Genomic DNA, 114,596 nt, shown 5'->3' on the forward strand with positions numbered 1-114,596 from the left:
ATGCCCATCTTATGCACAGAACACCTCCCTACTTTAATTTTTATTTATCTCTTCATTCTCCAAAAGCTCATTGATGAATACCATCACATATCATTGCTTTTCTCAACTAAAAACCAAACTGAAATGTGGTAAAAAACAAACTGAAATGTGGTAAAAAATATTAAGGAAACCCCAGCTGTCTTCCTCTGCTTTGACTACTGCATTGCTATGTGCTTTCTCAGCTTTCATTTGTCCCTCTTCTAATCCTTGCACCTGGGCCATTCTGTTTCAGCTTTTGGGGACTGTAAAATATCTGATAACAGAAGTGATGTGTCTGCTCTGTAAGAGGATGCTAGTCTCAGGAGTAGAAAAAAGCTTAAATATCTTCTTTGCAGAGCTCGTTGAAAACTGTCTGATGAGTTTTTGTTGAGCATTTTGTCTGGAATGTCTGAGCAGTACTTCTCAGCTTCAGACATTTTAAAATATTTTGCTCTATTCTTTTGTACATCATTGTGATTTTAACTTTGTATAATTCCTGGGGCTTCAGTCCCACAAGGTACTGATTATTCTGATTCCTATTCAAAAAGTGTTTTCTTCTTGAGTATAGCTTTTTCTTTTCTACTACGAATGAGCTACATCACTACATTCCTCTTTAAATCCTTGTCCTTTAATAGGCACATGAAATTAATAGCTTTTTTATTAATAAAAACAGATTATGCTCCTTTTTTTTTGTAATATGTGAATTTACACGCAATACCTTATTTCCCTACTTTTAATGTGTCTTAAATTATTGATGTTAGTGCAAAAGAAAAAAAAAAAAAACTTTGTACTTGAGTGCATCAAACCCTTGCAGTCTTTCAGTGGAAATAACTGTGTGGACTAAATGCTCTAATGTACTTTGAGTGTGTTTAAAGGCTTGGGCCTGCAAAAAACTTTCCTCACTTCAGAGACAGTCATGGGCATGGAGCAGCTTTCAGGTTGGTGCACCAGCCAGTGTGCCCATTTCATGGACTGTTAACCCACATTCCTGTGATGTTGACATTTGCTTCTGTATGGTGATCCTAGATGTGTACTACCCACTCTCAGACTTGGATACTTCCCCTTCATCTAGAAATGTCTCAAATGCCTTCTCATCCCCAAACCTTTCAAGGAAGTCTTTAAGGGTCTGCAAAATTGAACCTAATTGCTGCTATACTGAAGCACATTTTTGTTCACTCCTTTCACGAGACTGATTCTGCTGCTATTCCTAATGGCTAAAAATGTAGAAACTTTGTCTTTGGTGTTCTGAGTTGTGAAAACACAGCTGTTCAAAGTTTGATGTGGGAGTCCAAGGCCACTAACTTTACCTTTTTATTTCCTCAATAAATATTTTAGACTAAAAGGGAAGACAATGGGCAGGAATGTGCCATATGACAGGATGTGGGCAACGAGAAACACTCTTGTTTTCTAAAAAGTGCCTTGCTTTTAATTACTACATCTCACTAACTTGCAGAAACTACTTGCAAGGCACCAGGCCAGTCATTTGTGAGCTGAAAGTACTGCAAAGAACGACTTTAGCTTTGTAAGCAAATTTAGTGGCCCACAAAGTAAGAATGAACTGCTGACTCATCTGGTGTCCTTTCTCCTGTGACCTCAGTTTCAATAAATACATTCCAGTTAGTTTTGAATGAATGAATACACAAGTATTTACAAGATAACCACTGAGCTTTGCAAGAACCTGTGCTGATAGCTAGGTCCTAGTCTTCACACCTTGCTCTTTCTTCTGTAGATAGTGAAGTACTGCAGTGAAAAATATCAGTCTTCCCATTTCAGCATGGTATAAGTGCAAATTCATTAAAAATATGGATAATTCTGTCCTTTGTCACTTTAAATCTTACAGAAAAGGTTGCAAAGTCTTATTCTGTGTGTTCCCCCATATGTTCCACAGCTTTTGTGAACTGAATTCTACTTTACAAAGGCAAGTTCTTTAGCAGTTAATTCTGGCCATGTTTTTTTAATCAAGCATCTAGCAAAAGACCACACAGAGAGCTGAGTAATGCAGTTTAATGGGCAAGCTCTAAGTGATCGGGGTCCCCCAAAAGCCAGCAAGACCTCAGGAATTAAAGCTGGCTTGAAAATGGTCTTAATAGTCCCTGATAGAACTCAGGTCTAATTCCTGTCTGTGTCCAAATGTAAAATTTGAGCTTATGTGAGCTCATCTTGCTAACCCAAATGTCTCAGTATTGAGGAAAAGCCTGGGGCAGCAGTAGGATTAGAAACCCACAACCAGGGTGGACGTGATCCATGGTGGTCACGATGACTTGCTCTGGTGTGACCCCCATCTGTTATCTGGATGTTGACTGTGATGCAAGTATGGAGTATTTTCATGCATGTCTTTGAGATATCCCAGGTATTTGAGTCTCATCTTCCTCAGTATGTTACTGTTTGAGAGAATTAACTGAAGTAAATAGTCTTATAAACCTTGACCTGTGACTGCCTTTCACCAGCTATGCTGTTGGTTTGCATATATGCAAAAGTAATATTCTTGTTGTAGATATCTTTCAGAAGCTCTGATGTTTTGTTCAGCTTATTGTGGTTTCTTTCTTGTCCTTTTTATTTTCCTTTTTTTTTTTTAATGGCTAATCCTCATCCTTCAATCTCTGTATTAGTGATACAATCTCTGCAAATTCAGAGTAGCAATCAACTGATTGCCAGTTTTCCTTGTGAAAATTTACTATGCCTCCTGTCCTTAGTTGTGGCATTCCTGGGATTTCATGATCCTTTTTCCTCTCTGAGTTGGATATCTGACCTTGCTATGTTATTGGAATTTTAAAGCACAAAAGCACAACTACAAGCAACTTATTGTGAGTCTGGTTGTAATTTTTCTTGTGATTTGTCGTTATTATTTGTGACTCAGAGAAGTATCTTTCAGGTAAAGAAACTATTCACAAGGCACCTGGTCAGTCATGTATAAGATGGAAGGCTGGCAAGCAACATTTTTGGCTGCCTGAGGGATTTGGTTATTGAATTTTCTCCTCCAAAGACCAGAAAAAGCCTCTTTCCAGAAAATCTTAGAGGAATCAGGAATCCTAAATAGGTTTAGAAGAAATGTCACTAAATAGGTTCATATTCCCAGGAATTCTAATAATTTCTCCATCAGAAAGAGGTGTTCTAACAACTGTTTCTAATTTATCTGGAATGACTATCATTAGTTAAATATAAACTAAGCACTCTGTTTCTAAACAATGTGTCACTTAGTCTTCTGTCTTCTTCATCATGCAGAAGGATCTAAAACTTGAAAAATATCCCCTCATTTTGCAGGGGGTCAGAGCGCATTTATCATGTCAATTGGTTGATGATGGGTATGTCTTTTGTAACTTAATCATAGTATACATTAATTGGACAGCTTCTCTTCAGCTGCAGCTCCCACTGTGTGGAGGTCTTACTGGTTACCTACTAAAATGTCTTCTGGTCTGCAGAGTGGGGGAGGAGGTCTCATTGGTATTGTTCTTTCATTAGAGCTTGTAGATGTAATTCTCACACATTTTCCCAATTCCAGTGCAAGGTGGGAATTACTGCCCTTTCTGTGGGAGTTCTCGCTTTGCTCATTGCAGGTGTATCAAGCACTGCCCCTGCATGCAATCTTGCTTGGATTTGTTCCTCATCTGATGAAGTCCACACTGTACAGTGCAGCTGAGCCTTCCAACGGAGATACTTTTGCAGATATTGTTATTTGACTTATCAAAATTTGTAGTATCTATAAGCCAGGTAAAACACATCTATTCCAAGGTCTGTCACAAAAGCATGCCCTTTTTATGGCAGACACTTTCACTATGCACTAATGACTTAGGAAGATAACATGACAACTGGAGTTTTCATGCAGAAATTTTCAGGAGAACAAGATTTCCAGTGGTAATTTCTTGGTTATCTCTGAGCAAGCCCAGAATTGGACTTCTGGAGGTTTTCCCACACTACCTGTTATTCACAGACTGGCTTGTAATATCTAGCTGGAAAAGTTTAGAAATATTTAAGGCAATATAATTTCCTCTTATTACAAAAATGGATGTTGTTCAAATCTAATATAGGAAAAATATCACCCTTAACTCGTTCTGAGCTCTATTTTCAGTCGAGTCTGGACCTGCCCACAAAACACAGAACAAAAGTGGGGTAGGGCTGACATTCCAGAAATATCTTGCAGTTGATTCCTGCAACCTTCATGTTTGGGAGAATTGTTGGTACAGTGTCCATAGCTCCAGCAGATGTACATATGCTCAGAGAGGTCATGTGATAGGCAAAGAAAAGACATGGTACTCTGGTTGGTATGCAAAAGCTTAGCTTTCTGCGGTTATTTTTTAGCTGTGCTTTTTGTCTATCAGTTTGTTTTCACTTATTATCTTTAATGAATATCTTTTGAAACTAAATAGAACTTGGAGGATGAAGACAAGTAGATTAACAGAAATGGAGAAAGAAACTGTTGTTTCTTTCTAAAAGCAACTTGAAAGTGGAGGTTATCAGATGAACACTGCCAAAAGCAGCTATGTTTTCTGTTTTAAGTAATCCAGCTGCAATTTATTTGAGTTTTTCTTTGTTTGTTTGCTTTTTTAATCTTTTAATTTCAGAGTGGAGAGAAGGTTCATAAGTGTTGTGATGGAAATTTACTGCAACTGGACAATTACATGTTTAAATGACTTTGGTGGGTCTTTTTTCACTATCTCCAGATTTAAAATATTCACATAAAAATTGAAATATTTATTCAGAAAAAGCATTGGCTAAAGCTACTCTTTCTACAATGAAGTAAACGTTGACACTAATTAAAAAAAAAAAGGAACTAAACCTGTATTATTAATGACCTTATGGGGAGCTACTTTTTCTTCTCTTTTTCATCTTAAAATTATATTTCCCAAAATATTACAAAAATATAATGGATCTGCTCTACATCTGTGTGGGGTTTCCATCCCAGTCCCTGCCTCTCACTATGTCAAAAGTGGATGCTGAGTAAGGAGGATAGAAACAGTGAGACAACTATACAACATTTCAGCCATTTTTCCCCCCCTTCCCGTTCTCCTTGCTGTCCCAGCCTGTCCCATTCACATCATGCTGAGACAGAAGTGGTTTCTATGTGTTTTGTAGCTTAGTGGATTTATTCTCCACTAAACTGTCCAGACTCCCCTTCAATGTATATAAAACATTATGATCCTTATTGCCCTGTGGTGAGGAGTTCCACAGCATAACTAACTGGGCTTGCTGCAAACCCCTCACCTGGCAGCTTTGCTTGCTGATCCCTGGTTCTTCCTGAAGCTGATAGGAGCTGACCTTTCTTCTCAAATGTACATCTAGAAAAACACTGGTTTAATTAAGGTTTGCATTAACATGTGAATCATTGTTTCACTGTGCAAGCCACCGTTGACCAAATGGTATTTTTTTGTTTGTATGGAGGGGTATGTGTATATGATAGACATATCTGCTAGCAATACTTGCTGAATGGAAAGCCCAGAAGACACCCTTGTTATCTTTTGCTGAAAACTTTGTCAGATTTTAGCTGCTGAGTTTGAAATGACCAACAAATGTTACCTAAGCTGGACTTAAGTTTTGTTAGGGTGGTGAGCTCTGTCCATTGTATCTTAGCCATTTCTGGTAATGACTTTAGGTCAACTGCATTGCTTTAGCAATGCTCCTTGCTTTGAGAAGCTCCAGTTGATCTGTTTCTTTGAGAAGAAACACTAAAGAGGGGAATTTTCAGTAAGCTCAGACACTGGTTATGGAGTTATATTGCAGTGGTGTGTTTTCTTAGGGTTGAATCTTGCATTTGAACTAGAACTCCCTCATTGCCTATGCTGCTTCTCTCTTTAATATCAGATGGGAGGGGGAGACTGGTTCCTACCTGAGTCTGTTTGCAGGCTGTACATGGACAATGAAGCTGGTGAGGGGCCTGGAGCACAAGTCTTATGAGAAGTGATTGAGGGAACTGGGGCTGTTTAGCCTGGAGAAAAGGAGGCTGAGGGGAGACCTTGTCACTCTCTACAACTACCTGAAAGGAGGTTGTAGCATGGAGGGTCTCTTCTCCCAAGTAGCAAGTGATAGGACGAGAGGAAAGTGCCTCAAGTTGCACCAGGGGAGGTTTAGATTGAATATTAAGAAAAATTTTTTCACAGAAAGGTTTGTGAAGCACTGGAGCAGGCTGCCCAGGGAAGTGGTGGAATCTCTGGAGGTGTTTAAAAGACATGTAGATGAGGTTCTTAGGGACATGATTTAGTGTAGAGATAGGTTATGGTTGGACTCGATCTTAAGGGTCTCTTCCAACTGAAATGATTCTATGCCAATTGACAACCACAAATGCAAGCTTATATCTAGTAGTTCCTAAGGGCAATGTGCCCATTTATTGCTTCTAAGCAGACAACCATTTTATGCCCTGGAGTCCTTTTCTTCCAGATTCCAGAGGTTATGGAGGTGTGAGGTTATGGAAGTGTGGAAACCCATCAAAGAGTGTTTTTTGGGGAGTGGAGATGTTTCTTTCTGTCAGCTCTGGGAGAATTTCTCCATGGATGGGAGTATATGGGCCACTACAGTAAGTTAGTTGTTTGGTTTTTTTTTTCCCCATTAGTTGTATCCAGATCCAGTAAGAACTTTTTGGGTTGTTTTAGTGCTTGCCACGTAAGATATTAACTTTCCCTTCCTTTGCCCTTTACCAAATGAAGGTGTCTGAGGTTTAATAGTCCCTTCTCTGATATGCTTTTTCAAGAACTTTTTAACTGTGGAAGCCATGTGTTCATTGTCACGCAGAAGACCATTAGCCAAGGCAAGCTGACTGCCGAGTGCCCTGGAGCCTGTGAAGTGCTGTGTGGCTGCAGACGTTTTCCTTTCTCATATTTTCAGTTTCTCACTGCCTTTTGCAGGGATCTGGCTGTAACCTACAGCTGGTTTAAGCAAAAAGATGTAACACAGCTGGAGCTTCATCTTCAGCTGCTCTAGGAATAAATCACCTCCTAGGTCCCCCTATCAGCACAGCTCCATGAATGTTGTTACTGACACAGAACAAATTGCTTTACCGCTGCACCAGACAAGCTGTGGGCAGCAATGTGAACCCGATATGCCCTTGCTCAGTCCATGCTTGAAATTTTTTGAGTGTGTATATAGGTTCATCTGAATGGGGATGAAAAGACAGCCCTTTAAGACAATTTACTCCTACTAGGTTGGGTTCACTCTGTGGTGTTCTGAATGTCCTGTTTGTTCTAATTTTGGGAAAAAGCAGAGTGAAATGCATCAGTCCACAGGATTTGTTTAACTACCTTTATAATCATTAAATGTAGAATGCAGTAGGGTGCTTATTCAGGATTTTTTTGCTATTAATGAGAAGCCTGTGTCAATTTTAATGGTGTTGGTTTTTGAAGGGGTGGTATTTGTTATCAGTCATTTCAGAGGAAGGTAATTCTGAGTCAGAATGAACTGGATTACTAAAACTCTCTGGCAATATCCTGATTATTTTGTTTCAAGAAAAATTGCATTTCTGTACAAGCAGATTTTTTCTCTAACTATTTGACAAGAACTAGATGTAGTACTGCACAAAACTGTTGGACAGGAGACCCACTGAAGACAATGAGGAGACATGACCAAGGTAGCTTAGTAGATTTTGTTGGCAGAACATGGCCTTTATGCTTGCTCCTTAACAGTGGTCTCCTCAGAGCAGGAACGTCAGCTACTTAAAAACATGTCCAGTATCGATATTCTCTGATTTTACAAGTTTTGCAGTGTCTTCAATACATATCACAGTGATGAGTGAGAAGTTTCTGCTGCATTTATTTTCTCCCCCTTTTAAGCTTTAGTGTACTAAAACTGTAATGCATGGAGGTAAAAAGCAAATCTTCATATGTGAATGGAAACTCTGGAATTTATATGAAGCTCTCAAGGAGAGAAAAGCAGACCATTTGTTCTGTGTTCTACCACCTTTCTGAAGCTGTGCCCTGTAAGTCAGAGACTACTGCGGGGAACACCCCAAGAACTTTGCATTTCTTCAAGCCCAGACTCAGATGCCAGCTCTCTGACTTGGACCTGTCACTGCTATGAGCCTCTGTTATTTCATGGAATCAAAGCCCTAAGGCTGAAAAAAGAATCCTTAGGTCTACATGCTAAAAATGCTAAAGTTTCAGAAGTGAGACAGCAGTGGATTTAGTAGAAAATGCGTTAGCCATTATACTAGACTGCTGTTTAACTGTGAGAGAGGTTTGAAAAGAGACATAATTATCCATGTGAGCTGAAGGAGTCTAAGGATCCTTTTGCTAAGAGTGTCTAAGCACCAATATGATTGCACCATGTAGTGAATAGCATGTATATTGGTATTCAGTGCCTATTGAGTAGCAGCTTCTGGCAACTCTAAGGTTGCAGCTTTGTCTCTCAATTACCTGTGGCTTACTTTTAAAAAATAACAGTTTACACAGATATGTGTTCTACATTGACATACATGTGTCTCTAATTATATTCTGGAAGTCTGCCAAATATTTACTCGTAGTTATTTTAATCACTGTTGGCTTGTCCTCCCTTTCAGTATTTCATTAATGTAGGATTAAAGATCAAGCTAATGCTGCCTGCTGAATGTCTAACTGAGAGCACACAATGTGGCTTACTTTAGTAGATGTTGGGCCTTCTTTTAACTATATTTTGTGTACAAAGCTCAGAACAAATATTATTAAGCCTTATGGAACATGGAATTTTCTAAGCTCTAAAATGCTTGTCCAGGGGAAAACTTTAATTAATAAAGTGCAATGCACTGGACATGATCAATGGAGCATTTACTAGGTATGTTTTCTGGCTATCTTGGAAGTTTAAGAATCTATCTATTGTATCATCTTTTACTCTCGTAAGCCTCTGTATGCTGAGAGCTACACCAGAGGTCCTAACACATGTTCTTTGTCACTGTAACCAAATGCATGCCTTTGCATCTACCTCTGGAGAAAACAGTGAACAAGCAGTGTGGTAAAAATGACGGAGGGAAGTCATACATACTTTGAGAACCTGCCCATTCAGTCACCCTAAGAAAACTGCTAGTTTTCACTAAAACAAGTAAAGCATATCAGGATATGTTCTAAGGGAAATGTGCTTGATATTTCATGGTTATTTGTGACTTCAGAATAGTCTGGGGCACATTATAATTATACTCGACTACAGAGCATATATGTCTGTGGTGGGAGGAGGTCTCAGTTCACATTCAAACTTCCTTTTTTAGAAGACATCTCACAAGAGGTAGATACTGCAACCAGTGCAATGTGTGGAGACCACAGTCTTGAAAAAGACTAGCTATGGCCATCACACCACCTGGGTGTGATTTGAAAAATTAGGAGGACTTTTTTTTTACAACAGGAACCTAATATTGCAGTCACAGAAAACTGATTTGGAAAAAAATAGCATTAAAAGCATTTCTACAAGTGAAATATATGTACTTTTCTGCCTAAATTAAGGTTTGTCCCCCTGCTTATTTTGCTCTGACTTCCAGGGCTACTGTAGAAATAACAAACTGAATCTGGTGATGCCTGCAACTCTGGAAAAAGAAAAAATCTACTAGTGATTTTGAAAAAAAGAGGCAAAACCATGAAGGCACTTTGTTGGATGTTTTTTAAAGGCAGAATATGTTTGGGATGATTAGTCCATGTGAAAGTTTAATTGGATATCCTGTTAACAAATGTTTTTTCTTCAAAAGGATACTATGCATCTGTGTTGAATTAACAGAACTGTTCTTCCAGTTCTGTGGGAGAAGAGATCCAATAACTGCTCAGGAATACAAAGGAGGACTATAAACACACTTACTTTGTCATGCCATGTTATCAACATGTCACTTTATTAACATACATTCTTTTTGCTCCAAAACAAACATCTTCCAGACACATAAGTTTTTGTGTGTTCATGAGCAGCCATGTACTGGAAGTTAATGCAGTGAAATCTGAGTGGTAAACATTTAATTGTTTTGCATAGGATATAAAAATTTGATACTATTGTTATTCCTTTATTTTGTGGTGAACTGAAATATAACCTATAAAAGAGTTTTCAGATCAACTTTTTAATCTATTTTTCAGCTTTTAAAAAGTGACGACCCCTTCTTCTCAACCTACCTCTCTGTTTTTAAGATGAGTCTCTTTGGCAGTTTTCTTTCCAAAGAAGCATCAGGAGTAGTTGCTCTGTCTGTGCTTGTTTTGGTGAGAAATTTCTGGCCAGTTTCTGGCTTACGTGTGCAATGCCAATATGTATTCTTTGATAAACAGGAAGCCATTTCAAAGTGTTAGCCAAACCATTATTACAAATCAGGATAAAAAGCTGATAATAAAAGTTTACCAAAAAAAAAAAAGCCAGATGAAAAGTTCCCAAAAGCCTGGTTTTAACATCCCTTTTGCCTGAGTTTTCATTTTCTTCACTCTAGTGAGAAAATAATTTTGCTAGTTCCCTATGTACCTTGAAGCAGTTTGTAGCAGCCAAGACTTGATGTTCTGACCAAAGAGGAAGAGAGTTTCTGCTGCAGTAGGCCTCTTTCATCCTCAGTTTCTGTCTCTCTTGTACACAGGCATCTTTGCAGAATTCTTTAAACAAAATTCAAAATTATGAACTTCCTATTTTTTTTTTCCTCCTTCATTCCACTAAAGGAAATGGGAATGGAAGGACAAGAACAAAGAAGCAGGGAAAATAGGACTGCAAGCTAACAAACAAAACACTGCTTTGACATTCCTAAAAAAAATATTCTGGGCTGGCCGCTGACCCTTGAGCTCCCTCAGCTCATGGCAAAAATTATGGGAAATGCTTTTCTCACGGGGAACAGTTAAATCTCTTCCAAAGTAAGCAAATGCTTCAGCTGTGTAATCAGCTAAGGGTTCTGATGCAGCGTCAGCAAAATAAATGTCTATTTTCAGTGGCTAGTGTTAAGTTTATTTTCCTATAAACAATAGATTTTTGTTGCTGTTAAATTGCAAATGATGCAACAGGTGTCAACCCTGTGGCTACATGCAGTTATTAGCAATTTTTTTTGTTTGTTGGGGGTTTTAGTTTTGTTTTTCGTTTGGGTTTCTTTTTGTTATTCTTTGGTTTTTCAGGAAAATTTCCTATCCTGTTCCTCCTGCTGCCCTGTCTTTCAGAAATATACTTTTCAGTACATTATTATCTCATTTTAGCAAGGCTAAAAATACAGATATAAATTGCAGAAAGCCAGCATGAATAGTTACTCTGGCAGTACTTTGTTTATGGAGGGTGATATACATGCTCCATATCCTGTCATCTGCAGTATTTGGCAGTGCTTTTAGCAAGAACTGGTTTGGTTAATCCAGCAGGATGCAAACCTGGGGCCCCTACAACTGTGGATATTCAAGAAGTCCCGCTCTCAGCTTCAGAGAGGAATGCTGAAATAGAGGTGGTCCCTTTAAATACATTTACAGACATTTCTTATATGCAATTTACTTCTGTTTACATGAGATGTTATCTAGAGGATGCTAGGAATTTAAACATCGCTTTTCATTTGTGCTTACTGGTAAAGGCTGATTGCAACCATCTGTCGTAAAACAGACTCAGAAAGGGATGACCTTTCAGGTTTCTAGTTCTGGCCTGTCTGAGCTCAGCCTAGCAAAATGAGAGCGCAGTGGAAACACTGGTGGGTTGCTGGGTCCTGTCTGGGTGCTAAGTGGCATAAAGGGGATCCCTCAACATGCAGTGCAAAAAGAAAGTAGCCATTTCTGTTTGAGAGTACTGTGAGGTTGCGCTTTATTTTTTAAATACAATTAACAATATGCTCAGCAGGATTTATGGCCCTGGAAGGATTTCTGCTTTGCTTGCAAAACAAGGTACTGCTAATATTATTTATGTTGAATTGTCAGTAAATGATGAGGCTTTTATCACCTGATAAACTCTGAATGGGCTCACTTTATTTCAAGGAGTGCAAAGATCCACCCAGACAATGTTAATTCATTGCAGGACTATAGGCTGGAGCATAGGTAGCTATTTAACTAGTGTGTAAAGTGAAGATAACTGAAGTTTTCTAACCAGAAATACTTTCGTTTTAATGCACATTGCTAGTAAATGATTTGAAATGTAGAGACTGTTAAAATATTGACTCTGATCTCGTATTGTCAAGTCTCTGTTGGTATGTTTTTGTCACTTGAAACCCTTGGCATCTGGTGCCAGCAGTCTGGAGGTGCCAGATGCTCAGGGCCTCTGCAAATCAGAGTTATCTTATGATGACATCCAAATGCAGGACTCCAAATTGCCATATGTGGGAGTTTCATGGCCCTGTCTGATACCATCAGGATTGAGGGGGATTCACGGCCAGAGACGCCTGTGAAGAGAAAGGTGCTAGAAACTGTCAGGAGGTGGGTTCAGAATTGAGACTCCGTAGGATTACATCTATGACTTGTAGGAAGACTGAGAATGAGAACACGTGGGCTGAACACACTAATACGGAAGACACAGGACATCAGTTTGAGGTAAGGATTTTTTTTATTATAACTTGCATGAGACCTTCCCTTTCTCCTTTGTACTTGAAATGCTGTAGCTTTCTGTTATTGGTACAACCTGTTTGGGTTACTCACAACAAAAATTCTGGAAATAGAATAGTAAAATCTGTTTTGACTGAGGCTGTTAGTTTATACACAGATAAAAAAAAAAACAAACAACCCAAAATAAAAAACAAGCAAACAAAAAAACCCAAACTAAACCCTCCCAGGTGGTTAAGCTAAAGCGTCTTTCATGTATTTGATATGATTGCCTCCTCTGTATTCAATCCAAATCTATGAATCCTAATGCATAAAGCCTGGTCCTAAAGGGTAAAATCACTAATGTCATTGTCATCTCTCTTGCTGGCTTTAGTGGAGACAGTCTTCCCTTTTTATAAAATTTCTGTTAAGTGTCTCAGCTCTCCTGCATGTAGCCTGAGTCAGCTTTGGAAATAAAGGCAGAGTATTAAAGACCAAAAAAATATTGTTTTCACTCAGACAATTTATTTTGCCTGGTAACTTGTTGGTCAGTATCCCGCATAGTGCTGGAGAAAAAAGGGAAAGGCAGGAGGGGGAAGTGCGGGTTTTTTTCTGGCCAACTGTAGCTTATATTAAATTGCGAAATCGACATTTAGTTTACATTGAACACTGAGGTCTGGTTAAGAACTTGCCCTTAAACTTATAAATATAATTGTCTGCACTGTACCCTGAAGGGTAGAAAAGTTAAACCAAGCAGTTATCTGCTTCTGCAAGACCCGTTTTGGGGAGGAAGTCAGTTATTCTGGGAATATGCAGTAGACAGATATCAAGGGTGTAAAGCATGTATTTTTGTTCAAAATGCTGAAACCCTCCAAAATTTGCTATGTGCAGTGATTATTGGGTTATTATTGTGTCCCTCATTTGTACTAACAACTCTCCTCTTCTTCCAGTATTTGTTTTTGTTCTAGATGCCATACAGTTTTACTTTTCTTTTTTCTTTTTCAGACCAGATGCATAAGCAAGCTAACAACATATGTAAGTCATTGCCTTCTTCAGCCACGAGCAAAATGCTGTATGCTTGATTGTACATCTGAGCTAAGTGTTTGAAGGATGAGGTTTAGCTGACACCTTAATTCTCTGTAAAAGTGCTATGGTGGGGTTGTGAATAAAGAGAACAGGCTTGGTGAAAGGGAAGAAACATGCACTGTCAGCTGTTTCCTTATCCTCCAACCCCACACCAGTCAGATCCACCAGCTCACAGGAAGCTGTTTTTCTCTCACACTGGGAAGCACCCCAGAAAGAATGAGGAAAGAATGCTGAGGAAAGAATGCTGTTTGCAGATGTTCATAAGAGTCAGGTCTGTTAAGGCTGGGATTTTACAGGCAGCCTTCTCCTCAGCCTACAGCTCCCACCATGTTCATATTTACCACCAGGCTTCAGCTTCCTGTGTGCCCAGGCTAATGCACCCAAGTTGAGGTCCAAAGTCTCCCACTGTGGTGGTGTGTGGCCACAAGGTCTGGAGCCAAAGCAGTACACATGGGGAGAGAAGGTCTGCGCGATGCTGGTTTGCATGAGCTGAGTGCTGGCCTAGCAACCATGATCTGACCTTTCCCAGGGTATATGCAATGCACAAAGTATCTTCCAACAGTGGCACCCAATGGTGCTACTGCCTTCTGAGGTCCACGTTGGGGGGACATATGCTACAGACACATGCATGTGGTCTAAACAGTCAGTAAGGGAAAGATGCTTACCAATGTTTGGATGTTTTTTCCTGTAAAGTTATTTCCCATTTAAATGGCACCAACTGCGGAAACTCCGCACTTGTGAACGTATCTTCCCCCTCCTCAACACAATAGCCATGCTCAAATCTCCCATGTTCCATGCATGGAAATACAGAGAAGAGCTTTTGGTTTGGTTTGGTGTTTTTGTTATTGTTGTTGTTGTGGTGGTGGTTTTGGTTTTTTTTTTTTTGGTTTATTTTTTTTGTTGGTTTGGTTTGGGTTGTTTTGTGTGTTTTTGTTGTTGCTGTTTGTTTGTTTGTTTTTTAAAGTCAAACTTCTCTTGGGTTATGCTTTCAATCTCATTTACTTCAACTACTTTTTTAGGAACTTTTTTTTTTCTTTTTAAAGATAAAAGAGCAATTAGCAGAATACAAGAGCTTCGAAGTAGTGAAATTCAGTATGTTATAAAGACCATAAGCCAAGATCATATTTGTCATCACAGGTAAGAGACCTTTGATACTGCCTGTGTAATTCCTTTTTGTGTAATTACATATGTGACCTGAGTCTGTGCTTTAAAAGAATCAAACTACAGTTTTTGGCTAAGCTCTTAATACATTTTTAGTTGTTGTCTGCATTGGTTGGATTTAATAAAGCTAGTGGCTGCAAGACTGAATGGTTCAGTAGATTCTACTGGTGGGGCTATCAGCTTGTCTTGGTTCAAACTTTGAACACTAGTGAAGTTACATTTGCATACTTTATAATGGTGATCATATGATGCATATTTAGATTTCTGCTCTTCCTAAACAGTTTCAAGTTCAGCATACACCTTTGTGATATTAAAACTCTTTTATTGATTGATTGATTGATTGATTGATTGATTAAGTTTATCTTTTTAAGCAAAAGGGTGTTTAACAAAACATCTTTTTCAGTTTTGGAAATCTCCTTAAATATCCAGTGATGTTGCTACGGCTGATGGCAGGCTAAACTATTAGGAAGTAAGAGCTGTAAATTCTGACATCTGTAGAGGAAAGGATTCTCTCTCCTCAAAACCTATAGAAGGTTCAGTTTTGCAGAGCTTCCAAAGAGCGTTTTCTTTGGTCTGGATGGCTAAAGAGCAAATCTCTCTGGAAATGAACCAACAATCAACCATTGGAAAACTCTATATGCTCACAATGCAACTTTTTTTTTTTTCGGTAAAGATTTTAATAATGTTAGATCAAAGTCCTGTTTTTGTGGATTAAAGTAGAACTGCCTGCTTTGAATAAAAGCTCAGTTCATGCCGGTTTTCATTTCTAAACCCTCAGCTGTTTTTGCTGAATCCTGAAAATAGCCTGGTAGCTATTTCAGTTCTTGTGCTGAAGCTGCTGAAGAACACCGATGCCATCTCCTCTGCTGATGTCTGGACAAGGGTGGTCTCAAGCTACTGGGAGGTGGGGACACACATTACTGGAGCTCTCAGTGAGTGTTAATGTAATGCCTCAGCTCATTATTTCTGCTTAAAACAGGGTGTATCCTCCAGGACAAAGCTCCATGCTGACACGGCTGCACATCAGTGGGTGCCAACTAGACTCATTCAGCACCAGCTGGGGACTGTTGGCTTAGCATGGTGGTGCCCTGAAGGTAGTGCTTCCTTTGGGATGTGGACACAGATGCCTCCAAATAACTGAACAGGTTTTAACTTTTAGGTAGGCTATCTTCTTTGAAATCACTAAGTTTGACTCTGAACTCAGCATGCAAAGTGCCATTCACAAAACCTGTGAGGGGCTGAGATGGGCAATTCAAATTTTGGTGCATACATAGTTTACTTTCATAGTTGTGTCCCTGCATACTGCTACTTTTAAGGCTGTGTAGATTTCTAATCACCCTGCCATGACTCTGAGGGAGTTGCTTCCTTTTCTCTCTGTATAGATGGATGAATAAAGTAATTGGATATTTCAGTCTCATACTGACACTTGAGATGTGCCTCTAACCCACCCTGTGAAATCCATACCAAGATAAGGTTGGATGAGACTTTGAGCAACCCGATATATTAAAAGATGTCCCTGCCCATGGCAGGGGTGTTGGGCTAAATGATCTTTAAAGGTCCCTAACAAATGAAACCACTCTGTGGTTCTATGATTCAATGAAGTTTGTTGATGTCATTGAAATTTCACAGCTGGCTCAGTTTCTGTGATCTAGCACTCTTGTTATTTGAATCTAACCCTGACCTTTGGGAGGCAAAAGTCAGAAAATGGGAGAATTTTCTTTGTCACACTTTTTGTCAATTTTCTGTGCTTCCACAACACCCATCTCTCTCTGGAAACACTACTGTTCCTGGCCAACACACTGCAGTCCTCAAGGATTTTCCTTTGTGCTTTTTTTACTCAGACCTCATCTGCTAGTTTCAAATTCTGTTTGGATAAGCTTTGAATTGAAAACGCTGTCATTCACTGGTATGCTGTAAAGAACCTCAGCTGAAATAGGTTTCAAACAAAGTTGATTGCCTTTTTATTTTTATTTTTATTGGGCTTACGATTTGGCCAGTGCAGGGAGGAAGCTGAATGACTTGAATCCTTGTTTAAGTGGAATTTTGAAAAAGGGGAACTAGAAAATACACCAGAACTAGCAGTTGATGTTGATCTAATTCAAGGAGAAAGCATCTGAGCAGGCAAATTTTAGTACAGAGGTTTAGCAAACCAGGATATTAGCTAAGCAGTTTACAAAGTAAAAATCCAGGAATAGCTCAAGTAAGAAACAGATACTGAGAATAAAACTATGCACTTCCAGAGAGATTGAAATTGAGCTACATCTGGTCATTTAAAGGCTTGGAAAAACAAAGACTTGAAAAAAGGTAATGAAAGAGGAAGAGAAGGAACAATTAGATTTTTAATTAAAAAAAAATACTACTAGCTCTCAATGTGATTACCTGCTGAAGTTTTAGAAAAGCTTCTGCTCTTGGTAACTTGTCTAGGGTTTTATGATGTGTGTTTTTCTTTTGCTGGGAAGGGAAGATCATGAAGTCCACACAAATCAAAACACTTACTCAGGACTTTTTCTCAGGTACTCAGAAGTTCTTGCTGGAGAACTTTCTCTTTCTCCTACATCTGTGTCAAGCCGGGGAAGTGTTTCTTCGGCCTCAACAGATCACAACTTAACACCAGAATGTTGTTCAGTGAGAAGGCCAAAACAAAGGTGTGCCTTGGGCTGTACGAGATGGAGCTCTAGACCATACCCTGGTGTTTGGGTTTCAGGCTCTCCTCTTCTAATGTAGCCTTTGTTCTGCGCTTTTCTTTTTGGCTTTATCTTTGCCCATTTCCTCCTACCTTCCTGTCTGTTTCCCATGTTAAAGTCTGTGTCTTCCCAGACAACAGTGGATACTGCTTGGGCTATGAGTGGGCTTTGGTGTTAAATTAGAAAGATCATGGTACTACCTGCATGTGAAATAGGGATTTTCTGAAGAAGTCTGAACTTCACTTTTCTAGTTGACAATTTCATTAATCGTGAGCAAGCATCAGATCTGACACTGTTATTATTAACACAATACACCTTCCTAGAATTCCCCAGGCCTTTTCTAGGTGGGGCTTCTTTTCTTTCTGTATCTCAGAAGCCTCATTCAGTTTCCTCTAATTAAACTGTCATCTTTATAATACCTTGGCTGAATGCCAAGATATGAAAATTCCTTCAGAAAATAATCTTTTTAGAGGATTATGGCAGATTAAAGCACTGTACTCTGCTTAAAGACTTCAGCATACCTTCTAAGCAGTTAAGGGTTGCAATAGTTTCAGAAAATGTTGTCACACTTATTAAAGCATCGCTGTAAGTGTAAATGTAGACTTCAGAGGGAAGGGAAATTCTTCATTATGATCAGCATTCCTGGTTTTCAGTCTTGATGCTGTGTGTAGCACATGCAATAATAAACACAGGATGATTTCAATACACTAAAATGTATGGTTTTACTGGAGCTACTGGTTGAAGTCAGGACAGTTGCTGGTTTTGTGTTAGTTCTACCTGATTATGCTTCTAAGAAGTATTCTGCCTCTTCAGAGCTTGCAATGTTCTGCAGAAGATGGAATAAAATAGATAATATTGTTAGGAAAACTCCCCCCAGCCCCCGATCTTTCATAGTGTGAGCTAACTAACAAAAGCTGGTGAAACTTTAGGAGCATTAACTGAGATGAAAATCCAGTTGTGCCAACTGTGATCTAAATCCATGTATGCCAAAATACTATGCCCCCCAAAGGCTCAGTTTGCAAGGACTCTGGATAAAAATGTTCAGAGCCTCATTAAGTTCACTTTGACCTCAATTAAAACAACTAAGAAACCTTTTCTGAATGCACTGGTATTACCTTAATGGCCATAATGTTCCTAATAGTTTTTCCATTTGCAGTAAATTGGATAGTTGTTTAACTAGGAGAACAATTTCCCATCAGCAATAACAGGGCCATGTGGTCTGAGGGTTTTGGTGGAATGATTGGAGCAGGAACAACAGACTATAAAGAGAGGGAGGAAAAACATGGGCATTTTGAAGCCTAGTTATGAGCATTGTTACAGGGAGTGGACAGACTGCCACATGCAATAATCCCACATGTGGGTGTGGTTGGTTGGTTGTTTTCAACCTATGGTGTCTGGCCCCATTTTGAATATGGAGACTTTAGCCTTTCTCTCCTGCACTGCTTGATGTGAAAAAAAAATTGCTTTTTCTGTCCCTTACTAGCTACATTTAAGAACAGGCCAACTCTTCAGAAGCTGGAATCTAATTATCTCCTCTATTATGGGGACAGTGCTGCTCCTCCAGTGCCTTCATTAAGTTCCTGTCTCCAACTGTGCCAAATTCACTGCTTTTGTGGTGCTCAAGACCTGACTTTGCCCTCTGTGAGCATACTGGTTGTCTCAGGAAGGAATGGAAAAGCGTTCATTCTGGGCCTCATGTGTGACCCTTGTGTGACAGACCAGACTGCCCCCACCCCCGAAAGTTAGAAATGCTGATGATCATCTTAGCTGCAGCCAGGCACTTCACACTGTGCTGCCTGAAGATTTGAAAAATTCATCCTCTAACTTTTTACCCTAGATAAGCAGTGTGCGGCAGCAGCCTGGAAGGGAAATGGCAAGGATTGTCGCCTTTATAGATGCAGGAAGCACAAGTACAAATATTCATAACTACAGTTTCTAGAATTGAAATTCTGTGATGAAGCTTAAATATGCAAGCATGTCTTTTAATGCCACAGAAGATGCTCTGCAAGGACAGTGGTAGCCTGAATTTCTTTTCCTACTACATTGTTATATATCTCTGCTATCCTGATCCAATGAGAGCCAGGTCACCTCTGACGGCCACCGAGTCCCACAACTCCAGTGGCCATGCTCCCCACAGTGATGCTGCAGGAGGACATGGATAGAGGACTCCGCTGCTGTGCTGCCAGCTGCGCCCGGTCCCTCTCACGCTTCTGCAAAGAAATCAATGGTGTTTTTATGATTTGCAGTATGTATGCTGATCCCCGTAGCTGTATAATTTGAAGAAACCTTGTAATTGGTGATGTGCTCTAGGTGCATTCAGGTCAAGATCTACAGGGGCTGCCAAGATGCTGAAATCCATGAAGATGTCTGTTCACTGTTCCTCTGCAACAACTGAGGGTTTAGTGCAAGATACAAAGACTTTTAAGAAAAATCAAACTGATTAAAAAAAGAGAGAATAGCATCAAGTATGGATTTTTCAATGCTACTCATTTTACTTAGAATGTTACCTACCTTTGTCTCAAACTTTCATTTCAGACAACGTTTTCATTTTTGAATCTGCTTGACAGAAAGCAAAGGATTTTGTGCTGCCTTGTTGTAGGGCTTTTTATTTGTTTGATTCTCCAGAATGCCATTCTTAACCTCATGTTTAGTGTCTTTTCTGCAGTCAAAAACTTGAATAATTTGTGTTTGTTATTACGATTTCCAATGAAGCAGCTGGCAGTGACAGAGCATTTGGTCTCCTGAAAGCTGTGCTCCATGTAAGACATCAATGCATCAGAGTAATTTCTTTAAAAGTTGTGTGAGATTAATAAAGACTATGATGCTGACACTTGTTGCATTGCAATATGGCTTTACTTCCTTGAGGTATATCTAAATCAGAAGTGGGTTATTTTTAGACTAATTTATTGACATTAAGTGAGGCTCAATTAGTAGTTATTTATTTCCTTTATTATCTTTTTTTTTAATTATCACTTGTTTTAATCAAGTTATCAGACAACTTTTTTTTTTTCACAAACACATAGTGCATATTGGGTTGTAATTATTGAAAATTGAGAAGATTTTTAAAAATTATATCAATTACTGAGTGAGTATGGATTCAGCATGCATCTGATTTTTATTCCTCACACCCTTTCCTGTTTTATCTGAATACTTGATGAGCAATGACAATTCGCAGTCCTCTTGCCTCTAGGGCACCATTATAGACCCGAGCTCCATTTTCTTATAGAGAGGCAAAGAGAACCACACAGCAATGTTTAAAAATTTACATTGCTGAGAATCTGAAAATGAGGACAAGGCGTGTAATAGACTCTATTACAGTGACTGCTGGTGAGACTTAACAGTCTCAATGAACATTTAAGTTACTGCAGGAAATGCTGGGCTGGACTAGATGTTGTTTGAAGGTCCCTTCCAACCCAAACCATTCTGTGTTTTTAAACAAATACAGAAAGAGTTTGTGAAGAGCCTATCTGCACTAAATGAAGAAAAACATAAGTTATGACAGGATATATAGAATAATTTTAGAAGAAACTCTGCAAAAGCAAGTGATATGTCCTCATGCAGGGCTTACTGTAAATATGATTTCTGTGCTCTGCCAGGCTTCCTGTCATATTCTCGCATGTTAAGGACACAGCTATAGACAGTTTGGGAAAGGAAGGCTTTGAAGGTGTAAGTCAGGTTTTGTAGAAATGCTGGTTTTCCCCAAAGAATTATTCATCCAGATTTCCAGCTTTACTAAAAAACCCTCCACATTTTATTTGCTGTAACATAGGCAAAAATAACACCTTGGCTCTCTTTCTCTCCTTTGTTCTCTGCCAAGAGACTACACTGTTTTGATCAGAGGACTACTACTATTTTAGAGATCAACCTTAGTTAACATAAATAAACCATTTCCACGATATGTGAAATAAATAGCATTGTTATTCTCTTTAATATGTTCCAGCTGAGAATCTCATTGTGTTACAAGCATACACTTTGACTCCTTAAGAGAAATCATGCCTTCCAATAGCTTTGATACAACATGAGCATCAATCAGGTCATTTAACATGACTGAGGTGAGAGGAGTTTTCATGTGACAGGAAAACTGAGATGCAAAATGCTTTGCAGGAAGCTGGACTAAATCTTTTTGAGCTGAAACCAGTATTGAGAATTTTTAACTTTAGACATTATGTTCCATCTGGTGAGTATTTTGCCATGCCAGGATGTTTCTGTCAGGATGTTTCTGTCATTACCTGTTATAAGTAAGTTGAAGGGCAGCTGTGCTTGTGGAGAGACTCTCCCCACTACTTAACCCAAACTAAACCTCTAAATGCAATCTGAAGTAAACAATAGTAATTTTTCAGCTGGCTTGAGGCTTTGCAGTAGTTTAAATACAGGCTTCCTTGTATTAAGCAAGTGGCTGTTGTCTGGGGGTTGGATCTGGGTAACATCCCTCATTCCCTGTTAATCAACAGCTTGCCTTTATGTCACTTTCGTGGAAGTGTATGCAGGTTAAAACTCCCTTTAGGTCACAGCTTCTTTTTTCAGACAACACTGTAATGTCATGGTTCATAAATTAAGAGGTCAATTGTCACTGGAGCTGAAAATATCTACCTAAAGGTTAGACCTCTGAGAGATTCTTTAAAATGATGCCAGCTTTATATGACAATAATATTTTCAAAAAAATTTTTTCTGATACTTATCAGGGAGTAAAAGTCAACAGTGTGATGCCTTATCATTTTGGACTCATTCTTGTTTAGAAACCTTTGTCATGCTGTTTGGAGTGTCACTTGACATTCCTGTTGTTGGTTACAGGAAGAGTTAAGCCTACATCACATAAAACTCAGTAGCACTAATAATATGTAATTTCCAGTATTTTTCTTTCCCAAGGACAAGAATGATTTTGTGGAATACACCAGAACCAATGCTCTTCATTCAAGCAGCTCAATGGCTTCTTCGTCACATCTCCATACTTGTAATGGGGTAGGTGTCATCTGAATCTAGATCTCCTGACTCTATTCACTTGCTACTGCAAGAACCTATCCATAGCACCACTGCCACTCAGTGACTGTGGGTGAGTGAGGATTTAACCAAACATAGAAGTTTTTCTGGAGTCTTGGTTTGGGATGAGGCTTTTCAGTGCCTCAGAAGTAGAAGAGGATGTAGTCCCTGCAGCAGGGTCCACCTCCTCTCTTGTGTCACTTGCATGAAAATTGCTTTGTACCATGAAAACTGAGTATGTTTCTTACTTGTCCATTTCGGATAACCAACAGATCCTCAGTCTCCTATGAGACAAAGGAATACTGTGTATGCTGCTTGCTTTGTAATGCTCCAGAAAACACTTTTGGATAAAGAGGGGAAATGACCATCAGACAGTTTAATTGTGGATTTTGTTATTAACTTCTTGCTTATAATCTCTGGGTTACAGCACTGCAAAGAAGCCCTATCCAGTGACTCCTAGCATGCAGTAGTTCCAGATTATCCTTCTTTCTTCTGTAGGAAGTATGCTGGCTTTCTGGTGGCATTAATATGATTATCAGGTTCTTACAAACTTGATTCTGGCAACCACTAGGCAAGTCTCCATGCAAGCCTAGCAGATTGACAGCCTCTTGCAGGATCAGCTCTCTGTCAACATATCTAACCTTATTTTCCCATTTACCATCTGACCTTGCATTGTTAATCTTGCACTTCTATGTTTAGGAAGAACATAACTTAGAACATAACTCAGGGGCCTTCCCATGTTTGTGGTAGCCAGGAGGACTATAAATCTTTATGGGCAGAGTATGTACAGGCTGGAGAAGAAGAAAAAGATAGATTTAATACTTCCTCTTTTAAACATGGTCTTTCACTCAGTTCTCATCAGCCTGCGTTAGAGACTGAAGAAGGGACTGCTGCGGCCAGGTACTGTTGCTCACAGAATAAAAATTCTGCCATGTAGTAAATACCTGGGAAATAGTTCTATCATTTCCCCCCACAGTTAAGCACATCTTCCTGTGTACAGCCTTCAGGTTTGGGATGAGCATGAGCCTTTTGTTACTTTGAGAATGTCATCCTCCTCACAGTATTGTTAACTGAGTGTGCAGATGACAGACAGTGTGCAGTTCAGGCCATTGCTTATCAATGCAGGTCGAGATGAAAGAGAAGAGACAGGAGGGGGTGAGGGGTGTGTGTGGCTAAGTGGGTGTTGTGGGTTCTCACCCATTTTGTGCCTCAGGGACACTTTTTTCTTTTCCAATCAAAAGCCTGGAAAGAAAGGGACTGATTATGACTATAAATAATTAAAGAAAGCTTGGAGAAAACAGTTGACTGATTAGCTTCATATCAACAGTCTGGACTGCACAATTTTATCCAGTAATTAAGAAGGAATATATACCATGCGTAAGTTGCATTCACAGGAAACTGAACTGTTCTGTTTCCTGTGTAGAAAAACGCTGAAATAAAAAGAGTGATTATGTGTACAAAAGATACGTCTTCTCTTTAGTACTCTGGCATTTCTCAGGAAAAGCTTTGATAATTTTAGTCTTTTAGATAATGTGACCTTGATATATTGTAAAAATTAATTGTAGTTAAGGGAGTACAAGAAGAAACAAGATGCCAAGTTCATTGCTGGAGCAATCAAACTGATTTGAAAAGAACTTCTGCAATTAAGTTATGGATCAATGGGTCAGGGACATTATACTTTAAAATAAGCTGCCTCTTTCTTAATCAGCCTGTAAGTACAGTTAGTTCATGATCCTAGCCAGACCACTATACAATACAAACAGGCCATTCATCACGGTGAATTAGAAGCTATGTTCCAGCAAGCACAAACACAAACACACAAGCCAACCCAGCCATCTGCATGACTTAGGGGAGATAAATACTCATTCCAAGTTTTTCTGAAACTTTGTAAAATCTGAGGATTACTGTAGGTCTGAAACTCAGGACAGTATGCCACTCTGATACTACTTTTGTACCTTCAGGATTTTTTTTTGCTTAGTGTTTTTTCATAAACAAATATAGCTCAGATTGTATCATATTACACACAGTGTAGCTTTGAGTTCATTTCAATTTTCAACAGTCATCTGTTTTCTTCATCTGCCTTTAAGTCATGCCACAGGAACATCTGCTTGTTCTTTTCTTTCACACTATTGACTTGAGTTTTGCATTTTTATAGTGCAGTCTTGTTTCCATATGAGGGTCAAAGTCAGCTTGCTTGTTCATAAAGGGGCAAGGGGGGGTGACATGCTACAGAGTTACAGTCGTGCTGGATTTGGCCCCTGCTTACACAGGGAAACAGAGGCACTTCCCCATGTTGTCCCTCTTGTCTGCTTGTACCCATGCCCTGTGGCTGGGCTGATAATCTGTTTGTCCAGTACGCTTAAAAGTGCTTTTGATCCCGCTGCTGAGATGGGCATAAGGTGGTTTGTCCCTGGTAGTTATGTTTGTCTGTTGCAACTTTGCAGTACAGCCCCTGCCCTCTGAAAATGTGGGCTGTCAAGTTTACTCCTCAGGATGTATCAGGGAGGCACTGCATGGAAGCAGATTTTACTCAGACTCCCACCAGCCAGTCAAATCCGCAAACCTGAAGTGAATCTTGTGACAGAAGGCTGGAGAGATATCTTGAATTCTATGAGATATCAAATAATTGGTAGAAATTGGGCAATACCATTCCTATTTCCTGCTGTTCTGAACAGGAAAAAAAAATGTATACTCCTGGGTTTTCCTTTGCTGGGACAGCAATTAGTCAATAAAATGAATATATGTTAATCTGAATACTTGATACTTTAGCATGCAACAGGATTTTGAACATTTTAGCTTGTAAAAAGTATCACATTTATACGTAGGCAATATGCATTAATATTAAATTGATAATTAACTTCATTTTAATTTCATCAGCCACCTTGAAATAAGATCAAACTTGCTTTGTTATTATGCTATGGTGGAAATTAATCAAGTCTGTATTTCAATAAAGACTGTATTCTCCTTCTTGTGGGGAAAAAGGGATTGATCTGAAAATATTTTAGATCACCTCTTTGTCTATGAATCTTTAACACATAAATAAGTGTGTGCGTGTGCATATGTTGAAGGAAATAAACTAGAAGAAGTGGGGGGAAAAAAATGAGCAAGCCTTATTAGAAGGGGCTCAGTTTTTAGTCACAACAGACTTAAGCAGCAGAAGAGGAAAGGAAGATCTGGGGCTGGCTGCCAGAGAGGCATTGCTGAGTGTAAACACCCCAAAGCATCTCAGAATGCGCTTACCACAGACAACCCGAAAGTGTTGGTGCTCTGGGACTCTGCACTCAGAAGCAGTCTTGCAAGCATTGAGTGTTTATGTGGATTTTTAGTACCGAGAAAACTACAGTCAAGCTGACTAGGAAGACTGGAATTTCATTTATCAATCTCCTCCCACTCCCCGCCGCCCCCCGCCCCCGTCTTTCCCTCTGTCACCCACTCATTGGATTTCTTTCTCTGGCAGCCTTTTAAACCAGAGATTACTGGGTCAGTGACATTCATTATTTCTTTTATTCTAGTATGCTCTCGTATTCAGCCTCCTGGAGAAACACTGCTACCTGTAAGTATCTGCTTCAATTTTGTTGTATACATTGAAGGCTGTTGTGGTTGTAATAATGTTTAACAGCTCACAGAATTCAGTTTTCTGCTGAATGTTGCAGCAAAGCAGTTGGACAGTAATTTTTGTAGTCAGGATGGATGAAAGGTCAGTTCTAACCTTGGAGGAAAACAGACGCTGGTTCTTGCCAGTCATTTAGTAGAAGTTAACTTGGAAGTTAAGGATTCCAAGCAACTTAGTTTATCCTAACATTGATACAGATTTCTCAACTATGCTGAATTTTTTCTGTTAGTTCTAATAAAACTTTGTGGTTTTATCTTTTATAAAAGTTTAGAAGTACTGAGCAAGATTTCTTTTCTTAAAATTGTCTTTTTAGTAAGACACACTAGGAGAGAGAAATCTGAAAAAAAGCACTGAAAAGCATGAAAACTTTAAAGATTACTCAGTCTTTCTAACAGATACATTTTGTTTAGCTGGATTAACTTGACTTTAAATGCATGTTCTAAAATTATAGACTTTTATTTTGCAGTAGGGATCTGTGAGAGTTTTTGGATTTTCATGTACATTCAGACAGCTGCCTTCATTCATCTGAATTAGACAGATGTTTGTTGGCCATATGTATGCGTAAATGTTTATGTGTGTTTCTGTAACCACAAATACATGCTTGCACGGTTTTTACATTTCCTGCTGATTTCTATGCTTTTATTCAGAACCAAACTCTAAAACATCAACTTTTAGAGATTAGTTGCTGTCACCCTGTGTTGTACTTCAACAAATCCTGTCGATAATTATACACAGTTTCTTGAAATAGTTATTATAAAGTTATTTTGCAAGTTACGTGTTTGCTAGGTAGAAAATTCTACTAGTTCGTCATGTGAGCTAACTCAGGACTGCACATAACCGTAGGCAAAATGCAACTCTGCTGTTGACATGCGCCCAAGGTGTCTGTGGGAGGCACTGGAACTGTAAATCACCAGTTGCTTTCACAGTAAAAGAGCACACACATCTGCAGAAATTGTCCCATCTCTTTTCTCTTTCTCATTACTGCTGTGGGCCTGCCAGCATTTTCTTCATGATTCTTCTCTAGGGTTTGTTCTGCTTGCAACATGACTTAATGCAGATCATTTTTACCTAGAGAATGAGATGGTTTAGATATGGGCACCTTTAGATTTTGAACATTTTTTCCAGCACAGATCCTTGGTCCGAGAAGAAGTAGACAAGTATAAGGACAATGATAAACAAGTCCCTGGACAATTACTTGATTTTTAAAATTAAAGTACCTCCTGTCTATTAATTTATTACATTATTTTTCTGCAGTCCTTGAAATAATCTTGATAATATTAGTCTATACAGTACAACATGAATTAATTTTTTAATGGGGATAAGAAATGATCACTGGCAATAAACCTACCAGTGAATTCAGATGGTAACAGCAGTAAGTGTAGTAAAATCATTATGGTGGAACAGCACATACTGGTCAAATAATGATACAATAGAAGTGCAGTCCACTTGACTGCACCTGTTGAGCATAAAGGGAAATTGAGTAGATAATTCATTGCTGATTCTCTAACTTTGCTCTTCTCATTTTTTGAGACTCAGTGGCAGTTGGTTGTGGACCGAGATTAATTTCTCTCATGCTAACGGCTGTGTGGCCTACAGTTACTGTATGTAGGTTGTGCACAACTTCATGCTTTCACAACTTGTAACAGAGATCCGCAGGATGATTCACCTGCCTTTTGTGAAGCTGAGTAAAAAACCACCTGAATAGACTGCATTTGGGAAGTTGTTAAACACTCCCTAATGAAATGTGTTATTTACATCTCTAGTTGCTACCCTTGTGAAGCCTGCAACAGTATTTCAAAGAACTCTGATAGCTGTCTGTGAAGATAAACTTCCATAGCTGGATTGTGTTTGATTTTCTGACAAATGTTGTCTAAAACTGCAATGTGACTACATGAACTGTCTGTTTGTAGCTGCACTGTGCAGGCATTCTGAATGCACAAGGATATACCTACATCAATGAAAATTGTTAACAGAAGAGAAACTGTGAGTATGGGTATGTTTTTAGTGGATCTAGTTTAATTTTGACGAGATGTGTAACTACTTAACATAGTGCATACTCCTTGTTTATCAAACATAATTTGAAGGCAATCATACCACATCTAAGTAACATACAGATGTAACAGAAGAACCTCAAATCAGTTTTGATTTGTATGGAGGGAATGTCAAACTCCTAAGGAGTCTCCTCCACATGCCTTTTGAAACCTAAATTTGTGTCTGCACTGTATTGATCATCTTTCCTTTAGCTATATAAACAGGAAGGAATTGCTCTTTGAATGCATATCTTTTGCCCCCAGAATATAGCAGTAATCCTGGCAAAAAAAAGCTCAAATGAGCTTTCAAGTTTCACATATATAAGGTGCAAAGAGAAAAACCAAGCCAGTGTGTTTGTGGGAAAGTGTAAACTATACCATCTACCAGCTGTTAAAATTTAAGCATTCAAAAAAGTCCTCTATGTAGCATATGCACCAGATTGCAAGCCTCATTTCGTTTAGGACTGAGATGCTACACGCCCTTCAGTGAGCTTGTTTTTGTGAAGAACAGTCTGCAAAGTCTTCCTTCTCAAAAATTCAAAACCTTTGTCATTACCTTCAGGGCTCATCAGCTTAAATCTCAGCCTCCCCCTCCCCACACTCAGTTAACCAGCCCAACCAATAGCAGTGCATAATAAAATTATTCTAAAATCACAAAAAACACATACTGTACTTCAGGTAGCTTTCTACCTGTAAGAGACAGTCTGCCAGAGATGGAAGTCCACTGCCATTTCATCGCTTTGTTCTTCCATGAAGAGCAGGGTTGGGTGTTGTCTCATACAACTCAGTGAGTACCTGACCAGACATGTAACATGAGGTGCAATGTGTCAGTGGTACTGCATTTCAACATGATTGCTCAATGATTTTTTTCATGTAAGTATCAGACTTTGTACTTCATGGTATGTTGAAACTATGACATTGTCAGGCAGCTGGTCACAGGCTCCTTGTCCCTGCCTCCTCACCTTGCTGTTCCTTGTGCAGGAGGCTTTTCCTGCTCCTTGTCTCTGGGTTTTGATACCCTCACACTTGTGGGTCAGAGATGTGTTTGATCTCTGGTAAAACTCTGCTGTAAGTCAAGCTCATCTAGCACCCCGTGCATGAGATCTGACTGTAGCTTGCAACGGTCATGGAAAAGCATCAGTCTGCAGAGCTGGAAGCGTTGTGTTGTCATGCTATGTACTGAATGCAGTACTTTCATTCTTGTTGTTATAAATGAAGACGAGTTTTTGAGCTAATCAATTAATTTTATTAAGCAAGCGAATTTAAAGCAAGCGGTAATTAGGCAAAACAGCGCTGGGTGACCGGGGGAACTCGGTTCCGCCAACGGCACACACACTCAACTTTTCGTATATGCTTATATATGTTATGTACTCGTTCACACGCTGGGACACCCTGACGAGTTAGCTCCTGGTTGGCTAGTTGACAGTGTCCACGAGCTGCCGGGCGCTCTGTTATCTGTTGTACCATCTGGGCGCTCTGTTATCCGGTGCACCATCCGGGCACTCTGTTATCTGGTGCACCATCCGGGCACTCTGTTATCCGTTGCACCATCCGGGCACTCTGTTATCTGGTTCCTCCAGGGTTGGCTTAACTAATATTACAAGGTTCTACAAAACATAATCAAACTTGTACAAGTGTAGTTACTGCTTACAACAATATGCATAATATAATTGAATCCTACTCGATTTGTTCAACAATAACAATTTTGACCATCACTTATTACATTGTTTCGTGGAGGTTATGAATCAAGCTAAAGCTAATGGTTTTGTCCTTGTAACACAAGCACAGTGGTCACTGACTAATCCTAGGCTGCTTGCTGAACTTCACTGATTTCTTCTCTATCCATTAACAGTTACTTGCTAAAACTAAATAGATTTTCAAAGTCAATGTAAGTTTCCTCTGTCTACTACTTCACCCATCCACAGTTTCCATTGTTTGGAGTAGTTTTCATTTTTATTTCTCAGTCATTCTCTGGGTGGATTAGGGGAAGCCATTCCACTACCCATGTTATAAACTGCTCTTCTCTTATGCAGAGGAGGTCTTATTCCCTCTCTACAGTGTGTGTGATTATAAAAAAGATGACTAATCTAGTTCTTTCACTTTACTGTTTTCACCAGTTTTCCCCTAGTTTATATCCGTCCCCAGCAACAACTGGGAATCTCTATGACCCCTCTCTCCTTTCTCATGTAGGAAAAGGAGAAAAGAAGAGAGATTAAGTATGCTTCTGATCTTCACAATTGTGTCATTCTCTTAGGAGAATACCAGTATGACATTAATCTACAAAACAATGGCAGTTAAAAAAAATAGTAGTTTGTGTTAACGTTTAGACTGAGAATTAGCCTAGCCCCTTTGCCAAAAATCCAAATTTTGCTGTATTTGAATGGTCAGGAGAAAATTTTAAGTGGAAATATTCAAACATTTTGAAATGTTAATTAGACCTGGAAATGGCAAAGAGGTTTATTCACTCTGTGTTTCTCCTAGACTGGCTTGACTTTCTCTTCCCCCAAAAGGAAGATGGGAAATCCATGAGTACTGAGACCCAGGAGAATGAGGGTCATGTGCAGTGCAGTAACCTATGGATAGCATCAGTGCAAGAACCTCACCAGAAGTTGGAGTGTTTTATGGACTTCCTCAGACAGTTGTCAAAAAGATGCAATTATTTCTTTTTCAGAGTCACTTCTGCATTGCACTCTGTTCCAATTCAGTGCTCACTTCTGGTGGAGAATAGGTAGTCAGAGGGGTGGCAGTTCCTATTTGTGTAGTGATCTTAAAAACACATAAAGAGCAACTAAGAAGGAAAAAAGAGGAACTTTATCTTCTCAGCTTCTGCAATATGAGAGATTTTTCTGGGCTTCAAAGAGTAGAGGGCAAAGAGGCTTTCATTGGTCTTTTAAGAAGAAAATATTTACCTGTTCAAAAAATGAAGGTTAGCTGTTACTCTCTTTTGTTTATGAAAACAAAAGCCAAGACTTGATTTTATTTGCTTTTGCAGTTATCTTCAGTATAATAGGCATCTGCTAACAATGTGATCTCGATCTCTATCACAAAATTTAAAGTACTTCTAACAATATAAACAGATTTACTTAACACTTAACAGGTAACAATGCATTGTCTTCAAGATGGTCTTTAAGGGTCAACCACAATCAATAGCTCCTTTTTGTTACTCTCAGTCTGGGACTCTGACCTGCTCTACCTTTTTAAAGTTTAAAAGTTTAAAGTATGTTGTGTAATGTTTGAAGGCCAAGCTGTTAAGTGCCCCTGCTCTTGATTGATTGAAAATCTTCTTCTCGGTGCTTCCGTGCTCGGTCTTTCCCTTTATTTTCTTGTCTGTCAGTGAGTCCACCCACTTGCCTTCCTTCAATGGTGTAGAGTGAAGGACTGCTCTTTAGACAGAATCCCCTCTGGCCCTACAGCCTGTGGCTGATGCAGAAGGGGGTCTCCTAAGGAATGGAAATTAGAAACGTTTGCCAAGGGCTACAGAGGAACCCTATGGAAAAGAATAATTCCATTTTCATTCTTGCATTAAGCTGCAATATTTGGCATCATAGTGCAATAAAGTTTATGCTGTTATATTCAGACTTTTCTTCTCTACTGCTTCTCTGCCTTTGTGCAATGTCAAATATGTTTTCAGTCTTATGTTGGCTTGTCAGCATATGGGAATACTTCTGCACTCAGTTTCCACTAGCTAATATCCTAAACTTGGATCAATCATAATTTAGTGTACGACAGTGCCAATACCATGCTGAGAATGAATACTGAAATCAGAGACAGTCTCTTGTCAATTGAAACTGTATTAGGTCTTTATTTGATAATCACTGTTAAAGTGTCTGTAGTGTGAAAGAGGGTAGAATGAAGAAAAACAGGTGTGGGGATTTGATTTTTTTTTTGTTTTGTTTTTTTATCTTATAGCATTCTTATGATTCTGTTCTCACACAGCATAGAAACAAAAGAAAAAAAAAGAGTGTTAAGAACCTGGATATGTTTGATGTGCTTCACATTCATCAGTTGTTATTCCTGATGAAGAAACTTCTATTCATTGACCATGTAATTAAACACTTCTTGTTTCTTAACATTGCTAAAAAGTGTACAGGATTTGACAAAAAGTGCACAGGACTTCCATTCGCAGACCAAAACTGAGCAAGGAAAACAAGAAAGGAACTGTTACCTACCATTCCTTAACTCAGCAAATACCTTGCTGGATACTTAGTTTCTATGTGACCTGTAATCTCTGTTTGTAGTGCGTGGAACAAAACCACTAAATAGCAAACAGTCCAAGGGGTGTATGTGTTAATTGCACATTCTAAAGTGACAACGCCCTAATTTAATAGCTCAGGATCCTTTCATTCCCCCGAGCTAAGTTTTAATTGCTGCAATAATATTGGCCTTTTTTTTTTTTTCCCTAGAAATCGGGGAAGGCTGCTACTTGTTTTCTTTAATCCCAATCTGGAAAAAAAAAAATAAAATCCTGTTTCTAGTAAATTTTTTCTGGTGTTCATTAAAACAGAACAGTCCAACTCCCAGCCCACAACAATCATCCTCCATAATCCCCTTCAAGCTTTGTTCAGTGAAATCTCCCAGGCAACCAGAGATTTTGTCACACAAAGAGAAACTCCTAAAGTCTCATCCAAATCCCATTGAAGAATTTGGGTGTCATTGAGACTTGGCTCAAGGTCACTAGTAATTATAGATTTTTTTACTAATTTTTTAGGTATTGCAATTGCAAGTTATTGGTGCTGTTTCTGATCTTCTTTTAAGTAGTTTTGCACTGGTAGATAGCTATCTATCTAAATTATTTGGACTAGTCTTTATTTACATCACATCAGCCATCCTCAGAATCAGACTCGGGAATCTGTACCTTTATAACCTCTAAATAAAGGAGTGCTCGAAACCTTCCAACCAACAGATTAATATTTGCCTTCTTTGAAGTAAATTTCATTAATGCCAGGGTTGTCGTGACAAAAAAAAAAAAAAAGATATAATAAAAAATGATCTAAAATAGCAGATCTACTTGACATGCATCTAGACACACACAAATGAGAGTTTCTGTGTGTACCTCTGGGTGAGTTCTGCGTATGGAGTCCTGCATATGGAGTCCTGCATATTTTCTCCACAGTCTGCTGTTGGAAAGACATGTAGCTTGCAATAATTCATGGATGCTTTTAGGGACTTAACATATTCTCCAGCTTCCTAAAACCGATGAATGCTTGGCAAATTGGGAAGCTTTGTCAGATATTTTGTGATGATGATAACTCTTCGGCAGTCTTTGAGTTTCTTTGTTTTTCTGATTTTTTTTTTCTTGTTTGTTTGTTTGTTTTTGTTTTAGGCTCTTGAAAACCAATTGTATTTGATAAGAATGCTTATGTTTGTAATTAGCCATTGCATCACATGTGCAACAGCAGCTCTGAGGAAAAACTAGTTCTTCTGGCATTTGGTGGAAATTTTTAACAAACCACAAACAAAGTTCTGCATAACCTTACCCAGACTGTCCGTGGTCCCGTGTGTTCCTCTGTTAGATCTACAGATTAACATCCACTGCCTCTTCAGAGGCTCCTTTTCCCTCTGCCTTCTTCCCTGGGCTCATCTACAGAGCAGGGCAGGGCTCTGCCAGCAGATGAGGAGTTCCTCAGAATTCCCCTTGCTGACCGTCCATTGAACAATGCTTTGGACGTGTCTTCAGGACTCCTTTTCCTTTTGATCAGCCTGCCTCTAATGACAGGGAAGGTCTCTTATATGCAATCTCACAGGAATTACTGGACCCTTTGTGGGGTACAATGCAGTGTTTTGCAAAAACACATCAGGTAATTAACTTGGGTCCCGGGACCCAGACAGCTTTGTCATTTCAGCTAAGTGTCATCAGAAGATTTAGGGTGCAAAAGATCTCTGCAGGTAACTGCCCTCACCCTTTGCTCTCAGCACAGCTAGCTTTTACGGCAAGTCAAGCTTCAAAGTTGCATCAGGCTACTCAGGCCATGATTAGTTGTTTTGTAAACATCTCTGAGGATGGAGACTCCACAGCCCCTCTGGGAAACATGTTCCACTGATCATGTTCAATGTGTCTTTTTTTTTTTTCCTAATCACAGTATCACAGTATCACAGTATGTTTGGGATTGGAAGGCACCTCAAAAGATCATCTAGTCCAATCCCCCTGCTGGAGCAGGAACACCTAGGTGAGGTCGCACAGGAACATGTCCAGGCGGGTTTTGAATGTCTCCAGAGAAGGAGACTCCACAACCTCCCTGGGCAGCCTGTTCCAGTGCTCTGTCATCCTCACTGAGAAGAAGTTTCTTCTCAAATTTAAGTGGAACCTCTTGTGTTCCAGCTTGATCCCATTACCTCTTGTCCTATCATTGTTTGCCACCGAGAAGAACCTGGCTCCATCCTCATGGCACTCACCCTTAATATGTTTATAAACATTAATAAGGTCACCCCTCAGTCTCCTCCAAACTAAAGAGACCCAACTCCCTCAGCCTTTCTTCATAAGGGAGGTGCTCCTAATATTTAATGTGAATTTCCCTTGTTGTGAATTTCGTGGGTTGCATCTTGTCCCTTTGCTGTGCACCTCCAGGCCCTCTGCACTCTTCTGTTAGATGTCTAAAAACATCAATAAGCCCTTTCTTCTTCAGGATTAACAGACCCAGCTGTCTCATATATCATGTGCTCCATCCCCACTGAGGGATAACAACTAATACATGATATAACACTGAACTGACATGGGTGTTTGACTTCTGTGACCAAAGCTGGTGGCTTTTTTGGGCTTGTAGGCATGCAGTGCACCTAGGGGCTTATTCAGGTGTTTTGCCATATAGACAGATCCTTAGAAAGTCAATGAAGGAACAGCTTAGTTTAAAAATACTGATTCTGATAACATGTTGTTCATGAATACCATTATTTCAATAAGCCTCTAAGTGTATCTGAAATATTGTGGTCCATTTGGAATTAAATAGTGCCTCAGTCATTTGTTTATTCTGGATACACAGGTGACATGCCAATGAATGAATAGCAGGGATGAATCGGGCTCAGGGCAGAGAAGTAAGGAGACTATACAGAAGTCCAAAGCAGCCACAAAATGTGGCAATGGCATCACCAGCAGTTGTAGAGCTGCTGAAGACAATGCACTGTCACTGTAGATCAGCATATGTACTGTGTAGCACATGTGTGACATTGCTGAAGCAATGGCCTACACAGAGAGGCGAGAATGCTAATCTGATGGCATTGACTCCAAAACCTTCTAATTTTATTGTCATTATGTGCTGAAAGGATCTCTTTTCATTTCATTTCACTTTGCTGTAGTTGGATAAGTGATTGAGAAACAATGTTATATGTCTCAAGGTCTTTACTCAGCCACATAAGGAGACAGCCCTGCAGCTGACAAGTAGGGGCCAGTTCCTGGATCATATGGGGCAAACACGTATAGTGACACAGGAGTTGTACCTGCAAGCAAAAGCAGTCAAAGCAAGACTGTAATACACAGGGACAACAAGAGACAAATTTTGTAGTAGAGCATGGCTCACACAACCACCATGAAATTGGCTAAATGCTTCTGGCTCCTCTTGGAGTCTTTATGCTCTTTGTGTTTGAAGCAGGGCAAGAAAAGGCAGCATGAGGTTTATACCTGCACCCAGTGCTGGGTTTTATGGGGCAGGCGCCACAGATTGACCTGGGCTTCATCACCATTGAGGTGAAGATATCTCTGCATGAAAGACTCTGGCAGCGCCTATTGGAGAGAGACAGCTGGCTGTCCCTTCTTGTGAGCACACATATAATGCGTCAAGAGAACAATATGCTTCTTGACCAGTGCCATTTCTCAACTGGTGATTAGCTGTCTCTGAACCATAATATGTTTTTGTGGCAGCTATCCAGGTGGGAGCAGGGAGAGTCAAACTGTCCAGGCTTCAATTCCGTAATTTCTCATAAGGTACCTAGTGCCCTGTGAATAAAGATATTTTGCACTGTAAATCAGTGCCTCAGCCTGGTATTATGGAGCATGAAGTCACTAGCATTGCCATGAGCTGTAAATCACCAGGTGTATGCTTCAGAGTCATTGATGGCCCCTTAGCACTTTTCCAGGTCTTAGTCAGAGTCTAAAATTCCTAATTATTTTCTTCTTATCTGAGCCCCTTTATGGCTCAAGAAACTCAGTCTTCTCTGAAACTAGTTGAGACATACTCAGGAACTGGAGTAAAGGGATTCAAATTCCACTGCAGCTGCTGTGCCAGGAGCTTCCTGCTGGCCAAGGATCTCAGCATGCATGAAGTCAGAGGTGTCAGGCAGAGCATCTTCTTGACATATATACCAAGGAAGTATTTTACTTCTGTCAGCCCTGTCTTTACTTTGTTGAATGAAGAAAATAGGAAGAAGACACAGAAATTGAGAAGGTTTTAGATCAGAACACCTCTCCATGTTTTGCAGCTGGTATTTGAAGGAAACACAGATTGTATTTGATAAATGCTAGTAATCCCTACACTGTGTGATAAATGCCAGTCAGCTAAAAGGTTGCACTTGCACCAAACCACACTTTTCTTACTAAGAGGCTGAAATGTAATCTGTTTTCCTCTGTCTCTCTCCAAGTTTTCTTTTATAGGACTGAAGACTGTTACAAAACTGTGAATTTTACGAAGTGGAGTGCTGTCTCAGATGTGATGATTTTGATGAAGTGCTATGAATACACATCCTTCTAGGAAGAAACAAAAATTAGCAAGTACTTTGGACACATTTACATATCTGGATTTTAGTAAAAGCTGTTTGTGTAACTAAACTCTTTAACATTAATTGAGATTTTGATTTGTTTCTGGAACACATTAAAAAAACCCTTCACCTGTGAACTTAATTCCCTTTACTTTGGCTAGAATTATAGATTTTTTTTTTCAGATTTTGTTCAGACTGATTTGGCTGAAAAAAATTAGACCAAAATGGAAGGATTTTCAGATAAAAAGATAGAAAATCGAAATTAAGATTTGTGGCCCAGACTACATGGTCAACATATGGCTAACTTTAAACATGTTAGTCCCAATGTCTTCAGTCTTGAATCTGAACTGAAGTTGAGTAGATCTGTCTTGTGTTACTCTAGGAAGTGAATAATGGTGGTTTTCCAGTGAAATGTGAAACTAGGTGGATATGTTCATACAATTGTAGGCTGTTCAGAAGGTCATCGTGCTGGAAACAGGAGAATGAACAGTTATCTGCTAACAATAATGAAGAAAATAGAGAGATAAATGGATGTGGGTTTTTTATTTGCTTTCAGGAAAGCTCATTTTGTTGGTAGGATTCTGTTTGAATTAGACTGTGCACTAAATATTTACTAGAAAGTGAAGGAATGTTGATGTTTTAGTTCTTATCGAATTTAATTAGGTCAATACCATTGCCTATTCTTTGGGCAACAGATTAAGTTACTTTCAAAGGTTGTGGAAATTAGGGTCTTATAAGGATTTAAATAGTGGTTGTTTAATGTCAGAAGAACCATGCGTTTCTTCTGAGGTTATAAACATGAAAGACAAGATTGACTGTAACTGAGGGTGTGAGGAGCTTGTGTAATTTTTTTTTCCATATTATGTTTTGTTTGTTGTTTCCACTGAATATACATCAGATTTTATTTTTTTTTTTTTCCAAGAAATTAATTAGCTTTATTGTGCCATATCGTATGTTTCCATGTTGATGTCCTGGCAGAGTTGCTCTCGATAGCAGGAAGAGTAGAGAAGCACTGCCAAAGTGTTTTCAACTAAAGGCTGATTTTTTTTCCCCTGCGTTCAATGGCAAAGATAAATTTAACAAAAGATGATTCTCCCTTTATCCCACTTCCAGGTATATTTAATCTGGATGAATACCTACTGCTGCACTTCCAAATTACTTGGATGCTCACACCCTTTTATTAATATAGACTTGGTCTATCAGTAAAAAAGGGTCACTAACAAAGGATCCTACACAGTAAGTGTTTTTACGTGCATACGGATAAAATGTGCCCTGGAATGCATATCGAGAGCTGATCCATTGAGGGAGAAGTCCCATTGGTACATAGATAATTTTCTCAGCATGTGTGCACTTAAAAGTATTCAAAGGTGAAGTTAATATGTTGCTTGAAATGAACTACAACTGTAAGAATGGCAGAAGTTTTTTGTGTAGTTATTTTTTCCCCAATAGTTGTTCATGCCTTATGTCAACCTTCTTCTTTTTTTTTTTCTCTCTCTTTTTTTTTTTTTTCTTTTCAGGATTAGCAAACTTTTAAAGTACTCTGAGAACACATTCATCATCTTGTCAGGCTTGACCAATGAATTTTATAAAAAACCAAGGATATTTTCAAAGGCTCCTGTCCAAATTTCAGTGAAGGGATGCATATTAATAGAAAACATGTGGCACATTGTTACCTATGACTAACATCTCAGTCATTCATTATATGGTGAAAATCTGCTGGCAGAAGAGAAGACTTCTTTTTTTAAGAACATTTTCACTGGTGGAAAAGAGCTGGCATACCCTCAAAACATGAAGCCCTTTGAGAAAAGCTGGCTGTTTCTACTGCTGCTTATTGTACTAAGAGTTGTGTGCTCCTCCTTCATTAGTGTCAACCTTGGGGTGAAAGTGATGAAGGGACAGTCTGTCTTCCTGTCAGAAGATGACCTCAAGTTTTCCATCCCCAGAGAGAAGGATGTCTGCAAAGTAGAAGTTGTGATCAATGAGCCAATAACACAGAGGGTTGGAAAACTAACTCCACAGGTATTTGGGCTCCCTTGTGCTGCTCTGAGTGTTCTTGTGTGCGTGGGTGTGGGAGAAACTAGAAAGATAATTTTTTTTGTTTTGGGTAGTGACTAAAAGGCATGAAACTGAATAGTCTGAGAGATTCTGCCTTTTGCTAAAAGTAGCCAGCTGACAGAGAACTCCAATCCTCAAATCCAAAAGATGAGCTCAGTAACACAAGTGCATAGAAGTGAGTTCGCTCAGAGTCTCCTTTCACAAGCGGAGGACGGGTATTTCAAAACTTTCAGCTAGGAGCTATCCTCCAGTCTCTCAGCTGCTTGTTTTTGTACCATGAGGGTTACCAGTGCCCCTCGGGTAATGCATAGCATGACAGAGCATTTCACATTTTAGTCACGCAGCCACTACTTAGGGAGCAATTGAGAAAAAAAATAATCACATACAATAAGCACATTGTGTACACCATTGTTTGCTCTGCTCTGCAACAGCTAAATTGCTAACAGATGGCAAATACACTACAAAAACAAGTTTTACATTAAAATGTCAAGCTTGTAGGAATAGTGAAATGTATTTCACATATCACTGTTCTGCTACTCATTCACCTTATAAATCTCCGCACCTGAACCACAGCAGGAAGGAATTCAAAGTAATTGACATGAAGATGTATGAGTAGAGACAGAAGATGAATGGTTTTAATGAAATGGTTTTATTTTTTAAAAGTTTTGTTTATTATACCATACAGCATATACTTTTACAATGTATCTTTGTGTATGTATATTGTTTAAAACATCCTCTCTGAGGTTACTGGTGGTCTCTGTGATGATGGATGCAGAATCACCAGCCTCAATAGATTTTTCAAAGCTTCTGGCTTGGTCATCATCACTGTTTTAGCAGTACTTCAGCACTTGCAAGGAGCAGAGGCATGCCAGGGAAAATGGGAGGTGGTAAGCAGGGCCATGTCTGATCCTCTCTGGAGACTGGCCCCAGGGAGTGCACTGAGGCTCCCCTGGGGCTTGCCCTCTGTCAGCACAGGACCTCTGACCATAGTCTGCCCTCTCCACTTCCCCAGTCTAGTTTGTCCTACGAGGAGAAAAAGAGAGACTTACACATTGCATCGCTGGCAAATCTCTTTAGGCAAGCTGGCTGGCCAAGTGAGTGACTTTGCTTTCCATTTCTGCCTCAGCCTCTACATGCAGTAGGACACAGGTATTTTGAAAAAGACACTTTGTCCTTTGTAGCCTGACATGCTTAAAGCACAGGATCAGAGGCAGTTTTCTTGAGACCACAAGAGATATGTTTTCACCATACCTTGTTTTCCAAAATACCTAGAGTCCTTGGTGTTCTCCACTTCCAACCGCACCTCTGTTAGGTGCTCTGATGTGAGCCCCAGCAGCTGAGCGTGGCTCTTGGAGGCTGCAGGCACTCCTCATCTGCAGGGGTGAGCTTTCTGGGACAGGTAGCCCTGGGCTACCAGGCTGGAGGGTGGCTGTGGCTGCTGGTGGCACTTGGAAAACCTCCTCTGGATGGGCTCCTGGCCTAGTGCCATCCTATTAGGAAAGGTGCCTTCTCCTCCTCTGCCCAGGCATGGTGAGTAGGCAGAGCCAAAGACACTCCACCATGCAGAGTCACACCGGAGATTGCCAGTGAGACAGGCAGAGTGATTATCTTGATCAACCCATATTTCCTTGGTGGGAAAGAAAAGGACACATTTGTAAGTTTAATGCTTCTATTTCAAATGACAAAATTCTGAGCCAGACGCTGAAAAATGCTGCCTGAACTTCCACCATTCCCGAAAAAAGGTGCCAGAGTCTGCCCCCGCCAGCCCTGGTGCCACTCCTGCCCCTTCTACCAGGAAATTCTTCAGTGAGAAAATGTCTCTGGTCTGATCTGTTTTACTGCCATTAAAGTGAGTAATGTCGTAGGAATGTATGACAATTTAATTATAAATTGTAATTGAAAAGCAGTTGAAGTGGAAAAAAACAAAGCTCGACAGTAATTAGGAAAAGATTTAGATCTCCTTTGTCTTACCCAGTGAATTTATAGACAATTAGAGTTGCCTGTTCATATAAAAGGAAAACATATTAAGAAACATAAACCAGATGTTTCTTTTTACAAAGCAGATTGTAACAGACCTCTGTGGAAAGGTCCTTCATTTTCTATCCCCTTGTTATCAATTAAGAAGTGGGACTAATGATGTCTTAGAAAGAAAGAAATTAATTCTTTGATAAGATAAAACGTCATCTCTGCTGTAGGCACTCCCCTCTGATAAGAACAGGAATGCATTATCTGATCAGTATCTCATTGTCAGGTGCACACCAGACCTGCATGTCACCAAATGCCCTGCTGACTGTGAGGGCTCTACACTGCTTTACATCACTGAAGAATATCTTCAGTGTACAACTTTGAGCTACTGGAAGCTACAATTTGAGTGGATTTTGTATAAAATGTACTTTTTTTTTTTTTTTTAATCTGATAATCATAAGTCATTACTTAAAAAAAAAAGACCTTATATAACGTATTTCTTGATGAAAATTAAAGCAGGCAATACATTTTAAAATCACTAGGAATATAGAAAAATTGCCACATAGCTTAAGAATCTGAGAATAACTTCAGTGAAAGTGGACACTGCCAGTAATAATGAAGGCTGATAAACTCTGTTTTTTTTTTTTCCTTTATAGAAAGTTGCAAGTTTAAATTCCATGTAATGGCTAGAAAGAAACAAAGTTCACTAGTTCTATACGTTTTAGTTTAAATCCACACAGTGGTTATGATGCACTGTAGTTAACTACGCATTATCGTCTAATATAGAAAGTAAAGTATTACTTTATTTTTGCACTGAAAGTCAGATCATCAAAAGACTTTCTCTATACATTGCACTTCAGTCAGCATTTCAGAACCTCACTAAAATCCCCCTTTCGTTTCATCATCTTCCAAAGTCTATTCATTTTCATGATTTTTTTCGTGTATTTTAAGAAATGACTGGAAATAAGAAATTACTTTTCTGAATAAAAATGTGATTTGTCAGGCACCAGTAAATGTATACTAATCCTTTTTAGTTTTGGCCTCACTATGTCTATGAGTGAATGCTGAACAGATTTTACTGAAGTCCATAGAAGTCCATAGAATAATATGTGAATACTGGTGATAAAAACTGAATCAAAACCTCATACAGTTTCACAGTTTCACCCAGGAAATGTGATGATTAGCTTTTGCCTTCTTGCTGACAAGACTATGCCTTGTCTCTCTGCAGATATGAAACAAGAGTATCCTCAATCTACACGTGATCTATGTAGAGTTTCCCTGTTATCACAAGGATAACATAGACATGGTCTTATCAATGCTAGGAGCTTTCAGCTGTTAAACTCTATAAAGAAGTATAGCTACATGCGAGCGGTAATTTGCCAGGCTTGCAGACTGGTATATGTGAGGACATGGAAACGGTATGCTCCAGAATCCAAATCCTTTCTCTAAAGAATGTGTGTGTCGGAACTCTCCAGGGAAATTTTTTTCCATTTGAGTCAGGACTTTTTCCTTAGTGCCTTACTTTTGCAAGTCAACAAATGATTAAGTAAAACAACCAGCCTGGAAAAAAAGTGTCTGGCTTAGATGGTTAAACTGTGGCCAACCACCTTTGTAAATTTGACCTGTATCAAGTATTTTATAAGACTTAGTTTCTTTTGAATTAGCTGGTAGACAAAACAGAGAAATTCTGCTTGCTTTTATGCTGTGGGATTACATTGAAATTGGTGCTGGGTGTTGGTATGACACAGAGATCACACCTCACCTGGTTAAATGGGTACTGATAAAAAGCCAGTGCTCCAAAAACATGTAACAAAACTAAACTAGCAAAGTTCCCAACAAAGAAGTTTCACTGGATCATACTTTTGTAGTCTAATGGTAGCAGCAATAAAGCAGGATTTACTATAGAATCAGGCTACCACCACAAGCAACTTTAAAAGCTAATAAATCTAACACGATACTGCAGGACCTGCTGGCTTTTCAGACCCTCTGCAGTTGTCCCACTGAATAGAACAGCATCCGTAAATCCACTGGCTGTAGTGGCAGAGAAGTGTGCCCTCAAGCTATTTGTTGCACTGGAGGAAGGACTTGGCAGCCTGAAACAGTCATATTTATGTTCCCATTGCCTTTCTAATTGTAGAGTGCCAGAAGACCCAAATTAGACTGGTTGCTCTGACTCTCACTGGGAGACCACGGAATGGCTGAATACCTATTAGTATAAATAAACTACAGCTTAAACATTTCCTTAGTCTGATGCATTCCTGACAGTCAGAGAGAAGTGGAACAGAAGTTGTGAAGTTATCATCCTTGACAGTGTTTTACTAGTCTGTTCTTTCTTCTTCATAGGTTTTTGACTGTCACTTCCTTCCCAATGAAGTCAAATATACTCACAATGGCTGTCCAATTTTAGATGAAGATGTGGTCATGCTTAGGCTGTACAGGTAAGCAGCAGTGGGACATCACACTTCATTGTTACCAGCAGCACAGCTGCCTTCAGGAAGAGCAACTATACAGTTTTTCACAGTAAAAACATATTCTGCTACTGTACATGTCATAACTACTGAGATCCAGTAGCAGCAGCATCAGTCAACAAGTGACCATCTGGTTACAGAAACATTTCTTACAATGTATTTCAGATATGCTCAAACATGTCTGTTAGCATTAATAAATATTATGAATTCCTTGATTACAGAAAACCAGTGATTTTTCTTTTTATTATTGAAAGTGACAAATTAAACTCAGAGCACTGGATGTTCTGTGCTGTCGTGGTGATCAGGACACAGACCCTTGCATATGGACAGTGAGTAATCTCTTCACACAGACACCATTTTTATGAGTATGAGGAGGTGGGCAGCAGGGTCTGGCACCTCATGGTCTCTGGTGATCTGGGGCTGAGGGCATGTGAGACAAAGGGCTTCAAGTAATTCAGTTTAGAAGGTGAGGCCAATGCCAAATTCACAGAGTAACAGGAGATGAGATGAAACATAATAATTTCCTTCTATCACCTGCAGGTTTACAGAAACTGAAACGTTTGTAGAAACATTCACCCTCCATGTGCAGTTACTTGAACCAGACTGTAACATCATCAAAATGCGCTCCAATGCCCTGGAGGTCCCTGAGTACTATGGTCTGTCCAGGGCGATTGACAAGAATGTCCTCACTTTTGACTATGACAGGAAGATAAATCTGGATTGCACCATTTCCATAGTTTCTTTGGAAACCCACCTGCCTGCTCATGGCCAGCTCATCACTGGGGAAGTTCAGCAAGAGCATCTTCATGGAGATCAGCCACAGAGCTTCTTCCCTGGCCCTAGTATGATGTGCTTTAGTTGTTGTATTAGCAAGTTCAAAGAAACCCAGCAGTTTAAGTCTGCAGCAGTAGGTTGTTTCAGATGTGCAGGGTGAGAGTGGGTCATGTGAAGTTTAGTGAACAGCTTAAGCTATCATGGAAACTGAAAGGGATATGAAGTTTATGTAAGGCACAATGAAGATCACAGATCTGGTAATCCCCTGATAGAGTCTGGTTTTGGCTACTAGACTTGTGGACCAATTGATGCTTTTGGGAGTGCCAAGACTTAGTAGAAATAGTACAGGGAGTTGTTGAATGCAAGAAGAGACCCAAGAGCCTGAGGGAGGTTGGAGTTGGAAGATGCCAATTGAAAACCAAATCCTGGAGGAAAAGTTAAGTCAGGAAAGGAGTACTAATTCTCATAATACTGTCTTTTTATCAGGGTTAGCTTAGCCATATGAACAGGATTTCCAGGTTGGATTCTGCTATGCTAACTGTTCTGCTGTTGCTTCTGTTGGGCTACAGAGCACAGCCTGGGCCAGCCGTGCAGAAATGGGAGCTGCATGCTAGGACTGGGAGTTGTTCATGACACAAAGATGAGCTGCGAAGAATTTTTGAGGATGGGGATTCGATATCGGCACCTTGACCCTCCTTCGCCTGACACTGATTATATTCCTGTGAGGCTGGATCTCACAGACAGCAGAAGCAAAACTCTGCACAAGGTAGGCTTTTGTGCAACCTTATAATGTCCGATATCTTCCTGGTTTTCAAAAAATTTAAATTTGTTGTTCCTTTTCATATTTGAAGAGATATAGTGAGTCTTAAAGTTTGTTCAGTTCTTACAAGGTTGCCAGCTGGGCAAATGAAATGCATTATCTCCATGGCTCTTAGACCATTATGGCTACAGAGAAACACCTCTGGTTGTTTACTGGCAGCGTAAGTATTTTAGCTTGTCAGCACAATTAATTCTGGCATAAGTCCACCTTTTTTACAGAGCATGATCTGCACCAACTTTAACATACATAGTAATTAATAAGTGAAGAGATGTGTGAACATATTCGGTCAATAACACTTAATGGCTTATGCATGTTTCTGTCAGGTAAAGTTATTCATTAAACTCACATTACATTAAGCAAGTTGTTTCATCCCAAAATTAAGGACACAAATAAGACTAGTGAACCTGGAAGACCCTTTCATGAGGTTGAAGTATTTACTTTAGGCATTTCTTATTTAAATGTTTAAATTTTTCTTTTCAAAATAATTATTCCTTGAACATGTACCCCAATTAGCTGTGTGAAGGTAGTGGAAATCAAATTTATTTTGTTTGCTTCACTTTGTCCTTTCGGTTGTCTCATTTTTCTCCTGTTGCAGACTGAGTATGCATGGCTCCCTGTTCAGATTAAAGGTGCTATTCCAAATCAAATACCCAAAGCTGCCTCAAAGGCAAAATTCATCCTGGAAGTGAATCAATTTATTTTAACCCCCATTACAACCACAACAATTGATGCTGAAGACAATGAAACTCCGAAGTCTTTGCTTGTATTCAACGTTACCAAGCCACCTCCACAGGGCTTCATCACCCATCTGTCTGACCACACAAAACCTATTGGCTCCTTCACGTGGAAAGATCTCAGTGACATGCTCATTGCTTATCAGCCTCCAAATAACAGCCACACAGAGAGAAGGAATTATGAGGTAAACATGTAATGTATGCACATTTGCTGTTTTGCTTCTCCTTAGGGTTCAGTAAGCTATAAACAAATGCATTCATATGTAATGGCTATTTTTCAGAAAAAAAAAAAAAAAGTTAACTATATGCAATGCAGGAGCAGAAGTAAAAGCATTTAGCACTTTCTCCTAGACTCATCAGCTTAATTGTCTAACACAAATCAAATATTTGTTGCTTAATACTTCAGAATTTATTTGCACTAAAAAATAATTATCCCTTCTGACTGAGAATATCTAAGCAGGATTGTTCATTCTTATTTATTTACTTATCTTTTATGAGAGGATTAGGGAAATAACAGTACTAGTAGATCTACCCAGCCTTTGGAAGGATCAATAATGCCTTTTCCACAGAGCTTTTATCCCTATGTGACCATATTGATCCTTTTGACCTGTGGAGAGGTGACATGTTTAAAGCCATGAAAGACGAATGGGCTGAATGTCAGGATTGCCATTTGATCTGTGGCAATGGTGGTACAGGGATAACAAAAAGGCACTCCAAACAGTTCCTGCTGGGAGGAGTAAAAGTGGGTTACTAACATAGAGAGCATGATGCAAACAATGAGAGCAGGGAGGTATCTGCAGGCTCTGGAGTAAGTGAGTAAAAAAAACAGTGCAGATCTATGAGACCAAGGCTGCAGGAATTCAGCAGGAGTTTAGCAATAACCCAAACAAAAGTAAATGTTTTGTACTAAAGTAAAGAAACTGAAGAAACAGAAAATCAGAGCAAGGTAAGATGGGGAAAGGGTGGTCTGAAAAGCAGAGAAACAGTAACTTGGGCACCTGATGCTGATGCAGTTTGACTTTTTCTAACCTTGGCTGCCATAGGAACTTCCTTTCTTTCTGTTTCATTACTATGAGGATCAGTCATTCCACCAAACTGCCTGCTCCTTAAGTGCCTCTTTTCTGTTCTGCTTTCAGTATTGTTTGACTGCATGTTCAAGAGTTTGACATTGTCTTTTGTATAAATGTGTATATATAGATAGATTTTTTTTTTCTGTGCCAGTCTGTACTTTTATTTCTCCTTTTTTTTTTGGCCCCCAAAATATTAAATGAGTGGGAAATGCCTCTTCCACTTGTTCTTATTGCAATAAAAAAAGCCCTGTATTAATTGCTGAGTTAATTGCACCCCAAACAACACTGAAAATGCTTACCTCTCTCATTCATTTCCACACATGTCACAAACTAACTTTCCCAGCATTCACTGTGAAGACCACATAAGGCAGATACTTAGTTTAGTGCAGAACCTCAAAGACACTTTTTAGAAGCTAAGTCAAGTTTCATTTTTTAATGTGCTATCAAAAGTCATTCAGATCTCTTGGGAAAGAACACACTAATGTCTTTTGAGGAACAGCTGGTTTTCAGGGTCTGTTTTTTTTTCAATAAATAGTTTGTTTTAACAACAGGTAGAGTTTGAGGTTCATGACTTCTACTTTGAAAGGAGTTTACCGATCACTGTGCATCTTTCTATCAGAACGACAGAAACAAATGCCCCTCGAGTTTCATGGAATACAGGTGAGATCTCTTTTCCTCAGTTTATTTTGGTACAGAATTTATAATGCTTTGACACAGACATTTGATAAAGCTCTAAAATTCAGATTTACACATGGGGGTTAAGGATCATTAAAGGGAAGGAGTGTAAATCTGTTTTTTATCCAATTTTGGGGGAATAATTTACAAAAACTTGAAAAAATTTAAGTCTTAGCTGTAATGAGAAATCAAGAAAAAAGGACACTACAGGAAAGTCAGGATTTCCATATCTATCATTTTCTTCAAGAATGAACTGGACATAAAAGATATTTACAAAACAGTAAAGACAAATATATGATGGAATAGGAGTAGTAGGGTAGTATGTGGGAAAGATCAAGGCTTGTTGGTATTGTTTAAAGTCAAACCAGAATATGTTATTTTTCTGAAAATAAGTCCTTAAAGGCAGTTGACTAAGACAACTATACCAGAAAAAGTGTTGTTATTGAGTTTTTAATCTGGCTTTGAAATATCTGTCAGAGTCAGGTATGTAGATTGAATTTAACAAGATTTTTTACCTGACTGCAAAATCCTTTAGAAAGGTGGGATGCTTACAGCGTTGACTGTTGCAGATGCTTTGGTGAAATAACCCTCTGCTCTTTGCAGGCCTCAACCTCCTGGAAGGGCAATCCCGACCCATTACATGGCAACACTTCCAAATTGTAGACAACGATAACATCCAAAATGTTCGCTTGGTCACAGTTGATGGCTTACAGCATGGGCAGCTCACAGTGAGAGGTAAATCATTGCAACTTGAGGGCCTGGCAACATGTTCTCGAGTGACAACTGGCTATGACAATGTGACAGTCAACAAGATGTTGATAGACTCTGTCCTATGTCACTCCCTGCTGAGGGCTGCCAGCGTAAGAGACAGATTTACAAGGGAATGAAGGTGTGGAAGGAAGTCTCTGGAAGCACAGTAAGAAATAAAAAAAAATCACAAGTTTATAAAAAAAAGTCAGTTGCATAGCTTAGACACTTTTGCAAATAGTGTACTTATGCTGTCCACATCCTTACGTAGGATTTACTTGTAAGTCTGGCATTTTGCCTACACACCACTTTCATTTGAAAATGAAATGGGGTCTTAGTTTCCTCCCTGGAGACGAATTCAGCCCGAGGGAGTTAATGCAATCAGTAGCAGTGTGCAGCAGGTCTGTTGCTGCCTTCTCCCACCCAGGCTAAATGGGGACGGGCAGGTAGCTCCCTGGGAGACAGGGTTGTAACACCACTGCAAACAGAAGGGAAACGCCAGCATAGCCTAATGCTGCTCTGTGCTGTTCCAAGGAAAAAAGGAAGTCCAGGATGTGAAAATGCATCTTCTGTGGGTTTCCCCTCAGGAGCAAAGAGTGAGACTGGCCTGAGGGAAGCGGCGAGGCTGTGCAGCACGGGGCAGGACCGCCAGCCAGCCTGCCTGCTGAACGTCCTTCCCTGCGACAAACATGCTTGGTGTCGGGATTGCAACAGGACTACTGACAAATTCAGTATTTAAGCTGTTACTTTCTTAATGTATGTTTACACCCCAAAGCTGAAATTTTAAATAAATCAGCTGTGCTTTCATTGAGCAGGCATGACTTAGGCAAAATACAACCATTATATTTTTACTTCTTACATTTTTGCTCGAAGATGCTAAGGAATGCTGAGTGATTTTGATTTGTTGGCAAAACCATACAGCATTTGGATATGCTTTGTATTTATTGGCAGCTTTAAGGTTTATTTCAAAAAGTGGCAATTAAATTAGACTTCTAATTTGTTAGCATTCTGCATTGTTAATATTGCTATTTTTGCTTTGCAATTCATGAGCCAGCACAGTTCTCCACTCTTTGGGAAAATGTTTATGTAAAAAAAGTCACTCTGCAGTTGGCAGAGTGGAAAGGGGCTGCCACTATCAATGATGGATTTTTTGACAATTAAAAGTATTCATGTAAAATGCATATCCTAGAGATATAAAACAAGTATTTAAAGAAAAGTGGAAGGTGGTGTTCAGAATTTGGTGGAAACAGAAACTATTCAGAAGTATTTTTCATATCCTGCCAAGGAGTTCAGTGTCTGGATGATCTACCAAGCACATCCCTGAAGAGGCCAAAGTCTGTTCTCCTGAAGTCCAGGGTAGTGAGCTTGCTGAGAGCCCTGCTTACTGCCCTAAGGATCCTGAACTCATGGTCACTGCAGCCAAGGCTGCCCTTGAGCTTCAGATTTCGCACCAGCCCCCCCTTGTTGGTGAGAGCAAGGTCCAGCATAGCACCTCTCCTCATGGGCTCCTCTGTCACTTGGAGAAGGAGGTTATCATCAGTGCATTCTATGAAACTCCTAGATTGCTTATGTCTAGTTGTGTTGTCCCTCTGAAAGATATCAGGGTGGTTGAAGGACCAGGGCTTGTGAATGTGAGGCTGCTCCGATCTATCTGTAGAGGGCCTCATCCATTTGGTCTTCCTGGCTGGGTGGCCTGCAGGAGACCCACACTTCAATATTACCTGTCTCTGCCCTCCCTTTAAACCCAACTCGCAAGCTCTCAGTTGTCTCCTCATCCATTCCCAGTGAAGGGATTCCCATTAACTGCAGGTAATAGTGGATCAAACCAATGTTTTGAATAGTTTTTTTGTTGGGTTAGGTAAAAGACCCACAGATGTTGTTTTTTACATGCAATGCTGAGCTGTGTTCCCTTTGGTGCTTAAAATACATTTAAAATGTTCTGATAAGAAAGTAGACATTGAAGTTAAAGTGGAAACAGTCACAGTTAAAAATCCTTGATGTTTCAAATTATCTTTAATGGAATGGACATTTGGAGTATATTCTCTGCTACCACAACTGCAGATCCTGCATATTTATTAACTATTCAAACTTCTACAAACTTGTTTCCAGTAGGTGAAGTTACATTTGATTTTTCTAGTTAGAAATGCATTTTCCTTCTCTCTCCATCAATAACATCCATATTGGTGGAAGGATTCTCTGGGCTGAACTGCATGTTTTTGATGTGTTTTCTGCCACTGTTTTGACAGGAGGGAAAGGATTCATATTCACTGTTTCTGACATTCAGGCTGGAGTTGTTCACTACCATCATGATGACAGTGATACTACCAAGGACTTTGTGGTATTTAGGATTTTTGATGGACTCCACAGTATTCGCCATAAGTTTCCAATCAATATCCTCCCTAAAGATGACAGCCCTCCATTCCTTATCAGCAATGTGGTCATTGAAGTCCGGGAGGGACAGATGATCCTTATTCAGGGCTCCATGCTTCACGCTTCTGACATGGATTCCAGTGATGATTACATACTATTCAATATTACCAAGCCACCACAGGCTGGAGAAATCATGAAGAAACCAGGACCAAACCTGATAGGTAATGAAACACATCCACAACAGCTTACTTTCTTTGTCGCCTCCTTTTTAATCTACATTAAATGTTACAATTAGACAAGTTATTCTGGCTCAGGACAAGTCATGGCAAATTTGGACTTCTTTCATTACAGTGTAAATCCCCATCATTAGTTAACGTTGGTCTCTGCACCAGGATAACTACATCTGTAAACGAAATTTGTCCAATAATTCTTCCATTCTGAGTCTATTTGCCTACTGTACGTTTCTCCTCCAGAAAAGTTGGACTAGTCAGGAGTTGTTTTATCTGCAAGGATCCTTGAAAAGTTCAAAGTTATTAGATTACACTAATGATGCTAAAAAAGGAAGAACTCTGCTTCCATTTAACTTAACTCAGAAATCCCTGTGCTAGACTGCAGAGGCTGATAGCACTGCAAATTCTTTTGTCCTCTGAACAGGGCTATAGATCCATTCGATGTGTTGTTTTTCTTGAATGATCTTTAAATGACAGAAAATAAGTTGATGATCTTCAGGAAACATGGAAGACAATGAGTTAACATTTCAAAGGGCTTGCTCCAGTTAGGGTGAGAAAGAGGACATTGTGCTTCACCAGTTACTTGCACAGGTAATGGATAATTTTTAGGAATTATTAAAATAATGCACAGTTCAAAAGAAGATATATTCTTCAATTCAACAGGGTATTCTGTCAGCAGTTTTCTTCAGAGGGATCTGTTTAATGGAATAATTTATTATCGTCATTTGGGAGGAGAAGTATTTGAAGATTCCCTTGAGTTTGTGCTGTGTGACAGCCATGACCCTCCCAATCTCTCAGAGCCACAGGTATGAAACTAGAGCATCTTTGGCAGAGTTCTGCATTTCGCCTTCAAATGGCTGATGATTTTACACCTGACAGACTTTCAAATCAAACTTGGGTAGATTTTTTCTGTTTGCCCTCACCACAGTCATCATCACAAATAATGTTCTTCAGAGCTAGCTCTTTTTCTTGCTTTTCATGGGGAAATTTTCTCTGCCCAGTTGCAGAGAAACAAGTCCATTACAGAGTTTTTCCTACAATATAAAAGGAAATGTTGAAAACAAATTAGATTTGGGGATGGTACAAACAAACCAAACAGCCCTCCTAAAATCACCTGAGACTATTTATTTCACCCAGGATTCCAACATAGTGAGTTTAACTTTGCTTTTAATTTAAAGGGAAACTGCTAAAATTCATAGGCTTTGCATTTAACTATTGTATATCTCCACCACTCATATGTTCATGATATGGCGTGACACTCACATCCTATTACTCATATTCCAGTGATCCTCTTACTTTGGTGTGTGTGTGTTTGTAAACAGCTGCTTGGACACTGTTGTTGAGAGGAATTGCTGCTGATTTTACAGTCTTCCTGATTTCAGGTGATGATGGTGCACATTACCTCTGTGGATGACCAGCTACCCAGAGAAGCCCCAGGAGTGACCCGTCACCTGGTTGTTAAGGAGACTGAGATTGCTCACCTAACTAAGAAACATCTCCACTTCATAGATGTGGAAGAGCAAGACAGGGAACTCACATACACCATAACCACTTCCCCGTTTTTCTCTTGCACACACAGGTAGGTATGACCTGCCATGCCTTCCATGTGGGACAGGGCAATGACGCATGTAAGAGGAGCAGCCTCAGTGGCAGTAGCATGCTTGTGTATCAGGTTCATCTGTTTGCTTAAAGCGTGGGTGACAATAGTTGAGTGCAGCTCTCCTCTTGATGATTACAGATGAGCTAGAGCTGGAAGCAACAGAATAATACACAGAGTAATAAAAACAATGTGTGGTTTAGAAACAAATAAGAAAGAGGAAAGCACCTGAAATATTTTCTTTCCTTTTGTTGGACTTGCATTTTACACTGGCCTGTGGGATCCTGTACAGCCTTCGGCACAAAGTCACAGCCCCTCTCTTAACTGGTAGAGTGGGGCTCACCAGGGCCTGCCCTAGACTAAGAAGATGAGCTGCGACATCTTTTTCTAAGCTATGTATTATCACCACGGCACTGTGAAGGACTCCTTGTCCTGGAGAAGGAACCTGTGGAGCAGAATGCAGGTAGAACAGGTTATGGGGCAATAGAGCTATGAGATGAATGGTTGTAGTAGCAGTTTACATGTCACTGATGTTGCTTCACCATTCATGACAGCATCAGAAACAATTTGCTAAATAGAAAAGTTTAAAATCCAGCCATTGTACAGCTTAAGCTGAAGATCAACACTTCTATTTCTGACCTCAAGAAACAGAGGATCATATGCAGATGTGGGAGAAGGATGTTTAGGCTATTCCCCTATTCAGTCAAATAATCATATGGTTATCTGCTTTGCTGGTTACTGCTGTTGTAATTCTGGCTTGCTGGAAACCGCTTCATTTCAGAAGTTTATAAGATGCATGAAAACCAAAAAATAGTCTTTTTCTACGTAAAGACAAACGCAAGTGTGTAAGTAATAACAATGCAATTTACGAGACTTGCAGGTGGAGTAAATGGTATCTGGGGTGTGCAGAGACACGCTTGTAGCAAACCCAGACCTTGCTTATAAGGTATGCAACGACCTTTCATTACCATCCTGAAAAATAATTATTCTGGTCAGTTTTCTGTGATAATGTTTAAATGAATAACAAGGATAGAAGAAAGAGAAATGTTTTTCCTTTCAGTACATTTTGGGAGTCAGAAGTTAATTTGAAATACAAGACTGAGCTATGTGACTGTTGTTTTTCTTATTCTTCAGTATTGCTAACCGGGATGTGACATTGGTATTTTTGTACAGCCACTCAGATGCTGGGAAGCTGTTTATGGTGGACACCATCCCCAAGCTGGTCAAGGATCCTGCTGCTCTTGCACTGCAGTCATTTACTCAGGTTTGTCATGTTACCTAATTTCTAAACAGTTTTTAAATTTACAGGCATACAGCTTCTTTCTGACAGGAAAACAAGAGGTGAAAACAGAGGAGCAGTACTATCACAAGCTCTGCTTAAGAAGCTTAAAACTTTGCTCATTCCATTCTAGCCTTTAAAACATTTCCATCATGCTTCAGCTCTACAGTATGTAAACAGAACTCTCCTTCTGAAACCAGCAGGGGCTGCAGTTGCTTAGGGTAAGCTGAATTTTGCTCCAGCATGATGTTAAGAGGAAGGAAAAAAATACACAAAATCTGAAAACGAGACCTTAATAGTTTTCTGCTTCTCTTCAGTGTCTTCACTAATAGATTTGGTACGGACTGGAACAGGCCTCTTTCAGGATTTTGTTTGTTAGTTTTCATGCTTCTGTAGTTTGACAGATGTCTTAAAAATATTAGTAAAGTGTCCTGTTTTATATCCTGCTGTATGGTTAAGGCTGCATAGTGGTGATCATTGTAGTACCATAATGAGCCTACAAATCCTTAATCACATGCCTAATATGGGTGTGTGGGTGTAAGATCATTTTAGTCTCTTTCACCGGCCCAGCCTCACCTGGGGAGGCAGGATGTGCAGGTTATTCATACTGGTGAGGGCAAATTCAGCTGCTAAGGGAGATGTTACATTAAAAGCTATACTTTGATGAACTGTTTATTTTAAAGTCACAGTCAGAAAGGGTCCTGGGACCCAGCATTCTTAAGTGCTCCATCAAGAAGGTAAGGCCATTACCTATGTCATCACTTATAAACCATGCCTGTATTTTTTGCTACAGGTCTGAGTGTTGAAACCTGTACTCACCTGATTTGTAGCTAAAGATGCAGTGAATCAGGGTATCGCCAGTAGCTAAAGTACATGTGCAAAGGTTCTGAAATTAATTTTGACAGTTCAGATAACATATAATCAGAGCATGAGAAAGGTCCCTAATGTCCTGAATTACGGCTACTCCCATTATGTCTTCTTACATGCACCCTGTTCCTGTTTTGTAGCACGCTGTGAACTATATGAAAATTGCCTACATGCCACCACTGCAGGATATTGGGCCTGAACCTCAGCAAGTCCAGTTTATTTTTTCCATCAGCAATCAGCATGGTGGCACTTTGTATGGGATCTGCTTCAATATTACAATTCTTCCTGTGGACAATCAAGCCCCAGAGGTAGAGTGGTGGTGATGGCAAGAGGGAAGGACTTGGAAATAGCATTGGGTAGAAACAGAAATGCAGAGACGGCCTGATCTGACTGAAGTAAAAAATAAATCTTCCATGGGATCAGGGTTTCAGTGTCTTGCACATAGCCTTCATGGGGTCTAAAGGGGAAGGCAAAGTCTGGTGAGTGTGGAAGGTGACTTTTTATGCTAAATAAATGGAGGGCTACCTTCAGTGTCTGAGCGGATGTACAAAAATATGCCTGTTACATCCTAGGTAGCAAAACTGCATGCCTCCTTTGTGTTGTCTATTGACTATTGCCTATGAAGGCCTCCATCAATGGGGTCGGGACTGGGCTGCACGTATTAGGACCTATTATACTATTAGAGAATTCCTTAGGTATTCCTAACACAGCAGAAAAGAGGACAGCCTTTGGCATTTTGGTGTTACATGTCCTCATAACAGAGCAAACTGAAATTGCCATGTTTGCTGTATGTTTGGAAGTGTAGTAGAAAGAGAGTTCAGCATTTCTCCTCCATGCAGGTTTTTACAAGCCACTTGAGAGTGGAAGAGGGTGGCCTAAGCCCTGTCACAGAAGGACACATTCTCATCTCTGATGTGGACACGAAACAGGAGCATCTCTTCCTCCTCCTGCAGAAACAGCCCCAGCACGGGGTAGTGGAGCTGGATGGCTTTCCCATGAAGGAAGGTGACAGGCTTTCCTGTGGGGACCTGCGTGCCCTGGCAGTCAGGTTAGAAGAGTGGCTGTCTTCTCATCTTGCAGTGGTGGAGTCTCTTAGCTGGATGAGTAAAAGCCCTGCAGTGAAGTGGTTCAAGGCACAGTGGCTACAGTTAGCCATGCTCACCATCGCACTGATCTGGCAGAGCTGCCCCAGGCCAAGGTTCCTGGCTCAGCCTCGGGACAGCACCTGCCACTGTGGAAACTGAGCTGTGGTGTGTCCCAGAAGCAGCAGCTTGCGACCATATCTGATGTGGCTAGGTTTCTCTATAAAGCATTGCCCCATGCAGATGAGGAGGCAAATTCTGTATTCAGCCATGCAGTTCCTGTCAAGAGGGCAATGGTTGCCAGTTTTTTTGTTTTAGGGAAGCTGAGTTCATTAAACTTGGTTAGTTTACATTAAAAATTGTATTAAGACTGATTAACCTAGAAAAGAAAATTTTGCTGCTATATTTATGGCAAGAACAAGGCTTGACTTCCTACATGCAAAATTAGAGCTTCTTGACTCTCTTTCCATCTGTTAGTCGAAGAGGGCACCTACCATAGTGAGGATGTACACATTTGGTAGACACCTCACAAGCAGCCAGAACATAGATGACAAAGCTTCAGTGAAACCTTTTTCCCACATGATGTTTAGTTTATCTTGGGGGTTTTCTTTTAGGAGACCCAACAAGCCCTCTGAAGAAACTCTGATCCAAAAGCAGCAGTCTTAGATGGACACCATTGCACAGGGAATAGATTTTTGTATTGTGAGGAATCCACATTTTCTGACACGACCAGATAGCACAGCTTCTCCGTCTGTGTGAAATTTGTGTAGCTCTTTTTTTTAATTTTTATTTTTTTTCACAGGTATCGGCATGATGGTTCTGAAACCCTCACTGATGTTGTCCTCTTTGCAGCCACAGACGGCATCCACTTTGTAGAGTTCATACTGCAGGTCAAGGTCAGTGAGTTGCATGTTTCTGAGAGCAATTGCTTGTGTAGAAGACTGCAACACTTGACTTCTGAGAGTCTTCACATTCCCTTGGAAACTGGGAGATAACGGACTTGTTAGGCTTCAATTTCAACCATAGTTTTCAGGGTTATGTAGCAAATTTGAGAGGAGATTTTGCTTGTACTAGCTTAAAGACATTTGTCCTTCCTCTGGCTTGGGTTATTCTATCTGGAATTATTCTCTCTCTACTTAAATAGGGGGAGTGAGCTTTCTTTCTCTAGCTGTAATTATCTAGTTTGGTTTACTTTTGTCTTTGAATTTTAAGAGTGACCCTAATTCAGCTGGTTTCATTTTGTTCACATAGAGAGCTCAATGTTTGTCACTGACACCACACTATTGTTTTGGGGTGGAAAGCAATGTGTTAAGGCAACAGGCTTCCACTGAAATGAAGAATAAAATATCTTAAATTATTTTTCTGATTAGGTATTGCCTGTGAATGATGAGCCACCTGTTATGCGAACAGGCCTTGTTCCTGTGCTCCACTGCCTGGAGGGTGAAGAAGTGATCCTCTCCCCAGACCACATTTATGCCACAGATGCAGACAGTGACGACATGAAACTGACGTTTATACTGTCTCGCCAGCCCTACCATGGGGTAGTGAGAAAAGCTGGCATTGCTGTGGATCGTTTCTCCCAAGCGGATGTGGTCTCTGGTTTAGTCACATACAAGCACACTGGTAAGTGAGTTAAGGACAGAATTAGACTGGAAGATGGTCAGAGAGTTTTGACAGAAAATCGTAACTTGAATCCATATAAACTTTGAAGAAGCTCAGTGGGAACTGCTGAGGAGCTACATGTGTTGTGACTAGGGAAAAAAAGTAATACAACTACCAAATACTTTAATGTGTTCTCCAAATCCCTGTTTGAACTGAAATTATAGAACAAGTACATGAAAGCATCATAATCCTGAAGCATCTCTTTCATTGTTGCTGATAAAATATATTAGTTTTGTTTGTTTTGCAAAATTACTATTAAATTGGGTACAAATTAAAGGGGTATTTTTGTTTTTTTTATTTCATGACACTAAAAAAAAAGTTTGACCTTTTACTGTAGTCATGTTTAGGTAAGACAATGTAACAGTGTAAATGAAGATGCTGAGTTTTGATAGAAAACTGCTAACAACCTGATGTACTTGCTTACCTCTTCAATCTAGATGGATATCCATTTTTTGATAGCTTATAGTCTTTCTGTATCAAAAGCTAAATATATTCAGATTTTGATATTCAGATTTTCTTCAAGAGAACCACAGTGTTTAAAAGATGTTATTTTGTGGTTTGAATTTTTTTTTTTTTTTTAAATTACAGAAATCAAGGGCCAGTTAACCCCATTTCCTACTTAATTTGGTCCTTTGGTTAGCATTGAAGGACTTCTCTTTTCTACATCTCTGCTAACATTAAGCCTCTGGTTTTCTGTGTAATTAGTCTGTAATTTTCTGTTAGCATGGAAAATACATGTGATATTTTCAAGCTTGGCACTGTCTAAAATGAACATCTGCTATTTGAGAAGTGCTTGATTGTGGCCACCCATAAAAAAATAAAGCACAGCATCCTAAAGCTATCAGGAACATTATTTCAATGGCAGAGTTTTTCAGAGACAATGAAGTGAAGAAGCTGACACTAAAGGCTGTGGTGCCCCTGTTTTTCATTCCCAAATTTCTACATGTTAAATGTGTTGCTAGTAGATATCGCAAAGGAGGGTGGAAGCCACTGTTCTTGCTTTGCAGGCAGCTTATTAGTAATATCTTGCAGCAATGCAAGACACAGGCTGCTGTAAGTGCTGAGAAGGGGAATACACTCAGCCATAGATGATTCTTGCAAAGGGTGGCAGTTCCTAGTCCTGTGCTGTATTAGCCTCTATTTAGAATGTGATTGCATATAGGCATAATATACAGTATAGTTACAAAGCACAGCCCTTGTTATAGTCCATTTTGCAGGAATAAGAGGCATATAGGAATACATGCATTTCTTGGTATGCAAAAATGTTTTCTTCTGGGGGAGCATGGATGTTAGCACTTGTCATAGAAAGGGTATATATATGTATATATATATGTATATAAAAGGAAGATCTTTTCCTACATTTTTGAGAAGGAATGCAGAAAAAACCCATCAGTTTCTGTGCAAGTTACATTTTGCTCAAGCTTTAGTACACAAAAAACAGAACCATGAGGACTATTGGCAATTTTATTACAATTACAATATTATCAGTCACAATATTATAACATTATGATAATAATATTACAACTGTCAGTAATGCTAGCTTAGTTACATACTTTTCTACACCCTTTTACTCTAGAATTTGGTTAAATTTAATTACAAACAACAAATTGAATCCCTAAACAAACAGCACCCCCACCAGCCAGAATTAAGAATTCTAGTCCTTCTGCTGTTGTATTGGTCTGTCTTCTTCTTCTGACTATGAATACTGCAGACTGTTGACTGTCCTTGCAGGATATAAACTTTCTCATTAAGTTTTGGTAAAACATTTTTTCTGAACTGAAACATTTTTTCTAGGTGGGGAGATTGGCTTGACTCCTTCCATTGAGATCTTAACCTTTGTTGTCTCTGATGGTGAGGCTGGCCTGGATGTGAAAGGCTGCTGTCATGATGGACCTCTTCCTCCTCCAGTTCTGATTCACAATCCATTTCCAGTATATGACCTTAATATCACTATACTTCCAGTGGACAACCAGCCTCCATCAATTGCAACTGGTGAAAGCTTCCTCTCACTACAGCATTATAATGTGGGCTATGCAGTACTGTAATGGCTAAAGATTCGGGGGATTTTGTCTGAATTTTTTTTTTTTTTTTAAGCATCGGGAAGAATCAGCTGAGATCAACAAACAAAAGTTTTGGATCAGAATTTTCATTAGTATTTTTTTTCTTTTGCTAGTACAGTGTGACCTCCAATTTCAGGGGCAGGTGCAAATATGAGTAACTGCTTGTGGCACTTCAGCTGCATGTTTAAAACATGTGGTTAGAGGTGAGAGTGCTTAGTTATGCTCTCCTTCATCTATACGTGTCCATTCCTGCGTATGGAAGCTATGTCTGAGTAAAAGTGATTGATATCTTGCCCTGAACTTAGGTCCAGACAATTGTCAGATTCACACAAAACAAAACCATAAACATACTACCTTTGCATGTATACTAAAGAAATTTAGACTCTGGCCCTTATATGAAGGGAGATAATATTTTATTACCTCTATTTAATTCTGTCAGTGAATAAAGACAAATCTAGGTAGCAGATCAAATTAATAGGTGTGAAGCTAGTACACTAGTGTTGGTAATGTACATTTAGTACAACATCAGCCCATTCATTGTGTGAAATTTCCATTGACTTCCTGAGCTTTGAATGTAGTCTGTAGTATACATATTAAAGGTATGCTTTCTGTATGATTTTCAATGTCATTTGTTGGTAAGCATCACATATACGTCATGTATCTCAGAGAATATTGAAGCATATGTATGAGTAGCTTTGTAATTTGCAGGCTCTCACTCAACTAATGTTCTGGAAATGAAGCATTGTCCCAGCAGGGAAATTAAGCAGTGATGCATGAAAAATTGTTCATTATGAGCAATTCGTAACAGCTCTCATGTAATTAATGCTCTGACAAACAGAGGTAACAACCAATTTTGAGCAGCACATAAACCATACCTAATAACTTACCAGTAAAATTATTTCACGGTCCCCTTCCTTTCTACTTACATGGTGGCAAAAGTGGAGTTGATGGTGTAAGCATACAAAAAAAACCCTAAACCAAACCCCATCAGTAGCTCAGTATTTGTTGTCTTTTGCCCCTTAGTTAAGATTTCAATTCTTGTTAACAGAAACAATAGTAAAATGAGCTAAAGAACCAATACTGCTTATCATATCGTTTGCGTGCAGGTGCAAGGTTTGTGGTGGAGGAGGGCTCCTCAGCAGCCCTTACCACCAACCATTTGTTTGCCACTGACCCTGACACCTCTGCAGAGGACTTAGAGTTTGTCTTGGTTTCTCCTCCCCAGTTTGGTTACCTTGAAAACATACTGCCTTCTCCTGGGTTTGAGAAGAGCAACATTGGTATAAGTATAGGTAAGTCTAAATGACGTATGGTAATCAAGCAGATGAGATACAGAGGGCTGTATGGTGGGCTCTGATGAAGTAGCTGCAGGTGTGTGCATTAATACGGACTTATTGAGGAAGGCAGGTGCTGGCAAACGAAGAGCAATGGGACTGTGTGGGAGGAGTTCAAAGGGAGACCAAAGCCCGGCAAATGAGAAGAATTGGCACTTGAAGTAAACAAACCAATACTTGTTTTATGAATTCCAGCTGCAATCTATTAGAAGTGGCATAATGAGCCATTAACCCACTCTCTCTGCCTTTCCCTTCACTCTCCCAGGCAAGGCTCTCGCACTTCCCTTCACTTATACTTCTGTTAATAAAATGCTGCAGCTGAGAATTTGAAAAGCCTGGGTCCCACGTCAGTTTCCATGGCAAAATTACAAAAGTGGTAGAGATGGTGGTTGCCTTGGGTCTTTCCCCTTGTTCACCTTAAATATTGCAAGGCAGTTTCCTCCTCAGCAGAATAGATTGTGGCACGCTCTTGAATTCTATCAGCTTTTCCTAGTGTCTCCAGCTGGACGCCCAGCGTTGCTAAGCCTTTTGGTCCCTATTTTCCTGGTCTGTTGGTCAAATAACAATCTGTGTAACTACTTAGACCTCAGAACTTTTCCTATTTGTTATTTGGGTCTTTTTATTTGGGCTCAGTTCTGCAGATTGAACTGAGAAGTTTGAAGTTGCACAGTCTCATAAGAAGCAGAAGAATGCATTTCTGTTTCAGGGGAAGAGCATGAGCAGTATAAGTCTTCCAGCCACAAAATGACTCAGAACTTATAAAATCGAAGTTATTTGTCATTTGAAGAAAGACACATCTTAAGATGTTCTTTTTTTTTTTTTTTTTTAATGATGTATAAGAAGGCAGGAAAAGATTGTGCTAACTCATGATATCTTTAAAATCTCTAGCTTCATTTCAGCTGAAGCACCTGAAAGCCCTGAACATAAACTATGTACAAGCCAGGCATATGCGAATGGAGCCAACAGCAGACCACTTTGTACTTTATGTCACCGATGGGCTGCATCGCTCAGCAGAGACTCCATTTTTCGTGCTGATCAACCCAACCAATGATGAAGTCCCAGAATTCATAGCAAGGAATATTACCGTAAGGAAAGAATCAAGATGTCCGTCACAGTACTATTTTATACCAGAAAATAGAAATATAAATAAGAACATGTTTTTTGACACTTGTTACTCTACATTTTTCCCTTACTTTGTGTAGTTTAGCATAGTTCATGAAATAACCTAGATACACGTAATGTAAAACTGTAAGACAGAGCTTCCGTGGGGCTGGAGCAGTGCACAGGTCTTTTTGGTAACTTGCAGCTAAGTAAAAAACAGGCTCAAATTTTTAAACAAATAAGTCATCTAGAAAACTGAAGGATCTTTATACTTCCTCTGGTTTCTCAAAAGCCTCTAATAAATTTTCTGTAGTGCTTTTTGGTGTTCCTGGCACAGCCTCTCTCCTCTCTGAATACTGCTTTTAATATAAATAATAATGCTGTGATCACCATCCTAGGGTAGTGTAAGCTTATGTTACTGTAAAGTTAAAAGTGCATTTATATGTATAAATTCATATGCATCCATGTTTTTATACATATTTATGTATTCAAAGTCTTTCTCGTCTCTGCATTCCCTAGCACTTAATATGAAGTTTACTCATCTAACAACTTTTTTATTAATTGGGACAGATACAAGCTCCTTATCTCACCTTGTCTTTTCATCACCATAACTGTTTACAATTCTATGTCTCTTAAACTGGTTGAAATTGGTAGCTGGTTCAAAAGCTACTGGGGAAAGAGTGGAGGAAACAGAATACACTCATACACAAAAATATTTAGGTAACAGTATTAAAATTCTATAATTTTTAGGTAAAATTGACATTTTTTTCTTTCATGTTCAGGTTCAGGAAGGGGAGATGAGAGAGCTGGATCTCTCTGTTATCAACGCGGTTGATCTAGATGTGCCTCAAGACCATTTGGTATTTGGGGTTGTGCAGGGACCCTGGCATGGGTTCATTATTAAAGGAGCTGATGGCAATGATATTCGACACTATAAACAGTTAATTAACCATAACCAGCACAGCCGTGGGCTGCTTGTCCATGAATTTTCCATGGAGCTACTGAAGAATGGTAGGTGCAGCTTTCTTCTGACACAGGTCTTTCATTCATTTCATGAGGCTCGGTGGCACCGTTAGAAACCTTCACTACTTATTTATTCACTTGCCTTATGTGTATTTCCCAGACAAAATGTTTAGGAATAGTAGTTAGCCTATTTAATGTTAATGTTATATATTGATTTTAGGAACTGTCAATAAATCAACCTGAGAGGCCAAAATGTCAGAAAGGGTAGTAATATGACTAGGGAGGCCAACTGTTCTGAAAAAATAAAGGGAATGTTGTAACATATCCGCAAACCGATTTAAAAACATTTGACAGCACCGAGAACAGACTTATTTAAAAACACTTTAACTGATCATGGAATTAAATATTGCTCTAAGTGATCACAGAATCATAAAACCATTGAATGGTTTGGGTTAGAGGGACCTTTAAGAATGATCTAGTTTCAACCCCTCTGCCATGGGCAGGGACACCTTCTACTAGACCAGGTTGCTCAAATCCTTGTTCAGCTTGACCTTGAACACCTCCAGGTATGGGGCATCCAGAGCTTCTCTGAACAGCCTGTTGCAGTGTGTCACCACCCTTATTGTAAAACATTTTTTCCTTTATGTCCAATCTAAACATACCTTTTTCAGTTCAAAACCCTTTACCCTTGTCCTGTCACTAAAGGCGTTGGTAAAAACTCTCTCTGTCCTTCCTATAAGCCTCCTTTTTATATTGGAAGGCTGCAATGTATACCTTTGTCATACCAAATAATGATAAAGGTACGAACTGGGGCTCTATAGCTTAGAATGATCAATTAAACTGCTGTGAAGGAGTAAAGCTCTTTCAAGTATATGTAGTAAAAGAGTGTAGTTATAATAATACTGCTGGAATAGGGTGGATTCTTCCAGACTGTGTCCATTTAGTGAAACAGGCAATCTATGAATATAAAGAGGGACATTAATGCAATCCTGACACTCAGGTTGCAGTTCAACCCTCAAAACCCAAGGAAAGATATTTCTCTTCTCTGCCTGCTTAATGTGAACCTTCAGAAATATCATGTCCCCACTACAAATTCCTCAGCTTTCCTAAGTCCTGTTTTTGACTCTCTTCCAATTGCTTGGCTTTTCTGTTTTCCTGTCCACAATGGTGACCGAGCCACCTCCAGCCCAGATCTTCTGATTGTCCATGGTCATAGCTGCAATGCCAGCTCTCCTCCCCAAGGCTTGTTTAAAGCTCCCTGAGTATTATTTAAGGTTCAGAAAAGTGTTGCTTAGTAGCCTTGGCCTTTCTATGGTCCCTGTTAAAATGAATTGGAATGAGGAGAGGAGAAGAAATGTCCCTTTTTCAGACCAACAGAGGCCCTTTTGTGAAGAGTCGCTCCTTAGTAAGGTCAGGCTGGTGTCTTTGAGTCAATAGTATGTTGTAACAACATCACTGAATAGCAGTAGCTTGCCAATCTCATCTTCTGGTAGCTGAAACAAGCTTGCTGTGGTATGGGTGTATGCAGGGTGGGGGGAGATGGAAGAAAGGTGATGGAAGCAGAGTGAAATGATGTGATGGATTTTGCAGGAGTCAGATTTATTTGTTCTTTCCATTTCTCTCTCCTTCTACCTCTTTCATTTTTCTTTCCCCCACCTCCTGCATAGGAATGAAGCTGATGTACGTTCATGACAATTCGGAAAACCTCACTGACAGCTTTAAAGTCCAGCTATCAGATGGGAAACATAAAGTCCTCAGAACCATTTCAGTAAAGGTCATTCCAGTTAACGATGAGAAACCAGTGCTGAGCAAGTAAGCCACATGTTTCTGTCTCTGATAGAGGGATGAGTTCAAAGAAACGGGTCCAAAAGTGATCAAAACAGCAAGTCAGTGACTGATGGGGAGAGGATGCCATAACTAGTCACAGACAAATGTCAATGCAGATGTTTCCATGTAGGTCTCTATCAGCTTGAGTAACAAAAGCATTTTTAGTGAGAGAAGGGCATGCTTTAATGTTCCTCATTATTACAAGGATATAGGAAAATAAAGGGTGGGAACATACTTGTTTTGTCTTTCACAACTTACTTCAAGATATTTGCCAGAGAACCCTGATCTTAGCACACCTCTGCTGGCCAATGTCCATCACAGTGCTGACCACAGTTACTTTGCTTTCCATTTCCCTGGGGCCATTGCCTGTCCAAAAGACGTCTGAAAGCAGCTTTGGATTTTGGTAAGAGGGAATCCACAAGGCTGATGACTCTTGCTCACAGGGGAAGGCCTTTCAGATTAAATTATTATCTTATTGTCTATTAAAAAACTCTATTGCTCAGCCATAGTTCAGCTTTCGAGAAAGTACACGCAAACTTTCATTGCAGTTCAAAACTGAGAGTCATAGATGAATTTGACATGGTCAGAAATTTCCTGGCAGACCATTTGCAGATAAGCAGCTGACTGCAAGAGAGCCAGACCTCCTGGACATTTTAACGAGGAGCTTGCCCCTTGGGATCCCCATTTTTTAGCTGACAACCTGCCAGAGAGCATCAGGGCCTCTGTCCTCCTGGCTGCTTTCCAGCCCCAGGCTGGCAGATGGGGAGCTGGGGGCCTGGAGGCTTTGGGGATGTAGCTCTGAACCTCTAAAGTTTGTATTTCAAAAATGACTCACAGCCTGTTAAGCTGATCCCTTGGGATATTTGGCCTACTCTCAGATTAGACCTACATTTCCTATTGTAGAGAATTTTGAATGTTTTGTTTACCATGTAGATCTTCTGCATTAAGAAATGTTGGGTTTATAGTTAAAAGATTATCAAGGACCACATAATGCTAACAAGAGAAAGTCAATTTCTAGGTAGAATAAAGGGTATAGTTTACATATTCATATCATGTACTGATAATTACTGATAATTGTTTATTTGTTCCCCACATGGTAAAGACTGCTGCATCTTTTTCCACCCTTTCTCACTGAAGGAAGGTGATAGAGTGCAAAAAGTGAAGTGTTTTTAGTTTTGCTCAACTGGATCCAGAAACAGTTGCTGCCTTGTCTGGCAATGTTGTCTGCCATTCCTGTGGTGAACAGTTGCACATAGTAAGCCACCTACTTGCAAAATAGCTATTTCATTATAAGAAGTTACTGCTTTCTTGCCTGTTACTCACTGGCAGTATGCTGCCAGTGGTTAAACAGTAGTGTTTTAAGGAAACTTGTTCAGTTTGACATTGAAGTGGTTTACCTATCACATTCAGTCACCACTTTGCTGTGGGGTGGGAGCTCCCTCATGCCACTGCAGTGTTTTACAGGTGGACATTTGGCAACACCTGTAGGCTTTTTCTCACCTTTTGTTCTGGGGGTACCTCTCCACCCCAGGGAGTTTTAGTTCTCATCTCCATTAGCTATGGTGAACAGACTGAAGAATCTGGATGGGATACATTTAACTGGAAAGCAGTGACTCTTATTCACAGTGACTGCCAAAAACTCAATCTGTCACCTCTTGGATTGCATTCTGTAGCAAGGGGAGCCCTTGGGGAATGTATGGCCCTCACACATTCCCCTTGAGAGCTTCTTCTCAAGATGAGACATGTGGGTGCTAGAAGGACTTAATCAACTAACTGCTACACAGAAAAATGAGTTGGGATTACACAGCATTCAGGGTGTAACAAAGGTGTTTATCTTCACTTATTTTTTGTTTGAATCTTCCTAGCTCAGGCAGTCTTTGGGTCAGGCACCTGGTCTTTCTGTCTGCACATTCCCAACATGATTACTGGCAGTAAGAGTAAATCATTAAGGTTGCTTGATCCATCATTAATATGGCTTGGTATACTTCGTCATATGACTCGATTTTCTTTGCTTCTCCTTTTGCAAAATGTGACATTTCTATGCCTCATATCCATATCAGTTTGAATACAAAACTTCAGGAAAAAAAATCCCCTCTCTTTCTCAGAATAATAAATGTATTTTCCAAAATCACTAAGTAATTGCGACAACTTCTTTGGAAATCTCAGTTGTCAATCTGCTTTGGAGCAGGCACTTGCAGTTTGGCAAAGGAAAGGGCTGTTACATGAAGAATACGTCTTTAGCAATATCTAGGTAAAAATTTGTATTTGGCCTTTGAAATAGCATGACTTGCATGTGGTCAGTTGCATCCGGCCAGAACTTAGCTGCCCAAATGCCTAAGGAGTCTGTCCTTTCTCAGCCTGCTCTTTGGCCCCAGGGCAGATTAGCTTGAGAAGGTCCCATCCCTGGGGTGACTGAATATGCTGAATCCCCTTCGACCTCCTTGAAACTTCTGTCCAGTTTAATAATACTGTTTGGGTGCTACATTGTGAAAATGTAACACAGCTAACAGCAAAATGATAAAGCAGGGTGTGCAGAGGCAAACTGGAGGATGATTACTAGCTCAGAACAGAAACAGAGGAGACAAAATCTGAGAAACATCTCAGAGAAGCTCTGCATGCATTTCAAACTGTGGCATTTTTTCCCTCAGAGATGCCTTAAATTTTTTTATTTTTCAATTTGTGCCTACGATGGCCATTTCTGCCAAGGAACAGGTAGCTTTACCCTACTCTTCTAAATAAAGAACCCAGGAATATTCTGCAATGGGGAACATAGAGAAGAAGCCAGTAAGGTCTTTGTAGTGTCTCTTAAAGATTAAGGTGAGCAGTGACAGATTAGTTGTTTGAAAGGTGGTCTTTTCTCTAACGAATAATCAGTTCATTAGAGCTAGTATTGCTATGGGCTATAGTAGCAGTAACATATAATACAGCCTACTTGTTTACATTGTCTTCTTATAAACGGTATGAAGGTAAAAGGAGTATGGCCGAGGGGAAGAAAACAGAGGTGGTAAATCCCAGGTTGTTGTAGGTATACGCTTTGCTCTTTTTCACCATTGTAAGGAGAAGCTGGTTTGTCCAGTTTGCCTTTTTTTCTGTTTTGAACTAAAATAGGCACTCTACTTCTATTATTTTTGCAGTTGTCATTTCTGTCAGCATCTGGGTAATTTGTATTCCTGACAGAGAAATTACATGTTGGAAAGGTTACTTTTCTTTTATTGCATCAATACCTGACTTTTAATTTTTGCAGGAAGGTTGATATAGAGGTCAACATGGGTGAAACTCGAATAATTTCTAGTGCTGTTCTGTCAGCAGAAGACGAAGACACCCCCAGGGAGAAAATTTACTACTTATTTGAAAGACTTCCAGAAAATGGTCAGCTTCAGCTCAAGGTTAGTCTTTGTACTTCAACAAAAAGCAGGCTTGCAAATAACTCTATCTTTTTAGGTTAGAATGAAGTTGATCTTTCTTTTTTCACAAATGTCTGTCATGCTTTGAAGTAGATGGCTGTAGCCAGTTTAGTTGTGGAAAGAGTGTTTGAAACAAACAATGATGTTTGAAGCTTTGACCTTAAAGGACAGATTCTCAACAGGAGGAGAGGGAAGGTGAAAAGCATGGCAGATCATCTGGGGTGACAATGGAGAGAGGTGCTGGGAGAATCAGCTCACAGAGGGGGAAACACAAGCAATGGAGCTGCAAAGGGCTGGGGAGGAAGTCCTTGATCAAAAAAGTGACAAGTAAGCCATTACTTCAGTTACTTCAGTGTTCGGAAAGAGTAGAGGGAGACGCATATGAAAGAGTGAGTAATAAATCATGAGTTAGAAGAAAAGTATGGGGAGACAGAAAGAAAAAAGGAAGAAGATAGAAAAGGATATAGCCAGAGGAAAGGCAGAAAATAAGATTAGAAATGGAAGGTAAAGATGACCATAAAGATGACCAAAGATAAGCCACTGGAACAATGGTAGAAAAAATGCCTCCTTTTAATTTCATGCATATATAATAGAAAAAAAAAATCAGTTTCTAAGATCTGTGAGCCTGGAAAGTATTTTTGTGCTCCAACCCTGCAAGAATCCGTGGATGATATAAAACTTGTGCATTAAAGAGGTCCCACACATGGGCAAGAGGCAGCTACTGGCTGGAGTCTGACAGTTTGAACATATAGGGTATACGTGCATATCAGAGCTCTCTGTCTTTGGTAACCTTTGCTCCAAAGCCAGCGACACTGTTACTACAGGCTAAGTGTCAAATACACAGATCAGTCCGACACAAGATACTGTGTTTTCTTCTGAAAAGCAGGAAATTTTGTTCAGCAATTCACATTTTTCTGTCAGAGGACCTCTTGGGCTTTAAATTTCTGTGCTGCTCTAGATTTCTCCATAGGTTCATTTCTAATATCCCTCTAGGTATGGTTTCAGATAGAACCAAGAACATTTTTTGGAAACTGAGAAACATAAAACATAAGCTGGATCAGGAACCATTTCATTTTCATCTTGTTGGTGTATCATTTGGAAGTGTGCATAAATATAAATCCGTTTACTCCATTTTATTAATGGTCACTGTATCTTCTCCAGCCTTACAGCTGCTTGGGAACAACTCCAGCTATTTGCTGCCCTCCAAAACATACTATGAGGAAAGAAGCTATAGCTTAGAAGGGAAGCTGGGTCGCTGCCACTGACAGTCTGCATAACTGCAAACAAACACCATTAACTGTGGAGGATACATCTGTTTAATGAATGATGTTTATTCTTTCTAGGTAGGCCAAGGCTGGATGACGCTCCAAACTGGAATGAAGTGCACTCAGGAAGAACTGGATATGAACCTTGTGAGATATGCCCATACAGGAGCTATAGGGTCCAAGAACCAAGACAGCTTCACGTTTCATCTGTGGGATGGGTACAACAGATCCCCAGCTGCGGAATTCTACATAAATATCAAGGACATGGAAAAGGGTAAAGATCTGCCAGACTCGACATTTTACAGTGCTTGTTTCTGAAACAAAGATGATCCGAGTGCATGTCCTGATCCCTCCCTGAACACTGTGTAGGCCCTTGGCAAGTCTCCCTGCAGACCTTGAAAGTCTGTCTGCTTGGATTTCACTGCTGGCCAGAGCTGTGATGTTCTTGCTGGTGAAGAAGATGTCCCAGGATTTCAAAAGGCTCTGCCTAAGGCAATGTCTTGCACCTTGCCTCACAGGACTCCCAGCAACTTTTCAAATAGACTTGAAAATATCCTTCTGAAACTAGCTTTATGTCTGAGTAAATAAAAGCACAGAAAAATTGCAAGAATGCAATAAGGTAGACAAAACACTGTTCAAGAACAGATCTGTCTTCCAGGTTTACACTCTAGTCTTACAGTCTCTCTTCCTTCATTACATTCCTATTAGAAACATAAATTAGACCAAATTAACATGACACTACTGAGATTAGAACAAGAGTCCAGAGAGGTTGTGCTTTCTCCTTCCTTGGCAGTTTTCAAGCCCCAACGGGATAAAACCCTGAGCAACCTGATATGGCTCATATATTGGCTGACACTGCTTTGAGCCGAAGGTTGGACTAGAGATATCCTTAAGTCCCTTACAGCCTGAATTTCCCTGTAATCGTATGACTTTTCTACTTGTGATGGCTTGCATATGGCTAAATACTGCATAAGAGATCAACTTACAATTAAATATTACTATTTTAGCATTGTTTTGTCTATCCTGCAGGAGACATTGCTGTTTTCATAAAACCTCTTAGAGTGTCAAAAGGGGATCGGAGCTACATTACAACTGATGTCCTCCTGGTGCTGGATGGTACTGACAAGCCAGAGGAGCTCCTTTATGTGATAACCTCCCCACCCCAGTACGGACAAATAGAGTATGTCAGCTATCCTGGCATCCCCATCAGGAGCTTCAGTCAAATGGATGTAGCAAGACACATAGTCTGCTATGTTCACAACACTGAGGCAGTTGTTTCTGAAGATTCCTTCAGGTAAGGCGTAATAACCCACTACCCAAACTCTTCTGCTTGGGTTTATTGAGTATTAAAAAAACCTCACAACATAAAGCAAAACAAAAAACCCAAACAAAACTAAATATTAAAAAGAGGTGGAAGCCCTGTGGGAATTCTCCATATTTATATAGTACAGATATTTCTACTCTAATACATGTAGTCGTGACTGCTTCAGTAATAAATGCAGTTTCTAATTGATGCTGATATTGTAGCCACAGCCACGTTCAATCAATTATAGTAGCTTCAATACTGTTAAGCACCCAAACATACACAGAGATTTAGACGTAAGTAGGGGAGATTGACTAACTTTCTTGCCTATTTTTGTTTATTGTATTCGTTTTGTTCCAGGCTTTTTGAATCCATAAGTAGTTCTCAAACATACTGAAAGCCAGTCGCCTTACCTGTTCTGACAACACAATAGCTCAGAAATTTGTACAGATAATGGATTTTGGGGATAAACCTGGTTACCTATAGGCCCCATTCAGCAGCCTACTGATATTTAAATTTACTTTTGCCTGGTTCTGAACCTTTCTCTTAGATCAGCTTAGACTAGGTGCAGTCCTGAAGTGGATATTTCCTTATTTTTTTCTTAAATGAACTTCCCTTGGTTGTAGAGAGGAATGCTGTAATGAGTTATCTCTAGGTGAAGACAGAGTAGATATGTGGTTGCACAAAGTCCCAGGGACAGTTGTAAAAGAGAGCAAATTCAGGAAAAAAAAAATAAGTGCAGAAATAAAGACATTTCTTTAAAGGAAGGACATTAGCCTCTTGCTAGCATTGGTAATTTCCTCTGAAAACAGCTTTTGACAGAAAATGGACTTTCTGTAAAACTCAAATATTCCATACAAAAAAATAAAATCTTCTTGTTTTTGCTTTAGTTACTAAGAAAAATGAAAGATTTAGCTCCTAGCAGTTGCAATTCAGAAGAGACCCCTTTTTACCCGCTCTTATGAATAGATTCCTGATCTGAACATCATTTTCCATGATGCATGATGAAGATTAAAGGACATGTTGTGTCATCCAGTTCAAGAGCTTTTTTTCCGGGAAGTCAAACAAGTGAGGCAGGAAGACATCAAATAAACCTCCTAGTGACACCGGGGCAGCCCAGCTGACATTATCTAGAGTTAAACCAAAAGCAATTTTGGGATTTTCCTCAGATGAAATATTTTAAACTATCCCTTCCACTAAATTCAATGTGTGGAGATTCTAGTTAGGATATTTGTCTGATCCACTTGTCATAACAGATCACTTATCATAACAGAAAAGCAAACAAATATACTCTGGCTTTATGTTTCTCAGTTGTGAAATGCTATAACCAAAACTAGAATTAGCTTAGACAAGTAAGGTTTCGGTCATGCCAACTCTGTGTTGGGCAGTGTAGGAGTGTTTTGCATCAATATAACTTCTATACCACATTAATGAAAGCAGACCAAACAATTCTAAGGGAAACTGTGCATGTGGATAAATCCAATGTCTTCTATTTAGGCCAGTGGCTTAGAATCAAACTAGAAAGTCAGCCTTATACAAGTGAGTTTATGATGCTTTAGTAAATATCGATATTGAATAACTATTTTAATCACAATAATTGATGTTTCTGGATGCTATCATTTGGAAAATAATTTGGTTTTATGTAAACATATAAATATTGTGGCAGAATATTATTATTTAAACAAGGAATGGTCGCATTAATTATATGGGTAATTATAGTGGGAGGGGAATTAACTGATCAAATTTTTACTTTCCACTGAAGTACTTCCTTCAGACATAAATTTGCCTGTATTGTTTGGTGTTGCTGGCCTGGAAGAAAGATTTGGCAGTGCTTGTTTGGACAGATGACTTCAAGTGATTAGCAACCTGACATCAGATGCTGACAGCAGGATACTAAAAGAACATGCTAATGTCCTCCATTTTGACACACTGGCTTGATTTTGTAATGAGCTGGCACTATTTATGATTCCATTTTTATCTTTTAAATGCCATGACAGATGGTAGGTCCTACAGCCAACTCCATTGCCATCAAACTGCAGAAAGCATGAAACGTTGTTAATGGTGAAATCAAACCATGCAACACGTCCTCCTAACTGTGCCTGAGAGTTGTCCCCTAAATTTCATCAGAGTGAGGAGAATATTGGCTGCTCTTCATTCCTAAGGGAAAGATGAAGCAGCCATAAACCAGAAATAAACAACCACCAAAATCTCCCAAAGTGCAGAAAAAAGGACATCTTGGACACAGGCAGCTTCATCACCTGTGAAATCAAGTGGCGTGTGGCATTTGCATCATAAATTGCAGTCTGATGAATATAACCAGGAGGTTTGCTCCTGTCCGTTATTCTGTAGAGGACTGGAAGAATCTTAAGTTTCATGAACAGAATTATCTAAGTATGAAATACTGTTTGAGACATCATCCAAATGATTTTACAGCCATCAAATGAGCCAGAGGAAACTCACTTCTGCTGCAACCTTCCGGATTTTTTGAGAGATAGAGATAGTTAAGGTCTTGATGGAACATGTTTTGACTTTTTTTTTTTTTTTTTAGTTTTTATTAACATAGCATTTATCATGGTCATGCTAGTTCTGTATTTGATTTCAGCTAGATTACTAATAGCAGAACCCTTTTACCATTGGCACAATAGCATTAGGTCAGTGCAGACAGATGTCTCTAGGTTTCCAGCTGGGAATACCATCCTCAGTAAACATATTTCTAACTGCTATGTAGTCCCTGGTCTGCCTGTACTCAATCCCATCTGTTTCATGGCATACTGCCAACTTACAGTTTGATCAAGCCCTAATCATCCAGCATTGGTGAAGGCAGTGAGGAGGTTTAGGTGGACAGAGATGGACAATCCATGTGACATAGTAAGATACTCCATGACCTACTGAAGGTCACTTACATACAAGGCATGCAACTGTAAAGTGTAATCAAATCTTTAGTATATCTGAAGAAATATTACTGCTTGGGAGAAAACTACAGGAGACTATGCTGCTATTAGTAGAAATTTCCACCACAGAGTATGAACTTTGCCGATCTGACCCTTTGATAAATACATGGCATGGACATCTAAGTTTTTAAAATTGCCCTAGCAACCTGTATAGTTCTGTTTAATATCTCCCACAGAATATTAGTATTTCAGTGAAACCTTACTTGAGCTTTGTAGAGAAACATAATCATTTCACAGAATCACAGAACGTTAGAGATTGGAAGGGACCTCGAAAGATCATCTAGTCCAATCCCCCTGCCAGAGCAGGAGCACCTAGATGATGTTACACAGGAATGTGTCCAGGCGGGTTTTGAATGTCTCCGGAGTAGGAGACTCCACAACCCCCTTGGGCAGCCTGTTCCAGTGTCTGTTACCCTCACTGAGAAGAAGTTGCTTCTCAAATTTAAGTGGAACCTCCTGTGTTCCAGTTTATACCCATTGCCCCTTGTCCTATCATTGGTTGTCACCGAGAAGAGCCTGGCTCCATCCTCCTGACACTCACCCTTTATATATTTGTAAACATGAATAAGGTCACCCCTCAGTCTCCTCTTCTCCAAGCTAAAGAGACCCAGCTCCTTCAGCCTTTCTTCATAAGGGAGATGCTCCACTCCCTTCGTCATCTTTGTTGCCCTGCACTGGACTCTCTCCAGCAGTTCCCTGTCCTTCTGGAACTGAGGGGCCCAGAACTGGACACAATATTCCAGGTGTGGTCTCACCAGGGCAAAGTAGAGGGGAAGGAGAACCTCTCTCGACCTACTAACCACCCCTCTTCTAATACACCCCAGGATGCCATTGGCCTTCCTGGCCACAAGGGCACAGGGCTGGCTCATGGTCATCCTGTTGTCCACCAGGACCCTAAGGTCCCTTTCCCCTACACTGCTCTCTAATAGGTTGTTCTCCAATTTATACTGGAACCTGGGGTTGTTCCTACCCAGATGCAAGACTCTACACTTTCCCTTGTTATATTTCATTAAATTTTTCCCTGCCCAACTCTCCAGGTCTCTCTGGATGGCAGCACAGCCTTCTGGCGTGTCAGCCACTCCTCCCAGCTTAGTGTCATCAGCGAACTGGCTGACAGTGCACTCAATTCCCTCATCCAAATCACTGATGAATATATTGAATAGTACTGGTCCCAATACTGACCCTTGAGGCACTCCACTAGATACAGGCCTCCAACTAGACTCTGCCCCATTGACCACGACTCTCTGGCTTCTTTCCTTCAGCCAGTTCACAGTCCACCTCACTAACCGATCATCCAGACCACACTTCCTCAGTTTAGCTGTAAGGATGCTGTGGGAGACTGTGTCAAATGCTTTAGTGAAATCAAGACAGACCACATCCACTGCTTTGCTATCATCCATCCACCTCATTATGTCCTCATAAAATTTCCCCTGATTAAACTGAAATTTACAGATACAGTTAGTGTCTAAACAAACCCATAAATTGCAATGATTCTTTTTCCAGATTGCTTTGCTAGATACTTTGGGGCTATTTGGTACCAGAGGCTTGTAACAGTAAACAGAAGAAAAAACAAAAAAAAAACCAAACCCAAACCAAACCAAAACCATCCAGGCAGACCACATTCTTTACACACCTCTTTCTGTAAGTTGTATACAAGCTTGCACTTCCACTGACAGTTGCCACTGCCAGGTAACCAAGTGAAGATCTTCTTGAGAATGTGTACAAACTGGTATGCCAGAGGGTGCAATAAGACCCTCAGCCAGCCCATCATTTCAGATCTGTTCTATCTGTATCTGAGCCAGAAGATTAGATCGTCTCTGTTACAACTGCTGAGACTGATCAGCACATCCTCAAAGCCTCTACCATCCTCCACCATCTATCCAGGTTCCTGCAAACACATTGTAACTCTTGCCATATACCCGGCCGCTGGTTTTCATGTTTTTAAAATATATATCTACCCCACCCCTAGTGTGGGTTTGAGCTGAAACTAGCTCTAGTACTTTTGCAGTATCAGCACAGGCAAGTTCTGTAGTAAAGGTGTGTGCTATCGTTTCATTTCAGTACATGGTGAATCAAGAACACATGCTGAAGACTACCTTGCCTCTCTTTGCCAGATTCATCATCAGCAATGGACTGAGGACTAAGCATGGGACATTCATCATCTCCTTGGAAGCAGTCGACCAAGATTTGCCCACACTGTCTAGGAACACAGGGTTAAGATTAGTGGAAGGCACTACGGCTTTCCTTTCTCCTGATGTCCTGCAACTTTCAGACCCAGACACGGCTAAAGAAAACCTTACCTTCCTCCTGGCTCAGCTGCCCCAGTATGGTCATCTCTATTATCGAGGAGCTATGCTACTGCAATACAATTTCACCCAGCAAGATGTGGACAACAGGGATGTTGCATACAAGCACGGTGGCGGGGATTCCCAAACTGACAGATTTACATTTGTTGCAACTGATAGGACTAATCAAGGCTTCATCATGAATGGGAGGGTGCAGAGCGAGCCAGTGGCATTCACCATTCAGGCAAGTGTGACCACAGGCCTGCTTAAAAAACATACATAGCATGAAAAGGTGGAAAATGTAGCAATTTTGATAAGAACTGGTGCTTGCTGCAGTATATGATATAACTGAGGTATTTATCAGCTAAAATGTTTGCTTTCCGTGTTCCATGAATAATTAACCTGGAGAATTAACTACTTGCCACAATGCATTACTCAGGCAAAGAATTTTAGAGAGTGCAAACAGACAGACTGCATTTAAGAGAAGAAGGACATCTTGCTAACATAAACAGTAATAATATTAATAATAACATAACATTATTAATAACAACATAACATATTAAGAATAACCAACATAAACAGTAATATTAATAATAATATAAGCACGCATACACTTACACTTAATAAAATATTTTACATAGAAATCTCAAACCTGAAGTTGAGCCCAGCAACTGAGAGGAATGAGCTTCCTCCTGCTCAGCTTTCGCACTTGGTACCTGACCCACTGATCTGCGTGTGAGGGATACCAGGATGACTGTTGATTTTTACGTCACAGGAATCTTGAATTACAGACACTTTGCTCCCACAACTGGATAGCCTGTCTTCCTTCTGGGAGTCTTTGCAAAATGTCTGCTCTGATTCTTCCTTCCTTTACTAGGATTTTTCTGTTGACTTCCCATTTCCTTCATTTTCAAGTTCTTCCCACTGTGTCATAGGCTCAGATACCTTTGCTATTACTTCTAGAACATTTCTATACAGCATGGTTCATTAAGCAAAGCAGGCCTGGTTGCATTGTATGTCAAAATTCTGTACGTTTCAAAACACCAATACTAACTAAGAGGCTCCTAACTTCTCCTGATGACAAAGTTTGAGGTTATATGATGAGCAAGGAGTGCCACTTCAACTGAAGATGAGATACAGAAAGAGCAACAATTGTTGCTGTGTGCTTGAAGACTCATCAGAAGTTGTGAAAGGTGGCACAGATTTGAAGAGACATATTTGCCACATCTATGACTGTGATTATTGTAATCCTCAGGTTTCCATGCTTGTTATTGTGAAATAGAGGTAAGAATCCTTTTCAGGAGTTTTCATTTGCTGTGAAGAAAGTAACATCAAAAAGAAGAAGGGCTATGGGGAGTGTGGGACATCTGGGCAGAGGCACACAGAATTTGCATTGCCCATCCCGGTGCGTGCTGTATCTGCCTGTATGCAGCAAGTGACTGGGCAATCTGAGCTGGAAATTCTCATGGGAAGTAGTGCTTCACTGGAGATGAGACTTTTGGAGCAAACTGAGAGTCAAAGTGGCTATTACCACCCGGAGCAGGCTACTGTGCTTTTAGCAAAGGTAGGACAGAGAATATCCTGATGCTGTAAAATGACTATACATTTGTTTAACTTTGATTTAGGTGGATCATTTGGACAAAATAGCACCCAAAATTATTCATCTCCATTGCTTTTCTGATGTGGAAGTGCTGAAGAGTGGCAATTATGGGATTTATATTACTGCCAGGTCCCTGAAGGCATCTGACCCCAATACAGAAGATGACAAAATAATGTTTAGGATTTTACGAGGTCCTCATTATGGCTACCTGGAAAATATAACAACAGGTGTTGTCTTCTATAATTTCTGTATTTTGGGACATATCAGACCAGAATGCAAACCCTACCCTGTTCATGTTTGCTTGACAGAGGAAAAAATTTCTTTGCAAACTTTTACACTAAAACTAGAGTCTGTTGTTCATCATGAATGCTACAAGAGTTTGAGAAGATTGTTAATAGCTGTTGTTGAGAAACTATTTTTTGTTTGTGTCAAAAAAAAAAAAAAGATGAATACTGAACTTGGCAATTTGATAAACACATCACTTGGGAATAAATTGGCTGGAGCTTATAAAAGGTGGAATGTTGCTGTTTAGCTGTAAAATCAAGTTTCTATGCATTCAGATTTTCTAAATGTTCAACAAGAAGAAAAGTTGAAAACAGTCTGTATGAGCTATGTGATTCTTATTAAAAGGCTTTTGATTCACTTAAACATTTTTCTTCTCTCTTAGGTGGATTTATTCAGGAATGGTTTAGCCAAAAGGATCTAAACAGCAAAATCATACTTTATGTCATCAATCCATCGCAGGAAGTGAATTCAGACAACATCGAGTTTCAAGTCATGGATGCCAGGGGGAACTCCGCGGTGCCCCAAAGGTAGCTGCGACCCTGGGTGGTGTGTGCTGCAGGGCACTGTGCACACCCATCCCGGGCCAAATGAATCCGTACCTGACCCAAGGCCATGTAGCTGTGACTCAATTTGTCATTTATTTTGTTGAAGAGAAGGTTCTGTCCCTCGGGGAGGTGCAATAGAAGTGGCTAGCTCCAGGTCAGTCTGGGCCACGGTTCCAAAGGGCCTGTGAGGCCTCACAGAAAAATGTACAGGGAGTTCAATCTAAGTGGGAGTTGTGCACTTGGAGACCTGAGATGCTGGGTGCTGAGGACTGTCACTTCACATGCGCAGTCCTGCAGCTGGAGGTCACTCTTGCCCCGTGCTGACAGCGAGGCTCTTTGCAAACTGAGAGCATGATGGAGGGATGCTTTCAAGCAGTAAAAACTGTGATAGCCATACTTCTGCGAAAGAGCACTGAAAGAAGGTGGAGGGCATACAGCATCTTCTTTGTCATCCACTGCCAAAATTTATACTAGGCAGGTTATCAAAATTTCCTTGTGACATACGATAAGCCTAATGTACAAAAAACAGAGACATATGGACTGTGCTTTGATGATAAAGGCCAAAAGTAGGAATAGCTCTAAAGCAGGGGCAACGTTTCTCTTTATTTCTGAAAGTAGGGCTAGATGTTCAACCAATTGATTTTATCAGAAGCAACTGTGAAAAATAACTAATGCTATTTCCCTGGGCTAAACTGGGTACTCATAAACCAGGACTCATGGCGAGGGAAATGGAGCATAGAGCTGGATTCTAGGGCCAGGCTCCTCCACAGGGCACTTCCCTGCACGCTGGAGAGAGGACGGGGACTGGGCGGAGTCAGCGTTTTGGCCATTACATGGTGTGACAAAAGATGCCCCCATACACAAACCCATCTGAGCACAGCCAGCCTGAGCATGTCCCAGCTGCACTGTGCTGGACCACAGGTGCACTGGTATTAAAACCACCATTAAAGCACCGCGATTCCTCGCGGGAAAGTGGAGCTGCTTATGTATAAATAGCAAAATAGCAATGCCTAACATAGATTTACGAAGAGTGCAAACAGAAAATACTTTTTGAATGGAAAAGGAATTTCAGAGAAGTAGAATTTAACTGTTAGCTGAATTGAACCTCAGAGCGAAGGGGAATTTGGCTTTTAAGGAAAAAGTACTATTTTTAATATTAAATTTAAATGGTTGTGAGAGGTGTGGTTTGTTTTTTTTTTTTTTTTTTTTTTTTTTTTTTACAATTTACCACCTAATTGCCACTGGTTCAAAATACAAGTTTGATTTGCATGTTGATATTATTGAAACTGAAACCCAGCTTTTATTTGAATGCTGCTGGGCTAGATTTGGTGCATGCGTCTTCTTTAGTAAAAAGAAAGCAAGTCAGCTTCTAAATGGGTTACCCACACCATGAGAATCAGAGGATATAGGAGGACAGGAGGAAACTTCCACTGGTGTTAGCGTTAATCAACCTTGAAAGGTCTATTAAGTCTGTTTTAGAAAAATTCAAGTTATTTCATACATAGCACAGCTAATTTTCTATCTTTCAGCTCTGTTTTATTCCTCTCTGACTCTCACTAATTTTTATCACAGCTCTCAAAAAGGTGGGATCTTTATTTTCTACACTGTGCAGCATGCAATTCTCAGAGTTTCCATCACATTCCCTATAAACAATTTTAAAATCCAGTGTACAAGACACCTGGACTCAGCCATTTCCATGGCTGCAGAATGAAGTACATGGAGTATTAAAATACGCGGAGTGGGGAGGACACTTGCACAGAGGTGGTGGAGTCCTGGAGCATTCCCTATATTCTAGAGAAGGAGAGTGAGAGGATAGATGAAGAATGTTGGGAAAAAAGGAGGATATTGCAGATAAAATACTGAGAGTAAAAAAGAACTACAGGCATAAAGGGACCCTGGAAGAAACAGTGATCACTTGTCTTGACCTTATTTGGTCTTTTAAGCAAACTTTGCTCTTCTGAAATTTGCTGCAAGAACCCCTCTGGTTCTGTAAAAAGGTTGCGGCTTGTTTGGGGTGGACCAGAGATGGACAGAAAGATTTATTAACTGCTTCTCCTTCTTCCTAATCAGCCAAATCACACAGATACATTGATTTGGAAACAAAGACTCAGTATGTGTATTGGCTAAATCAGCATTCAGGAGAGAAATGGGTCCTTGTGGACCCCTGGAGCAGCAGGGGCCAGGGGCAGCAGGGAGGGGGCTTTGCTTCACACCAGCTTCCTCTCCTCTCCCGCAGGCTGGAGCTACAGTGGTCTCGCATTGAAATGCAACAGACTGAGTACGAGGTGTGTGAGAGCGCAGGAGTGGTGTCTTTGAAAATCACCAGGGCAGGACACTCAGCACAGTCTGCCTTTATCACAGTGAAGGTAAAGCTGAAACCCAAGCTCCTAACTGGAAACTTCATAATATTAAGTAGTGAAGCCCATTAACTTATTCCTCAGACTGAAAAGGTATTTCAGTAATCAGCAAAGAGGCCATGCAATTTTACTTACTGGGACATTGTCTTTGCTAGTGCAGATGAATGAAAGATTTCTGATAAAGCTTTCTGATTTTAAGTAAAAATGCTGTAATGCTTTGGAGCTGTATTTCAGTTTTGATGATCTTCTGTGACATAGCAGGAAGTTTCTGTCACTGTGCTTAGAAGCTGATTTTCCAGGATTTGCCGCATTTAAATCCAAGCTTTGAGCAACCTAAGGCATTGGGACTTCTCATTTCTCTGCTCAGGCTGGAGGAGCCTGGGAGCTATGGGAGCTTCAACTCCACAGTCATGGCAGTGTCCCCCATGTATTGCCCAATTGCCACCAGCCTAGGAAACAGCCCAGAGAACCTCCCATATCTTCAGTAACAGCCTCTGTCTTGTGTCAGAAAAATTAGACTGAAAGCTGCAGGTTATAATTTTGTAAAACAGGTTTTGTGCAACTAGCCTTCACAAATTTTATCTTTCCTCATAAAATGGAAATTCCAGGATTTTACCAGCTTCCCTTGCTAAAAAAATACTAAAAGTTTCCCTCACAGTTTCTCATGATTCTAGCCCTATTTGGAAACATAGTTTTGATATTTTTTTCCATGGGAGTCAGTGGGAATTTTGCTATTGACTTAATCAGGACCCATTCTGTCCTACCCTTCACGGACTCCAGAGATTCTACTCTGGTTGTCACGTGGCTCAAAAGACCAGTGAAATTGATACCAGCATCAAGAACACAGTGTGGAAGCTGGTGTCCTCTGGCAGTCTCCTGTGAAAATTCAGGGAGTTGATGGAGTCCCCATACTTACGTATGTAGGGACCCATGTTTACCCCAAGAAGTCTTCGGGGCTGACAGTTCTGCATGCAGCCGCTTCTCCCAAGACCTCACAAAGCACTAAATGTGCAAACACGGCCAGGTTGCTGCTGCTTGTCCATGATGCCATGATGTGCCTGTCCAGGAGCCAGGTGTGGCATGGTGAAGAGCAGTGTCATCTGATGCTGTCAAGCAGTAACTTCAGAGGGGATGAGGCAAAATTTTAATATAAGCAATTTTTTTTTATTATGAGATTTATATTGTAAGCAAAGACAGAATGATAATTGCACATCACAAGGTTTATTCTTTAGGGCTTTTTTTTTTTTTTTAATTTCCATCTAAGCACATATGTGGGTTGACATGTCTTTTTGAGGCTCCAGGGGGAGGCACACAGTAGCTTCAGCACATAGCAGAATGCAGCAATTTGATGAAAAATGTCACAGCATGGCATTTGCTGTTTGATTTCTTCTCAGGTCAATGAAATATCAGCTACGCTGGGAAAGGACTTTACAGTGACTCCCTCCAAGCTTGTTCAGTTTGATCCAGGTATGAACCAGTGCACTGGATATTTTAAAAATCAATTCACTGATTTTGAAAGTGTAAACTCTCATTTTGGAGAGTAAAACCTATTACGTATCTGTAGCTAGAGGAGCTGAATAGGATTAAAGACACCTAATTTTCTGCTAATTTTCTGGAACTGCAGTGAGCTTCCTACGTGAATTAGTACCCTTATTACTTAGAGCAAGATGGCGTACTGTCCCTTTATGTCAGTTAAAATCTCAAAAGTGCTGAAATGTTGTCTACTAATCTCCTCATGGCTGAGCCAGGGAGGACTCACCATGAGCTGAGCTGTGAGAAGCTTTAAAGATTTAAAGATCTGACCAAGACATTGGTCAAATTTAGACAAAACTGAGTACAGCCTAAGTTATGCGAAGTATCTAAGACCAGAGAGGTGCAAAAAACCTGAAAATTGTCAGACTTCATCTCTGCTTGCACTGCCGTCTGACCTTGGCTGAGGCTGTAAGTAGCAAGAAATTATAATAACTGTATCATCAAAAAAAATTTGATTTTTTTTTCCTCAGGAAAAATCAATAATAAAAATGAATACAAATGTGAAGATACTGAAAAAAGCTTCCTCTGTTCTGCACAATTTATTATTATGCTTTGGGTATCTCCCTGGGTCTAGTGAAAAAGCAGTCCAGGTGAGAGTTTCATGATTTACCATTCAGAAATTCAGCTTCACCTGAAAAAAATTGTTTTCCTGATGTAAATAGGGATGAAAACCCCTTTGCTATCATAATCACTTCATTTGCATACACACATCTGAGTTTTTTTGAAATGCATCCTGCTGGCATAGTCCAGAATTTGAGTTTAGAAAATGAGGTCTGCACAGGCCTTTCACAATGCTGCCTGCAGTGCCAGCAGAGGTTATCCCAAGCCTGCCAGCAGTATGATTTCAATGGCAGAAAGTCACAGTCACTACAGATGAGACAAAATATATCATCTGTGAAAGGCTGAAATAAATAGTATGTATTTGATGGCAAAAATTAGTCTAAGTGCTTACCTGCATTTGAAAAACAGACATGGGGAATATAGTAAGTCAGCTCCAGCCAAAGCTTGAGGATTTTTACTTCAAGACTTAAGCTTTTTATTTTGAAAAAAAAGGCAGTGCGTATTGCAGAGATTATGTAGCACTGCATCTCATGGATTAACTCATTTATATCCCAGTTTTGCTTGGTTATCTCATAGGAAAACTTGTAGCTTTAAGTCTAGTCAGAGTTACGAATGTGATTATTTTGGAAATGTGCCACTACAGCCTGTCTTGAAGAACACAAATTTTATGTAAAGGTGTAGAATGAGCAACTGCTGGTTAGTTTTTAGAAGCGTATAAGGGAGGACACCCACCAGATAGCAAAAAAAAAAAAAAAAAAAGGAGATGGGCAGAAAGGTGGAAATCTGCCCTAATTTCCAGTGCTTCTGGAACACAAATGAAATATCTGAAACTAACAAGACACATTCTTAGACCCTTTATCTAGAGTTAGATTTTGTTGTTGTTCTTTTAAATTAGAAGATGGATGAAGGGTTTCAGAGATAAGTGTAAAAGTTCCTTCATACTGTGCTGTGCAGGATTCCAGCTCTTTTTCCTCTAATATACTACACAGTCAAACTTACCAGCCTCTGGGCTGAAATGGCTAGAGATTGTTATGAAGAAATTTTTAGTGCAGGACACTTTACTAGAATTTTCCTTTTTTGCTGGTCTGTGCAAATTCTCTAAGCACAGGACTATTTGGAATTACTGTTATTGTCTTTCTGAATATGGTGGTAAGCCACATGAAAATTAACTGTGAACATGGACAAGAGAGATGCACTCTGTTCCCCTTTTTTGGCCAGCTTCTCAGTTTTTAAAACAAACCTCAACTCTGTTAATTGATTGGACAGATTGGTACATTATACTGCAATCAACAAACAGTAATGGAAAAGAGCAGAAGACGACCCTACCCAAGTTTATGTGTCTCTTTGTACCGACAGCTTCTCTTGGTTAGAGGATTCGTACTGCAATGGAGCAAGGAAATTGAGGTTATGTGAAGTGTCACAAGGATGTGTTTTGACAATGTTGTACATGTATCTTTTATATGCATTTTGGATGTTAGCACGGACTTTATGATTCAGAAACAATTCAGAAGATGTTTTGTTGACAGTAGTGTGTACATTGAGATCCGTTTCTGTCCTGTTGCCTCTGACTTTTCCTCAGTAAATTTTGTAGCCTTTCAGGTAATTGCCAACTTAGTCCTCTATCTTGGAATGATCTTTTCTCATTCTCACAATGCACACCTTATGTTACCCAGAAAAGGCAAACAACCAAATAAAAATTTTGTCACTAAGTATAAAATCTGCCTAAAAGTTTGTATTAGAATCTATTAAATAACTGTTCCATGTTTAAAATCAAGCTTTCAAGATAAAAAGCATATGATACTTTTTCTCTTGAAAACTGCAAGGAAGTCCTAAATCTATGTATAGCAGTGTCATTTCCTACATCTACAGAAGCTTCTTTTACAGTTGAATTGAATCATCACTGTTGAGGAACAGATTCAAATTTAATGTTATTTGAGAGAACAGCAGGAGTCCGAGCAGTTGGTAGGAGCATAATAGCATAAAGCAGCTACTCCATTCTAGCTGCAGACATGTTAATTAATATATTTCTTTGACACCCTGATTGAGTGAAATGGCACTTAAAGAATAATTAAAATGTTTATTTCTGTTAGGAATGTCAACCAAGACATGGAATATAGCAATTACCTATGATGGATTAGAGGAAGATGATGAAGTCTTTGAAGTAGTTCTGAACTCCCCTGTGAATGCTGTTGTTGGCACCCGGACAAAAGCTGTAGTGAGAATTTTGGACTCAAAAGGAGGTAGTGTCTTTTGATCTTCATCATTAAGAAGGTGGAACAATCTTGGCTGAGGAGCTACTTATTTTAAACCACAAGTTGTTCTTAACACTCAAGTTCAGATCAAAATGCTTAATTTCGCTTTAGAGAAAACTTGCTTGACAGTTGCAGACCCTTTATTCTCTCACACAATCATATTCATCCTCTTAGGAAACACAGCACGGAGAAAGCAACAAGTACAAAATGAGAAAAGCACAAGGAAAGAAACCACTTTTTGTAACCATACGAATGCAGTTCTCATTTATTAAATTGTGAAAAAATGTTTTGTAGGTTCATTAGAATTTTTTTCCCCAGGTATTGTACAATAGCTGTTATACCCCTCTGAAAAAGATTCATTTTCCTCTCAAAAAAGAAACCTGACAACTAAACCCAGCTCTTAGAAATGCATTTTCTAAAGCTTAACACAGTCCACAACATTACAGCACGCAGCAATCATAATTACAGAGTTTAGGCGTTTATGTCTTCATTATTACTGTGTTCTTCAGTGATCAAACGTAGTATGCCTAAAATCACTCCAAAAAAAGAAGCAACTATAGGAAAATACAAATAACTAACAAAGAACCTGAGTCCTCTGAAAGCTCAAGAGTTTTTTCTTCTGGTGCTTAGTGAAACAGTAGTTAAATACTGTGTTGCAATGAATTAGGCCACAAGAGGAGGCCACAAAAATGATCAGAGGGCTGGGACACCCCTCCTGTGAGTTCAGGCTGAGAGAGAGAGTTGGGGCTGTTCAGTGTGGAGACGAGAAGGCTCTGGGGAGACCTTATTGTGGCCTTTTAGTACCTAAAGGGGGCTTCTAAGAAACATGGGGACAGGCTTTTTAGCAGGGCCTGTAACGATAGGACAGGGAGTAATGGTTTTAAACAAGAAGAGGGAAGATTCAGGCTAGACATGAGGAAGACGTTTTTTACAATGAGGGTGGTGAAACGCTTGCACAGGTGGCCCAGAGAGGTGGTAGATGTCCCATCCCTGGAGACTTTCAAGGCCAGGTTGGACGGGGCTCTGAGCAACATGATCTAGTTGAAGATGTCCCTACTCATTGCAGAGGGTTGGACTAGAGGACCTTTGAAGGTCCCTTCCAGCCCAAACTATTCCATGATTCTATGACTACATACAGGTAGTAGATGCAGTCATAGGCATAGCAATGCCTACAAATGAGCATTACTAAACAAACAGCAAATCAACCACATAAAGTGAAAGAATGGTCCAACTTTTAATGACAAGCTGTTTATGTGCCCATGTCAACATGACCAGTTATCTGCTCATGCAGTTAGAACTGACCATCTGCCATTTTTAATGCTTTCAGGTCAGTGCAGCTATTCCCATCCTTCTGGCCAAAGGAAGCATGACTTCTGGGGGAGAGGCACACTGCTTCCAGTTTCCTCAGGCTTCTCATCACCTCCCAGGCCTGGCACTGCTCCCTTGGAAGGGATCCCACTGCCTCCTTCCAAAGGGATGAGGGAGCATGGACGGGACCCGCGGCAGGAACACAGCTTGACGAATCAGTCAAGAACCAGCCTGAGAGTGATTGGAAATGGCAGAATAGTAAGACACTTCTGTAGTGCAGTGATGGACTGATTTGGGAATTAATTGGGATTTGATATCTTCATTTAGTTGTCATATTTGTGTAGGGATCCTACCTGACCATACAATAACCATTAACTACCTGAGTTTGCTTTGTATCAGGCCTGAGAGATATTTAAAAGTACTTGGCGGGGGGTGGGAAGTTTTTTAAAAAGGAGGATCCATTTATGCAAGAGAGGAAGAAGAACAGATTTGGGGGAAGAAACATGCATCAAACAACTTCAGCAAATGTCTAAATTATGGGTTAGCTAGAAGAAAGAAGTCACTTGAGCCAGGCTGATGTATAGAAGCTGTGCATCTGCTCCACAAGTTGTAAAGATGAAAATACCGTTAGCTTAAACAGGGAACAGTTACTTAAAACTTTCCCTTTGCTTTTCCTGCTTAAGCTACATTGATTTAACTAGTAGGTTTAGTAACATTCTGCTATTGTGGTCTTATGAATTAATGGAATCTGTTTGTTTATATACTTGTAATGTGTTATTTTTAATGGCTGTATTCAGAGGTGATCAGTTTCTATTGTGAAAGAGAAATAATTACACCCAAGATATGTTCTGCATGATTTGGAACTTAGGTCTTGTACTAAATCTTGCATAAGTCTTTTTGTTTCTATAGCACAAGAATATGCCCACCTCATTCTGCTGTTCTACTTTTCTTAGGTTCATCCTTCATCTGTATTTAGAAATGGAACCGATGTGGTTTTCAAAGTAAGAGTAATTCTCAGGCATTTCTATGATTTCTTTCTGATCTTTTTCTTTGCAGGCTTCATCATTGTCAATAATTTGTTATGACCAATACTTTATTTTTCTATGTTTTTGTTTGTTTGTTTGTTTGTACTTGGTGTCACTTCCTCTTGATTTGCAACAATATGGGGTTTTTTTGTTGTTTGTTTGGGTTTTTTTTTGTGGTGGTTGTTGTTGTGTTTTTTTCTTCTTGGTGCAGTTTATTTAAGAGTTGCTGGTATGTGCTAACCCTCTCTTTTCCCTCTCCTATTCTGCATGTGTGTGATAATGTGAAACAAAGTATCACGGGATGGTATCACTCAAAATAGAGGATGACTCCTCATCAGCTAAAGCGAATAAGAAGGCTCAGGTGTCAGTAATTAACCAAGCACAACCACAGATAAATGTTGTCTCCTCTAGGAAGACAGAAATCCCACAAGCTGATAAGGCAGAACTGGCATCTGAACCAAGCTCAAGACATCAGGTATGAAACCTTTTGTTTCATAGGCATTTTCACCATCTGTTTTCAGTCATGCTGCTTTCCAAAATGGTTTAACACCTCTGAGATCTGCAGCCTAACCCTTCCCACTACAACACTGAGTTTAACCAATACACAGATAAATCAACAAGTCAGCCCTTGGAGAGCTTTCATGTAGTGAAGCTTTCACCTAAGACCTGCTTAATCTGTTTCATGTAGCTTGTTTGTTTTGTGTAATTATTTTCCTTCAAATGTTCAAATGACATTTCTCTTTCCAGGACTTTAACTCTTTTCCAAAGGCCTGTACACCAGATTTAAAGGGGCTGTTGCACTATGAAGAAAGCACTCAAAAGTTATTTCAGTGTGATGGGATAACATGGCAATTCTGGAATCTCCAAAGCAAGGTAAAAGTGTCACCATGAGTATGGATCTAAGTCAGAGCATGGAGTCTGTGATGAGTGACACTCAAGCAAAGGACATTCCTGTAACAACCATTAACTTGTACAGGGAATACAAGAGTTGTCCAGAGTCAAGTTTGCTGTCACCAGGAAAAAGGATTCCCAGAGACAAGATGAGGGCTTGATTGCTGGGGTTGCCTTTCCTCTCTGTCATTCACAGGTGCTCCTGCATGAACAATATGAGCACTGGTGTTTTCATGCTTCTGGGGATGTGTGCACGAGACAGTGAATGAAGCCTGTGAGACAACAAGTGGCAGTTAGTAAAATTAACCCACTTAGGTATTTAGTAAACATGCAACCCCTGCATCACATAAGATATCATGGTGAATTTTGTTGCACTGCATTCCCTACAGAGACTGCACGAGACAAAAAATGGTTTCCAAACTAACATGGTCTCTTAAGAGGGTTTTTGAAACAGGAACCTTGTATCACTTTTAAAGCTGCTCATTATAAATGGTAGGTCCTCTGGCAGGCATTTATTTCTTTACATATTTTAAGCAATGCTGTAGTTTTATTGATACATACCGATGACCATGTTCAATTTAGTTCTGGGTGGGCCATAGGTAGTACCTCCAGCCTTCAGTCTGGTTACTAGTGCACAGACCTAGATCACTGTGAGCAGGAGTCTGTTTTGCCTTTTCCTCTTTTATTTTAGGAGGTAAGCACGAAGAAATGTCCCTCTGGATGGAGTCACCACGAGGGCAGCTGCTACCTCCTGGTAGTGAATCACAAAGTCACGTGGAACACTGCTGCTCGGGCTTGCAGAGAACAGTAAGAGATTTCTCCATCTGAATGTGTTTGCTGTGGACTGCTGTTGCCCTGAGCTGGATGCTGCTCTTGAGGCCAAGTTTATTCAAATAAGCCCCACTTTGGTTGTACTGCACAGCTCCTCAAAAAAAACAGAACAAGCCCGGGATTCAGACAAAGAGGAGGATAGAAATATTATTAGTTTCATAATGTTTCAGGTGGTGATGCTATCTTATTTACAACATGAATTCCCAAAGATGTCCACTTGCAGTGAGGATGCTTTCCCAATGAAAGAGTTTGTTTGAAAGAAGAGAAACAGAGCAAAGACTCTGTCTTTCACCCCCTGTGACCCACCACTTCCTTGGTTCTACCTTCACTTGATGTAGTGACAGTACAATGTTACTTATGTCTGTGTACCTCGCCATATTCTTCTGAAGATGCACCTCTTCAGATTCTGTAACTACTTGAAAACTTTAACATTCGATTTAACAGTAAATCTCTGACTTTTAAGGATAAACAAAAGCTAATAAATAACATCAAACTAGGAGATGAATAGAAGATCCACCAGTCTTGTTCTTCGGAGGCCTGCATGGTGATTTTGGCTTTAGGAGTGATAGCTTAGGACTGGTAGAAGTGGTAGCCATGGTAACATAGAGCTTGCCCTGGGATCATACATGTTCTGTACTCTGTGCTGAATTGTGAACACCACGTTAAAGACTGAACTGAACAATAGGAGGGGCTTTAACAGACCTCTCCATTACTCCATGAAATGAAAATTGAAAAAGCGAAGAGTTGGAGATGAAAGAAACAGAATATATTCCATAAGTAGTTGAAGGACATGCAGGAAACATAAAACACGGACAAGCATGCATAACAAACCTTGATTCATTCCTTCTGGTTATGCCAGATTATGTCTTGGTAACACACAAAAGGAAAGTTTTGGTTCTAATACCTCCCAGCTGATGGAAGTTACTGTTTACTAAAATATAAATGTTGCCTGATTTGTGGGCTCACCACAAACTTCAGATTGTAAATGGGTTTACTTAAAATTTCAGTTCCTGCAATGGTTTTCTACCACTTGCTTTTATTTTGTTACTTATCCAAACAAAGCTGTAAGTTGTGAATATTATTATTTTTTTTCTTTTTCCTGAAGGCTTCAACATTCAGTTGATCCCTTGGGAAGGTATGTCACTCTGCTGGGAGGTATTCCTCATTTCGTAGGAGTGTGCTTCTGGTGACCCATATTATTTGCAGGTGCTAACTTCTTGCTGAAGGCTATAGTGTACAATGTAGCTGTTAAACTGAATAACAGTGAATTAACAACTGTGTTAAACACCTACACAAAAAGTCAAGACATATCACTGAATCTACAAGCAAATGAATCCTAGAGCAGTGATGATGTAATTAATGTCAGACTACCATAGATTAAGGAAGCTTTATCCTGGTAAATGGAGTATTCCTGGCCTCTATCTGAAACAAGTTTACAAAAGTATAACCCCAGGCACACACTTTTTAAGTGGTACAAGAAGATAACTAAATATATATTTTTTTAATTTATTTATTCTGCCCAGCTTTCCCCCAGCAATCACCACCACCACTAACTGTGATATTTCTGTTATTAATAAGTCTGCTGTTGAGATTTAAATGGCTGATATTTCCAATAAGAAAACAAAATCAGCATGGTGGTCAATCCTTTTTTTTTTTTATTAGATCAAACAAACGTTAGACATTAAATAAAAATATTAGAGTTGACTTTCAGTAAATCATCCAATTTCACTGAAAAAGAAGAATAATTTTTATTAATACAAAAATGGCATTATTTTAAACTTCTATTCAATTTTCTTGCCAAACTTTTTCTGTTATACAGAACAAGAAAAAAGCACAAGCATTTTTAAAGTTGTTTCAGTAACAGTCTCCAACTAACCAACCTCCTTGCCTCTTAGAGAAAACACTGTTACCCTCTGATTACGGACTAGAGACCAACCTGTACAAAAAATACATGGACAGGCTGGAGAGGGTCCAGGGAAAGGCCACAAAGATGATCAAAGGACTGGGAAGCCTGTCATAGGAGGAAAGGCTGAGAGAACTGGGCTTGTTCAGCCTTGAGAAAAGAAGGCTTAGGGGAGACCTCATCAACATGTTCCAATATTTAAAGGGTGGCTACAAAAAAGCTGGAGACTCCCTTTTTACAAAGAGTTATATGGGAAAGACAGAGGAGTGATGGGTGCAATTTACTCCAGGGGAGATTCGGATTGGACACAAGATGGAAATTTCTCCCACTGAGAACAATCAGCCATCGGAATAATCTCCCCAGGGAAGTGGTGGATTCCCCAGCATTGGGCCCTTTTAGGATTCAGCTGGACAGGGTGCTGGGCTGCCTCGTCTAGATTGTGCTTTTGCCAAGAAAGGTTGGACCATATGACCCTTGAGGTTCCTTCAAACCTGGTATTCTATGATTTCATGATTTTATGATTCTATTCCATCGAAGTAATGATATCAATTTATTGCAGAAGTAATTGTTGTCTGGACATAACTATATGTACATGGGCTTCCAAAGAGCTGTGACATACATTGCATCCATTTGTTGCAAATGACATACTAATCTTTCCTTCAGTTTCTACATTCAGGGACAGATGCTGACATCAATATGAACTTGTCTTGATGAAAGTTGCTGTATGCCCTGGTGACAGTGTGCATGGAAAAAAGCTCAGCTAATTCCTGTGAAAGTCTTGTACCATTTCTAACCCTTCCCCAACACACTGGAGAGAAAGGTCTTTTAAGAAATCATTTCCCTCGCTTCGTTTTTTATGTATGAAGCGGCCCTTGGCAACATAAAGAGAAGCATCTGGGGGATGTTATGGTTGAGTGATCCCACAGCAGCCTGATTTAGCAACAATTTTGGTGATTTATGTTACAGTTCTTGTTTATCCCATAGGAACATTTCCTCCCAAGGGTCAGTGCAGCAGGGCTCACTCACATGTGAGATGGTTTCACTGCTGCCACGGAAGGAACTCTACACTGGACAAACAGAATCCACAGTTGCATCTCTTGCTTTGTTAGTCAGGTTATACCTTCATCTTCTTGAGGTGGAACATTTAATTAGAGCTTAAATATGGCCAGATTTCAGGTCTTTTAGTGCCAGCTTTGTAAGGCAAGGGTTGCTATTTTGTTTGGTGTTTGTGTATTAGCAGCATGTGGCCTCAGTCCTTGGGAATCCCAGGCAGAATCACACCTAAAATAATATTTTAGATCCCTCATGATGATTCAGTGTTGCTTAGTGCAAAGCAGGATAGACCCTGTTGCCCTTCTCTCCTAATGCTTGTGTTCGTTCTGTAAGTGATTGGTTTAACATATTATTGCTAGTGATTCCAGTGTAGGATTCAGGTACCCAGAGTTATTTTAAAGACCCAGTGTATCTTGTCTGACTTCCAGTTGCCACTCAGTAAATGCAAGGCTCCTGTAAGCTCTGCATCGTGTCTGCCAGCCCTATCTGAATGTTTTTAATTCTGTGATGCATTGTAAGCAACATTAGACACCTATTTCAGGACACCAGGATTACTCCCTATGTGACCAGACCAAAGCCTGGGATAAGAAAAGCATCTCAGTCACTACTTCCCCTTCACCATCAGTATAGGACATGGATTTACTATAGCAGTTCAAATTAAATGTCCTCATGCTGTATTTACAGAACACTCATATGGAGAGAAGATTAGATAATGTTATAGTTATTGCAACGCTTTCCTTTTGTAGTGCTGACGTCTCTCACTGGTACTTGGATTGAAGTAAAAGTCTGAAACTGTTATTGCTCAGACTACCCCTGTATGTCATAAATGATATAGCAGTTACTGATACATATTGATGCCTTTTGTCTTCACATTTTCTAAAATAATTGAAACAACAGAAAAGTTATGCTTACTCAAAGTAAATGACTTAGTTCCAGGGCTTTGATTGTCCTTAAGCAGTAGCCAGATAAAATGCCCTATTTTTGTTCTTGCTCTGCTGGCAGTGATAGCCCAGAGCCTGATGCCCAAATCTCCTCTTAGGCCCAAGTTTGGTCGGTGACCAACCACAGTCACTGTGAGGAGGAATGGCACCATGCTGCTGAATCAGTTACCTTGGGAGGACAACCTGAATTAACTGAGCTTGCTTTCCTGGACCTTTCGTCTGAGGAAGAAGATGGACTACAAAACTCTCCAAGACCCTTTGTCAGTCAGCTTTTGTCAGCTTTGTTCCTGGTTCACTGTAAACTCCATGTCTAGGAGATGGGCCCAGAGGCATGGAAGCAGATCACTGTGGGGACATACAGGCACCAATACCATGCATGAAACTTTTACTCTGATGAGATGCACAGTTAAAGTCTCTGCTGGGAGCTTCTCTGTTTGAAGTTTTGGGAGCCTGTACCATAAATGGGTGCACAACTCTGACCCCTACCAGCCAGTTGCTAATCACTCTGTGCTGGGACAGTCTGACATTTGTAAAGTCATGATGAATGTTTCTGAGGGGATCCTACCACACCTCTACCTGAAGAGAGTGTAAACAGATGTCAATGAGATTGTTTACACTCTGTTCTCTGGTGGTCCTGAACTTGGGACCTCTTGATAGGACGTACATTACTGCATGGTACTTTGTCTAGGGCAGCCGTGATCACACAGACTGTGAGGGCTAACACTCAGCTGTCCTGCAGGCCTTGGCAGATCCACCATGCAAAGTAGAGCAGAGGGTAAATCCCCTGCTGTTTTGGTTGCCTGCTGGGATAATGGAGAAAGCCTTTGCAGTAGGAGCATCCCATCAGCATTACAGTGAATTTATTTCATACCATGACCCTCTGTGCCCAGATTAAGGAACGGTCCAGATTTTGTGCAATAGGGACTGTGCAGAATATTGTGGGCTACTACTTTGAATTCCTCATTATGTAAAATTTGCCTTCTTCCCTATCTTGTGTGGTGTTATGATATGGCATCCACGGGATCAGTACTGTTAGAAGAGATATAAGGCAACAAACAGGATTGGAGCTTCAGGCATGGTTCTCTAACTGGGAAGCAGGCCTGGTGATAGGCTTGTGTCCCAAGATCTGACCATGGTCTCCATAGTAGACTCAAGTCTGCCATGCCACCCTTGAGGTCTGGTTGTTGTCCCAGCTCTTAAAGAAGATAGTTATTACCTCCTTTGGAGCTATACTGTTCTTCTGTGTCCATTATCTGGCAACAGTCATTAAATTAGGAAAATACTCATTATGCCGTTAATTTATTCTGCTGATAGAAAAGATTTTGGCTCTCTTCAAACATGTTTTGATGAGCAGTGTTGTTTACTTGCACCCTACCAAGCATCACCCAGGATGTTCCTGGAGGCTGAATAGGCTGGCATCAGTTTGACTGAGTGGTAGTCAGAAATATGGGACAACAGAAATGACAGATGCTCAGCATCACAGGGAGGCAACAGCAGGTATGACAAGTAAAAAGTTGACATCAAGGCTGGCAAAAAGATGGATAAGTAAGAAAGTAGAGCCACTGATGGCTGACAGTTCTGGCAAATGTAAAGGGTGCTATTTGTCTGTTAATGCTTCAGGATTTAGCCTATCTGCAAATGGCTTAAAAGCAGCCTGCTGGGGCTTGCATGCTTGGTACTAGCTGGAAGACATCACAATGGCAAGGCCACTCAGTGGCTAGGATTTGAAAGTCCTACTTTGGGGCTCCTATACTTCAAGCATAAACACAGAGCAGAGCTTATGCATTGGCTTCATTCTGAAATAGTCTGGTCAATACACCCCACAACTGCTCTCTGATCTGAACCAAATGCGTAGTCATCGCAGGCAACCCAACATTACCTCTCAGAACCACACTACCACTCTAAGCCAGACCCCTTAACTACATACATTTGGTTCTGTTTTGAAATACAGAGGAGATTTCAACTGTGTTATTCAAACCTTTAGTATTACCAGAACATGATTTCAAAAAGATATAGTCTGCTCTACTACCAAATGAGTAAATCTGTGTCTTTCGGTGGTTTGGATTTTAGTGTAGGCAGATGATTATTTTAAAGCAAATAATGTATCAGTGAGAGTATCTGTGGTTTAAAACACAGTTTGTGAGTATGACGTACACCTTTCCTGTATATGTTTCTTTTAGTTGCCCATTTAATTTTTCGGTTAGAAAAATCAGAGCAGGACTTTGGTTTCTCTCCAAGTGATCCGGAATTTTAAGACTTTATCCATGCAACTATTCTTTTATGCCACTAAGTAGTGTTTTTCCTATGAAACATTATTTATAGGCTTTGTACTAAAATCACTGCCTGTTGTTGATAAGTCAACAGGAAATGTCAGTCACTCTGTGGAATGCTAATTACTTTGTCTGTCTCCTTGAGCCTAGATACCTGGGGAGTCTAGCAAGTGTGGCTAATGAGCAACACATGCAGTGGCTGTGGGACTTCAGTGGGAGGAAGCCCTTTTGGATAGGCAAGTACATCAGCTGTCTGTCCACTCCGAGAATTACAGTTCCTGCTAACCTTGGAAAGCAGGAACTGCACAGCAGTTCCAACCCAGTTTTTAAATGTTGCATTGTCCTCAACTTCCTGCTGCTTTTATCATTTCAAACAAGGCATAAACTGAAAGCCATAATTTACCCAACTAATTTTATAAGTCTTTATCAAAAAGAAGAGTTTATCCTGTTGCCTGTTGCTGAGTTGTTTTTGCCTTGACATCTTCCATATTTTAATACTAGCTGGTAAAATAACTTCTGGTGGCACTCCTACTCCTTCACTTATTTCACCTCTTTTGACTGTTACTTTATTTATCTCTATTTTTTTTTTTAAGTTTACATTAAATAATTATTTATGTTACTACTAATTTAATTGTGTCATCTTGTATCAGAACTCTTGTAAATTAGATGATGAGCTAAAGAAGATTTCATCACATTGTTTTAGATTTAGCTGTCTGTTTCATATTATGCACCCCTTCATTTAATGAGAAATTCAAAGGACTCAGAAAGGCCTTCTCTGTACCTGCTGATCCCTTTCTGTGAACATCTGCCTTAGCTTACATACTAGAACTATTTATTTCTTCTAACTCGTCTTGTTTCTGCTATATTTTCTGCTTGGCATCTTAAGTATCAAAGGAGGAACCTGGGAGGTGATAGACATGCAATAGATGGAAAGAGATAAAACATTTTAGATGGGCAATAATGAAGAAAAATGTATTTTCCCTTATTCAGATGGCACCAATTCCCTTATGAAATATTAAATTGTATTTTACTTGTATTCTTCCAGACAGTTTTTTTCTCTTAGCACAATACTGTATGGATTTTTTAACAAAAGGACAGAACAACATGCTTTCAACAGGCTCCAGAGACAATACAAATTACTGATTTGGTCTTACCAATTTCACACAGGCTTGAATGACCAAGTCAATCCTGGACATTGGGAGTGGAACGGAGGAGAACCTGTAACTTACATAAACTGGAGAAAAGGCTCATACCACTTTCCAAAGAGAGGAAGAAATTGTGTATTGGTGCAGAAGCGAGGAAAATGGCAAGCAACTGACTGCAGGAAGGTGAAAAGGAACAGCTATATGTGTTCAAGAAAGCTGTAAAGAACAGACGATCCTTGTGAAAGCATCTTGACATTCATGTTGTTTCAGTTATATTTATCTGCAGACATGGGATGGTATGCACTTAGAAAACTGTCTTAACTATCAGCAAGGTTTATTTTATACGCTGCCAGAAGTGCAGATGATAGAAGTCAATTGCAAAGATTAAGTCCAGGTTAAGGTTTTGAACTTTCCCCAAAGACTTTGATCTCTCACTCCTATATATTTTTACACCAAAGAGGAGCAAGGTCTGAAGGCTTTTATCACATTTCTGTGTAAAAGTACCTTTTTTTTTTCTTTTTTTTCTTTGTAATAAAAATCTAGCACATCAGATAATTTGCTTCACTCTTAAGCAGGGGAATTGGCTGTTGCTACAATTCATTTGCAATAAAAACTGAAGTTTTATCCTGCAGTCACAAAAAGAGGAAGACCGCTTGGGGTGCAAATGTGGGCAGACCTGGCTGGCTAAAAACAGGTCCTCTTGAGTGATGAGGGGAGGGACATTATGGCAGAAGACTGGGGCTTCTTTAGTGGATGCCCTAGTACAATGTCCTACAAAAACAATAACAGCAGGATTTAGTAACAGAGTACCAACAGGAGCAAAGCCTTGTATTTCTTCTTCTGCCTCCCAAGGCCAGCTTCAGATCCAAGTGGATTTGCTCACGCAGAGCTGCGTATTGTTTCACATTCCTAACCACAACTGTTTGATGTTTTTTGGAGTTGCAGGACAGTGCTGTAATTTTTAGTGTAATTAAATAATGGGACCCCTGTAAGACTAATGCTATATCAAAGGATGATTTACACAAAAAAAAATAATACTGAAGCTTAATCCTGGAATATTATCTGGGGTTATTCAGTGATACATGAACACCAGTAGGATTTATATGTGTGTATAAACTAATGTAATCATGAGACATATTTTGTACTAAAGCAGCTATGGCTTTTGAAAAGTATTAATCTAAATCCTTATTAGGGATTTGAGGTTGTTAAAAATAATAGTAAAAAATCCAGATTTAGTTCTGAGAAAGGCTTAAAAATCAGCATTTAATAGGAAAAAACCCCCAGCTGCTGATAACTTAAACTTATTTTAAATATTTGCAGTAGGAGTGTTACCATTTTGTTACATTATAGTAAATTTATATTTGACCTGTCAAAAATCTTGCTTTAGGGCCTTCTCACTGCCAGCCTTAAAACCAAAAAACAAGTCAAAAGCTTCCTAAAATTACATATTAAAGCTCCTCTCAAATCCACCCTCTGCCCACAATGAGTGTGTGACAGTTGGAGGGGCAGTGAGCAGGGTGAATTTGCCCTGTACCTTACGGACTTGCATCCCTCCCATCTGCCTGCCTGCTGCCTACAGCTGATTCTCCCTGTGCCCTCTATCAGCTCGTCTGTTTGTCCAGCCTCTGGATCAATTACATCTGTAACACTATTTGCACCAGAGCTGCAAAACCTCCTTCTGAGGGTCTTCACAGCAACTTCTCAGTTCTGTGAGGGACAGGTGCAGCAGAATCACCTCTGCTCTCTGGGCTGAGGGACACTGTTCAGGGATTATTTATCCTTTCTCCTTTCCTTTGGCATGCACGGGTTATTTATCCTTCCTTCTTGCCTGTGACAAGTCAAATGAATATGCATGTGAGTAGCTGGACAATCTTTATACCTACAGGAGAACCTTTCTGAAAGGACTGTTGCAGATAAACACAAGTGCATGGCAAAACTTGAGGAAAAATACTGAGGACAGAACCACATCACCCTTATTGTTGGTATCAACAGACACAGCCAAATATATTTTCAGGATTTTTTTTTATTTTGTCATAGCGATCTTTATGTCGAGCTTCTAGACACTTTTGCTAGACGCTTAACACTTTCTCTAAAGGAGTTTTCTAGATCTGCATAGTTAGGCTGTTTCTAGAATTCCCCAGACTAAGTACCTCTGAGTACCCATCCAGCCGTGTTTTTATTTCTGATCGTCCTCACTGCAATAAAAACAGGATCTAAAAAAAGCACTCTTGGGATCTCTTGCTGTTGTGTTCTGGAATTCCAGGCAAAAAATGACTAAGAGAGCTTGGTAAGATACAAACATAAACTTCTATTTCTTTAGGGCCTTCTTTTTATAAAAACTGCTGAGTTTATTGGTGCTATCTTGATAAAACCTGTTGAGATTATTTAAATGCCTCTGCTAATTGTTTAATAAATGAATGATGTCAACAGATAGGGAATTTTGACCAAGGTGCTTGTTACTTGATCAGGAATTAATAAATAACTCATGTCTAGTCTGAGACAACAGTGATCTCAGAGGTTTGCTTTTGTGAGATGAGGGATTTTCCGTTTTCTGTATTTCATTTGAATTGCTTTAAAGTGATTGAAGAGTATGAAAATTTCAGTACACAAGAGACTGTTAGTTGTGCAAACTGTATGTGTTTACTGGTTTCATTAGTTCTAATACACTAATGAAGCTAAAATTCTTATACTGCAGTGCAAAGATATTTCTGCTCTGAAAAGCTGCTGAATTGCTTTTCAATACAATTTACTGTTTCGAACATTTACTCATAAACTTTAAATTGTTTTCCTTAAAAATGAAGTATATTTTTACAGATTTTATGCAGCTTTTATTAGTATACTGAAGTTCATATAATACAACACATTCAAATCAGAGAAAGAACAAATACATCACTGTTTCTGTTGCCATAGGAAGTTGTTGTCTCTAAGAGGTTTAATAAAGAAAGGGCCTAAAATCCTAAGAAGTTATTGGGAATTTTTCCAGACCTCAATAATTTTGAATTAGATTGTGAGTAAACTCAGGGGAAAAATCAGTATTCACAGAGTCAGCATGAGCCAAGGAGTTTTAAGAGACTGAGTGTAAGAACAAGGAGCACGTAAATTCCATTGCTCATCTATTGATGACACAATTTCTCGATAAACAGAGGATTTATTTCACCAGAACTACCCATATGCCTTTTAAGAGCAACAGAACCAGGACGCAACAGCTCAGTGAAAAGAACTCAGTGGTTACCCTAGATTTCTATTACAGGATGGGCAACATGAGCTCTTTGAGTGCCTTTTAACCACTTTTAACCACACTGTCTCCCTGTCAAGTTGATTTTGAATCTGCTGACCAATTTCAAACAGATTTGACAGAGGAGTAGTTGACTCAAAGGCAATGGTTATGAAAAAAATTGGCAGGCAACTGGCCACAGAAACACTTCTTCCAAAACAAAATATCCTAAAACATTGTGTGTTGTTATTAACTTCATGGGGATCAAGTTTTTAATCTGAAAAAAGTCTTTATTCACTCATTCTAAAATTATAATAGCTTTGAGAGAATATATATATAATTCATTGAATATTGTGATTCTACATTATTTACGTCACAAAACTGGTGCTATTTTAATTCTTGTTTTCAGAACACTACATATATTGCTATGTTTAACTTCAGAATGTGTGTAACAGAAAACTGAAACATATTTTGGTGAATATGTATTTCTTCTGTTTCATAATCTCACAAGAGCTTTTTTTCTAGTGATAAAGAACATTCTGTTGGGCATAGTAGCAATGTACTTAATAGTTAAGCATAATATACCTACTGTTTACTCTATGCGGTCTCTGAATGCTGTTTCTTCTGCATGAATTTATTCCTGAATGAATACCACAAGGACAATCTTTTGCAAGTAAACAATTTTTTTAAATCAAAAATCCTGTTTATTTTAAGAAGTAAATTAAAGTTACAGATCTGTAAACAGATATACAAGATGAAGAATGAATTCAAGAAAGATAGTCAGTCCATAAAAATGAACTTTATTATGATTCTTGATTTAAAGGAGAATCTGAAAAAAAGTCATCATCCTTCAGTAACCTCAGTCATCTTCATGGAAGAGATGCAGATGTCAGTTTTCCTCTCTTATTACCCTTTCAGAAGCTATGATGTTCGTAATATGGAGAACTCTGCTACTGTAATTCTGTTGCGTAACTACTGTACTCTACATCAGTCCACAAGCAGCGTAAGGTTAGAAGAACACAATAGGGCTTGTTTGTTTATTTTTATAGTGTTGAGATAATGTATTTTTTTCAGTCAGAAGTAATCCTAATGAATAGGAATCTGATATATGAAGTACTGGATATAAGCACATTAAACAAAATGATATCTGAAATTTTCAGATAAGTCTAAATATATTTTTACTAGAAGAAAACTTATCTGCATCTTCTTCCTTGAATTATGCTACAAACATTTTCTTAGTGTTGTCAAACTCTTCAGTGACTCACCATGACTCTCTCAAATTATGCACAGCAATCTAAGAAAGATGTGAAATGTCTCTCTACCCAGACTTTTTTCTCCCCTGGCTCACTGTCGCCGCAATCAAGCACATAACCAGCATAGCTCCTCAGACTGGAATTGGGTACACTCTCAATTAGGAAGCACATATGGCCAGTACCATTCAGAAGATGCTTGAGGTGGATGCCTGTGCAAAATCTACCAACCTGAAAATTGTAACAGAGAGAAAAACACCCATGGCATCACATGTACATAGCTACAGCCAAAAGAACATGGGCCAATACACATGAAAGGACACTTACCCTCACCCTGCTGGACACACATGCAAACATTTTCAAGTGTGAGCATCTACATTTTGGCAGCGGTTTGAAACTTAAGACTCCAGTTCTCCGGCTAGCGCATGGAGAAATGAAATGGAGAGACGTGAACAGGAAAGTATAAATGAGTGAAGAAAGAAATAATGCAGCAGAGGACTTGACACTGAATAGAACATAGGGGAATTCAGTATGTACAATATCTAAGGTTGAAGGTACAAAACTAAACAGTTTCATTGTCTGTTCTTTCATATTGTACCTTCTGAAGAGCCTTTTGTTTTCATAATTATTACTTTGCCATGAGGTCTGTATGTAATTTTTTTCCCCAAAACCTGGTAAAGCAAAGACAGCAGACGGCTTTCTTTGGTAAGTACAATAATTGGAGAATAAACTGCATAGTGTTAATTTATTAGTTCTGAAGTCTTCATATGGGTTCTATAAAAGATATGGTTTGACTGAAACCAGGTTAATTTTCTTCATGCAGTTATATATACATACATATATATATATATATATATATATGTATATATATATTTAGCTAGCACAGTCATTGTTTGGACTTAGTTTAAGAACAAGAAGACAACACCCTGGGACACAGTTAATGTTTTTAATTGTCATCTGGGTGTCAAGGACTTTTTCTGAGCTCTCTGCTCACAGGTGTGAGGCAGCTAAAAAGGGGGGCGTAGATGAGGCAGACCTTGACTGACATCCCGACTGATCAATAGGAGTATTCCATCCTGTTAGCATCATGCTTCATATTTAAGGTGAGTCAGGATCTTCCAGCTAGTGATGGAGTGGGAAGGAGTCAAGATGGAGACTTGTTCCCGGGGGTTCTGTTCAGGGGTTTCTTTAGCTCAGCCTTTTGCCATCGGACCATTTTGCAGAGGCCTCTGGGCCTTTCTGGCTTTTTCTTTTTCCCTCTCTGGGATCAGCGGTTCAGGACCAGGTGCTGCTTCCTGGGACTGGCTGCTCAGTGTGGACAGAATTTGTGAGGAATTGCATTGAGTATCTTTTATTTTATATTCTATTTCCATTTTATACATAATAGTAGTAGCAGTAGTAGTATATTAGTGTTATGCTATTAAACTGTGTTTATGTCAACAAACGAGTTTCTCCCTTCCCTTTCGATTCTCTCTCCTATTCAGGGGCGGGAGGGGGAGTAATAAGCGAGTGGCTATCATGGTTATATTGCTGCCCCAGGTTAAGCCACAACAGGCTGCAATATATAAACCCCATTTAAATTATTAAATCATCAGTCAGGCTATGAGGAGACTATTTAGCTCAACAGAAGGCAAGTAATTCAAGCACTACCTAAGAATTATTTTTAGGCATCGACTGGCAGTAACCAATTACTCAGTTTATGTCCATAATGACTGAACAAACTACAGCTCTGAAACAAATAAATAATTCCACTTTGCATTTGCATAGTGCTTGTCATCTACAGATGCGACAGTTTTAAAAGGGTGGCCAAATGCTCATGGTGACTATTTCCAGTGAAAACAAAATGTCTTGAACAAATCGCTACCATGAAGGCAAATCAAAGCCTGCTTGAAAGACACCACTACATTTAGCCACAAAACTTAACAACCAAAATACAGTCAAAACATGTGATATGCTTAAATTAAAGGGAAATCAGGCAGGAAAACAAGTTTTTATAAAAGAGCATTGCTTTTTGTAGAAATCTGAGATTAGCTGTATTTGGAAGATAATGATAATGTGCCCAGTCCAATCTCTGTTGTCAATTAGTAGTCTATGTAGCTGGTGTCACCACAAACAGACTTACAAATACTATTTTTAACTTCAGAATGGTTCTCCAAACTTGCTGTTGAAGCTAGGCTGCTTTCCCATAATGCAAGCAGGCTCCTGGGGAAGAGGATAGATATCTTACCTGTGCACAGTTATAGAGGCACTGACTCCAAAACAGGTTTAGAACAAGCGTAAATATAGAACAAACTGTGCCCAGAGGCACCAGGTCCTGTTTCTTACCAATTTTGTCACTTGGAAAGCAGCCACAGCTTACTATCAGAAGGAATGAAGGAACAGCACCAGACTGGCCTGGCAGAACCAGAGCTGGCATGCTGCTTTTGGCTTTCAGCAGACCTTGGGTAAAACCATCCAAGAAAACCCAAGAAGTAGAACTGTCTTGACCTGGGGAAGAAGAGGGCTCTTTGGTTGTGGAGTGACTTGTGAAGAGACTTGCTGACAATACTTTGCTTCAGACTTCTTTCCTACCCTTCTGTAAATAATATGTTGTGCTTTTATGTCTGAAGCCTTCTAAGACAAGTTTTTCTTGCTGTATGTTACAGGATAAAACAGTACATAACATGAATGGATCCTGATCTTCAGCATGTATTTTTCACAGCTGTTACACTGCAAATATAACAGCAGCTAACACTTACACATATATGCCAGCATTAAGGGTTTTATACATTCCTTGTTAATATTTGCACTGCACCAAAAACCCTGACTGGTTTAGTTTGGTCAGAAGTGTCTGTGCAGCTCAGTCATTCCAGTACTACCATTTGCTCAAATTTTATCTGTGCCTCGACAGAGACATACTTAAATCATTTGCCCATATTTGTTGCTTGCAACATGAAAGAACCCACTGTAAACAGCGGTAATAACATTATTTTGCTCATGTTCTTGCTACAAAGAAGAGAACCCTCCAGCAGAAACTAAGATGCTATCTGGGCACCAAACCATGCCTCAGCCACATCAGATAGGAAAGGCAGAATATACTTTCAAACATACCCCCCTTTTTTTTTTTTTTCACTTTTACAGCAGATTGGGGTAAAGTTTAACTGAGACTTCTTTTACCTTGAAGGCAGAGGTATTTTTTAAGCAGGCTTTGAGGAGAGGTAAATTGGGCCTTTCAGGAACTTAGATTCCAGTTCTGTAAACACACGTCAGTAATTTAATGCAATTTTGCTTATATGGATAGAGTTAAATATGGACCTTATAGGATCAAGACCACAGCTGGAACTTCTAAACAGAAAGAGCTGGTATACCACTGGTTTAGACTTAGAGACAAGGCATTTCCTGGCAAATAGCTGAAACAGATAAAAGCAAACAGAAAGAACACCTGTGCTGTGTTGCTATAATCCAGAAGGAATCATATTTAATTAGTATTAGTTAGCCTTATATTTTTAAATTCTGAAGCAGAGAGCTGAAAAATACATCAGTCAAATCTTATGTTTGAAAGACATTGCCAAATGTTAAAATCATAGAATCATATAATCATTTAAGTTGCAAAGGTGCCAAAGGCTTTACTGAAGTCTAAGTAGACAACATCCGCAGCCTTTCCCTCATCTATTAAGCAGGTCACCTTGTCATAGAAGATCAGGTTGGTCAGGCAGGACCTGCCTTTCATAAACCAATGCTGACTGGGCCTGATCACCTGGTTGTCCTGTACGTTCCATGTGATGTCACTCAGGATGATCTGCTCCACAATCTGTCCCACCACTGAGGTCACACTGACAGGTCTGTAGTTCCCTGGATCCTCCTTGTAGCCCTTTGTATAGTTGCGTGTCACATTTGCTAACCCCCAGTCAACTGGGACCTCCCTGGTTAGACAGGACTGCTGATAGATGATGGAACGTGGCTTGATGAGCTCCCCCACCAGCTCCCTCAGAACACTTGGGTGGATCCCATCTGGCCTCACAGATGTATGTGTGTCTAAGTGGTGTAGCAGGTCACTAACCATTTCCCCTTGGATTATTTGGGCTTCATTCTGCTCCTTATCCATGTCTCCCAGCTAGGGGGCCGGGTACCCAGGGTACAACTGGTCTTCCCATTAAAGACTAAGTTAAAGGTGGCATTAAGCACCTCAGCCTTTTCCACATCCTTTGTCACTATGTTTCCCCCTGCATGCAACAAAGGATGGAGATTGTCCCTAGCTCTCCTTTTGTTGCTCATGTATTTAAGAAAACATTTTATTGTCTTTTACAGCAGTAGCTAGATTAAACTCTAGTTGGGCTGTGGTCCTTTCAGTTTTCTCCCTGCACAGCCTCACAGCATTCCTGTAGTCCTCCTGAGTTGCCTGCCCCTTCTTCTAAAGGTCATAAACTCTTTTTTTCCTGAGTTCCACCAGAGCTCTCTGTTCAGTGAGGCTGGACTTCTTCCCTGCTGGCTTGTCTTTCAGTACATGGGGACAGCTGCTCCTATACATTTAAGATTTATTTCTTGAAGGATAACCAACCTTCCTGGACTCCTTTGTCTTTCAGGACTGCCTCCCAAGGGACTCTGCCACCAGCCTCCAAAACAGGCCGAAGTTTGCCCTCCAGAAATCCAAGGCAGCTGTTCTGCTGCAACCCCCTTCCTTACTCCTCCAAGAACTGAAAACTTGATCATTTCATGATCGCTATGCCCAAGATGGCCTCCAAGCATCTTGTGACCCACAAGTCCTCCTCTGTTCACATACAACAGGCCCAGTGGGCACCTTCCCTAGTTGTCTACTGACCAGCTGTGTCAGGAAGCCTCCTAGACTGCTTCCTCTCTGCTGTGTTGTATTTCCAGCAGCCATCTGGTAAGTTGAAATCCCCCAAGATAATAAGAGCTAGCGATCGTAAGAATTCTATCTGCCTGCAGAATATTTCATTTGCCTCTTCATCCTGGTTGGGTCATTTGTAATAGACCCCCATCAGGATATCTGCCCTGTTGGCCTTCCCCTTGATTCTTGCCCATAAACACTCAACTTGATCATCACCTTCACCAAGCTATAGACAGAAAACCACTCCCTCACATACAGGGTTACGTCATCACCTCTCCTTCCTTGCCTATGGCTTGTGAAGAGTTTATAGCCGTCCAATGTAGCACTCCAGTCATGAGGGTCATTCTACCATGTTTCTGTGATGGCAACTACATCATAGTTTTCCCACTGCACAATGGCTTCCAGTGCCTCCTGTCTATTGCCCATGCTGGGTGAATTGGTACAGAGGCACTTAAGTTGGGCTGTTGATCCCACCACCATTTTTTGAGGAAAAGCTCTAATTCCTACATGACCATTCTCAGGCCCTTCTCTGGGTTCTAACGCATCAATAGCCCTTATATATTTGCTGTTGCACGGCTCTCTATCCCCTACCTCCACTGAAATGGCAGACTGAAGGACCTCGCTATCACACCACCCTTCAAACTTCATTGTGCCATCCTCTGACTAACCTCTAGCAAGCCTGGTTTTATCCTTTTCCCCCTTCAAATCCAGTTTAAATGCGTCAAGCCCTTCTGTGTCAATATAATACATAGGTCTGAGTACCAGCCCAGTCTTGTAACTCTCTGAGAAACTAAAATAAAGAGGAAAAGAAAAAAAGAGGGAAAACTCAAAATGTAATGTCCTTATGTTTGCTGAATAATTTTGAATGAGTAGTTCCAACATGCACCAGATACAAGGAATTTTAGTTCCAAAGGTCAGCTGCTTCAGTTCAACTCATTAGCCAATAAAGGCTGAATGTGAAGATTCAAATTGAACTTCTAGGCTACTTAAGTTACTGTCTACCATTGAATTTATCCTCTTCACTCATTGTTGCTCCACTCTAATGCTGCACATGGTAGTGTAAATATGACACAAGGACCTTTTGCAGGAACATCTCACAGCTGATCTTATTGCAGATGCCAGAATTTTCCATGATTTCACTCCTGATAATTGTGGGAGAATCTGCCCTTCCAGAGCATGCTTGAGACTTCAGGAAGGCACCAAATTAGTGGCAGAATTAAATTGCTCTCGGCTGAAATTACAGAACAGAAAAGCTTATGCTTCATTGCTGTGCTTCTCTTAATGAGCTCATCCCACTGAGGTCACGGCACAAACACAGTCTAGTGTTGGTGTGTGAACCCCATTCTTGCTGGACCTCCATGCACTTCTGCTTCAGGATGGACCTCAAGATTAGAACAAATGTTAACTGAAGTGAATAATGCAGTAAGGAAAAGCTTGAGATCTCCACTAACTTTGTGCTAAAGTTTTAAGTCAGTGCCTCATAACAATGTTACTAGGCAATTATTTTACTTCAGTTATCAGGCAATAAACTAATTCCCCAGAAATGAAAGTAAAAAAAATTCCATACATCAAGTACAGATCACCAAAGTTTTCAAGACTAATGAACAGATTAGCTACAAAATTAGGAGTCTATTGATAGGCTCTTTCTGGTAGAAAGAGTGTGTAGAGATGAGAGTAACTAAATGGCGAATTATCTGAAGCAGAATTTGCTTTTAGTATTTTCAGATTAGGAACAATATTTGTGATATTTATTGAAAATATTTTTTTCTTCTCCCAAAACTTTCCTCTGCGTGATGTTTTATCACATTTTTTTTCATTACATGTTGCATAGCATGGTAATTTGGTAAAAGACACCTTCATTTTAGGGTCTAGTATGCTCTAGAAATTTCTGTTGAGTCATCGATATCTAGAATAATAAAATATCTCAGTTCTAACATGTTTTGCGTAAATCCTTATTCTGTTTACCGGCTTTACAGGAAGCCTGCAGCGGGTTTGGTGCCTGAACAGGATGGAGCAGTTAGTTAGTCTTCGACAATCTGGGGTGCAGAATTTCTTCACCCTTTGACCTTTTATTCTGGGCTAGTGATATGTCTGCACTCCAGCAGCTGCAAACTGCTGTGAAGGAGGTGAAGCAAGGGCTAGTGCTCTCTGCCAGATTGCTCTGGGTGTGTGAGCACCAGTCTGCCACTTTCCAGTTGTGCTGCTGAAGGTCTTGGGTCATATCCCTGATGTGAAAGACCAAAATTAGACTCAACTTTTGAAAACATGGGCTGATCTCATGTCTTCAGATCCAGCTTCATGTTTTAGCAAACTTTAATCAGCATGCCTTTTCCTGTTGTGATGAAATAACATTCCCTGTTTTGACAGTCTCTGGCTTTGTGGAATGGAAAGTCAAAATAAACAATGAAGACCACAATGGCCATGCTAATACACAACCTCAAATGTTTCCTTAATTCCTAGGCCTAAGCTAGACAGTTTATCCAAACATTTCCTCCTGTTCAATACTTCTGTCCCACACACCATCCTGGCTTACTAGATTTTAGATAGGAACTTCTAATACACATAACCCAGATTGAAAGCAGAGTTTCGTTAGCACAAACTCCCCTATCATAATTGTAATCTAAAGTAACTGAATGCAATTAGCCACACCAGGGTCTCCCCTGAGCCCTCCCCTCCTCTGCAGACTGACAGCAGCCATAAGCTGACACCTAGCTCTTGTATAAAGCTAGCACACTACATTCACTGCAACAGCAGCAGGTCTCACAGGGTTGCACTTTACAAGATCATGTCACTGCTGCTCCTTCAGCTGTTAGTTCTCTCATGTCTTGGAGCCACAGAGCCGCAGCGAGATTCACCACAAAGGAAAAGCAGAGGGCCATTTCAGCACTTTTTTTATCTGGACAAAAATCTGCTTGAAAGTCAGAGTTTTCGTGAGCTCGTAGACGAAAACCCAGTAGGTGTTGAGGAAACCCTGGGAGAACCAAGCTTTTTTGTAGCAATTCCACAGACAGCATCTGAAAGTGAGAAACCAGAGGAGAAAAAAACATCCAGATTCATCTTTCCCAGCGCAGAACTCCATGCAGACCAAGACCTGAGAACCTGGGCAGCACCTAGAGAGATGTCTCCTGTGGAAAACCTCTCTCCATCCCACTATTCCAGCAAGAAGAAGGCTGCAACTCCCTATAGAAAAGATGCCAAGAAATTCTGGGACCACTTCATGTTAAAGAAAAATTCAGCATCTGAAGAGGTTGTCCTGCCAATCAAGACAAACGAAATGCACGAAGAAAACTGCAGAACCCTGCCTTTTTCACAGGTAAGAACAGGGGTTCAAGATCATTAAATGCATTCTTTCCTCTGCCTCTTGTAATGAGAAACAAAATGCACACAGTTAGTTTGCTAAGTCACAGGGTCACCTCTGAATGTTCACAGGCAATAAGCAGTTGAAAAACACCACTGAAATGGCTGAAAAAGTTCAAAGAGGCAAAGTGCTAAATTTCAGCACTGGAAAGCCACATATTCGATTTTCAGAGTTACTTCTTGTTTTCATGCAAAGATGTTCTGACCTAGCCTGAGCAAGCAGGGCAGTGGTAGTTATCTATTCAATGAATATACATCTCAAAAGTTCATATACATCTATTACCTATATATATGTAAATACATATACACATAGGTGTATATACAAAGAGTCCCAGGGCACGTATTTGCATAAGTGGGCTGTTTTCCTACAGCTAAGCAAGGATTCCATTCTGCTGCATTAATTCTGTGCTAAGAATGATGGAGAACTGGTAAATTGCCCCATGCACAGATTAAGCCATTTCATCATGTTGTAACATCAAGACAAGTAAATACTATAGATGAAAGTTCTGTATTCCTCATAAAGCCACATCTATTCTCAGTGTTTCTGTAATCATAGTCTGTCAAGGACCATGTTTTCCCACATCCCTCACTGAATTTCACTGGCAGACAGATGTACATACAGATGTGGCCTAGAAACTTCTACCATTTTACTTTTTGTGCCATGTAACATGGAAAACTTTCTCCAGGATAGCTGCAGTTACGCCAATATAAAAGTGCTAACTTCAGTCTAGCATTTGCTGACGTGGGAGCTGACATAGGCTCTCCTGATACAAGGAACTGTTATTCTTGCAAACCCAAGAGATTACAGAACTTCCATTGCACTTTCAAGATTTTAATTAAAAAAAACTGCTGAAGAACATTATGCTTCTGCCACATGGAAACAAATCTTAAAGATTACAGTTGAGTCTAGCTTGTGGTTTATATACAAGAACATTGGGCCAAAAAGATATTTAAGACTTGCTAAGTGGGAAAGACTGCTAAACCATGTCAGAAATGCAGAACTCAAAGGTATCCCAGACCCATGTATTGGATTTTTCCCTGTCAGCTCACAAAGGCCCTGACTGAACCAGGTTTTGCTTTTGTTGTTCAGTCTCAGAATTGCCCATAGGAGCATTTAAGTTTCCTTTTTAAAGTTCTTATGTTTTACTGCTTGCTTGACATAAAATATAAACATGTTTAAAGTAAATGTTCTAAGAAGAAAAAATACAGTATTTTGGGTGTTTTTTTTGCCTTCATGCCTTCTAGCAAAGTTCATGGACCATTCATGTACGAAGAACTTCAAGCTGTTTTCTGTTTCAGGGCATTACTCATGAGACCTGTGAGAAGGTGATGGTACAGAATAATCTGTGTTTTGGAAAATGTAGTTCCTTTCATGTTCCTGGTCCAGAAGATCGTCTTTATACCTTTTGTTCTCATTGCTTGCCCAGCAAGTTCTCCATGAAGCGCCTGAATCTCAACTGCACCAGTTCTGTCCCAGTGGTCAAGGAAGTCATGATTGTAGAAGAGTGTAAATGTGAGATTCAGAAAATTAAAGACCCTGCAACTGGATCGCTACTGTCAGACTTGCATGCAAATTTACATGAGCACAATTAACCTGTGCAATGTACTTCCTAAAAAACGTAAAGAACTAAAGCTTTCCTCACACTGGTACACAAAAATATTAAAGATACATACTTTCTACTTGAACTGCTTCTCTTCATCAACAAAAAAATTACCTAAAATTCAACAGATGTTTTCTTGCAGCTGTTAAGGGAACGAGGATGAGGTTATTTGGCTTATTTGTAGAGTTCTTACTTTAACAAGGAAAACCTTTAAAAACATTTCCACCCTTCCTATTGCTGTTTATAAGATGCTAGAAAACCACATCTGAGGAAATAGAATGAATTACCTGTGCAAAACCCTAATGTATTGATCAGTTTACACTGCCAATATAGCTCCATTGGCAACACCAATGAGGCTTTAGTCTCTTCCTTGCAAAAGCAGGTCTACTTTTACATCAAGCTAGTGGCTGAAGAGTATAAAATATAAATTGACATAAGACAGATAGAGAGCTGTAACTAGTTAAGGTCATTCTGATTGCTCCCAGCTGGAGTGTAGTTCCCAGTGAAAACTAATATGCCTCACTCACAATTTACACACTTAGTGTTTGTAAGTGGTATTTTGCCATAGAAACCACTTACTCTCTTACATGGCTGCATTTGCTCTGCACAGTTTTTTTACTGAAAGTGTTACATAATAGGAGAAAAAAATATTAAAAATTGTATACTCCCTCAGAAAACATCATAAATGAATGTATTGTTATTATTATTATTATTTAGATTCACTGTAAAAAGAAAACGCATATTTTCCACTCTGATGAATTTTAACCTTGTCAGTGACACCAAGATAAAGTTCAAGTAATGTTGACAACAGCTAAACTAAAGCAGAGAAGGCATTTGTGTGATAGAAAATCTGCAGGACGCTATCAGTATCGCAATACCTATATAGCTTTACAGAAACAGCCAAGAAAACTCTTTGTCAGGAAAGGTCTGAGTCTAGCGCTAGCCAACACAGCACCAGTGGCTGTTAGCCGAACTCCTGGCTTCTCTGCTCTCTCCAGCTGCTTCTCCCTATATTTGTCTTGCAGGCCTGGCACATCAGACAGTGATCAGCTTCCAGCAACTAGATTTCAGCCTATTTCTAATTGAGCTCCTTAAGTCCTCTGGGAATCTGCTCCACTGCTATTGCAAAACTCTCAGACCTGAGCCCCTGTTGTTAAACTATCCACAGCTCTTTTTCTGGGGGTACTAGAAAAATCAGTATTCATATATCTGGTCAATTCAAGAGTTGGGCAAATGATTCCTTGTAGCTGAACTGCACTGTGATCTGAAGTGTCTTAATATCCTGCCAAAAAATACATGCAGCATGGCTTTGGATTGCAAGGCCCTTATTTAATATTTACTGAAATTTGCATCCAAATGATATTCTGATACTGGATCTGAACTGCTGCAATAGCTGTTTACTTCTGCAGGTCACTTGCTGTGAGTGAACTGAAGATTAGTATATAGTTATCCTTCATTATATATAAACCTGTTTTTAATTAATAAGAACTGTATAATAAAACCAAACAAAGCCTTCTCTCTATTCTTTTACACTAAGTATGGACATGCAAACTGTGTATGGCTGTTTTTATGTTATGGCATTATATATGATGTTACTCCAAGTAACAAACTGTCAAGGTCGTATCATCCCTGTATTGAATGCAATAAAGGAAATACTTATTTTGATTTAATATTGATTCTAGCTTTATAATGCTGATTGGTTGTCTCAGGGTGCTAGTGAAAGGAGCTAGCATCTAGATTCAGAAATTTACCTTCACATGTTGGGCTGCATTGAGCATGAATGGGCTCAGGTTATGACCAAAGAAACAAGCTTTTCTAATGGGCAAACTAGCACCAGCTAGCAATCATATAGTTTCAGAGAATAAAGCAATTCTTTAGAGCTCGTGCTTTTTTTCAGTACAGATTCCTCCTCACTGGGCATGTCCAATTGCACAGTCAGCCCTAACAACAGATGCTTTGTTCAATCAAGCTGTATTCAAGTGGAAAAGCTAAGAAACAACTCCCTGCTTTACCATAAAGATCAAACCTCAGAACTTTATCAAGCCTTTGTGAGTTATTGTGATTATTAGTGTTCATTTTCAATCAAGCCTAAGGAAGAGAAGCACACAAGGCATCAAAATTCCCAACTTTTTCCTCTCTGTTCCCAACTGTATTTTTATATCTGAAACTGCTAAATCTTCTGAGGCTTCCAACCACTGATGTTTTAAACCTGTGTGAATATATAACAGTATTTATCCCAGTTTTCTTTTTTTCTTAAATGTAAGTATGTTTTAGGTTTGATAGTTGCAGACAACCACTTAAAGGTAGGACCTACACACACTCCCAGTAAGATCACAAGTCAATTAAAAAGCAAAATCTTCCAGTCTCATAAATTGGACATTGCTGATTGCTAAACTGTGACTTTTGCAGATAAAGATGGCAGAACTGAGGCTATATTGTGGACTGTATTCAGCCTAATTTTTAAAGCTCCTTCTGTGTACAGAAGCATAATGGCAGTCAGAGAAAGCTATTCATGTAAGGAGTTTATAGGAGCACATTCTTAGTGTGAATTTGCACAGCTTAAAAGTACGTGAAAAGAGGTAATGACAGCTGTAGTAATTGCTAATTAGATTAGTGCTGTAGTTTTTTTGGATGAATGTTTAATTAACCCAGCAATGACTGGTTGCATGTAATTAGCACAGTATTCTGCAAAATCAAGAACATGTTAATTGGATCAGATTTCTCAGCCTTTAAAAATTCCATATTAGGAATAAGTTGTGACCAGGGGCTAACAGGATTTTGTTTTCTCAGCACAACTGTGATGGCCTCTACTAGTATAATAATGTGGGTCAGAAAGGTGACGGGTGTGATCCATATCACTGTATGGATCCTTCTAGCAGCAATGACATTATAGTAGCAAATCTACATGACTTTAATTTAGTTGTGTCCATTCAGAGATTGCATGCCTTGTGTAATGAAGGCTTTGGCAATATAACTATGCTTACAATAGAAGTGCTGTTAATGTGATCTCTTCTATTTCAGAGCATTCCTGTGCAAACCTATCTTACAGAACAAGACTAAGTCATGGTTACAGAGCTGTCTGAAAATTCAGCTCAATCCCAAGTTGGGTTTGTATACTTCTGCCATTTTATTTGACCTACTGCCTCTTGTGCTTTACCTGGAAAATAATTGAGGAGAAGTGCTCTTTATTCTATTGCTTAAGTGAAATAAATCTTCAGTACAGACTATTCTCTTAAATAAGCATTTTATGCAGCTGGCTTTAATGCATGTAAATACATCAAATACTAAAGGGTAGCTCTTATCAAATTCTGTGCAACCATATATTTCAGGGAACAGTCTCTGAAGTTACACTTGGCACTTTATGCTGCGCTAGGTACTCTGTTCATCATTTACGAAATATTCACAGTTAACCTCATGGCTGTCAGCTAGCAAGCTTTAGCATGTTTTACTGACCTGTGGCAAAAATCTCTTGTGGTACTTTCTCCTAAATGCACTAGCTCCTTGCTGCAATAGCAAGACGACAAGATTTCTTACTTAGGGAGAAGCCCCCTGCCAGTGTGTATAGCTGCACAATGACATCATGGCTGGGACCATGTACTATGCAGGACAGTGCATGTGAAGAGGCTGGGGTAGAGGCTACTTTAGGTCCTCCATCAGGCAGCTTGGCAGTAGAAACAGGAAACATTGATAGTGAATGATAAATATTTTGCATTTGCTGTTTTGCTAAACCTAGCGCCATGAATATCTGGTATGCAGCCATCAGTTTCAGCTCCCCTGAAGTCTCTCCCTGACAGCTGTGCACACTCCCTCTGCTCGGATGAGAAAGAATGGGGATGAGAAGACTCTGTAGTTGGCTTGCTAAAATAATATTGGTAAAAATGTCAATTGCCCACACTGAGAGTAAAATAATCGTTTTTGCAGTGCCTTGTGCTCCCTGGCACCAGGAAAATGCATTTCAACTTGAAAAACAAAAAATGGGCCAAAAGCTAAAATGAGTAGTAATATTAAAAGTCAAAGACAGCCTTGCGTTTCTCTAAGGTCTTTTCTGAGGCATTTTGATTTTGCTGTTTTAGGGTCTTGCTATTACCAGCCATTTAGTCTGATACTCTCCTGGTGGCTGCAGCTTGAAGTCAGGGTGTTCAGACAGAACAGGCATGTACCTCAACTGCCTTTCTGAACAAGGCAGTATCTCAGCTTAACCCTCTGCTGAAGCTTGTTCAAACTCACCTCACACTGCAACAGATGTGGAAGCATTCCAGCAGCCTTGTTGCCCTGCCTGGCTTTACGACAGCAGCTCCTGGAGGGTGAGAGGTGTTAGGAGAGCTCATGC

General features: G+C 39.8%; 2 protein-coding genes across 2 annotated transcripts; both read left to right on the forward strand.

Annotated features, from left to right (window-relative positions):
- The first annotated feature begins 36,522 nt into the window (after window positions 1-36,522).
- FREM1 (FRAS1 related extracellular matrix 1) lies at window positions 36,523-100,006 on the forward strand. Its single transcript, XM_082074504.1, has 38 exons — window positions 36,523-36,641; window positions 37,742-37,864; window positions 38,146-38,647; window positions 42,992-43,086; window positions 43,657-43,958; window positions 44,460-44,656; window positions 45,306-45,629; window positions 47,066-47,174; window positions 47,793-47,924; window positions 50,183-50,527; window positions 51,200-51,342; window positions 51,919-52,115; window positions 53,307-53,397; window positions 54,420-54,587; window positions 55,119-55,327; window positions 56,164-56,257; window positions 56,732-56,984; window positions 58,818-59,015; window positions 60,190-60,375; window positions 61,306-61,502; window positions 62,301-62,529; window positions 64,149-64,293; window positions 67,553-67,694; window positions 69,056-69,251; window positions 70,007-70,271; window positions 75,346-75,760; window positions 77,142-77,343; window positions 77,784-77,928; window positions 80,183-80,312; window positions 81,698-81,770; window positions 84,488-84,637; window positions 85,977-86,215; window positions 86,911-86,958; window positions 87,275-87,457; window positions 87,730-87,855; window positions 88,565-88,680; window positions 95,022-95,107; window positions 96,039-100,006. Exons 3-38 carry the CDS (start codon window positions 38,417-38,419, stop codon window positions 96,236-96,238), a joined length of 6,561 nt encoding a protein of 2,186 aa, XP_081930630.1. The 5' UTR covers window positions 36,523-36,641; window positions 37,742-37,864; window positions 38,146-38,416; the 3' UTR covers window positions 96,239-100,006.
- Window positions 100,007-108,093: 8,087 nt separating this feature from the next.
- Window positions 108,094-110,258, forward strand: CER1 (cerberus 1, DAN family BMP antagonist; the record flags this gene model as incomplete). The annotated part of the gene is made up of 2 exons (XM_082074855.1): window positions 108,094-108,621; window positions 109,965-110,258. The coding sequence occupies 2 exons, from the start codon at window positions 108,094-108,096 to the stop codon at window positions 110,256-110,258; spliced, it is 822 nt and encodes a 273-aa protein (XP_081930981.1).
- Window positions 110,259-114,596: the final 4,338 nt, after the last annotated feature.

Source organism: Streptopelia decaocto, assembly GCF_964273445.1.
Source record: "Streptopelia decaocto genome assembly, chromosome: Z".
NCBI classification, from domain to species: domain Eukaryota; kingdom Metazoa; phylum Chordata; class Aves; order Columbiformes; family Columbidae; genus Streptopelia; species Streptopelia decaocto.

What these genes read in the sequence shown, in the direction of transcription:
- FREM1 (XM_082074504.1), top strand. Translation starts at nt 38,417, where the DNA reads ATGAAGCCCTTTGAGAAAAGCTGGCTGTTTCTACTGCTGCTTATTGTA. An exon ending in CAGAGAGAAGGAATTATGAG is followed by an intron (nt 45,630 to 47,065) that starts GTAAACATGTAA and finishes TTTTAACAACAG; the next exon opens with GTAGAGTTTGAGGTTCATGA. An exon ending in GCCTCCATCAATTGCAACTG is followed by an intron (nt 59,016 to 60,189) that starts GTGAAAGCTTCC and finishes GTTTGCGTGCAG; the next exon opens with GTGCAAGGTTTGTGGTGGAG.